This window comes from Halichoerus grypus, chromosome 2 (assembly GCF_964656455.1).
Source record: "Halichoerus grypus chromosome 2, mHalGry1.hap1.1, whole genome shotgun sequence".
NCBI classification, from domain to species: Eukaryota; Metazoa; Chordata; class Mammalia; order Carnivora; family Phocidae; genus Halichoerus; species Halichoerus grypus.
Genome location: NC_135713.1, coordinates 188433169 through 188577347, shown reverse-complemented (window position 1 = coordinate 188577347; position 144179 = coordinate 188433169). Strand labels below are relative to the sequence as shown.

The 144179-nt window shown below is 40.3% G+C and overlaps 10 protein-coding genes across 10 annotated transcripts; all 10 read left to right on the top strand.

Moving 5' to 3' along the window:
• Positions 1-5365: 5365 nt before the first annotated feature.
• Positions 5366-5755, top strand: LOC118520473 (keratin-associated protein 2-3). Its single transcript, XM_078066376.1, has one exon. It carries the CDS (start codon positions 5366-5368, stop codon positions 5753-5755), a length of 390 nt encoding a protein of 129 aa, XP_077922502.1.
• Positions 5756-9001: 3246 nt separating this feature from the next.
• Positions 9002-9385, top strand: LOC118520475 (keratin-associated protein 9-3-like). Its single transcript, XM_036068537.2, has one exon. It carries the CDS (start codon positions 9002-9004, stop codon positions 9383-9385), a length of 384 nt encoding a protein of 127 aa, XP_035924430.1.
• A 4465-nt stretch (positions 9386-13850) lies between these two features.
• LOC118520470 (keratin-associated protein 9-3-like) lies at positions 13851-14234 on the top strand. Its single transcript, XM_036068532.2, has one exon. The coding sequence runs from the start codon at positions 13851-13853 to the stop codon at positions 14232-14234; it is 384 nt and encodes a 127-aa protein (XP_035924425.2).
• Positions 14235-26270: 12036 nt separating this feature from the next.
• Positions 26271-26654, top strand: LOC118520474 (keratin-associated protein 9-3-like). The gene has a single exon (XM_036068536.2). The coding sequence runs from the start codon at positions 26271-26273 to the stop codon at positions 26652-26654; it is 384 nt and encodes a 127-aa protein (XP_035924429.1).
• A 2235-nt stretch (positions 26655-28889) lies between these two features.
• On the top strand, positions 28890-29273 carry LOC118520476 (keratin-associated protein 9-3-like). The gene has a single exon (XM_036068538.2). The coding sequence runs from the start codon at positions 28890-28892 to the stop codon at positions 29271-29273; it is 384 nt and encodes a 127-aa protein (XP_035924431.2).
• Positions 29274-45384: 16111 nt separating this feature from the next.
• Positions 45385-45678, top strand: KRTAP3-1 (keratin associated protein 3-1). Its single transcript, XM_036068541.2, has one exon. The coding sequence runs from the start codon at positions 45385-45387 to the stop codon at positions 45676-45678; it is 294 nt and encodes a 97-aa protein (XP_035924434.1).
• Positions 45679-57388: 11710 nt separating this feature from the next.
• Positions 57389-57685, top strand: LOC144381021 (keratin-associated protein 3-3). The gene has a single exon (XM_078066461.1). It carries the CDS (start codon positions 57389-57391, stop codon positions 57683-57685), a length of 297 nt encoding a protein of 98 aa, XP_077922587.1.
• A 12474-nt stretch (positions 57686-70159) lies between these two features.
• On the top strand, positions 70160-75936 carry KRT40 (keratin 40). The gene is made up of 7 exons (XM_036068543.2): positions 70160-70606; positions 71313-71395; positions 71877-72033; positions 73408-73569; positions 73648-73773; positions 75090-75310; positions 75837-75936. Exons 1-7 carry the CDS (start codon positions 70160-70162, stop codon positions 75934-75936), a joined length of 1296 nt encoding a protein of 431 aa, XP_035924436.2.
• A 10735-nt stretch (positions 75937-86671) lies between these two features.
• On the top strand, positions 86672-93720 carry KRT39 (keratin 39). The gene is made up of 7 exons (XM_036068544.2): positions 86672-87124; positions 88001-88083; positions 88745-88901; positions 89937-90098; positions 90207-90332; positions 91871-92091; positions 93471-93720. Exons 1-7 carry the CDS (start codon positions 86672-86674, stop codon positions 93718-93720), a joined length of 1452 nt encoding a protein of 483 aa, XP_035924437.2.
• A 21012-nt stretch (positions 93721-114732) lies between these two features.
• Positions 114733-130312, top strand: KRT23 (keratin 23). Its single transcript, XM_036091483.2, has 8 exons — positions 114733-115214; positions 120861-120943; positions 122107-122263; positions 123778-123939; positions 124028-124150; positions 127212-127432; positions 128460-128494; positions 129930-130312. Exons 1-8 carry the CDS (start codon positions 114819-114821, stop codon positions 130013-130015), a joined length of 1263 nt encoding a protein of 420 aa, XP_035947376.2. The 5' UTR covers positions 114733-114818; the 3' UTR covers positions 130016-130312.
• The last annotated feature ends 13867 nt before the right edge of the window (positions 130313-144179 follow it).

Here is a 144179-nt window from a genome sequence, read left to right as displayed (position 1 = left end):
GGGAAATCCAAATCAAAACCTCAATGAGATACCACCTCACACCAGTCAGAATGGCTAAAATTAACAAGTCAGGAAATGACAGATGTTGGCGGGGATGCGGAGAAAGGGGAGCCCTCCTACGCTGTTGGTGGGAATGCAAGCTGGTGCAGCCACTCTGGAAAACAGTATGGAGGTTCCTCAAAAAGTTGAAAATAGAGCTACCATATGATCCAGCAATTGCACTACTGGGTATTTACCCCAAAGATACAAAAGTAGGGACCCGAAAGGCTACGTGCACCCCGATGTTTATAGCAGCAATGTCCACAATAGCCAAACTGTGGAAAGAGCCAAGATGTCCATCAACAGATGAATGGATAAAGAAGAGGTGGTATATATATACAATGGAATATTATGCAGCCATCAAAAGGAATGAGATCTTGCCATTTGCAACGACGTGGATGGAACTGGAGGGTATTATGCTGAGCGAAATAAGTCAAACAGAGAAAGACATGTATCATATGACCTCACTGATATGAGGAATTCTTAATCTCAGGAAACAAACTGAGGGTTGCTGGAGTGGGGGGTGGGGTGGGAGGGATGGGGTGACTGGGTGATGGACACTGAGGAGGGTATGTGTTCTGGTAAGCGCTGTGAATTGTGCAAGACTGTTGAATCTCAGATCTGTACCTCTGAAACAAATAATGCAATATATGTTAAGAAAGAAAAAAAGAAGAAGAATGTAGCAGGAGGGGAAGAATGAAGGGGGGGAAATCGGAGGGGGAGAAGAACCATGAGAGACGATGGACTCTGAAAAACAAACTGAGGGTTCTAGAGGGGAGGGGGTTGGGAGGATGGGTTAGCCTGGTGATGGGTATTGAGGAGGGCACGTTCAGCATGGAGCACTGGGTGTTATGCACAAACAATGAATCATGGAACACTATATCTAAAACTAATGATGTAATGTATGGGGATTAACATAACAATAAAAAAATTTAAAAAAAAAATTTGTTCATGATGTTATTGTTGAATGTTAGCATTAAATAAAGACCTAGCATTAGTAATACAAAATATGTTGCCCCTCACCACCAGGAGTCTGTCTAAATCAGTTTTAAGGCTTTTTTTAACAGACGTTTTTCTGAGACCTCACTTTGTGTTGCATGGACTGTGGGGTTCTCAGTATGGTTCAGGTCACTATCCACAATTCTGACACATATTCTTCTTGTAGGTTCTACAACAATAACCTAACTCCCCTTTCCAAAAAATTGGTGTTAAAAAGATGGAGCTCTATATCTTCCTTCCAGGCATTTTTATTTTATTTCATGCTATTAATGAAACTCTCCAATGGATAATCTTATTTACTATATATTCTGTGGTAACTTAGCAAAGAGCTGGCCATTTGTCATATCAAATATGTTCATCTTTATTCTAAATTCAAAACTTAGAGTTTATAAGGCACCCACAGAAAATGACTTTTAAAAATATATTTATTTTGTCAATTATGCCTCAGTAAAGCTGACAAAAAATGAAATCCCACACGAAAAAAATATATATATATATATATATATTTAGTAAACACAAAACAGTTGCTAAGTGCCAGGTACTGTTCTTAGTGCTTGACAAATAATAGCTTATTTAATGTCACAACAACCTGGGTGTGTCCTATCATCAGCCCTCATGGCCCAAGCACACACAGCCAGTAAGTGGTCAAGTTTTCAGTGAAGGTTATCTAGTTTTAGGATAAGTGGCATTAAAAAATGCTGTGTGGCTTGCCACCAATGTCAAATCACAGAGTTCTGTGGCATAAATTACTGAAATATGACCCATATTTTCTCTGCCTGGAGATGAAGTTGCTTTTTTTTTTTAATTTTATTTATTTGTCAGAGGGAGAGAGAGCACAAGCACGGGACGCGGCAGGCAGAGGGAGAAGCAGGCCCCCTGCTGAGCAAGGAGCCCAATGCGGGACTCAATCCCAGGACCCTGGGATCATGACCTGAGCCGAAAGCAGATGCTTAACTGACTGAGCCACCCAGGCGTCCCTGGAGATGAAGTTTAAATATGGGTTAGGGATGAGCATCTTAGACTGAGTAATACTAGAACTGCTTACTGAGAGACTCATGGACCCTCTTTGTGGATCTTTACAAGGGGGAAAAAAATCTCTTTGGAATGATTTTGGATCAAAAGTGTTTAGAGTAATTAGTCTTGTTAACTTAAGGTTTTATGTATCTTCCAAAGAGGCCCCCTTTGCATAAAATGTGATCATCATGAAAATCCCCAACAACATGAAAAATTATGAGACAATGTGCCTTGAAAAGAGCTAAGCACAAGCAACAAAAGCAAAAATCAGTAAGTGGGACTACATTAAACTAAAAAGCTTCTGCACAGCAAAAGAAACAATGCACAAAATGAAAAGGTAATCTACCAAATGGGAGAAAACTTTTGCAAACCAAATATATATCTGATAAGGGGTTAATATCCGGAATATATAAGGAACTCCTACAACTCAATAGCAAAAACAAACAAAAAGCAAAGCAAACAAAAAAATTTGAAAAATGGGCAGAATATTACTCAGCCATGAGAAAGGATGAATACCCACCATTTGCATTGACATGGATGGAACTGGAGGGGATTATGCTAAGTGAAATAAGTCAAGCAGAGAAAGACAATTATCATATGGTTTCACTCATATGTGGAACATAAGGAATAGCATGGAGGACCATAGGGGAAGGAAGGGAAAAATGAAGAGGGGAGAAATCAGAGGGGGAGACGAACCATGAGAGACTCTGGACTCCGGGGAAAAAAAAAACTGAGGATTTCAGAGGGGAGGTGGGTGGGGGGATGGGTTAGCCCAGTGATGGGTATTAAGGAAGGCACATGTTGTGATGAGCACTGGGTGTTATAAACAACTAATGAATCATTGAACACTACACCAAACTGTTGGCTAACCGAACATAATAAAAAAAACAAAAGGAAAAGAAAAAGGGCCAGAGGACCTGAATAGACGTTTTCCCAAAGAAGACATACAGAGACCAACACGGTGTCCAATATCAGTAATTATCAGGGAAATGCAAATCAAAACCACAATGAGATATCACCTCACACCTGTTAGAATGACTAGTATAACAAGATAAGATATAATAAATGCTAGTGAGGATGTGGAGAAAAGAGAACCTTCCTTGGTGCACTGTTGGTGAGAATATAGGCTGGTACAACTACTGTGGAAAATGGTATGGAGACTCCTCAAAAAATTAAAAATAGAACTACCATACGACCCAGGCAATCCCACTTCTGGGTATATATCTGAAGGAGACAAAAATCACAATCTCAAAGAGGTATCTGTACTCCCACGTTCATTACAGCATTATTCACAAGAGCCAAGGCACTGAAGCAATCTAAATGTCCAATGATAGATGAATGCATAAAGAAAATGAGATATATGCATACACACACACACATATGGCATATATATATGAATAACATATATATATGATGTGTGTGTATATTCCAAGAGAAGTCTTGGAATAACTGTGTTTTGTAAATACATAATGAAGTATTACTGAGCCATAAAAAAGAATGAAACCTCACCATTTGTAACAACATGGATGGACCTTGAGGGCACTATGCTAAGTGGAGTAAGTCAGAGAAAGGCAAATAATGTATGATCTCACATGTGGAATCAAAAACATCGAATTCAGAGAAACAGAGAGCAGAAAGGTGGTTGTCAGGGGGTGAGGGTAGGAGAAATAGGTAGATTTTGGTCAAATGATACAAACTTTCAGTTACAAGATGAATCCAGGGACCTAATGTACAGCATGGTGACCACAGTTAACAATACCATATTGTACATTTGAAAGTTGTTATGAGAGTAAAGTTTTAATCTCCTCACCATAAAAATAACAACAAAATCATAATTATGTAGGGTAGGGTGAAGGATGTGTTGACTAACTTTATAATGGTAAGCATTTTGCAATATACACATGCATCAAATCATCACAATGTACACTTTAAGCTTACAGAATTTTATATATCACTTTTGTCTCAATAAAGCTGGGAAAAAGAAAAAGAACAAAAAAGAGCAGAATACATGAGTTTTTAATCTTGGCTCTGGTTACTGCTTTGAAAAAAATCATGTGTGTCCATGGACAAGAGAAAGAACATGAAATGTGAGAGAGTCAAAGGTCTTCATTGATGAGACCACGCTTCATTCCTCCCTCTTCTGTTTCCCCAATTATGACTATATGTTCAGTCAGTTTACATTCCTTTTAAGTTTTGAAATTATGTTTAAAATTCCATGGGGATTTGAGGAGCTTTAGCTCCTGGGGCTTGAGGCACATTCTTTTGAATGATGGGAATGATCCTAAAGTGACCCCCCCAAATCCTATCTGGTAAATAATAAGAAGGGAAAAGCTGAAAAGTAATGAGACTTCTTCCCCCATGCAAATCTCCAAGAGCCTCTGACAACCCTTCCCAAGAAGCAGTGTCATCACAGAAGAGCTGTGCAGCCTCCTACATACCTCCTCTGATCAATGTATTGTCTATGTCTGCAGTGCTGGTTGAAAAACCTCCATCTTGTCACTTAGTCATAGTGCCCATGTCAAGTATATTAAGAAAAAATTTCCCGTTACACAATTCTTTATCATACACACAAGAAAGGCAAATATAAAAAATGTCATGTCTCAGAGATAAATATCAACATTCTGTGGCCAGAAGGACCATAGTTGCTCAAACTTGAGCTAGAGAAAAGAAAGGGGAAAAAATGAAACGTGGCTGTGGATATTTTATTCCAATACTTACCTGGTTTACCAAAATAACCTTTAGCTTTCCCATACAAGTTATCTGAGCTGCAGTCTTATTCAAGGTACATGCATTCTATTGTATCAAGTGATATGTCAATAAAGTTCCAAGGAGTCCACACCCAAGGATATGTCTAATACCTGTTTGATTCAGGGCATCTCCTGGGGGTCAAGTACAGGATCCAGTCACTGATCTAGAAACCCCTATATGTTTAATTTCTTTTAAAACTTGCAGTTCCTTTAGGACCATTTTCCCCAAGATTCATCGGTGCTATCTACCCAAAATAAATATCAAGAGCTGCTATCATCTCAAATGACTGTGAGTGCTTAGATTTTGATGATGAACAGCATGAATGTATCCATATTTAGGAATGCAACAAGAGTTCTTTAATGAGATCATGAGTATGTCACAAGCAATGCAATCATTAGTCAGAACAAAATTCTACTTAATTGGCCAAAAGATAAATGGTGTGGGCGGGTGGTCAGCAGCAGCTGGCTAGGGTATATAAAGGCCCCAGAGCCCGACAAAGACATTCACACCTGACAACACCCAAATCCTCTCACCAGTCCAACCCAAACCAACCCCGCACATCACCATGTCCGACTCCTGCTGCGGCTCCACCTGCTCCTCCCCGGGCTGTGGGGGAGGCTACTGCCAGCCCTGCTGCTGCCGTGACCCCTGCTGCTGCCGCCCCGTGTCCTGCCAGACCACCGTGTGCCGCCCCGTGACCTGCACCTGCCGCTGCACGCGCCCCATCTGTGAGCCCTGCCACCGCCCTGTCTGCTGTGACCCCTGCTCCCTGCAGGAGGGCTGCTGCCGCCCCATCAGCTGCTGCCCCACGTCCTGCACGGCCGTGGTCTGCCGCCCCTGCTGCTGGGCCTCCACCTGCTGCCAGCCCATCTCTGTGCAGGCGCCCTGCTGCCGCCCCCCCTGCTGCCAGCCTGCCCCCTGCCGCACCACCTGCAGGACCTCCCCCTGCTGCTGAGAAGTACACTGACTATCTAGAACAAGCAATCAACATTCTGAAAAAGTCATACTCCCACCTCTACCTAACAAACCTCCTGCCCTGAACCATCAAGACCCAAGTCAACCAGAGGATGAATGGAAATCCAGGCGCATCTATTAAGACTTGGGCTGTTCTCAAGTCTTTGTAACAGTATCAACTCCCTTCTTCCCACTGTAGATCTTAGGTCTTGTGGCATGCTTGTTTTCTAATAAACTTCTCTTCTTTGGCCTAGCAAATACACATTTGGTTTTACTTATTCATTCTAATTTTTTTCATTAAATTTAAATAAAACAAAATGTATTGATTGCCTACCATCTGCAAATCACAGGCTAGATGGTATACAATAGAAATTAAAATGGAGTTAAAAATGTTCCCCTAAGAAACTTCTAGGGAGATAAATGAAAGTCATAATAACACAACTAAAAATTAGAAAATGAAAAAAAGTACAAAGCATTTTGGTGTCAACAGAGAAATCACTATTGAATGGGGAGAAAGACTGAAAAGGGAGCTAGCATTTTATATGGGTTAAGATTTCGGCATGCAGATCTAAGGGAAGATGGCATTCTCAACACTGGTAATAGTATGCACAAAGGTATAGAGAGAGGGACTGTTCAGAGGATAGCTTGGCTGGGAACACTGGACATATGTAGAATAATAATGGAAGATAAATTTGAAAAATGTGTGTGCTTTGAATACTAACCAAAGGAGTATGCCCTTAATGCAATAAATACTAAGGAGCTGTTGAAAGCCTTGGGGCAAGTGAATAGAGAACAGGCACTGGGCATCAGGATGATTCTTATGGTAGCTGCTTATCAAAAAAGAAGGCCAAAGGCTAGACATAAAATGGCTATACAGAAACAAATCAAGAGGCCATTGTACTCGTCCAAGTGATACACAATAAGAACTGACCTAAGACGATAGCCATGGAATAAAGAAGACACAAAGAGTATGGCAGACATAGAAACCCAGAAGGTATGTTCCCTAATATGAATGTGGGAAATAAGAAACAAGAATTAAATGTGTTATTGCAGCTCTAGAGAAAACTCTTCTGGTCAGAAGACACTTAAAAGAATCTAAACATATTCATGTTTATTTACTGTGTGTTTAAAGTTACTACTCCATAGCATTTCTGTTCACTAATATTTCTATTCTTGAGCTATTATAAAGTATTTTTTTAATAGGAAGCAAAGCGTTTTAATAATTAATTGATCCTGGAAAACAGCATGGATAAAATAAAATGAATTGATGTAGGAGGGAGAGACAGAAGTTTTATACCCAGCTCTTCTGGCTGTGTGCTGTGTGAATAAAGCAAGTCACTAACCTCTCCAAAATGCAGCCAGTCCTGGACTCAGTAGTATTCTAACATCAACTGATGCCAAGAGGAAATTAAAAGCAGTCTGTACCACAACATCAGTGTTCCAACTTAAAACTATGAGGATGGATGGTAGTATATTTGACTCTTTTCCTTGATTCATCCCTCCTATCAGTACTCCAATGATTTGTATACTAGAGCAAGATACGAGACAGACAGATTGAATCTTGCTTTCTGCCCAACCCTTTAGTGCTCTGTGCATAATATATGATTTAGTAAACATTTACTACTTATAAAAACAATGATGTCAGTTTCTTTTTTTTTTTAATGATGTCAGTTTCTATAACTATACAATCAAATGTTTGGACAAGGTGATTTATTAATTTTTTGATCTCTGATATTTGATGATTCCTTCAACCACTTTTCAACTTCATACCTATAGTCATGGTTATCATACGACGTGAACATCTTTCTTGACAGTAGCATGAATCACATTCTAATGTAATTCTATCGCCGCACAAACCAATACTTCATAAAAAGCTGTGTGCTTCTATTCAAGATTGGAAGGAAAGAATAAACCAACCACAAGTAGCAATAATATGCTCTTTTGGTTACCACTTTTTTTTTTTTCATTTCCCCCCATGTAACCCTACACATTCTTCTTTTGACAACACATTCTTTCTTTTGACAACCACCAAAATTGTTTCAAATTTATTTTACTGAAATGTATATACAGCTTTCTGGCTGTGTACTCTGTAAATGGAGCAAATCACTTACCTCTCCAAATTATAGCCATTCCTAGATTCAACAGTATTCTAACATTGACTGATGCTGAGGGGAAATCAAAAGTGGTCCGTACCACACCAATCCCTTTACACTTATACCTTAAGTATAAGGTATATTTAATCTCTTTGCTCTTATACCTATTGAATGATATTTGATCACTCATTTCCTACACTGCCTTATATACATTGTAATCCAGAAAAAGCATCTCCTAACTCCTGCTTTTTCTTTTATTGATTCCCCTTCATAAATTCAATTGTCATGCTCTTTGGTCTAATATCATTTCACAGGACACATGGTGTAGTTACATAAAATGATAAACTGAAAATAAATCCCACCTTTAAGAAATACTGTCCAGATAACTCACATAGCAGTGATTTTTATCTTTCATAGAAAAATATAAATTACACTTAAAATTTTATGTGATATTTTCCTAATTACTGGCTACAAATTTTAGTCCTTCTTTTAAATTCATGCTAATAAAATATCCACAGTAAATTGGGATGGAACAGTTTTGTTCAACAGGTCTTCCTGAGTGATATTTTCTCAAGTCAATGTGTGAAGTTCAGGAGAGATCATGGAAATTGGAGAGATCCAATTTCTGGAAAAATCTATGAATTTCTATGAATGTGAAGTTTATCAGAGTTTCTATCTGGCTGATTGTAATAAAAAAATATAAACACAGTCTTACATAAAAGACAGTCAATTGTTAATAATTTTTTTCTGGAGACTTGAGTTTGGTGAATATGACCCTAAAATCACATCATCTTATGAGTGAGAGTCACTTTGTCAGGTGATGTGATCTTAATGCAGAATGGAAGCTGAGACTTGAGGAGAAATTACAGCATTATTTAGAAATGAAATAACAACTATTTCTACCAAGGACAAAAACATTTAGTGAGTATTAGCTGAGCAATAAGGAAAAACCAATCTGGGGATGCATTTAAAATAACTCGATATTTGAACAATCAAAGGACTCTGGAAAAGCTTGTTTAAAGAGTAACAAGATAAAAATGCTGCCCATCACAAACACAGGAACCGGCCAAGACCTATAAAAGGCCCAAGTGGAACAAGCAGCTCTAACTCAGAAAGTCCACCAAGCAACCCAACTCTCAACCCAGCTCCTGACCATGGCCTGCTGCTCCACTAGCTTCTGTGGATTTCCCACCTGCTCCACCAGTGGGAACTGTGGCTCCAGCTGCTGCCAGCCCAGCTGCTACCAGCCCAGCTGCTACGAGCCCAGCTGCGGTGGGACCAGCTGTGGCACTGGTGGTGGCCAGGAGGGTGGCTACGGAGCTGTGAGCTGCCGAGTCAGGTGGTGCCGCCCTGACTGCCGCGTGGAGGACACCTGCCTGCCCCCCTGCTGTGTGGTGAGCTGCACGCCCCCAACCTGCTGCCAGCTGCACCACGCCCAGGCCCCCTGCTGCCGCCCATCCTACTGCGGACAGTCCTGCTGCCGCCCAGCCTGCTGCTGCTACTGCTGCCAGCCCAGCTGTTGTGAGCCCACCTGCTGAAAGCCTTCTAAAGGAATCCTGAGAAACTGGCACGAGCCAATGTAGAGTCCCAACAAACTTCTGAGCGCTAATACCCATAATCCAGCTTGCAAACTCTTGTCACATGGCTACATAATTTTCCTAAAATGTGAATTTATAATTGATGACCAAAAATATTTCATAAACCTGGATATGAATAGAAGTCCTACAAAGTTAAGAGGAATATGTAAAACTTTACTATAAATATCATCTGAAATAGTTCAACAGCTCATTGGATTTGGGATTTAATAAAATTTTTATTCTTCAGTGATGAAGTCATTGTTGGAGCTTTTATTTGGAATTTGTTATTGCTATTGGGGTACTTGGATTTTTCAAAATCTCAATAACTGTGATATGGCAGTATGGTTTTTCCTAATTTTTGTCCTTTTATAAAGGTCTTTAAAAGATGGTTTTCCTTTGTTTTACCATTAAATGGTCCAATATTCTGCAGCCAAAATCTATGATTAAAAGAATCTATCAGTATTTAGAAATTATTTCCCAAGGTCCTCACATGTGCAAACTGATGGGCTAGGTGTTCCAGAAGATGATTTTACAAAAAAGGAATTTTTATGTCATTTAGCTTCTTGAGGTGTTACCAAATCTATTAATTTCATTCATATAGGATTCTGTGTACAATTCTTTCAATTATCGAGGGTATAAAAGAGTAATACATAGTTGGAAAGAGAGTAAACACAAGATTTCAAAGTACTAGCATAAGATGTAAAGGCATCCCAAGTTCTTGTTCCCACTTTGTAACTAAGAATCCATGGATTCTTGAGCAAAGCCCTTCGCCTCCCTGGGCACCAGTCTAGAAAGCCTGGAAAATAAGAGAACTGACTTTCATTGCTTACAACATCCCTCCCAGGCATAGGATGGATTATTTCCTAAACAGGTGATGCACTGACAACTAGAGTCTTAGATGCCCAACAGGGAAAAAGTATTCAATGGTCAAATAATGTTGCATGCGTTTTCACCATCTTGAAGGTTTATAAAGCACATTAGAAGGATTGCTTAGCCCGGTGATGGGTATTAAGGAGGGCACATACTGCATGGAGCACTGGGTGTTATACGAAAACAATGGAATGTGGATCACCATATCAAAAACTAATGATGTATTGTATGGTGACTAAAATAACATAATAAATTTTTAAAAAATAAAAAAATTAAAAACAAAGCACATTAGAATATTAAAGAAAGCTCTATAACTATTACTCCCAAACTGATTTAGTCAGGGAATTTATTTATTTATTTATTACTGACTTAACATCCTGTAACACTAGTATTCCTCAAAATATACTTTGGAAAATGATGAAAAGGAATTTCAACTAATGTTTCTAAAACATCTATACAGTTGTTTCATGTATTGTTAAGTAGAAAATAAATATACATTACAGGAATGGATTTAAACAAGCATGATACTGACATTCACTATGCCCATTCTTATACACAATGCGTCTAAAACATGTTCAACACTCTATGTCCCTCATATACTACTCTCTTATCTTCCAACAGATTAGGAAGACTTAGGTTGGATGCACCTTTGACTTAGAAGGCTTCAGCTTGGAAGCACCAAAGAGCCAGGTTGACATTCAGAGAGAAGATCTTATTACTTGATTTAGAATAAAAAGTTGAGGATATTCAACTGGTTGGTATATCAACCACATCTTATCACTCAGGAACCTAAGAAAGGCAGAGGCAACTGAATTAGAGAACTATTTAAAATGGATTTTAAGGAACTGAGAGACACCCCAAAATTTACAGTAAAAAACCCAGAACACTGATCTCTTAAAGAAAAATAACTCAAATATTAGTATCTATAAACAGAAGGCAAACATGGAATAATAAGAGACAAACACATCCTTTCTTCTTGTGGTACTATTTGGTCTGGGCCCCATCGCTTAAACGAAGTAATGAAAACCAAAGAGAATACGCATAGTAATAAAATAGTTTTAAATGTAAAGTTACTGGCATTCTTTTCTCAAAGAAGACCACAGATGGGGATATCCAGCATATAAACAGGACAGAAAATCTAACATCACAAATGATTAAAACTTCTTACTCTATTTGTATTAGAACCAATCAAGAAGAATTGGATTTAAGTGGTAAGAGGAAATAATTTTATTTTCTTGACTTATTTAGGGAAGATAAGGGAATATTCAGATTAATCTGTGGCAGAAAAATAGAATTCTCAAATTTTAAGTGTCACACCTTATGTGATGGTTTAATCTTATGTATCAACTTGACTGCTTAAAGGGATCCCTAGATAGCTGGTAAAACATTATTCCTGGGTGTGTCTGTGAAGGTGTTTACAGAAGGAATTAGCATATGAATCTGTAGAATGAGTAAAGAACATTGCCTTCACCAATGTGAGTGGGCATCATCCAAACCATTGAGCCCCAAATAGAACAAAAAGGCAGAAAAGGTGAACTGTTCTATGGCTCAAGCTGGGACATTCATCTTCTCCTGCCCTCAGACTTCAGTGCTCCTGGTGGGACTTCTTAGGCTCCATATTTGTGTGAGCCAATCCCTCACAATAAATCTCTTTCTACCTATTTATATATATCTTACTGGTTCTGTTTCTCTGGAGAACTCTGGCTAACACACCTAATAATTCTCTGAGGGCAACTAAAGACGAGCAACATGAAAACTGAGTTAAGTTTTGCACCGAGGGAGATGCTGTAAACAGTGCCGCACCAGAAAAGCCAGAAATGGAGAACTAACAGACAACACTACTATCTCCAGTGCCCTTATGAGGAGGTATTTCAACTCTTGAAACATAAGAATTTTTTGCAAGGGGAGATAAATGTTTTTATTATTTACCATTTATCAAAATCAAATATTCTACTGAATTTAAATATGAATTAAATAGCTCCTGAGACTGTAATGGTGATAAATCTGCATATTCCAAACACCCACAGTAAAAATAAATCAGCTAATCAAAGAATCTGTGACAGAGATTTGCTTAAGGAAAGGAAGCAAAAAATTCACATACCTTTTAACTCACATTTGACATGGGATTTGAAAATGTCTTAATTCTGATTTGGAAAGAGTTATGATCTTAACTCAAAGCTGTCATTTCTGGAGAAGCAGAACTAATACCTGGTATTCTGGTTCAAACTCTGTATTTTAACTTCCATTTCCCTATAATAGAATCCATACTCAACGAGGGCCAGGTCACCTTTCATTGTACCTACACAAAAGCTTCATCTTCATCCTCATCAGTTGTTTCATTCAAATTATATTAACTTTCAGCGAGCTGGACTAGTTTCTAATATGTACAGTAAACTGCATACAGCAGATCTAACACACCATAGTGTGTCACATGCTCCAGTGTTAATACACTGGGTATGATTTTTATGCAGTTAAGGACATTTAAATCTAGAAGACATCCTAATATCAAAGTTTAGATGAAGTCACAAGTCAAATGGATTAACCTTTTTAGCACTTGAGATTTTCTCGAAGTGTGATTATGGAGTTAAAAAAAAATAAAAATTTCCAGAGAAGTCCTAATAAATAGTGTTATTACTCATCCAAAGCTCTGCCTTTCTTCCCTTGACTCTAAAAAAGTTTGAAAGTGGACAAATTTTTACATCTTTCTTTTACCCTTTGATTTTCTCTAGAACAATTGCTTACATGGAAAACAGAGTACTGACTGTAGTGGTTGAAAGAGTTTACGCTGGAGTCAGATGATGTGGGTTCAAATTTCAGATTCACCACTTGCTGCTGTGAACCTGGGCAAGAGATGTAAATCTGTTTGAGGCTTGGTTTCCTTATATGGATGATGGGAGTAGCTATAGGCATGGCTCATAGGACTGCAGTAAAAATTAAATGAACTGATAAATGTAAAACAGTCAGAACCATTTAAGCACCTAAGTGCTCCAGAAATTGTGATCAGTAACAATTCATCCACATTTCTCAGTCCCCCAAAAAAGCATCCCTTTCTGGCCAGCTGGATCACTTTGCTTCATAGTCAAATTGAAGATGAAAACGATGAAGGGGCAGTGGCTGACACTGGAGCCATGATGCTGGGAATTAAACTGTCACGTGAGACCCAAGGGCCCGATTATCAGGGTCAACACTGAGTAATACTGACACTCCTTAAAGGTGAGGCATCAATTATTCATAGGGCAATGACCAAATTTTAACAAATATGGGGGATTATGGGTTATGTACCAAATGAATGCCAATAACTACTTAACTGTGGTAAAGAATCTTAATTGAAGACCAAATAAAATGAACTTATAAAGGCTTTCAGAGGCTGAACAAATAACTCAGGAATAGGGCAATTATTATTCAGAGACAGATTATTTATACACAAACAAGGAAGAGATTTTGAGAATTATGTAAATCATAGCTAGTCAAGGCTTATAAAAGGCCCAACATGGAAGTCACCACCAAAACTCAAAAACTTCTCTTAGCAACCCAACTCTCAACCCAGCTCCTGACCATGGCCTGCTGCTCCACTAGCTTCTGTGGATTTCCCACCTGCTCCACCAGTGGGAACTGTGGCTCCAGCTGCTGCCAGCCCAGCTGCTACCAGCCCAGCTGCTACGAGCCCAGCTGCGGTGGGACCAGCTGTGGCACTGGTGGTGGCCAGGAGGGTGGCTACGGAGCTGTGAGCTGCCGAGTCAGGTGGTGCCGCCCTGACTGCCGCGTGGAGGACACCTGCCTGCCCCCCTGCTGTGTGGTGAGCTGCACGCCCCCAACCTGCTGCCAGCTGCACCACGCCCAGGCCCCCTGCTGCCGCCCATCCTACTGCGGACAGTCCTGCTGCCGCCCAGCCTGCTGCTGCTACTGCTGCCAGCCCAGCTGTTGTGAGCCCACCTGCTGAAAGCCAGGCTGCTGATTTTGGATTTGAAGTTTCAGCTTCCAAATCAATTCATGAACTAATTAGCTCTTCCATCATCCATGGAGCACTAACAAATTCTTGAACTTTTATTTGGTTTTTGTTGTGGGGGATACCAAATATTTGGGCCTCACAGACCTATCTGATTCCATTCACTTCTGGAAAGACCTCGATCTCCCCAGTGAGGTTGCCAAAATACAAATTTAACTCGAGAAATTGCCTTCAGCACGCATTTTAATCTACTCTGTGACTCAGTGCCACCGATGCTGCAGAATCATCTGTCCTTCTATGTTCACCTCCTACACACCACCATTTTGCAAACTGCACTTTTTATGAAAGGGGAATAATATACCACGGTCTATTAAATTATATCTATTGGTGCAGCAAACATATCTCTTTTTCTTCACTGAGTGTGTTCGTGATATGTGTTTCATAAAAAGTCACAAAAGATTTTAGTCTGTTTTTGTTGTCCCACACTGCTTTCTAGGCAATTTGACCACATCTAATGGAGGTTAATCCCCATAAAAAAATACAGCAAAGGCAGTTATACAGGGCCTCAGAAGTGGCACAGGCTCTATTTCCATATCCTGACCTCACAAAGTGCTTTCATAACCAGAAAGTTATAGAAGTCAGGAAGCAACTCTGAATCCAGAGCCAGAATATGATGTATTTTTTTCAAGTCTGTTAGAGGAATGCTCTTTCAGGCCATCTTCAAACTGTGGGAACATATGCTAATATATTATACTCTTCCATTTATACATAGCGTTGCAGAGTAAAGCAAGAGAGCTACAAGTTGGGGAAGCCTCTCTGAGGAAATATGCTTTTGGTTAGATGGAGAATTCTACTTTTTTCCCCCGTTTCTAAAATGAAAGTGAAGATAATAACATAACTAACTTGGTTTAAAATTTTCACTTAGAAATACATATATTTATTATACATACACATGCATTTATACATAATACACAATGAAAGAAAAAATAATATACAGTGAACTTATACATATCTAAACAGAGCATCAAGAAATGCTTCATAAATCCGGGTAGTTTTTGGAAGGATCAGGATTAATTTGTGGTTTCCTGGACTTAGAACTGGAGGGAGCCAGGGGCTCCTGGGTGGCTCAGTCAGTTGAGTGACCGACTTAGTTTCAGCTCAGGTTGTGATCTTGGAGTCATGGGATTGAGCCCTGCATCAGGCTCCGGGCTCAGCTCAGAGTCTGCTTAGGACTCTTTCTCCTTCTCCTTCTGCCCCTCCCCCTGCTTGGTCGGTCGGTGTCTCTCTCTCCCCCCACCCTCACTTCTCCCTCTAAAATAAATAAATAAATCTTAGAGAGAAAAGACGGCAGAGGAGTAGGGGACCTTATTCCAACCGGTCCCTGGAATTGAGTTGGATATCTACCAGACCACTCTAAACACCCACGAAATCAGCCTGAGATGTAAGAAGATCTGGATCTCTACAAAACAGAATATCACAGGCGGTTGGTTTCGAGGTACGAAGCAGGGAGCGTGATTCCGCAAGCAGATATTGGAGGATAAACGGCAGTAGGAGGGAGTCTGGCTGTGGGGATCTGACACCGCCAGTGAGCGATAGTCTCCCGCGCTGGGGACGGGGCACAGACTCGCAGACCTGTAGTGGCGGGAAAGGACTTTAGATGGAAACCAGAGCAGTGGGGCCGTGTGTGGGAACTTGGGGTGGCTGGCGGTTTTAGAAGCACAAAGGACAGAGACAAGCCCAGACCTGGAGGCGAGGACTGGGAGAGCTGTGGAGGGGCATGCAACCCAGGACACTGCACGGACAGAAATGGAGATAGTGTGGCCTGGAGAGCTCACTGAAGAACAGACTGCGATGTCTCTGCTCTGAGGCAGAGGGTTGGAAACGGTCTCTTCTGCTCTGACTCTCGGAAGAGACGTGGAAAGCCGCCAAGGAAAGCCACCAGAGAACAAAAGCCCCAAAAAACCGGTTCCCACTGAGCCCATCCCCCTGCCACAGGGGGCAGGGCAACTCTGCCCAGACAGGGTTGCCTGAGTAACAGCATGGCAGGCCCCTCCCCCAGAAGACAGGCTGGGAAAACAAGAGGCCAGCAACCCTAAGGTCCCTAGAAAACAGGTGCATCTTGCTTGGGTTGTGGTCAATAATTTGGACTCTATACATTCCCTCAACCACCCATCAACAGAATGACTAGGAGGAGGAACCCCCAAAATAGGAACAACTCAGAGATTATGACTTATGCCACAGATTTACAAATGGATTCAGATATAACCAAGATGTCAGAGATGGAATTCAGGCTAGCAATTGTGAAGACAATAGCTAGAATGGAGAAATCAATTAATGGCAACAGAGAGTCTCTAAGGGCAGAAATGAAAGCTGAATTGGCAGAACTTAAAAATGCTATCATTGAGATCCAATCTAATCTAGATAATCTAAGAGCTAGGGTAAGTGAGGCAGAAGAATGAATTAGTGATCTGGAAGACAATTTAATAGATAAAAAGGGAAAAGAGGAGGCCAGGGTAAAACAACTCAGAATCCATGAAAATAGAATCAGAGAAGTAAGTGACACCATGAAGCATTCCAATGTCAGAATTATTGGAATCCTGGAGGGGGTGGAGAGAGAGAGAGGACTAGAAGATATATTTGAGCAAACTGTAGCTGAGAACTTCCCTAATCTGGGGAATGAAACAAACACTCGTGTCCTAGAGGCAGAGAGGACTCCTCCCAAGATCAAGGAAAACAGGCCAACACCCCAGCATGTAATAGTAAAACTCACAAATCTTAGAACCAAGGAAACCATCTTAAGGGCAGTTAGGGGGAAGAGATTCCTTACGTACAGAGGGAGGAATATCAGAATAACGTCAGACCCATCCACAGCGACCTGGTAAACCAGAAAGGCCTGGCAAGACATATTCAGAGTACTAAACGAGAAGAACATGCAGCCAAGAATACTTTATCCGGCAAGGCTATCATTTAGAATGGATGGAGAGATGCAGCAGAGCTTCCAAGAGCAGCAGAAACCGAAAGAATATGTGACCACTAAGCCGGCCCTGCAAGAAATATTAAGGGGGGTTCTATAAAAGGAGAAAGACCCCAAGAGTGATATACAACAGAAATTTACAGAGACGATCTATAAAAACAAGGTCTTCACAGGCAACATGATGACAATAAATTCGTATTTTTCAATAATCACTCTCACATGAACGGCCTAAATGCTCCCATAAAATGGCACAGGGTTGCAGATTGGATAAAAAGACAGGACCCATCCAGATGCTGTCTACAAGAGACTCATTTTGAACCTAAAGATACATCCAGACTGAAAGTGAAGGGATGGAGATCCATCTTCCATGCCAGCAGACCTCAAAAGAAAGCTGGGGTAGCAATTCTTATATCAAACAAATTAGATTTTAAACTAAAGACTGTAGTTAGAGACACACAAGGAGACTATATCATTCTTAAAGGGTCTATCCAACAAGAAGATCTAACAATTGTAAATATCTACACCCCCAACATGGGAGCAGCCATCTACATAAGCCAACCGTTAAACAAAATAAAAAGTCATATTGATAACAATACGTTAATCGTAGGAGACCTCAATACTCCACTCTCAGCAATACACAGATCATCTAAGCAGAAAATCAGCAAAGAACCAAGAGCTTTGAATGACACACTGGACCAGATGGACCTCATAGATATATACAAAACATTCCACCCTAAAACAACAGAATACTCATTCTTCTCGAGCCCACATGGAACTTTCACCAGAATAGACCACATACTGGGTCACAAATCAGGTCTCAACTGATACCAAAAGATTGAGATTATTCCCTGCATATTCTCAGACCATAATGCTTTAAAACTGGAACTCAATCACAAGAAAAAATTTGGAAGAAATTCAAATACTTGGAAGCTAAAAACCACTCTGCTCATGAATGTTTGGGTCAACCAGGAAATCAAAGGAGAACTTAAACAATTCATGGAAACCAATGAGAACGAAAACATATCGGTCCAAAACCTATGGGATACTGCAAAGGCGGTCCTAAGGGGGAAATACATAGCCATCAAAGCCTCACTCAAAAAAAAAAAAAAAGAAAAATCCCGAATTCACCAACTAACTCTACACCTTAAAGAACTAGAGAAAAAGCAACAAACGATGCCTAAGCCACGCATTAGAAGAAAAATAATTAAGATTAGAGCAGAGATCAATGAATTAGAAACCAGAAACACAGTAGATCAGATCAACGAAACCAGAAGCTGGTTCTTTGAAAGAATTAATAAGATCGATAAACCACTGGCCAGACTTATCCAAAAGAAAAAAGAAAGGACCCAAATTAATATAATTATGAATGAAAGGGGAGAGATCACGACTAACACCAAGGAAATAGAAACAATTATTAGAAATTACTATCAACAGCTATATGCCTATAAACTGAGCAATCTGGATGAAATGGATGCCTTCCTGGAAACCAATAAGCTGCCAAGACTGAAACAGGAAGAAATTGACAACCTGAATAGGACAATAACCAGTAACGAGATTGAAGCAGTGATCAAAAACCTCCCAAAAAACAAGAGTCCAGGGCCTGATGGATTCCCCGGGGAATTCTACCAAACATTCAAAGAAGAAATAATACCTATTCTCCTGAAGCTGTTTCAAAAAATAGAAACAGAAGGAAAGTTTCCAGACTCATTCTGTGAGGCCAGCATTACCTTAATCCCCAAACCAGGCAAAGACCCCATCAAAAAGGAGAATTTCAGACCGATATCCCTGATGAATATGGATTCCAAAATCCTCAACAAAATCCTAGCTAATAGGATCCAACAATACATTAAAAGGATCATCCACCACAACCAAGTGGGATTTATCCCCGGGATGCAAGGGTGGTTCAACATTCGCAAATCAATCAATGTGATAGAACACATTAAGAGGAGGGAGAAGAACCATATGGTCCTCTCAATTGATGCAGAAAAAGCATTTGACAAAATACAGCATCCTTTCCTGATTAAAACTCTTCAGAGTGTAGGGACAGAGGGAATATTCCTCAATTTCATAAAATCCATCTATGAAAAACCCACAGCGAATATCATCCTCAATGGGGAAAAGCTGAGAGCCTTTCCCTTAAGATCAGGAACACATCAAGGATGTCCACTCTTGCCACTATTGTTCAACATAGTACTAGAAGTCCTAGCAACAGCAATCAGACAACAGAAAGAAATAAAAGGTATTCAAATTGGCAAAGAAGAAGTCAAACTCTCTCTTTTTGCAGATGACATGATACTTTATGTGGAAAACCCGAAAGACTCCACCCCCAAATTACTAGAACTCATACAGCAATTCAGTAATGTGGCAGGATACAAAATCAATGCACAGAAATCAGTTGCTTTCTTATACACTAACAATGCAGCTATAGAAAGAGAAATTAGAGAAATGATTCCATTTACAATACCACCAAAAACCATAAGATACCTCGGAATAAACCTAACCAAAGAGGTAAAGGATCTATACTCTAGGAACTACAGAACACTCATGAAAGAAGTTGAAGAAGACACAAAAAGATGGAAAAACATTCCATGCTCATGGATCGGAAGAATAAACATTGTTAAAATGTCTATGCTACCCAGAGCAATCTACACCTTCAATGCCATCGCAATCAAAATTCCAATGACATTTTTCAAAGTGCTGGAACAAACAATCCTAAAATTTGTATGGAATCAGAAGAGACCCCGAATCGCCAAGGAAATGTTGAAAAAGAAAAACAAAGTTGGGGGCATCATGTTGCCCGCTTTCAAGCTATATTACAAAGCAGTGATCACCAAGACAGCACAGTACTGGCACAAAAACAGACATATAGACCAATGGAACAGAATAGAGAGCCCAGATATGGACCCTCAACTCTATGGTCAAATAATCTTCAACAAAGCAGGGAAAAAAATGCAATGGAAAAAAGTCTCTTCAATAAATTGTGCTGGGAAAATTGGACAGCCACATGCAGAATGACACTCGACCATTCTCTAACACCATACACAATGATAAATTCAAAATGGATGAAAGACCTCAATGTGAGACAGAAATCCATCAAAATCCTAGAGGAGAACATAGGCAGTAACCTCTTTGACATCACCCACAGCAACTTCTTTCAAGATACATCTCCAAAAGCTAGTGAAACAAAAGCAAAAATGAACGTTTGGGACTTCATCAAGATTAAAAAGCTTCTGCACAGCAAAGGAAACAGTCAACAAAACAAAGAGGCAACCCACGGAATGGGAGAAGCTATTTGCAAATGACACTACAGATAAAGGGCTGGTATCCAAGATCGATAAAGAACTTCTCAAACTCAACGCCCAAAAAAACAAATAATCAAGTCAAAAAATGGGCAGAAGACATGAACAGACACTTCTCTGAAGAAGACATACAAATGGCTAACAGACACATGAAAAAATGTTCATCATCATTAGTCATCAGGGAAATTCAAATCAAAACCACATTAAGATACCACCTTACACCAGTTAGAATGGCAAAAATGGACAGGACAAGAAACAACAAATGTTGGAGAAGTTGTGGAGAAAGAGGAACCCTCTTACACTGTTGGTGGGAATGCAAGTTGGTACAGCCGCTTTGGAAAACAGTGTGGAGGTTCCTCAAAAAGTTAAAAATAGAGCTACCCTATGACCCAGCAATTGCACTCCTGGGTATTTACCCCAAAGACACAGATGTAGTGAAAAGAAGGGCCATATGCACCCCAATGTTCATAGCAGCCATGTCAGCAATAGCCAAACTGTGGAAAGAGCCGAGATGCCCTTCAACAGATGAATGGATAAAGAAGATGTGGTCCGTATATACAATGGAATATTACTCAGCCACCAGAAAGGATGAATATCCAACTTTTACATCAGCATGGATGGGACTGGAGAAGATTATGCTAAGTCAAATAAGTCAAGCAGAGAAAGTCAATTATCATATGGTTTCACTTATGTGTGGAACATAAGGAATAGCATGGAGGACATTAAAAGAAGGAAGGGAAAAATGAAGGGGGGTAATCGGAAGAAGAGATGAACCATGAGAGACTATGGACTCTGAGAAACAAACTGAAGGTTTTACAGGGGAGGGGGGTGGGGGGATAGGTTAGCCCAGTGATGGGTATTAAGAAGGGCACGTACTGCATGAAGCACTGGGTGTTACACGAAAACAATGAATCGTGGATCACCACATCAAAAATTAATAATGTACTGTATGGTGACTAATACAACATAATCAAAAAATTTTTAAAAATAAAAAAATTTTTAAAAATTTTTTAAATAATCTTTTAAAAAAAGAACTGGAGGGAGCTGAAGATAATTCTTTTTTATTAAAAATAGTACTTTGGTTAAGATTATAGTGCTTTAATAAAAAAGATTATAGTGCTTTATTCATTAAAGAGTTAATGAAAATCAAGAAATTATAAAGCATGGATTAAGGATAACATGTAAGCAAAGAATCAGTTTCCCCAACATTTCTTCTAGAGACCTGATCCAACCCAGAAGACACCCTTGAACAACAGAACAAAAATGGAAACATGTTTTGTCCTCTTGTTCCTTTGATTTTAACTACTGAACACTTTCAGGTATCACTACCTAAGAGCTCCTGCTGAGAAAAAAGTATAAAATAAAATGACAAGTGACTTGGGTAAAATGCAAAATTGGCTGTTTATCATTACAATACACTGTCAATCATTCATTCATTCCTTGATTCAACAAGCACTTACTGAGTGCCTACATTCAAGATTGTGCAGAAGGCACTACGTAGAATACCAAAATGAATCAGACATGGCAGATCATGCCCTTAAGGAATGAATGACCTGGTAGAGCAACTACATAATTTTAGCCCTGGAGTGTCCGGGAGATCATCTCATTTTACAGATGAATAAAACAATGTTCAGGGAAATTAAGTGACTTTTCTGAGGTCACAGAATCACTTAATGGTAGAACCAGTTTGAGAAACCTGTTTAGTTTAATTAGCTTAATTTAATTCTCATAATCACCTAAAGCTGGACTCCTTTAAAGTCCCTTTTAGCTTAAAATTCTCTGACTTTTTTAATTCAAAAGCACAAACTAAAAACAATTACGGATTTATCAATAGGGGGATGCGAACAGAGTATGGTATGATCATATTCTGGAATACTGCATAGTTTTTAAAAGAATGACTAACACATATGGGATAGGCCAAAAATTAGATAACCTAGATAAAATGGATAAATTCCTAGAATCACATAACCTATCAAAACTGAATCAGGAAGAAATAGAAAATCTGAACAGATTTATAATTAGCAAGGAGATTAAATCAGTAATTAAAAAAAAAAAAACAACACCTCCCAACAAATAAAATCCCAGTACCAGAAGCTTCACTGGTAAATCCTACCAAACATTCAAAGAAAAGTTAAAATCAATCATCCTCTAATTCTTCCAACAAATTAATGAGGAGGGAACACTTCCAAACTCACTTTATGAGGCTAGCATTATCCTGATACCAAAGCCAAAGACACTACGGAAGAGAAAACTAGAAACCAATATCCCTGATGAATACTGATGCAATATTCAACAAAATACTATCAAACAGAATTCAACAGTACATTAAAAAGGTTACACATCATGACCTAATGGGATATTATCCTAGAATGCAAGGATGGTTCAACAGGAAAAAAATCAATGTAATATATCACATAACAGAATAAAAGGGGGAAAACACATGGTTATCTCAATAGATGGAGAAAAAGAATTTGATGAAATTCAACACTCTTTCATAATAAAAAAAAAAAACAGAAAACAAAACACTCAACAAACTAGGAATAAAAGGAAACTACGTCAGCCTAATAAAAGCAAAATATGAAAGCCCACACTAACATCATACTCAGTGGTAAAAGACTGAAAGCTTTTCCCCTAAGATTAGGAAAAAGAGAAGGGTGCCCATTTTTAACTATTCTCTTTATCATAGTACTAGAAGTCCCAGGTAGAGCAATTAGACAAGAAAAAGAAGTAAACGGCATCCAAATAAGAAAGAAAAAAGTAAAACTGTCCCTACTTGCAGATGACATGATATGATATATAGAAAATCCTAAGGACTCCACAAAAAAAAAGAATAAGAAAATGGTTAAACTAAACAAATTCAGTAGAGTTGTAGGATACAAAAATCAATATACAAATCAGCTGCATTTCTATATACTAACAACAATCTATCAGAAAGAGAAATTAAGGGGTGCTGGGTGGCTCAGTTAGTTAAGTGCCAGACTCTTGATTTCAGCTCAGGTCATGATTTCAGGGTAGTGAGATCAAGCCCCACATCAGGCTCTGCACTGGGCATGGAGCCTGCTTAAGATTCTTTCTCTCTCCCTCTCCCTCTGCCTCTCCCCGCTGCTCTCTCTCTTAAAAAAATAATAAATAAGGATAAATTTTAAAAAGAGAGAAATTAAGAAAACAATTCCATTTATAATAGCATCAAAAAGAATAAAATACTTAGGAATAAATTTAACCAAGGAGATGAAAGATCTGTGTACTGAAAACTAGAAGACATTGATGAAAGAAATTAAAGAAGCCACAAATAAATGGAAAAGTATTCCATGCTCATGAATTAGGAGTATCAGTACTGTTAAAATGCCCATACTACTCAAAGCAATTTACAGATTCAATGCAATCCCTATCAAAATTTCAATGGTATTTTTCACAGAAATAGAAAAAAGAAACATCCAAAAATCTGTATGGAGCCACAAAAGACTCTGAATAGCCAAATCAATCTTGAGAAAGAGGAACAAAGCTGGAGGCATCATACTTCCTGACTTCAAACTATATTACAAAGCTACAGTATTCAAAACAGCATGGTACTGGCATAAAGGCAGTCATATAGACAAATGGAATAGAAGAAAGAGCCCAGGAAGAAACCTTTATATGTACAATCAAATAATTTTCAACAAGAGCGTCAAAACCATTCAATGGGGAAGCACAGTCTTTTCAACAAATGGGGCTGGGAAAAGCGGATATCCACATGCAAAAGAATGAAGGTGGACCCTTACATTACACCACACACAAAAATTAATTGAAGATGGATAAAAAACCTAAAGTTAGGAGCTAAAACTGTAAAACTCTTAGAAGAAAACACAGGGGGAAAGGTTCATGACATTGGATTTGGCAGTGATTTCTTGGATATGACACCAAAAGCATATACAACAAAAGTAGAAAACACATAAATTGAACTATATCAAAATTAAAAATTTTGCAAAGGACCAATGAACGAAATGAAAATTCAATCTACAGAAAGGGAGAAAGATTTGCAAATCATATATCTGATAAGAAGCTAATATCTAGAATATATGAAGAACTCCTACAATCAACAACAATTAAAAATTGGGCAAAGGACATGAATGGACACTTCTCCAAAGAAGATAAATAAACAGCCAACAAGCATATTAAAAAATGTTTCATATCATCAGTCATTACAAAAATGCAAATCAAAACCACAATGACATACAACCTCATACCCACTAGAATGTCTAATCTCAAAAAACCCAAAAAGTGCTTGCAAGGATGTGGAGAAATTGGAACCCTTGTGTACTGTTGGTGGAAATGAGCAGCCACTATGGGAAACAGTATGGCAGTTACCCAAAAAACTTAAAATCTGTAAATTGCTTTGAGTAGTATGGGCATTAATCACAATAGCCAAAAGGTTGGAAGCAGCCCAAGTGTCCATCAACGGATTAACGGATAAACAAATTGTGGTATATACATACAAAGGAGTATTATTCAGCCTTAAAAAGGAAGGAAATTCTCATACATTCTATGACATGGATGAATCTTGAGAACAGTATGCTAAGTGAAATAAGCCATTCATTAAAAAGACATACTGGATAATTTCACTTATATGAGGCACCTAGGTTGGTCAAATTCATCTAAACAAAGAGTGAAAAAGTGGTTACCAAAGGCCTAGGGAGGAGAGAATGGAAAGGTTGTTCTTTAATGGACAAAGAGTTTCAGTTTTGGAGGTTAAAAAGAGTTCTCGAGATTGCACACCAATGTGAATGTACTTCACACTAGTGAACAGTGCACTTAAATGATTAAGATGGTAAATTTCATATTATGTGTATTTTACTCTAATTAAAACTTTTCAAAAATACATATAGACCCCAACTTTTACTTAGATGATCTATTTATCCATGCTGGTTTATGTCTGTAAAAGCAGGGAGAAAGGTATCAAAGAATATGCACCAAACTGTTAATATTTATTATTTCTGAAGTACTAGTTGTGGAGGGAATGGGTGTTTTGGGGAAGAGAGGAAAAATATTAAATTTCTTTATATGCCTGTGTACTGTTTGACTTGTTAAAACATGTATTCATTACTAGCATATATTTTTAATTTAGTAGAGTCAGAAAACAATCTATCAGCAAAAGTCATTAAGGGTTTCAACTGGGAATATGTACACTGATGGTTGAAGGCAAAAATACTGGTTAGAGCTCTTAGTATCCTGTAACTTGCACAAACAGATTTTAGAAAGGCATAGTGCTTTGGATGTTGATTAATTTGGATAGCTCATGTTTTGATGACACTAATGTTAGTCATTCCAAGTCTGAACAAATTCTATTTATGAAGTCCTGATCCTTAATTTAGTGACCACTTAGGAAGAAAATGCTCAATTTAGATAAACTTGGCCTACAGGTTAACAAAGGACAGGTATGACAAAGCAAGCCAGGGTTGGCCCAACTCTAGTCTGTCATGTGATTTGCATAAAGAGGTGTTGCTGATTGGCTTCTATAATGATCCAGAGGGCAAAGAAGAAATACAATGAGACTTAACTGAATAATGACCAAAGCAGGCTATTGAAATGCTATTAATAACTTTCTAAACAACTCAGGGATCAGCCAATCAGAGACTTACTTTGCAAATGGTATCAAGGAACAATACTGAATGTCAGGGAAATATGCAGCTCTAGGAAATATATAAAAGGCCAGATGTAGAAGGTGCAGCCAAAACTCAAAAACTTCTCTTAGCAACCCAACTCTCAACCCAGCTCCTGACCATGGCCTGCTGCTCCACTAGCTTCTGTGGATTTCCCACCTGCTCCACCAGTGGGAACTGTGGCTCCAGCTGCTGCCAGCCCAGCTGCTACCAGCCCAGCTGCTATGAGCCCAGCTGCGGTGGGACCAGCTGTGGCACTGGTGGTGGCCAGGAGGGTGGCTACGGAGCTGTGAGCTGCCGAGTCAGGTGGTGCCGCCCTGACTGCCGCGTGGAGGACACCTGCCTGCCCCCCTGCTGTGTGGTGAGCTGCACGCCCCCAACCTGCTGCCAGCTGCACCACGCCCAGGCCCCCTGCTGCCGCCCATCCTACTGCGGACAGTCCTGCTGCCGCCCAGCCTGCTGCTGCTACTGCTGCCAGCCCAGCTGTTGTGAGCCCACCTGCTGAAAGCCAGGCTGCTGATTAATTAAGAATGAAAGGGGAAACTAAACAAACTGCTCTGATCTCTGAAGAAGGGTTCAATTTTACTCCCATGCTAAGTATCATGATGTTTCTAAGCTACTCAGAAATAATGGGTCTTAGACAGGACCCTCTTGGATGTGTTGAATTAGCACACTGAAAGCATGTATCAATCAGAGTATCTAGATATCCTGCCTTGCTTGAAAAGACACCAGGGTAGGGTATTTCTTCAATTCAGTGACATCTCTGGTCTCCTCCCTATCTCTTGATCCCCACGTATTTTCAGACCTGCTTTCTCCTCGAATATCCCTTTAATTTCAAATAAAATGTTTAAATGTGTAAAGCAAACTGAGTTATTTTCTTCCTTCTACCTCTAAGCTTGTCCATCTTTAGCTGGAATTCAAGAAGAGTGGATTTGCATTTTGATAATAATCCTAAAGCATAAAGTCTAAATCAGAAAGATTAAATACTAATTACATTATGCTTAAATCCATCAGTTAATAAAATGCTCCATGCATTAAATAATCTTCATAGTTATTCAAATACTTAAAATGTTCTAACCTATTATGATTAGGTCTAAACCAGTAAAGTCACTTTTGGCTAAAATTTTCCGGTTGCTCAAATCTACGGGATTTCTACCTAGATTTACCTCTACCATTTTAATCTCCTTCCAGTTTATATACTAGATGTTCTCCTTCATGTGTGCCTAACTAAAGATTATATTACTTACTAAGTAAATTTTAAAACATCTACCAGATACTATCTTTTAGATACTATTTTCCAAATGCATTCAGGTTTAATTCCTATGTCTTAGCCTATTATACTCTTCTCACTCATCCCCAAATTGCTCTCTAAGTTTCAACTCCCAACACTCATCTCCATTTACTTGAGTTCCTATAAAATGTATCTCTGATCTAAATGAGGGTAGAACAAAGAGCCAGGGAGATACCCTGTGAGTTCTACCATCACCATTGGTCAGACACATGCATTAGAAATCTCAAACTATGTATGTTGCACTTTGCAACCCAATTTGAAAGATGTTCTCTTAGGAAGTTAACATAAATCTAGAACAAAAAAAAATACCTTTGCCATTTAATTTTTTAATTCCACATTAAGTATTTTAGTGCAATATATAAAATACAATAGGACAAAATACAGGACACTTTATGAAAAATATTTTTCAAGTTATTTACAAGCTCCCAGCACTTACCTCTATCATTTAATTGGTAGCAATGATAGATCAAACATAATTGACAATGCTAGATCAAATGCATTTCAAAGAATATAGTAGTAGATGGCAGTACATTCTTCAAAATGTCATAACTCCCAGATGCTTTTCCCTGAGACTTGGTTCAAATATTCCAGCAGTAGAAAAATATTTCATCACTTCCTACTCTCTTTTGACAGTAACAAGGACTCCTCCATGAGAGGCACTACAGCTTGTAAGTTCTATTAAATCATTTACAAGTGGTACATGTGTCCATGAATCATGTCTTTTACTCCACCCATTCAAAATCAGATTTGGTAAGCATTTATTAAAGTTCTACCTGAAGCTAAGCACTCTGCAAGATACCTTTATATAAACTATGTCACTTGGTTCACAAGAAAAGATTTCTGACCTAGAATACGAATAATATTTACATATTTCAAATTGATCGAAATCAAAGGAACTATAATAGTAATTTGATTTGATGTTGGAGTAAATTAGTTGGAAGCTTTTAATTATGTATGAACAAAGGTACTCTTCAATTCAGGGGATGTTCCACTGTCCTAAATTCAACAGAATTCAGTCTGTAAAGCCAGAAGGAAAAAATAATAGTTAAACCTAAGAGCACAATTAGCCTTAGCCTTAGACATATAGACAGAGAGTCACGTGAAATAACCACCTCTACAAAATGAGGGTGTTGATGTGGACTAAAATGGAAGGACTCTTTGAACATGGAAAACCACAAATGTATTCCAAAGAGCAAAGGACCAATATGAGGAGTCCAAATGAAACTATAAAACAAAGTAATTTCTAAACTGCTGCTCATAATGGGTCATAAGTATTTCAATGTACGCCAATCAGAGAACCAATGAGGAACAAATTTAAACAAAAACAAGGAAGATATGTTAAGAATTTTATAAATAGAAGCTGGCTCAGATATATAAAAGGCCTGCCTGACATAGACTTTACCACCAAAACACCTACAAGCAACCCAACTCTCAACCCAGCTCCTGACCATGGCCTGCTGCTCCACTAGCTTCTGTGGATTTCCCACCTGCTCCACCAGTGGGAACTGTGGCTCCAGCTGCTGCCAGCCCAGCTGCTACCAGCCCAGCTGCTACGAGCCCAGCTGCGGTGGGACCAGCTGTGGCACTGGTGGTGGCCAGGAGGGTGGCTACGGAGCTGTGAGCTGCCGAGTCAGGTGGTGCCGCCCTGACTGCCGCGTGGAGGACACCTGCCTGCCCCCCTGCTGTGTGGTGAGCTGCACGCCCCCAACCTGCTGCCAGCTGCACCACGCCCAGGCCCCCTGCTGCCGCCCATCCTACTGCGGACAGTCCTGCTGCCGCCCAGCCTGCTGCTGCTACTGCTGCCAGCCCAGCTGTTGTGAGCCCACCTGCTGAAAGCCAGGCTGCTGATTTCCAGTTGCCCAGGACACAGGATCTCTGAATAGCATATCTCCTCAACCACCACTGGACCACCACAAGTTCTTAGACTTCCATTTGTGTTTTTGTTATGGGGGCTACCAAGTATATGAGTTTTATCTGATTTCATTCTGCAGTGAATACCCTGACTGTCCACTGCCGACACAGAAATGCTGTGAACCTACCAGCTGACTATCAAATGTTTTGGATATACTATTTCTGATTTTTCTGCAGGGTTGAAAATTACTGATATACTGTGGAATTAATCCTTGAGAACTACCCACAAATCTAATTCTCCCCTGCTTTATAATCTATTTTTAGCTCTGTTTACCTAATATTTTTTCCTAACATCAAAGGCACCAGAGTATAGTCAAGTGACTCTCCTCAGTTGTTACCAGAGAGAATGGACTCTTCACTCAACATTCACTTTCTAAGGAGTAGGCTAGACTTTTTCATCTTTCAACATCTGATTCCATCCCTTTTTTTGCAGGGTGGGATCATAATGATCTTGTCTGCTGGCTATTTCAGTTACATCTATGATACAGTGTTTTCTGTCATTTCTTAATAAATACTATAACTGGGCAAACAAACCATAGTCTGTGTTTCCACCTGTACCTAAAATGGGTTAACTGTGATAATTTGTGAATGCCTACTTGAAAGAAATACATTTATTTCTTTTTAAAAGAAACTGAAATCATATATAGTGTATTCATTCATTCTTTTTTTTTTATTCATTCAGTCATTCTATAAACATTTATTGACCACCACTTCTAAAGCAGGGACTATGGAGATCAGAAAGATGAAGACTTAATTCTTATCTTTGAGGACTTTGCTATCCAGTAAGAAAAAGTATATATGTGAAAATAGCTACAAACAATTTAACAAGATAAACTGTATTCTCTTAATAGTTGGTAGAAAAAAATCTCCCTCTACTTTAGGGAGATGCTTCTGTGGCCAATAAGCCTTGATGGTCCAACTTACAATAGGTGTATCACATGTGACATGCATGTTAGCAAACATAAAACCCTAAGAGAAGGATGTAAAATAATTACACATGAGGCAGAGAGAAGGATTTTTTTTTTTTTTTTTTTACTCCAGAAAGGGAGTGGGGAAGAAGAAAGAAGAGAGGAGAGACCCAGTCAGAAGGTCATGAATATTACTCTATGATTCATCCCCATTAAGTTACCAAACTCCCACAGTCCTTAGGGTAGGTCAACTTTCCTGTGAATACCAGAGAAAGAGCTGAGTTTCATGTCTGGGTTGATTCAAAGGGAGTTGGAGACAACCCAGGACCCAGACAGAGCAGGGGAAACTACAAGAAAGTAATGCCTCAGGAACGCTCAGAAATTGTGGAGAGGCTCTGGATGGCCATTGCTGTGGAAAGTAATATCTTGGTTATGTAGACTGCAAAAAAGAAGATGGAAGGGCCAGAAATGGGATTTCAAAGAGGAAAAGATCACTTTGGGACCAGCAGGGGTTATGTCGGGAGCAGCACTTGGAAAGGCTTCACAAGGGAAGCAATCTTTGGGGCCCTGAAGATCATTCTAAATGGGAGGAAAAGAGTGAAAAAGAGTTCAAGCTGCACACCATTAGAGTGGCTAAAATCCAAAGCAATGACAACACCAAATGCTGGTGAAATGCTACTGGAACAACAAGAATTCTCTCTCACTGCTGGTAGGAATGCACAATGGCACAGCCACTTTGGAAGACTGTTGGGCTGTTTCTTACCAAGTTAAACATAGGCTTATCATACAATCCAGCAATTGTGCTATGTATTTATCCAAATAAGCTGAAAACTTATGTCCACACAAAAACCTACACATGAACATTTATAGCAGCTTAATTCATAATTGCCAAGAATTGGAAGCAACAAAGATGTCCTTCAATAGGTGAATGGAAAAACAAACTGTATTACATCTATGCAATGGAATACTATTCTGTGATAAAAAGAAATGATTTATCAAGCCACAAAAAGACATGGAAGAATATTACATGCATATTACTAAATGAAATAAGCCAATCTAAAAAGGCTATGTGCTATATTATTCCAACTAGAGACATTCTGAAAAAGACAAAACCATAGAGACATTAAAATGTTGCCAAAATGTTCTGACTACTATGCCCCGCAGATGCCTGTAGTCCAGCACTAAAATAACAAGCTTATAGATTTAAAAAAATAAAGTTATAGAAATAGACACAGGACTGGCCTGTGAAATCTAAACAGAAGTCAGTTATGGGCTTTTAAGAAACCTTCCTTTTATTGATAAAAGGGAGATATACTGCTGGTGCTTCTACTTCCTCTTCACCCAGACTATTCTTTTCACTTTAAACACAGATATGATTCCTGGAACTACAAAATCTCAAGACAATGGAAGGGACACTGGTCCTGACATAGCTGAGCCTCTGCACCATTACTAGCAGCTGCCTACCTGTGAGAAGAGTAAGTCCTTTGATCTGTTGGTTTTTCCAAAACTGGAAACCTAGAACATTTCTAACCACTACACTATGCAATAGACTGCAGTAAGCTCTCAAAATGGAAACTTCCTATATATGACACCTATAAGGACTTGAGATGCATAAACAGTTAAGTGATAGGAAAAGCACATCAATTACAAATTCTAAAGCAAAAGAGAGAATTTTTAATTGAGGTTCATTGACTATAATATGGGTATATGGATAACAAAAGGGATAGAAGAAAATCAGGTGGGGGGATTAAGGTAATAAATGATGGAGAAAAGAATGAAAAGGAAAAGCACAAAATAGAGGAGAAAAGACAGAAAAAACAATGAAAAAGACTAGGGACAAGAGGCAGAAAAGAAAAGGGGGGAAATGATGGGGAAGACAGGCATGAAGGAGAGAGTGGAGAACCACCGTGACCTATGGGCTAATTACACTTTCTGCACACTTTATTTCATTTAACACTTACATCAATCCTTGAAATAGATATTGTTATCCTGGCTTGTAGGTGAGGAAAGTAAGTCTAAATGAATCTAAGTAGCTTGCTTAAATCACATATTCTTATAAGTAAACAAACAAACAAACAAAACCTGTAAAATCTGAACCCAAATCTGTCTGACTCCAAAACTCACAGAGAATGAAATTAAGTAACTAGACTTGAAGGAGGTGTGAGGAGGTTCAGAAGATTTAAAAATGGCTATTTGGAAGCTGTGGAAGTCAGAACAAGTTCCTCTTTGTGTCAGTTAAGTTACTGTCTCTCAGTCTACCTGGATAGCCCAGGATAACCTCTTTATTTTAGAGTCAACTTATTAGTAACCTTAATTACAAGAGCAAAGTCCCTTTTGTCCTGTAACATATTGATGGGTATGACACCAGGGCTCAGAGGGCATAGGGCCCCAAATTCTGCCTACTCAAGGGATTACCAGACACTATGTTGACACTAACTCCTAAAGACCCAAAATGTCACTCCAGTCCATCAGTGAAAGTGGTGGCTGATGGTGGCCAGATGATAGTTGGAGTCTTACCACTCATTTTAATCAAAGTGGACCCAGTAGGTCCAGAGATCAATTCCTCAATTTGGGAATCTGTAACTCGGATAATCTTCTTGACAATTGGCAGAATCCCCACATTAGCACTCTGGCTGGAGGAATAAAGCTCAAATGGTAGGAAGAACCAAGTAGAAGCCACTGGACGTTCCCCTCATTACAAGGGTAGTAAATAAAAAATGATATCAGATCCCTGGAGGAATTGTGAAGATGAGTGCCATTTTCAGACACTTGAATAAAGCCCGGTGGTGATACCTAGCATCTCCCCACTTACTCTCTTGTTTGTCCTATGGAAAAAGCAGACAAATCAGAATATAAGAGTAATTATCTACATTATTTTAAACTAATTTAGGTAATGGCCCCAACTGGAGCTGATGTTCCAGATGGAGTGTCTTTCATGGAACAAATCAACATAGCCCCTGGCAACTGGAAGTATGCAGTTTTTGACATGAAAATGCCTTTTTCTCCATATCAGTTTGCTAGGACAATCAGAAATAGTTTGCTTTTAACTGCTATGACTAACAGTAACCTTACAAATATTGCCTCAGGGCTGTGTCAACTCTCCTGCTTTCTGTCATAATATACTCAGCAGAGATCTTAACCATCTTGACATTGCACACATCATATCAGTCCACTGCAGTGATGACATTGTGCTAACTGTTTGAGGAGCAGGAAGTAGCAAGTACTTTAGATGTCTTAGTAAACACATGTGAACTCCCGGGTTGGAGATAAACCCCACAAAAATTAAGGAGGTCACCACCTCAGTGAAACCTCTTGGAGTCAAATTGTCTAGAACATGTTGAGATCTCCTTTCTAAAGTGAAAGAAAACCTGTTGTCCCTTGAACTATCTTCAGCTAGGAAAAGCACAACTCTTGGTGGGCTTTTTTGCATTTTGAATTCAATATATACTGTATTTGAGGGTGCTAGCGTAACCCATCTACTGACAACCTGAAAAAGACAGGACCATTACGGATTTTCCTTTCAGAAATGAAGATTTAAATCATCCCCTATCAGGTGAAGAATCTCAACCAGTTGAAGTCCTGATTGAGCATAAAGAAAACATGAAATGCGTAGTGGAGGCACAGAGTTATAAATATCAACTACAGTCTTATGACCAATTAGAAGGATTATAGAAACTGTGTATTTTCTTCCTTTTCTTCTCCTTTCTCCTTCCCTTGTTTAGTGCCATATGCTGTACCCAGACTAAACTTCAAATGAACCCAATTTCATTTAATATTCCATCAGTTCTGTGAAACAGTTATCTTGGTTTTGTAAGATGAGTAAATTAAATCTGAAAGAGGTTAAACAAACTGAAATCAGGATCTCAAAGAGATACGTGTACTCCCATGTTCACTGCAACATTATTCACAATATCCAAGACATGGAAGCAAAGTAAGTATCCAACAATGAATGATGGATAAAGAAAATGTGATATTTACATACAATGGAATATTATCCAGCTTTAAAAAAGAAGGAAAATCATGTTGTTTACATGGATGATTATGCTAACATAAATAAGCCAGATACAGAACAAATCCTATATGACACCACTTTTATGAGGAATCTAAAATAGTCAAATTCATAGAAGCAGAGAATAGAATGGTGGTTACTCATGTGGAGAAAAAGGCAAAAAAAAAAAAAAAAAATTAAATTTCCTTACAACTTACAGCCCATTAACAAGTATTTGATACAGGCCAAGTAACCTTTCTCCCGGAACTCAACTGCCTCAATGTTAATACTTTGCTAGAGGCAAAAGACAACCTTAGCTTGACATTAGCCAGACTTCCAGGATCCTGCAAAAATCCCTTTGGAAACTTCCTTTATCTCTACCCCCACCCAAGATATAGGTTAGCAATCATCCTCCAAGCATATGGAACACTGATATTCACCTGAAGGGTCTCATGATTAAAGTTTTACTAGATAGTAGTAAATGGACTTTTCCTAACAACTACTAGCCCCTCAGGGTCCTGGAAATCTTGCTTCCAAGTTCCTCAGAGACTCATGCTATCCCTAACGCCCTCCCAACTTGAAAGTATACAATCAGGGGCGCCTGGGTGGCTCAGTTGGTTAAGCGACTGCCTTCGGCTCGGGTCATGATCCCAGAGTCCCGGGATTGAGTCCCACATCGGGCTCCCTGCTCAGCGGGGAGTCTGCTTCTCCCTCTGACTCTACCCCCTCTTGGCCTCTCTCTCTCACTCTTTCTTTCAAATAAATAAATAAAATCTTTAAAAAAAAAAGAAAGTATACAATCAGCCACTCTTCACAACCCCAGTACAGCTCTTTCTGCCCACAGGTCCTGTCCCTGTGCTTTAATAAAACCACCCTTTTTGCACCGAAGATGTTTCAAGAATTCTTTATTGACTGCTCCTGAACCCCAATATTTCACATCAGTTACCAGAGGTTCAGGGGTGGGGAGAATTAAGGAGGTAATGGTCAAAGGGTACAAAGCTTCAGTTATGCAAGATGAATAAGTCTTAGAGATCTACTGTGTACCACAGGGTCTACAGTTAGCAATACTGTATTGTATACTTAAAAATTTGCTAAAAAGATGTATATTAAGTGTTCTTATCACAAAAAAGTTGGAAAAAGAAGAGGAAACTTTGGGAGTTTATGGCATTGATTGTGCTGTTTCACTGGTATATACTTATCTCCAAACTCATCAAGTTATTTAAATTTAAATAGCTTTTTGTATGTCAATCATATCTCAAAGTAGTTTTTTAATGAATAAAGAAAGTTAAATAGCTTGCTTATAGTCACATAGCTCAGAAGTAAAAACTAAAATATGAACCCAACTCTGACTCCAAAACTCATAACAAGACAATGAAATTAAGGAACTGGAAATGAAGAATGGTGTGGGGAGGTTCAGCTGATTTATTTATTTTATTTAAAATCAATTAATTAACATATAGTGTATTATTAGTTTCAGAGCTTGAGTTTAGTGATTCATCAGTTGCATATAACACCCAGTGCTCATTACATCAGATGCCCTCCTTAATGCCCATTACCCAATAACTCCATCCTCCCACCTACCTCCCCTCCAGCAACCCTCAGTTTGTTTCCTGTAGTTAAGAGTCTCTTATGGTTTGTCTCCCTTTCTGATTTCGTTGGTTCAGCTGATTTAAAGATGCCTATTTGGGAAGCTGTGGGCTTTCAGAGTAAGCTCCTCTGTGCCAGGTGTTAAGTTACTGTCCCAGCTTCATGCCCTCCCTGCTGTCGTCAGCCCTGTGATGCTCTGCAAACCACTCTGTCGGGCTTTACCACTAGGGGGTGACAGAGGAAAGCTGCAAAGCTGAAGAGGAAGAAGGAACATGCTCCTTCCTTTTTGCTTCCTTCTGCTTAATTGGGACTTCCTGTTTGCTGACAATTCCCAGGATTATCTCCCAATAACACTTGTTCACTCCAGCAGCTGCAGATCCTTTCCAGAGAAGCACCTAAATCCAGTCTGCAGTTTTCTCAACACTTGTAGAAGCTGCTTCACTGCACACCCCACTCAGAGTCACCAGCCTGCCAGTTTTCCTGAAACATCGGAGTCTCGGTTCTGCAGGACAACCCCCTCTCTAAATTTCTAAGTGTTAATTCCCTCCCTCCTCTGTTGAAAGAAACTATCATTCCCAGGGTTTTCTGCAGTTCTTATATTTGTAACATCTCAGTATCCCCTTTTAACCCTTTTAGTTACCTAAGAACTTATTTTAAAATTCTCCATATAAAATTCACTTGATTCAAATAATGGGCGTGGTTCTTGTTTCCTGAAGGGATCCTCACTGTTACACTCTTACTGCCTTTAAAAATTCAGATCATTTACTGAACCATTTGTTCAACTTCCCACTTACTTTGGTTAACCCTAGGAACGGGACTATGGAAAAAATGTCTCTGAGCTTTGGAGATGGCAGCCAGAGAATTACATTATAGGCCTGACAGAATCTGACTGAGGAATTAGAAAGATTACTCAGCACCATTTAGCTCTGTAGTTAAGGAAGCTCTACCATTTCTATTAAAAACCTTCTATGCAAAGTGGGCTGTGCCGTGGAGAACTGACAGCAGATGGCCCTTTGTTAATTACTGACTTATCCCCAAAACCATAACTCTGACTTGAGAAACCTGCTTTCCATCATGGTTATTCTATTAAACACTAACAGGCAAACTTAGTTTTAAAAGCCCAAGAATACAAAGGGATTTTGAGAAACTTCAAGGGAGAAAATGTTGAATCATCACATCAACTGAAACATGAAAACCATAGGGTGAGCCTGGGGATTTGAGAGTTAAGTAAAAGTGTTCTTGTGAGATTCAGAGAGACTAATCCAAAGCACCAAATATTTGTCATATTGGGGCTCTTCATTTCTTTCTTTTTTTTTTTTTTAAGATTTTTCAATATAGTATTTATCTTAGGTGGAAGAGACAAACTAAATCTTTTCTCAAAAGGATGGGAGGAATCTTGGTCTGAATGGAACCAGAATAAAGATAGTATTCATTTGTTCAAAAGATGAGACCTGTAGACCTGCAGAAAAGATCCTAGTAGGTTTATAACGTTGTGGGATGGAGAAGTGAAGGAACTCTGGATTTTCAAAGCCACTGAGGTGGTGAGCCATGAGAAAGTTTGAGAGGAGTCAAGATGACAGAGGTTTATCTAGAGTAATAGCCAGGAAGATCTTGAAGCAGGAGGAATTCATGGTTCTCCCCTAGGGGGCATCATGAGGGAGGAAGGAGACAATATAATGAACCCTAAAGATAGAATTCAGGAAACTCTGAGGTTAGAATTTTTTTTTTTTTTTAAAGATTTTATTTATTTATTTGACAGAAAGAGACACAGCGAGAGAGGGAACACAAGCAGGGGGAGTGGGAGAGGGAGAAGCAGGCTTCCCACGGAGCAGGGAGCCGGATGCAGGGCTCGATCCCAGGACCCTGGGATCATGACCTGAGCCAAAGGCAGACGCTTAACTGACTGAGCCACCCAGGCGCCCCTGAGGTTAGAATTTTGAAACTTCACCCCAACAGTTACTGTTTTATTGAAGAGAAGAGACAAAAATGAGAGAGAAGCACACAAAGGTTAAGAACAGAAATTAGTGTGGCCCAGGGGCTGAGACTGGAAGTAAGCCAAATATCTTGTTATATTGTATTTGAGTACAGGTTCTACACTTTGATCACTCTAAAGACGTTTTTAACTGTAGGAAGGGACAAAAAAAGGAATCAGAAGACCTAAGATGAAAATCACAAATCTACCCAGTTTTATCTTGCCTATCAAATGGGGGTTCTAATATCTCAGTGTCCCTATATCAAATAAGTTTATCAATAGTAATATGCTTGGCATGTAAAAAAATTAATAATTTTTTCTCTTCCTCCTCTCCATTCAATTGTACATCTTTAGAAGCACAAAACCCTGTTGACTATTAGGAGGCTAACAACACCCAGATACACAAGAGTGGATGATAAAGCTGAGAAAACTAGGATGAGGGCTGCCCAGGGTGATGTTTTACTCCATTTGGGTGGTTGTTCCTTCTTTATCCAACTCATCTGCACACTTTTAATTTGTGGGAATTTTTTCCCACATATGATGTTCCTCTCCTTTCTGTTCTTTTTTCTTTCTTCACATACTTCTTCCCAACAGACCAAGAAGCCAATTCCTACTGATGAATGCTGACCAACTATGATTATAAGCTATCCTAATACATCTTGGTTCTCCAGTTAAAATTTCAAACTGAATTTCAATGTGAGTTGCATCATTTACCATAAACCACAGATATTGATGAGAAATGCAGAATGGAGAAATCCATACTCAAGCTGACAGATTTGCTTCAGTACCCTCTAAGTAATAAATCTTACTGAGGGTTTGCTTGGACTACCTCCACAAAATGGCCACATGGCAGAAGGTACTAGAGAAGGAGACACTGCTTCCCAGTAGCCTCACAGGGTTCCAGCAAAGCAAGGCTAAGGGCCACTAGTCCTTCCTTTGTAGAGGTGGAGCCCCTACTGGTGGCAAAGTTATAGTGAAGACTGTGAACAGGCAGAAGACTTTTCAGACATTGAGAGACTGGAAAGCTAAACTCCTAGAGTTACCCCTTGATCACCCCATTGTTAAATAGAATTCACAGGTGTTTACCTGTGAATGATGGAAAAAGGACTCCAGCTTCCCTTCATTTACTTAACAATAACTACCCTTATTTAGAACCATTTATTGAGCACTATGTTCCAGACACCATGTTAAACATTTTTAATGCATTATTTAATTTATTCCTCATACATTCTAGCAATGTGGTATTTTACAAATGGGGAGATTAATGAAGTGATTTCCCTGCTTTAGAAAAACATGCCAGTGGCTCTCAATGGTCTACCTACTTAAATTCAAACTCCTCAGCCTGAGAGTCAAGACTCTCCATCTAGCTTTTACCTCACATGACTACTGTTTAGACACAGTGCACTATTCACTGCCTCCTAATGACAATTTGTTCTTTTCCACATCTGTGCATTTATTGCAGCTGCTCACTACAATTGGAATGACTTTCCTACTTTGCTTCAACTTCAAGTCCTGAGTGCCCAACGAACTCCAGTAGAAACTAAACCATCCCTGAGTCCCCTAAATCTCCTAGCACAGTGCAAGGCGAATAGCAGGGTATCAACAAAGCCTGGCTGAAATAAAGTAAATTACATATTTTCTCTTCAAAAATATAATAGTCAACAATGGAGAGACTATGGATTAGTATACAGTGATTAAGAACACAGACTCTGGAGCCAGACAGCCAGGGTTCAAATCCCAACTCTACTATTTACCAGTTGCTGACCTTGATCAACTTATTTACTCTCTCTATGCCTCAGTTTCCCTCATCTATAAAACAAAGGATACCTTCAATACCAACCACATAGGGCTGTTGTAAGAATTAAATGACATAATACATGTAAAGCATAGAACCGCATCTGCTACACAGTAAATGCTATATAAGGGTTTGCTGTTATTATAAAATCAGCTGTATATTACAGTAAACAACTCAAAATATATTTTAAAGTCATGTCAGCTAATATTTAAATACATAAACATTTAATCATCTTAATTTAAAAAAAATTTCAACTACTTACAGGAATTCTTTGGAAATCCAGTAGCTATTTAATTCAATCCAGTAATCAGATTTGTCCAATCAATGGACAAAAACATCCAATTTAAAATAAAATTATAAGATATAACTATTGTTAGCAAATAATTCCTAGGATGTAAAACCCTAAGTTTACTATAGAATAATTGTGTTTAACTGTCTCAATATTAGATTTCACACAGTGAACAGCTGAAAATTTGATTTTCCTAGTGCCTGGCATATATTAGGGATTCAAATTTTATTGAACATCCATTTTCCCAACCAGGTTAATTTTACTTAACACATATATTTTATACCTTAACTGTGTATAATTTCCTGTTACTATCTGCACATTCTACAGCCCACAATAACACATGAGAATTAACCCCCAAGAAAAATAGGCAGCACTGCCAGCCAGCAGAAGCTGGGTGAAGCATGCGTGTGCTGTAGTACTGTGAGACCGGCTCTGGCATGTTGCATCGGGATCATATATGTCCATGTGAGACAAAGTGGAAGGGTTCACTCACTCCCTTTAAGTCAGTATCAGCGGTCTTCAAGTCACAAAACATTACTTCCATTTAAAAGAAACCCAAACAACACGGCTAATAAGCTGGCAAGCATTATATCTGTCTTGGCTATAACCACACACTAGAAGATATCTGGAAAAGGTCCCCAAAGTCCACCACTTAATCCAAACCCAGAATCCTTTGCCTGCCTGCTCAGCAAAGAATAAAGTGGACATTATGCAATGAAAGGACTGATGTCCATAGCAGTCCTGATACCAGCTATTTTTTTCTTCCAACTGATATTATAAAGGAGTTCCCCAGAAATTGAAAAGATCATGCAATTCAGAAAACAAAGACCGAATGTTTTTACTTACAGGCATTTTTATTAGGATGACAAACTGAAAAGGCTCCTATAGCCTGCTTTTGTGAAGGGATGAAGTGCTCCATCAGGCTTAAAGAAAATTGAATTGCCTCGAAGTGTGAAATCTCACCACACTGACATTCCTGCTGACTCGGGAGGTGCCATCATGGGAGGGTTTTCCTGACAGCACCCCAGAAATCCAGGATGTTGGTAAGGCTCACAGGCTCACAACAAACTGTGACTAACACACATAAAAGTGACCTTTCATCCCAGGCCAAGAACTTGGCAGTAAGCACATTCTGCGTCTGGGTGTTGGAGCCTCCCGTGTCTTCAGCCCTGCTCCCTCTCATGGGCTTCAGGCTGCTCACCCTGCAGGTCCCACACTGACCTCATCATCCACCCCTTCCCACCAACCCAGATGGCAGCTCTGTGGCTCAGCTCCCCTCTTGCCTATGAGTAAATCTGAGACCTAAACATGGTCCTTGGTCTGTCTCTCCACACATCTTCTTGATCAGCACAACCTACCATCTCTACTTTCAAAAATGTCTCCCCAACTCTTCCACCTCTTACCAGTTCATCCACCGCTGGCAACACGGCTCATCCTCTCACCTGGACCACAGATTGTCCTCTCTGTTTCCACTTTGGACCTGCAGGACCTCCCTTTCCCCAGAACATAACACATGTTTTCACCCCCTGCTGCAAAGCATCCAGTGCCTTTAGAATAAAACCTAAACTCTGCTGAACCTACAAAATCCTACACGGCCCAGCACCTGCCTACCTCTGTGAACCTCATCTACTTTCACACTGGTCTTTTGCTGCACGCACTCCAGCCACCTGGCAAGGGCTGTCGCTGACCGCCCTGACCAGCAGAGTGTACCGCATCACCTCCAACCACTCTGTCACTTCACCGTTTCATTTTCTTCTGGCACTTGTCACTTGTCATGGTCACTATTTCATTTTTTAAAAAATATTTTATTTATTTATTTGAGAGAGAGATCACAAGCAGTGGGGAGGAGTAGAGAGAGAAGCAGACTCCTCACTGAGCCGGGAGCCCAACGCGGGGCTCGATCCCAGGACCCTGAGATCATGACCCGAGCCAAAGGCAGACACTTAACCGACTGAGCCACCCAGGTGCCCCCACTCTTTCATTTTTTTATTGTCTGTCTTCCCCTGCTAGAATGAACACCTTAACAACAATGACCTTATCTTACCTGTTAACTTCCGTATCTGACTCACAGTGCTGGGTCTTCTGCTGAATGAATTAACTAATTTAAAAAAATGAATGAACACAATTTAGTTATGTAAAATTTAATTCCAGAAAAATGCTGATTTTTATCATAAGTGTGAGGAATTGCTATTAGACAAGGTGCCATTCACTAGCTGTATGACTTTAAATCATTATTTAATATCCTTACTCTCAGTTTTGTCTTCTGGGAAGTTGGTGTAGTAACAGTCCTGGTTTTATAGGGTTGTAAGAAATAAGGAAGAAAATGTGCATAAAATACTATGCACTATGCCTGGCACATGGTATATATATTCAATAAATGCTACCTATTAGCTGAGGATAAGATGACCATATTGTAGTCATCTTAAAAACAAGAATATTAGTTTTGTTGTGGAAACTGATGTGCCACTAGTGGTCCCCAGGAAATTGAATAATGTGATGAGAAATCCCAGATATAGCCCCTCTTCTCTACGATACCCTCTAAGACAGAAATCACACTGTCCTCAACATCCCCGTAGAACACCCAAATACTTTCCCATCCACCGTCCCTGCCTTCAAATTATCTCCTTTCTACCGCTAGCATTTTGGTTAAGAAAACAGGTTCTAAAATCAGCTCCCTTTCTATGGTCTCAAGACCTTCAATAACCTGATCCCACCCTTCCCACCAATCTTACACCAACTCATCTTGAGGATTGTCTTCACTCTAGTCAGAACAATACCCCCACCCACCCACCCACCAAGAGGGAATATAGCATCGTGGTTTAAAGTGCAGAATCTGGAGCCAGACTGCTTGGCTTCAAATGCCAGCTCCATCACTTACTCCCTTACTAGTTACTTAGCCTGTTTATACCCACAGGTTCCTCATCTGTAAAACGGCAGGGATGCAACTTTGCGTATATCATAAGCTTGTGGTGAGAACTGTACAACACACATAAACACTCGGCACAAGGCCTAATACTTAGTAAGTGATGCTGCTGCTGAGCCTCTACTCAAAAACTAGTCATCTTTCTAAAAACAAATCCAAACATGTCCCATATCTGTTCAAAACCTTTAATTAATGTCCACTGCCAAGAGGTTGAAGTTCAAAATCCTGAGTGTAGCATTCTAGGTACAGAGCAAATTCTTCCTACTGTGGCACTAACCCACCTTTCCAACTCCATCTCCCACTGTTTTCCTCCACAGCCTCCCTAAGAAAGGGAGATCCAGAGTTCGTGCTTTGTGCTTCCCCCAATCAACACTTCTGCCATCCCATGAACACACGGAGGCACGTTGTTTCCTTGCTTCACTTGCTGAAATTCCCTTCCTATTCCATTCTACCTGCTAAGCTCCTAATCATGCTTCCCTACCCACACTATTGTTCCCTTTTCATGAAGTACTTCCTGAATCTTCCAGGTAAAGTCAGTGGTACCTACTTCCAAACTCCCACACCTCACCTAAAAATCCTGAATGTACAACCCTGTGTTGTCATTTGCCAGTTTACTTCTCTGTGTCTCTTCTCTACAACATCCTCAAGGGCAGGCTCTTATTTGCTCCTTTTTTTACGCAATGTCTGACTTGCAGCAGGTGTTCAGCCAAGGAGGGGTTGACTGAACTAAGAGATATCTATGGAAGTAACGTGGACAACAAGCAAAATTCTAGCAGAGGAATCCAAAACCACAAAATCATTCTAATAGTGGTAAGATGGCTAAAATGAAAGCAGTTTTAATGTTAAGCATCTTTTGGATCCATCATCTTGTTGATTTTGGCTTCTGACACCCTTATGATGTACAATTTTCTAATTTTTTAAAGCCTGAGCCATTGTATATGAAGATGAGTCAAGAAAACATTCTTTAAGACTTTCAAAGTAAAATATTTCTGAAGGTTTACTAGTTTAATATTTTTCCTACTCCAGGGGCGCCTGGGTGGCTCAGTTGTTAAGCATCTGCCTTCGGCTCAGGTCATGATATCAGGGTCCTGGGATCGAGCCCAGCATCGGGCTCCCCACTCTGTGGGAAGCCTTCTTCTCCCTCTCCCACTCCCCCTGCTTGTTCCCTCTCTCGCTGTGTCTCTCTCTGCCAAATAAATAACTAAAATCTTTAAATATATATATGTATATTTTCCTACTCCAAAGCATCTAAAACATCACAGCAAGTGTTATGCCTTTATTTATTTAAATAATTCTATCATTAGGGCTTTAGTGGTTTAGATGTAACTTGGAAATCTCCCCAAGTGTGCTCCATAGAACACTAATTTATGAAGCTAACATATGGAAACTAACAAAATGATTCCATGGCCAAGTAAGTTTGGAGAAAAATACATGTTCTAGCTCTTTATTGGCAAGTCACAGAGTGCTTTAGCATATTAAAGGCTCTGGAAGGTCCACCAATGAAGAACTCTATTTCCCAAATGTATTTACCAGAGAACCCTTTAATGTTCCTTCGAACAGATGTTCATGGAACTCATTTTAGAATACACTGCACTGTTTTGTCTCTAAATGGCCCCATACGCCTGTTCTTTGGGTCACAAATAATCTTAATCCATGACATTGTTGGATGGAGTTTTACAGTTCCTGACTCCCATCTGCCTGTCCCTGACATGTTATTGTTCACCACATGCGTGGAGGGAACAGAAGGCGAATTATTTTTACAGCTCTCTAAGAAAGCCTTTACACAGAATCAGAATCTCCTTCTCTATAGATCCCATCTGTTCATCTTTTTTTTTTTTTTTAAAGATTTTATTTATTTATTTGACAGAGAGACAGCGAGAGCAGGAACACAAGCAGGGGGAATGGGAGAGGGAGAAGCAGGCTTCTTGCCGAGCAGGGAGCCCGATGTGGGACTCGATCCCAGGACCCTGGGATCATGACCTGAGCCGAAGGCAGACGCTTAACGACTGAGCCACCCAGGCGCCCCCATCTGTTCATCTTAATTCAGCTTCTTGGAGCCATGAAAAATAAATCTAAGACTTTTAGCACTTTTTCAGCCAGAAGACCTAAACTATCATATAGAATCTTTGGTTGCTGATAGACTAGCAATCAAAAAGCCTACTTATCTCATCATCTGAAAGTAGACAAACGTGGGGATGATCTGCAGATACCTAGCATACCAGGCCATCACTAATGATGTATAATGATTAGAGGATAATGATTCATTGCCTTTGAAGACTGAAATGAAATGTCCTTAAAGTGACAAAGAACCAACATGAAGAGTCCTAATTTGACAACAAAACAACCTAAACCCCTTTTATGAGATAAAGAGTGTGTCTCAGGTAATAAACACTTAAGTAATTAGATGGTTTTAATGGAGATAGCTATAAACTGAAACACAGGGGAAAAAAATCTTGGTAATAGGCTGACGCCCAGGGAGGTGAGTATATAAGAGCCAAGGCAGAAGAGAGAAGCATTGAGACACCAATAGACTTCTCTTCTCAACCCAACAAAAATCTAACTCCTGACACCATGGCTTGCTGTGTTCCCTGCTGCTGCAGTGTCCCCACCGGCCCCGCCACCACCATCTGCTCCTCTGACAAATGCTGCCGGTGCGGAGTCTGCCTGCCCAGCACCTGCCCCCATGACATCAGCCTCCTCCAGCCCACCTGCTGCGACACCTGCCCCCCACCCTGCTGTGAGCCTGACACCTATGTGCCAACATATTGGCTGCTCAATTCACACTACCCAACTCCTGGAATGAGTGGGATCAACCTGACCACCTATGTTCAGCCTGGCTGTCAGAGTCCCTGTGAACCCTGCTAAGCAACACGTCTCTGCACAGGTTCAGGAATGTGGGGCTCATCAACAGGACTTCAACACCTGCTACTACCTACATCAGGCTAAATCAATCCCAAGTCCCTGGGCCATGTTTTCATGAATTCACCCAACTTCTTCTCTCCTCCTTTGAGTGGAGTTGGAGACCTTCTTTCTGTCTTTTAGGCCATTTCATTGTTCTTTGAGAAATAACCGTTTTGACTATTCCTTAATAAACTCTATTCTGGCTTAGCAAATGTGGCTTTGTGATGATTTATTATCATATTTCCTCCCAGGGAAAGTGGAATGCCTACCTAAACCTGAATAGCAGGTCATCTTATCCAAGATTTATCCCAGCAGAAGGGACAGCATATGTGGTGGAATCATTGAAAAATTAGATACTGGGGTGCCTGGGTGGCTCAGTTGGTTGAGCAATTGCCTTCAGCTCAGGTCATGATCCCAGAGTCCCGGAATTGAGTCCCGCATCGGGCTCCTAACTCGGCGGGGAGTCTGCTTCTCCCTCTACCCTTTCCCCTCTCATGCTCTCTCTCTCTCTCAAATAAATAAAATCTTTAATTAAAAAAAAAAAGGAAAATTAGATACTGGCTCTTTGTGATGGGTTGAAAAGTGAAAAATTCACTAGGTCATTTTGTAGGATCTTTTTATTTAATAGGTATTTTTTGAAGACAACCACTATGCCAAGCCCTATGCTGGAACCTGGAGATTGATGTTTTTTAAATGTTTTACTTATTTTAATTTCCATTGTCCCTGAAATTGACTTTTCTTTCTTCCTTAACTGACTAAATAAACTGATCACTTTGCTGTCATGTAGAAATAATTTTGATTCCCTTATAGTCATTAGTGAAATTCCAAGTTCAAAATGCAATGTAATTTGGGGAAGAACAAACACCCATTTCTTGATATATTCCGTCTTCTAGAAAAATCAATTCTGAATATTAGCATTCATTGGGTATTCCTTGCCCTCTCAAATGAGGCTTGGTTTACATGAGTCAGAATTATCTTTGAAAGTTTACTAATCCAAGTGACATATAATATCATGGCGTTAAAATGAACTGAAAATATCAGGCTATAGAGCAGTAGTCTCCATCCACAAGAAATAGGCACACAATTCTGGAAGCAAAAACACACAGTTCCTCTTAGAACAAAACTTTTATGATGACCATTAATTCATCTCCTTAGTTGTCCTGGAAAATTCCAAGTGTGTAAGGTTTTTACAGAAAGTACCCAACGTGCAATCTCATATATTTTCTTGGACTTGCCTTGGAACTTTGGGCCATTCACTTCCCTTCCAGCGTCAGTTTCCTTGTTATCACAGCAGAAATGATACTCTTATCCCTGCTCGTGTCTCAGGATTACTGTGAGAATCAAACAACCCAACAGAGCCCCGCTCTGGATGGTGAGAGATGCTCACTCGCCATTACTGCCACACTACGGTTCTTACCTTTCTCACCAAAAGGCATCCCCTTATTTCTTGAAAAACATTATTTTTCCCATGTGCCTTTGTAAAACTGTAATTCATTGCTTCCTTCATGTTTGTTCATAAATACATTTATAAGCATTAGTGAGAATTTTAGGATTAATATACCCAAGTTACCTCTTTTTTAGTCAAAAGCAAAGAAGTTTGACATTTTCATCCATGCTTGTAAGGGATAAATATTTAGACTTTATTTTTAATACTGAAAATAAGTCTGAGTGTCCAAGTACTACCACTGTGGATCTTTAGGCATTCAAAGATCCTTGGTGCTAGTTAAAATGCCCCAGATGGAACCCAGAAAATGTGTGGCTCTCCGCTTGAGCTGCCTCTGTGGCCCTGAGCCAGTCACTTGAGCTCTGTGGGTCTCAGGTCTTAAATCAGTTAAACAGGCTGGTAGACCAGAAGCTCTCCAGAGACACTTTCAGCTTTAAAAGTCTATGGTTCTAGACCGTCCAGAAGCATTTCAAGTAACAAGTACTCCATGCCACTAACCAACTCCATCCCACTTTATCACTTTTGCTACTTTCATTCATAATAGCTAACATTTGGTGAATATCTACTGGACATTCTAATTTGTGCTTCATGGGCATTATTTCATTTATTTCTTTTTTTAAATTTTATTATGTTATGTTAATCACCATACATTACATCATTAGTTTTTGATGTAGTGTTCCATGATTCATTGTTTGCATATAACACCCACTGCTCCATGCAATACATGCCCTCTTTAATACCCATCACCAGGCTAACCCATCTCCCCACCCCCCTCCCCTCTAGAACCCTCAGTTTGTTTCTCAGAGTCCATAGTCTCTCATGGTTCGTCTCCCCCTCCGATTCCCCCCTTCATTTTTCCCTTCCTACTATCTTCTTTTTTTTTTTTTAACATCTAATGTATTATTTGTTTCAGAGGTACAGGTTTCATTTATTTCTTTTTTTTTTTTAATTTTTTTATTGTTATGTTAATCCCCATACATTACATCATTAGTTTTAGATATAGTGTTCCATGATTCATTGTTTGTGCATAACACCCAGTGCTCCATGCAGAACGTGCCCTCCTCAATACCCATCACCAGGCTAACCCATCCTCCCACCCCCCTCCCCTCTAGAACCCTCAGTTTGTTTTTCAGAGTCCATCGTCTGTTGGTGGGAATGCAAGCTGGTGCAGCCACTCTGGAAAACAGTATGGAGGTTCCTCAAAAAGTTGAAAATAGAGCTACCATATGATCCAGCAATTGCACTCCTGGGTATTTACCCCAAAGATACAAAAGTAGGGACCCGAAAGGCTACGTGCACCCCGATGTTTATAGCAGCAATGTCCACAATAGCCAAACTGTGGAAAGAGCCAAGATGTCCATCAACAGATGAATGGATAAAGAAGAGGTGGTATATATATACAATGGAATATTATGCAGCCATCAAAAGGAATGAGATCTTGCCATTTGCAACGACGTGGATGGAACTGGAGGGTATTATGCTGAGCGAAATAAGTCAAACAGAGAAAGACATGTATCATATGACCTCACTGATATGAGGAATTCTTAATCTCAGGAAACAAACTGAGGGTTGCTGGAGTGGGGGGTGGGGTGGGAGGGATGGGGTGACTGGGTGATGGACACTGGGGAGGGTATGTGTTCTGGTAAGCGCTGTGAATTGTGCATGACTGTTGAATCTCAGATCTGTACCTCTGAAACAAATAAGGCGCTAATCTTTTTATTTAATAAGCTTTGTGATACATATCAATATTTAAGCAAAAATCAAGCCAACTTCACTAACGAGTTTTTCTTTTCATAAAATGCGTGAGGCTTATTTACCAATGACATTTAGTATCTTCCACTAAATTTTCTGTTTGTTTCAGCCAGGTTGCTTCTCTTTTAAACAGGCCAAGTTGGTTTTCAGTAATGTCCCCTCAGAAACACCCCACCAAAGAATCCATACTTCGTGTTTCCTCAACAACTTGCCATCCAACAAATTATGTAATTTAGATTCTACTACCTGGATAGTTTTGTGCTGATCAAGGGGAAGTATGTGAAGATGCTGGAATCAGGATATTACACCCTGCAGATTATTCAGTCCCACTTTCTCATCTGCCAACCTAAGACTCCGGCAAATCAAGGCCAATTGAGGTTCCTCAAAGGAATTTACAACCTAATTGAAGATCCAAGATATGAAAACAAATAAACATGCACAGCAGGAAGTAAGCCCGTGAAAAAAGGATTTCTATAGTTCTAAATCACATTGGATCAGATCCACTTCCTGAACCCACTGTTGTTTTGTGAATCTTATGACTTACGCTTTTAGACCTTGTTTCAACTTATTTTAGATTTAGTACAGCATTCATTTGAAAATGAATAAAGATGAGGTGATTTTCTTTTAACGGTACATTTAACAAAAGTCAGCAACTGGGTGGATCTTTCTTCCCAGTGAATTTACATTTTGACTCGCTAGAAGATTGGCATAACTTTGAGTAAAGACCGTTAAAAAAAAAAAAACCAACAGAGTAATACAACCTTCGGAAACTTGGAATAGAGTAAAAATAATGAAAAGGAGTTTCATCTTATTCCATTCTGGCTCTCACCCCACTTGCTCAATAGAACCTGAATTATAGCCTCAATAAATAAAGTAAATATGTCTGAGATGCATATAGCCATATGCAACATTCATCTATAAATAGTTATGTCCTTGTTGACTTTATTGAGAGAATGGTCCAATTAACCATTTGAGTTATACATACTGAAATTAGTAATTAAAAATTGTATGTTATGCATATTATTTTAAATTAAGGGGGAGAAAAACAAGGAAATGAATATAGCCTCTGAAACTATAGCTAAATTGTCTCTCACACTGATTATCCATAATTCATATAAGGTTTGGCATTCCAGGACCCTGTGAAGATAAAATGTAATCACCTTATGACAAAAACGACATGATGAGTCAAAAACATGATTTACCTTAATAAGGGCAGGACTCTTAATGGACAAGTAAATACCAAACTGATTAGAGAATCTTAGTGAAGAAGGGTGGGATAAGCAAAAATGAGAAGATGCCTTCTGGTTGGACCAACACCCACTGGGGAGGGTATATAAGAGCCTCAAAGCAAGAGGAGACATTTGTACCTCAGAAACCTCATCTTTCCAAGAAACCAAGAGCAAACCAGATTCCCAACGTCATGGCTTGCTGTGTGCCCTGCTGCTGCAGCGTCCCCACCGGCCCCGCCACCACCATCTGTTCCTCTGACAAATGCTGCCGGTGCGGAGTCTGCCTGCCCAGCACCTGCCCACACACGACTTGGTTACTGGAGCCAACCTGCTGTGACAACTGCCCCCCACCCTGCCACATTCCTCAGCCCTGTGTGCCCACCTGCTTCCTGCTCAACTCCTCCTACCCCACCCCAGGCCTGGAGACCATCAACCTCACAACCTTCACTCAGCCCTCCTGTGAGCCCTGCATCCCAAGCTCCTGCTGAATGATGGCTGCTTTGCTCCGTGCCTGACAATGAAGGACCCAGAAGCATCTATCAGTATTCACTTGCCTCAGCAGTTTATCAGATGTTGAGGCAGACCAGATGGCCCAGATACGGAAAACCTACCCTTCGTTTTAATGGAAAGAAAAAAAAAAATCAAGAAATTTGTTATGGTTATTTGGCTGAGTAACCATTTGGTTCATTTGGGCAGGTGAACATCATCTATTACCAAAACACCGTTGGAATCCCTAAGAGCTCAGACTATATTTTCTGGTCACATTGCTTCTTGGATCCCATTTCTTATATTGGATATTTTCATAGAGAAAAAAAATTCTCGATGGGTTTTCCAATAAACTTTATTTCTCTGGCAAGATATGTTGTTTGTGTATGTTAGAGTTTCAGGTATATTTCTTTAATTTAAAAAAAGGTAAAGATAAGATGATTATTTTATTTAAAAAAAAATCTATTAGAAGAATGCTTGGAACTAGCTAGGCTCCTAGGCTAGCTAACTTCAAATTGGTTATCTTTTATGTTCTCTCCTTTTCCTCAGCCAAATACAATTTGGAGGTGAGCCAATATTTATTTACCTACACTTTGCTGGGTAAATCACATTATTAACTCACATAATCCTTAAAACTTCACTCATAGATGAGAAAAATTAAGCTTTAAGAATTACTCAACATTCTCAAAGTTACTTAGTAAGAAACCCAGAATTCAGCTCCTCATATGTCTGACTCTAAAGCCCAATTCTTTCTACCATATGACAGAGCCTCCAATACTAAGAGCCAGAAGCTGAGTGAACAGTGATGACATCAACTTCAAACGTGCAAGAGAAAAAAATGTAAGAATCTTTAACAAAATCATCACATCCAATTGTAATAGAAAAGGATCTATTGGCTCACAGATTAAAAGCGGCAGGTATTCAGTTCTAAGATCTGGGTCATTTAGTGGGCCTACCAATTTCAACTTCATTTTCCCTTAAAGAGAACTCAAGTGGTCAACTCTAGAAACAGGGCACTAGGAATATATCTCTACTTGCCACCGTCCTTAGCACAGAAATTCAACTCCAAAAAAAAGAAAAAGAAAAAAGAAATTCAACTCCAGTGATCAACAGAATGCCAAAACTCTTCAGGTGATAAGCTGTGAACTAGAGCTAAAGTCTTGATTAAACATGATGTAATGGGGCACCTGCGCAGTTCAATCGGTTAAGCATCTGCCTTCGGCTCCGGGGTCCTGGGATCAAGCCTGGCATCAGGCTTCTTGCTCGGCAGGGAGCCTGCTTCTCCCTCTCCCTCCACCCCCACTTGTGCTCTCTGTGTCAAATAAATAAATAAAATCTTTAAAAAAAATTATTTAATCTATGACTTAATTTTACTTGTTTTTACCAACCTACTTAATTTTTTTTTCAATTTTATTTATTTATTTGACAGAGAGAGACACAGCGAGAGAGGGAACACAAGCAGGGGGAGTGGGAGAGGGAGAAGCAGACTTCCCGCAGAGCAGGGAGCCCGATGCGGGGCTCGATCCCAGGATCCTGGGATCATGACCTGAGCCGAAGGCAGACGATTAACGACTGAGCCACCCAGGCGCCCCCAACCTACTTAATTTTATCTTGAGATTATCCTTTACCCAGCCTTAAAGAGAGAATACATATATAATATATATCATGAAGTATACATGTATAATACATGTATAATGTATATATGTCATTCATATACAAAGGCACAAGTCAGAATTTGAAAAGCATTGAGCTAAAACCAAAAGAATATAGGCAAAAAAGAAAAAGGCAGGGCAAGGAAGGGAAGAAGTAAATGCCTTTAAATAAACATTTTTCTCAATGTCCATAGAGTGCCTGCCAGTCTCCCCAGAGAGGGATTTCTCAAACGATCTCACAAGCTTATTAGTGGTTTGAATGAACAGAACTTAGCAGCCATGGGATACATGCGAAACAACCTGCAATACTGCCAACAAGGGATTTAGTCCATTCACTCATTTGGCCAGTATTTCATGAGGGCTCCCCCTGTGCAAGGCACCGTATCTGTGCTAAGATTATAAAGATAAAAGAAATATTATTACCTAGAGTGCTCTCAAGTTTCTCTCAGATCTGGTGAGGGAGACAGACAAGATATATATTTTTTTAATTTAGTTATTTATTTGAGAGAGAGAGTGGGGGGGAGGGGCAGAGGGAGAGAAACTTCAAGCAGACTCCCTGCTGAATGCAGAGCCCAACAATATCCGCTCAATCTCATGACCCAGGAGATCACGACCTGAGCCAAAACCAGGAGTCGGATGCTCAACCAACCGAGCCAGACAAGTTATTATAATCACAATACATGTGGTCTACATACAGCTATGAATATATTTATAATGCCATGTGGTTCCTGCTATGACAGATGTGAGCAGCATGGCATGCAGGCACACAGGGGAACTAAAATCCAGATTTGGTGATTCAGTGTCAGGGTGAGGGATAGTTATGAAAAGCCTCCACGCTATCCAGGCTAAGCGTTAAAAGATGACAAGGCAGGAGAGGTGGAGAGAAGCTGTTCCAGACACAACAGCAACTTATTAACTCATGGATTGAGCGCATTGAAGATGGGGAGAAGAGGTGAGGGGAGGAGGAGAGAAGAAATGCAAAGACCCTGACGCTGGGGCTCCCTAAGCAAAGGGTTTTAAGACTGAAACCTCCAAACCAAGAGAGATTTGAAGCAAGAAAATAACAATCCTAGTTTGTCTCTTTTTATTATCAACATTTAATTTATGTCTTCACTGTGACAGATACCCCTGTAGGGCCAAGGGCAGGCCACCCCAGTATGTGCCACTTTGGCATACTAATTTTTTTATCATACTGATTATTTTAAATAAAAATTACTTAAGAGACAGCCTATGCAAGGACATTCAGACCCTCTACTGCCCCTATGAGAGCAGGAAATAAATCTCCAATGTGAAAGGTACCCTCCCTGTACTAGGCGGTAAAGACACATCCTCATTATCACCAGAGATAGGGAATGTAGAGCTGAGAAGGATGTATACACAAACCTTGCTACCTTTTACTAATTTACTACCACAGCCCAAATTCCATTTACAATTCCTTACTATTTGAAGCTCCCAAAGTTAAGTCTTCTTTGACCTGTCAATTCCTCACATATTCTCTCTCTGCCTCAGAAGTGTAAAAACTGCCTGCCTCATTTCTTTAGGTCTCAATTTCATTATTGGCCTTCCATGTGCACATAATAAAACTTTGGTGTTTTCTCCTGTTAATCTATCTCATGTAAATTTAATTCTTAGGCCAGCTGGAAGACCTTCAAGGGGAGAGGAAGAACTTTTCCTTCTCCACACCCCCATTGACTACAGATGATATAATTAAAACTGGGCAAGTTCTTGTGTGTGTGCATGCATGTGTGTGTATGTATTTTCAGCAATTTGAAAATTTCCATCTAATCAGAATCACCATGTTTTTCCTGCATTTGCTTAAAGGAAAAAGGTACCTTTGTTTCTAAAAATAAAATGTTTAGTATCTCTGACACATATGTTAAACTTGCATGTTAAACCACAAAAGAGGTAGCTCAATCTCAATAGGTCCTATATTTAGTTTATAACAAGTCAGTCACCAGGCCATCTAAGGCAAATTAGCTCACCTCTCTAGGATTCACTGTCCTAATTTACAAAGGAGAGTTATTGCCAGGTCTCTTAGACCATGGCAAAGAAAAATTTTTAATAAAGTACCACAAGTCTTTTCAATAAGAGATGAGTTTACTATGATAAACTTATTACTTTACAACTGTTTCTAATATATAACTTTAAATATTATTTATAATTATGGAAATATAACATTCTACACAGAACAGTAACAATTTCTTTATCCTTATAAGCTTGACTCAAAGTAACACCGCATTGTAAATAAGAGAGCGATCTCTTTCTGCCATGAAATCATGTGAGAATCTGCAAACCCCTTTGTACTGTTTTTCTTAAAATGTCAAAATAATTTCCTTCTGCTTATAATTTTTATGCTTTTATAACCCTTCCTATCATAATGTATAACAGCAACTTATAATAATATGTGCATGATAAACCTTCCATCAGACTCCAAGTTCCACGAAAGCAAGAACAAGGTCTATCTTGTTCACTGTTGTATATCCAAAATTTATCACAGTGCTTGGCACATGGCAACTGCTCAATAAATGTCGATTACATTATTTTTAAAATACTGAAAATGTTAATCAGTCCTAAATAAAAGAGTGAGCAATTTGGCAGGTATTCACTCAAAGATAAATCTGTTTGAAGTCCAGGGACACCAGCAGAGATTACAAATCCTTTCTTCCAAGCAGAGTCATAAAGAACTTTTTTAAAATTTGAAGTTTATGAATTTCTGTGTCAGCTGTTTTCTCTAATTGTAGGTATGAACCTTCAGATAAATGCTTGCTGTTTCCTATAAGGTTGCTCTTTTACTTATCTGCAGCTGTATTTTTTCTTCTTTAGACTGTTTATTTTACCTTTTCCTTACTTTGAATTTGATCTGCAACTTACTTGGATAATGATTATCTTTGCGTAGCACTTTATGATTGTCTATGGACAATAATCTTCCAAGTAGAAGAATGTAGATATTATGATCCTTATTTGCAGAGGAGAAAGATGAAGCTCTAAAATGTGAATGACTTGCCATAACAAGGAAGGCAATGAGCAGGACTGGGACCAGTAAAGAGCTGACTCCTAATGTGGTCCTCTTGAATCTACACGCCTTCCAGGAAAACCACACAGAGATGCTCCCCAATCATGCAGAGATACACAGGTATACTTAAAGGAGGAGGTGGGAAGCAAGCGAGAAGAATCATGGCTTGAAGAATGAGTGAGTCAAAGTTGAGTTGGAAATGGTGTGAAGGTCAGGATGATCCTGCACAGAAGCCCACTCTGTGTTCCCTCTTAAATACTGAACCATGCCTGAAGCCTAAATGGTGTATTGGAACTAAAGAGTCCAGGTCCTTTCTACCACAGATACATTTGATTTGGGGAGAAAATGCACTACACTGGGGGGAAAAAAAAAACAGAACAAAATCAAATGTATACAGATTAACTTAGGCCCTTAACTTCACTTTCTATTGGTAGTAATTTCATGTGAATATTAGTAGCGTGGTCTTGAATTATTCTTTTACTTAGGATGTAGACATAAGCTACAAATTCAACTTTCTCACACTTAGCAGTGAATGAAGGAAACAAAGCAAGCCAGTTCTCAATAGAGAGATAAACAGCCAATGCACACACGAAGGAATGTCTCAACTTAACTAGTTATAAAAGAAACACAACAACAACAAAATTTCATTTTTCACTCATTAAATTGGCAAAACACTTAAAATATCCAACAAAAAGTATAGGGAAATGGCAATTCCCAAATACAGCTGGTGGGAATACGTAACTAGAGGCAAAAAGAACCATTCTGAAAGGCAGTATGGTAATGAATACCAAAGGCCTTAAAATATTGTTCCAATAATTCTGCCCAATAATTATGTCTGTTCCTGAGATGATCAGAAATGTGCATCAAGATTCCTATCCACAGTTGTTACTACTGCCACAATTACCACCATGCAAATAACCTAAATGATTAATCATATAAAATTTTAAAGTAACTGATCAATGCTAGGAAACATTAAGAATATCATTATCAAATGTACTTCAGAATACAAGATAATGAAAATATATATTTTAGGCAAAAAGGCAAGTTATAGAACAGTAGGTATGATTCCAGTAACATAAAAAATAATAAACAAATGTATAGAAAAATGACTACAGGGATATACACAAATATTCATAGAGAATTTCTCTTGATGATAAGATTACAAGTGAGTTTTCTTTATACTTCTTTATTTTGTCCAAATTTTTTTTTTTTCACACCAGTCAGAATGGCTAAAATTAACAAGTCAGGAAACGACAGATGTTGGCGGGGATGCGGAGAAAGGGGAACCCTCCTACATTGTTGGTGGGAATGCAAGCTGGTGCAGCCACTCTGGAAAACAGTCTGGAGGTTCCTCAAAAAGTTGAAAATACAGCTACTGTACGACCCAGCAATTGCACTACTGGGTATTTACCCCAAATTTTTAAGTATATTTTATAGTCAAAAATGGAAAAATAGGTCTCTTTTAAAAGTCTGCCCATGTTTCTCAATAGCATATTTCTCCATATTAATGTAGGTATGACCTTCAAAAGTCCCAAGACTTAATACAATGTTACATGTCGATTATATCTCAACAAAAAATTAATTTTTTTAAAGTCCCAAAGCTAAAAGAAAGTTACTAAACTTAAGTTCAACTTTTTCAAACAAGAATATATCATCAGGCCAATTGATACAGATAAAGGCAAAGAGACTAAACATTAGACCAGCACTAGAGATAAGACCTACGTACTACAGGTATATTACTGCACAGTATTCCCCAGAAAGTCTGGTGTTGGAATTATAATAGAAGCTTTTGGTGATACGTCATAAAGCTTGTGTTCCGGTCACAAATAGCAAGAGTAATCAGTTCAGATTTAGCAAGGAACTCAAATAAATGTTAATTAGGAGAATAGAGACTCTTTACAAGCATCTAAATGTCAAACCAATCAAAGGATAATGGGTACACTAATATAAACAAGAACCAGGAAAGAAGCCTTCTGGTTGGACCAACACCCACTGGGGAGGGTATATAAGGGCCTCAAAGCAAGAGGAGACATTCACACCTTAGAAGCCTCATCTGTCGTTACAACCAAAGCAATTAAAAACACAGATTCCCAACGTCATGGCTTGCTGTGTGCCCTGCTGCTGCAGCGTCCCCACCGGCCCCGCCACCACCATCTGTTCCTCTGACAAATGCTGCCGGTGCGGAGTCTGCCTGCCCAGCACCTGCCCACACACGACTTGGTTACTGGAGCCAACCTGCTGTGACAACTGCCCCCCACCCTGCCACATTCCTCAGCCCTGTGTGCCCACCTGCTTCCTGCTCAACTCCTCCTACCCCACCCCAGGCCTGGAGACCATCAACCTCACAACCTTCACTCAGCCCTCCTGTGAGCCCTGCATCCCAAGCTCCTGCTGAATGATGGCTGCTTTGCTCCGTGCCTGACAATGAAGGACCCAGAAGCTGTAGCGTTCACCTGTTTCAGTACCTGCAACTAATTTCCTCTGCTTTCCAAGTTGGAACAAGGATGACGTTATCCCTGACAACTCTGGCTCAAAAAGAAACCAAGAGACTTTAAATGGCCACGTGGTAGATATCAGTGATCATGGGCAATTTGAATAGGAGGATGCTGTTGGCTTCCCAAAGTTTTTCATTTCCTCCATATTAAAGTTTATCTTTCTTTGGGTGCTTTGGGAATTCTGTTTCCAGTGCTGGATGGTATCTTTCTGGAAACTGAGGAGCTTCTTCATGATCATACTAATAAATTTTCCATCTCTGGCATAGCACAAATGTCTACAATTATGTTTGTTTATTCCTATCAATTCATTAAATGTACTTCTTACCTCCAAAAGTCAGCATTTTAAGAAGAACTGAGAACATCTGCAAAACTAAAAATAGTGACTGTACAAATGTTTCTTGCGTTTATTGTTCTTGTTTTTTAAAGAAAACTAAATGGCCTTGCATATAAGAAGGTCCACTATATCAGCATACTTGCAAATAGACTTTCCCTGACTTGTCTTCCCAAAAAATGGCTTAAGGTAAATTGGGAAGAACTGAACATGATATGAAGACATAACATATCAACTCCCAATGACTTGATGGGTTTATGCAAAAAAATTAGTAACTTTATAATGCCATTATTTCAGTAAACATTTATTAAATACCTAATTATGTGCCCTATATTTTATTGTCCCTGCTCAAAATGAGTAGACTGTCTAGCAGGTCAGGCAGATACAAACACAATACCCATTCATTCCTTCATACAATTTACAATTACTTATTGAATGCTGGGCACTGTATTATAATAAAAAATACAAGTGTTCTACTAGTAATATTAGTAAAGTGCTGTGATACCATAAAATTGAGGACAATTAAGAAATTAAGATTGTTGCCATAGTGATAAACAGGAGAAAGACATAGTCAAAGACTAACTGGAGCTGGTGGTCAAAGGGATATGAAAGAGAAGAAGGTGTCAAAGAGAGATTAGGCAGTGGGGTTAGGTCACCAATGGAGCATAGAAGCAGAGAAGGAAGAGAGAATTAAAAAAGGAAATTCTGTATTCTGCTCTAGATATGTCAAGTTTGAGGCACAATTCTGCATCTAAATGGGAGGTTAGCAAGCTAAAATTTGCACAACAGTGTTCTAGAGAGGAATATGAGGGAAGGTGTACAAGTCTGTGTAAAGTTCTTATCAAGTACTTGCAAAGGGCTAGGTTGTATGCATGCAGGATAAAATTCCATGAGGCTAACAGAGTGGCTGCTGGGGGATAAAGAGCCGAATGGGGATACCAGAAGTCAATCAATACTAACAGACACCGAAGTTCCAGCACATCCAGAGATGACAAAGCTCTCAGTACCTCTGGCATTCAACTGATGTTCCAGAAGGACACACCAAGAGAGTAAAAATCACAACGTTGAGTAAAGAACACACCAAATTATACTCGCTCTAGAAAAGTCTAAAACCAAGTCTGAGAGAATCAAGAGAATCTTCCAGTGATTTAACTTCCTGTCAGAACAAAACTCAACACTCAGAACTCTACAACATATCAAGACTTCCTAAAATACATCATCCAGAATGAACAACATATAATTAAAAATTGCCAGACAGGGGTGCCTAGGTGGCTCAGTCGGTTAAGCAACTGACTCTTGGTTTTGGCTTGGTTGTGGTCTCAGGTTGTGGGCTCCACACTCAGTGGGGAGTCTGCTTCCTCTCCCTCTTCCCCTCCCCCCCACTCACAGGCATGCTCACTCTAATAAATAACTCTAAAAAACAAACCAAAAAAACCCCACAAAATTTGCCAGACATATGAAGCAGGAAAAGGTCATCCATAATAAAGAAAAAAAATCAGCCAATAAAAACAGGTCCACAGACACACAGATATTAGAATTAACAGACAAGAATTTTATAACAATTACTATAAAAGTTATTATAAGTATTTTCATGGACATAGGGAAAGATGAACACAATGTGAAAGGAAAAGAGTGAACAAGATGAAGAAACTCACCAGAAAAGTGAAATTTTAAACTTTTAACAAATTAGTAACAAGCTAAATTAAATTATTTAAATTAAATGAAAAGCAAATAAAAATTATAGAACTAAAGGGTACAATCTGAAATAAAGAATTCAATAGATGGCCTTAAAAGCAGATTGGAAATTGCCAGTTAGGAGTGAGTTCGGTGAATTAAGATAACTCAAAATAATCGTAAGATAGGTCAAAATTATCAAAACTAAAACAGAGAAAGGGATTAAAAAAAATGAATAGAACCTGAGCAACCTCCTGTGGGACAGCACCAAGTGACCCAACAACTATGAAATAGGAGTTCCAGAATGATAGGAAAGTGGGGCAGAAAATTGGGGAGAAAAAGGCTGAATTTTTTCCCAATTTAATGATATAACTTATTAAACTGCGAATTGAAGACTCTCAACAAACCCCAAACAGGTAACACAACGTACACACACACACACACCACCTAGATATACCACAAACTGTTGAGTAAAAAAAAGATCAACAGCACACCTTAAAAGAAGAGGAGTAAACACACATTAAACAGAGGGCAGCGAAGAGAAAGAGAAAAAAAGAACGTCTGCCTCGTATTTAGAAAAAAAAAAATGGCGGCCAGAAGACAATCAAATCTCGTTTTAAAGGTCCTGGAAATAATAATAATAAAAACAATCTATTAACTCAGAGTTCTATAGTTTGTAAAAACCACTTTCTTTTTTTTTTAAAGATTTTATTTATTTATTCATGAGAGACAGAGAGAGAGGCAGAGGGAGAAGCAGGAAGCCCGAGGCGGGACTCGATCCCAGGAGCCTGGGATCATAACCTGAGCCGAAGGCAGATGCTTAACGACTGAGCCACCCAGGCGCCCTGTAAAAACCACTTTCAAAACGGAAGGAAAATGAAAACACGTGTAGAGGAAGCTAATGAGAAGTGCCCACTGAAACACGACGTCGGCGCCCGGGCTCACGAGGACGACTGAGCGGCCCCTGAACGCCCCTCCGCCCACACAGACGCTGCTCCACGGCTCCGCTTAGAACCACTTCCTCTTACAGAAACCTAACGGCTGGCTGAGCGACGCACCAGGCCACCGAGGCGGGGAGGACAGGCCCGGGCACAGCCTGGCCATCAGCCCCCCACCTCGGGGTGCGCGGTGACCCGCAGCCAGGAGAGAACTCAAAACCCGGAGCCTCTCCCTGAGCAGCTAAGCGTTCAAACCCCACGCGGGCATCCCAGTTCTCAGACACGCACTTGAAAGACGAGCCCCCAAAACAAGCGACCCTGAACACCAACGGGGGCTCGCCCCCCAAGCCCCGCGGGACAGCGATCTGGGAAAGGGCTCTTAAGGGGCTCGCGCTTGGACTCACCGGTGCCGGGCCCAGCTCCAGGCAGCCGACGGTCCCCAGGCTTCAAGCGGAGGAGGCGCTCCTGCTCAGAGTAAAGCGTGGGTGGCTGAGGGGCTGTCACTGCCCCACACACGCCTCAGGGACAGCACGGGCCGAGGCCGGTGGGCGCCATCTTGGCGTGCTCCCGCTCGTGCTCGCGGGCGGCAGCGTTTCCCTCAACCGAGCGTTTCTGATACTCAGCTGGTGCCCGGGGTTTTGCAGCCACAGCTGTGTCGCCGATGCGTCTTGACCACCTGGCTCTGGAAGCCAGGGGAGCTTGTGTTCCTGGTCCCGTGGGACTGTAATAATCCGTGTCACCCAGGAAGGAGCTCAGAACCCTGTGTGGCACCCCGATTTTTGGGAGTGCTACAGGGAGACACCTCTTGTGGCCAGTGGAGCTTATGTTCATGTGTCCCAGAGGACCGTAACCAAGGGAGGAAGAGTTCTTCCCCAGGAGCTTGGTCTTTCCAAGAGGCCTTTAGCTAATCGTCATGGCTGCATCAAGAGCCACAGCAGATAATTTCCAATTAAACATACATTTGTAATCCTTTCTAGAGACTTCAGCGGGTGGGCCCTATCTTCACCTTCACCCTCTGCGGCACTTCAGAGCACCAGTGTCCCCCCAAAGGGAACTTTACACACGTCTGGGGCCCTGGTTTTTGTCTGGTGCCCAAAGGACACCCCTTGTTTACTTTGCACTTTGGGGTTCCACAGGACTGTGGCAACTGGGTGGACAGTTCTTGGCAGGCTGCCACCCCCAAGAGAACTACATAGACAATGCATTCCCCCCCCACCCCCACCCCCTCCTCTTTCTGTGAAGGAGAGGCCTCTTCCTTGTCCTGGAGCTTCCGCCTGAAGGGAGGGCTCCAGACCCAGCACACATTGAGTGTTGAGCTGCTCTCAAGGAACATGGACTGTGGACACCATCTTGGCCCTCTCTCTCCACCTTGCTCCAGCTCGGTGGTATAACCCAGAAAAGGGCTTATACACTCACCTTGAGTTTTTGTGACCACTGCTCAGAGGACACCTCCAGATCACCTGGCTTTGCTGGCCCGTGGGGCTTATGCTTAGGGTCCCACAGGACTGTATATATTTTCGTACTTTAAAAAGCTAATGCCTAAGAGTCTGGCTCCCAGTCAGCCTGAGTCTAGATGCTGACTAAGATCCTCCCCTTTGGGGCACTGACAGGTCTTGGCACAGCCTAGACCTGTTGGGAGCTATTAAAAATATAACAGGCTACTTGGACAAGCACAGAGGTTTGAAACACAATCAAGAGCCACAGCAGAGCTGAAAAACAAGGTTTATCTCCTACGTAAGGCCACTCCTTCAAGACTGGGAGAGGTGGTTCTTTCATCTACTGCATAGAAACCAATATAGAGAGTCAAGCAAGATGAAGAAACACAGGAATATCTTCCAAATGAAAGAATAAGATAAAAATAAAATGGATTAAAGACTGGAACATAAGACCTGAAACCATAAAACTCCTAGAAGAGAACATAAGCAGTAAGCTCCTGGATATAGGTCTTGACTATGATTTTTTAAATTTGATCCCCAAAGCAAAAGCAACAAAAGCAAATAAGTGGTACTACATCAAACTAAAAAGCTTCTGCACAGCAAAGGAAATCATCAACAAAATGAAAAGGCAACCTATTGAATGGGAGAAAATATTTACAAATCATATCTCTGATAAAGCACAAATGTCGAAAATATATAAAGAACTCATATAGCTCCATACCAAAAACACAATCCAATTTAAAAATGGGCAGAAGTTCTGAATAGACATTTTTCCAAAGAAGACATACAAATGGCCAATAGGTACATGAAAAGATATTTACATCATTAATCATCAGGGAAATGCAAATCAATACCACAATGAGATACCATCTCACATCATTCAGAATGGCTAGTATCAAAACGATAAGAAATAACAAGTACTGACAAGATGTGGAGAAAAGGGAACCCTTGTGCACTGTTAGTGGGAATGTAAATTGGTGCAGACACTATGAAAAACAGTATGGAGGTTCCTCAAAAATTAAAAATAGAACTATGATATTATCCAGAAATTCCTCTTCTGTGTATTTTTCTGAAGAAAATGAAAATACTAACTCAAAAAGATATATGCACTCCCAGGGGCTCCTGGGTGGCTCAGTCGGTTAAGTATCTGCCTTCGGCTCAGGTCATGATCCCAGGGTCCTGGGATCGAGCCTGTGTGAGGCTCCGTGCTCAACAGGGAGCCTGCTTCTCCCTCTTCCTCTGCCCCTCCCCTCCTGCTCACTTTCTCACTCTCTCTCTCTCAAATTAAAATCTTTAAAAATATATATATATATATGCACTCCCATGTTAATTGCAACATTATTTACAATAGCCAAGATATAGAAATGACCTATATACATATATGGAATTATTCAGCCATAAAAAAGAATGAAATCTTCCCACTGAAATAACATGGATAGACCTCGAGAGCATTATGCTAAGTAAAATAAGTCAGATGGAGAAAGATAAATGCCGTATGATCTCTCATATGTGGCACCAAAAACAAACAAATAAATAAAACCAATTTGATAGTTATAGAGAACAGATTGGTTGCCAGAGGCAGGGAAGTGGTGAGTAGAAGAAATGGGTGAACTGTTTTGTTTCTTTAGTTTAAATAAATTGAATTTTAAAAATAAATAAATCACTTTTTAATATAAACAGAAATAACTAAATAAATACATCTTGAAGCTTATAATCCAGAACAAAAATTATAATCAACAAAGACAATATCCTTCTAATAAAAAAGCATATATTTTTGTCATGATCTGACAGTGAAAAAGCCATCAATAAATTTTACCAATACCATTTTTTCAGCTATCTTAGCCCATAATCAGCATGATGCTAACACAGTTAAATGTTATCTATAGTAATCCTTAAGTGTTTTAAATTTCGTTTTAACTCAGAAGAATAATATTCTGTTATAAAGAGATGGGAATTGAAGAAAAACAACTAAGAGAAAGTACTTCCAGAAAAAACTTTCGTTTATGCTATAGCATGTAATAACTGCTTTAGAAAGTTTTCTTTTAATTTTTACTTTTTGATAATCTTAAGCAAAACAATGATGTTATTGCCACTTTATTTTGTAGCTCCTGTAAATTTACCCTAATGGTATTTTCATCCACTGAAATTGATTGGCTTGGATTCTAAAATGTTATCCCTATGTGGGAAACACTGAAGGAAGTCCTTTTGGTTTAAAATAGTAATTTTACCAGATGGAATCTCAGACCACAGGAAGCATTAAAGAACACTGGAAATGGTAAATTTAGAGGGACAGTAGAGAATGTGTTGCCAAGGGGCATATACTTTCTCCTGGATAAACAGACCAAGAAAAATAGGCAAAAGACTTGAATAGTTGCTTCACAGAAAAAGATATAGAAATGGACAATAAATGCATGAAAAGTTGCTCAACATCAGTCATCAGAGAGATGTAAATTAAACTGAGAGAACACTTCACACTGACTAAAATATTTATAATTAAAATATCTGACAACATCAAATGTTGGTGAAGATATAGAGGAATTAAATCTCTCCTACATTATTGGTAAGATTATAAAAGGGTATAATCGCTTTGAAAAAGGGTCTGGTGGTTTCTTATAAAAAGAAACATATACCTACTATATGACACAACTATTCTACTCCTAAATATTTACCAGAAAGAAATGAAATACATATCCATAAAAATATTTGTACAAGAATATCTATGGGAGTTTTATTCATTAACAGCCCCAAATAAGAAATACTCCAAATGTTCATCCAAAGGAGAATTGACATATTGTAGCTTGTAGCATATTCATACAATGAAATACTCCTCAGCAACTTTGTGGGTTTTTTGTGTGTTTTTTTTTTTTTTTTGAAAGAAGGAAAGAAAAAAAGAGAATGGAAGGAAGGAAGGAACGGAGGGAGGAGGGAGGGACAGAGGGAGGAGGGAGGGAGGGAGGGAGGAAGGAAGGAAGGAAGGAAAGAAGGAAGAGGAAGGAAAGAAAGAAGGAGGGGGAGGGAAGGAAGGGGGAAGGGAGGAAGGAAGGAAGGAAGGAAAGAAGGAAGAGGAAGGAAGAAAAGAAGGAGGGGGGAGGGAAGGAAGGGGGAAGGGAGGAAGGAAGGAAGGAAAGAAGGAAGAGGAAGGAAGGAAAGAAGGAGGGAGGAGGGAAGGAAGGGGGAAGGGAGGAAGGAAGGAAGGAAGGAAAGAAGGAAGAGGAAGGAAGAAAAGAAGGAGGGGGAGGGAAGGAAGGGGGAAGGGAGGAAGGAAGGAAGGAAGGAAAGAAGGAAGAGGAAGGAAGGAAAGAAGGAGGGGGGAGGGAAGGAAGGGGGAAGGGAGGAAGGAAGGAAGCAAGCAAGCAAAGGAAGGAAGGAGGGAGGGAAGGAAGGAAGGAAAGAAATACTGTGCTGCTGGTATAAGGGACAACATGGATGAAATAAAAACTATGACATTGAGCCAAAGAAATCAAATTAAAAAGTATGCACACTGTGTGATTTGTTAAACTCACAAATAGAGAATACCAATCTCTGGTAACCAGAACCAGAGGAGTGTTTATCTTTGGGAGGTAGGGACTAAGTGAAAAAGGGTAAATGGGAACATTCTGGTGTCATGGAAATGTAGATATCTTGACAGGGGTGAAGGTTACATAGGTATATGCATTTGTCAAAACTGCACTTCACTATATGTAAATTTCATCTCAATTTTAAAATTTTGGAAGAAAAAAAGAATATGTATTTGGCAATTAGGGAGTTATTGGGGACCAAGATTGATCAGCTAGAGACCTTACATTGGCATTAAATTTTATTATTTATAAAGTGAAAGATATCCATATTGTTTATGCCTTGACAACTCGATGTAGAAGTGACAGCTTATTATTTTTCCCTACAGCGAGGACTTAACTAAGTCCCAAAGGAGTTGCATGACTAGATGAAGATAATACAGCTAGTTAGTAACAGCACTGGAATGAGAATGTAGACATGACCAGGAGGACATTGCTCTTTGTCCTCTGCCAGTCTTCCTTGTCCTGCAGCATTCAGTTTCTTTCATAAGCAATTATGTGTCAAAACAGAAACCTCAACTGAGCCAAGCGGTTACATTTCTAGCAAACATTTATTAAGGGCCTATTATAGTATGTCCCAAGTGCTGAGGATAAGCCAAATAAGATATGCCGGTCTTAAAAGAGACATTTTCCAAAAAGGAAAAAGACCAGTAAACATAAAAATACTGAAAATGTTAAGAGATGTGACAATTGCTATAGTGGAGGTGTGTGCAGAGGGCAATGGGAAACACTTCCATCGCAATGTGGGGCAGTTGAATGCCATTTCAGCTGTCTTAACAGGTGGGTTCATCCGGGGTGGCAGGAGAGCAGTGGACCAAGGAAACACCACCTACAAAGCTTGAAGGATGGCTGCAGTCTGGGGTTTGTGAGGCAAAGTATCAGGCAATTAGCCTAGAAGGGTAAATTGGCACCAGATTGGAAAAGGTCATTTGCCAAGCCAGGAAGTTCGGATTTTTTAGGTGGAAAGTGGCAAAAAATAGATTTGTATTTTGCTAAAGTGAGTCCAGCAGCGGTAAGTGGATGTTCTGAAGTAAGGGCACATTACAAGAAGAAACAATGATGTCATTTTATCATGACCTTTAATGGCATCTATTTATTTTCTCTATTCCCAATGTTCCCTCCTTTTGAGGATGATCTGCCATAAAAAGGAATTCTGGACAATTTCAATATTCTTTTTTGTTGTTGTTTTGTTTTTGTTTTTTAAGTAGGCTCCATACCCAGCATGGAGCCCAACAGGGCCTTGAACTCAAGACCCCGAGATCAAGACCTGAGCCAAGAACAAGGGTCGGACACTTAACCAATTGAGCCACCCAGGCACCCCAGCAATTTCAATATTCTAAGATGGGAACTAAAGCTATCGATTGTCATACAACACTACCTAATTAATCAAGCCCAAAATAAAATAGTCCGGTGTGTTGGTGCTCTCACTGCTTTTCTCTCTCTCTCCTCTCATTCTTTCCATATATCAACATTTTACAAAAAGAATTAGCTCAAGATACAAGGAAATGTTTCTTATTTTTACCTGCAGTTACTTTAAAATAATAACATATTGCTGCATTTTAATTAATCAGAACCTATGATAGACAACCAAGACATGGATTCTCTTCAAAGAAATTCTTCCTTTGATTCATTAGGTTACTGTGGAAATTGGAATTTTCTCCAGAGATTTGTAATTTCTGATTTTCAAATATGTTTTTGAATCCTTGAACTCATGTCCTCTGCAAAACAGTATCAATATACCATCAGTATTCCAAGAATGTGAAATGGGCAGAAGACAAGAACAGACATTTCTCCGAAGAAGACATACAAATGGCCGACACATGAAAAAATGTTCAACATCGCTTGGCATCAGGGAAATACAAATCAAAACCTCAATGAGATACGACCTCACACCAGTCAGAATGGCGAAAATTAACAACTCAGAAAACAACAGATGTTGGTGAGGATGTGGAGAAAGGGGAATCCTCTTACACTATTGGTACGAATGCAAGCTGGTGCAGCCACTCTGGAAAAGATGTGGTGTATATATTCAATGGAATATTACTCAGCCATCAAAAATAATGAAATCTTGCCATTTGCAACAACGTGAATGGAACTACAGTGTATTATGCTAAGTGAAGTCAGAGAAAGACAAATACTATATGATTTCATTCATATGTGGAATTTAAGAAACAAAACAGATGAACATAGGAGAACAGAAGGAAAAATAAAATAAGATAAAGAAAGAGAGGGAGGCAAACCATAAGAGATTCTTAAAGATAGGGAACAAACTAAGGATTGCTGGAGGGGAGGTGGGTGGGGGAATGGGGTAACTGGGTGATGGGCATTAGGAGGGCACATGATGTAATTAGCACTGGGTGTTATATGCAACTGATGAATCACTAAATTCTACTCCTGAATCTAACACTACACCATGTGTGAACTAACTTGAATTTAAATAAAATATTGAAAGGAAAAAAAAAAGAACAGGGGCACCTGGGTGGCTCAGTCATTAAGCATCTGCCTTCGGCTCAGGTCATGGTCCCGGGGTCCTGGGATCGAGCCCCACATCGGGCTCCCTGCTCGGCAGGAGCCTGCTTCTCCCTCTCCCACCCCTGCTGCTTGTGTTCCTTCTCTCTGTGTCTCTCTCTGTCAAATAAATAAATAAAATCTTTAAAAAAAAAATTTTAAAAAAAGAACATTTAGCATTAAGTGTTGAATTGTAAAGAGAGTCACTACAATCAAACCCAACTCCACTTAATGAATAATAAATCCTAAGAGTCTACAACCATACCACCCTGAAAGTGTCCAATCCTTTCTGATCTTGGAATCTAAGCAGAGTCAGGCCTAGTTATTACTTGGATGGGAGAGTAATAAATTTTAAGAGGCTATTTACATCCATCTATTTAAGATCTTTTGTTTTGGTTTTGGTTTTTCCACTATCAGCTACCTAGGAAGAAGTGTTCAGAGTTAGAAAAAAATAAAGTTTTTTTCTGGATCATGAAAATTTTGACTTTGTCAGAATAGTGGGTTTTTTCCAAAACTTAAGATTCTGGAGGCAATCTTCTCTTCCCACCTTTGAAAATGAAAAAAATACTACAATTATGCCAAGCAAAGTGAAAGAGATTATGCTATATAATGGAGATGAAATTCAAGACAGAATCCAAAGAAGTTATCTCAAATCCCTATCCATTCAGTATTGCACCAGGGATTTCAGCCAATGGAACTGCTGGTCCGAAACTCACATTATAAAATTTTATTCCCAGTCCCAGTGTTTCAAATGTTTATAAAATTGTGACCTTAAAATGTAAGTAAATAAGAGAAAACAGATTCCATCTCAGAAAAGAAGACTTCTGCAGCTTCCTTGTCCCTATTCTGAAGTGTAACCCATGAGGGTTTAGTTTCCCAAGAGACTAAAAGATTGTAACCTAGAAATTGTATTTCACTTGGGGCCCCTGAGTGGCTCAGTGGGTTAAGTGGCTGCCTTCAGCTCAGGTCATGATCCCAGGGTCCTGGGATAGAGCCCCACATCGGGCTCCCTGCTCAGCAGGGGAGTCTGCTTCTCACTCTCCTTCCTCCTCCCTGCGTGCACTCTCTCTCTCTGTCTCAAAAAAATAAATAAAATCTTTAAAAAATTGTATTTCACTCTTATTATTATTACAGGTGAAAAATAGTATCCCCAATCTAAAAATGAGGCATAGGAAATGTGGAGAAAGCAAGTTTCAGGAAATCAAAGATCACAATTCCAGATCTTGATAGCCAATTTGTATTTTGGCCTAGAGGGCACAAATTATGCCCATCAGTTATATAAGGTGACTTTTCAATTTGCACACAAGTAGACATAGTTCATACGCACACACATGCCCATACACACACACTTTAAACCCAGTATACACCTCACTCCTCTACCATGTGAGCACAGCAAGACCATAAAAAGCATTGCAAAGATTGCTAACTACATGGAACATTTTTATGATGGCACAAACAAATAAATGGCATTTAATGAGATGTAATATGAATTTTAAAAGGATATATAAACAATTTCCAATACATAGGAGCAAAATCTGTGGGAATATTATTTTCATTATTTGTAATCAGTTGTATCTGTAATTACTGAGTGGCCAAATTTTCTCTGCCTTTCCATATTCTACCAAAAAGACAATGCTTCCTCTGAAGATTTTTTGAACCAAGCATTTTATCCTACTGGCACATGGAAATAGTGCCCTTACTTAGTAACCTGAAGTTATGCCTCTTTTATGAGGCATAAAACTCTTCTCAGCAAACAAACAACGCTAATGAATGTTCATATGAAAACCCGCACCAACAGTGATAAATAGAACATCCGGTACATTCTGTAAATACCCATTTTGCGGGCTGTATAAAAGTCTCAGGAGGGAAAGAGACTCTGGGAGCCTGTCAGCTAGAGTTTTGCAACTCGTCTTTGTTCTTCGCTTCTAACAGGATGACTTCCGAATGTTCCCCCACGTGCTGCTCTTCTGAATCCTGTGCCAGGGCTTCTGAATGTGTGTTTGCTCCAACCTGCTCCGTGGAAACCACTTGCCTCCCCAGCACCCCCGCTACATCCAGATGCCAGACTCCCAGCTTCCTATCCAGGTCTCGCTTGCCAACTGGTTGCCTCACACCATGCTACTTTGCTGGGAATTGTAATACTCTGTGCTTGGTGGGGAACTGTGCTTGGTGTGAGGATGGAGTGTTCAACAGCAGCGAGAAGGAGACGATGCAGTTCCTGAATGACAGACTCGCCAACTATCTGGAGAAGGTGCGTGGCCTGGAGGAGATGAATGCAGAGCTGGAATGCAGGATCCGAGAACAATGTGAAGAGGATATCCCACTGGTGTGCCTCGATTATCAGCGTTACTTCAACACCATCGAAGAGCTCCAGCAAAAGGTCTGGTGTTTCATTGCCCTATGCTCCACCCTCCCAATCTGTGATTTGCTTTATCTTTATACAAAAAAAAAAAAAAGGCTGTTCTATGGAAGTCCCCGCAGGGAAAGGGGTCTTCCAAGAGGTAGTGTGATGTAGAGCAACGGGTGGTGGGCTGAGAGTCAGCAAACATCAGCATTACCTGCGGGGTTGCCAGTAATCATTGAGTGGCCAAAATAAACTCACTCACATCTAGACTTTATCAACCAGAGAATGAGAAAAAACTGCATTATACCTAAAGTTATTGCTGTACGTAACACTGGACATTTATATTTCCATCTTTAACACAGATATTGATATTTCATCTTTTTAATCATGTAATGTCACCCTAGTAATCGTTTTCTTTTTTTACTGATGAATTTTTATTATCATGGATGGGGACAGAATCATAATACAAACTACCTATGGAGAAAAATTCAACTGCCAAGGAATATTGCAAAATGCCTTAGGCCACTGAAAAACGAACCCTTTTTTTTCTATATTTCTTTTATAAATTGGTCCTGCTTTTTTCTCCATGGAAGCGACATGGTTAATAAGAAAAATAGGCTGAATGCTATTTTATACTTTCTTATAAAGACTTTTAAAAGATAAATAATGGCATAGTTGTTAAATAGATATTTAGGTTTCTCTCAAAGAGCCCTCTATTACCTATAACTAACTTACTCACCAGATCTTGTGCACGAAGGCAGAGAAATCTAGACTTGCTGTTCAGCTTGACAACTGCAAACTGGCTGCCGATGACTTTAGGTCAAAGTAAGTTAAATTTTAATTTGAAAATAATTTATGGGGCGCCTGGGTGGCTCAGTCGTTAAGCGTCTGCCTTCGGCTCAGGTCATGGTCCTGGAGTCCCGGGATCGAGTCTCACATCGGGCTCCCTGCTCAGTGGGAAGCCTGCCTCTCCCTCTCCCACTCCCCCTGCTTGTGTTCCCTCTCTCACTGTGTCTCTCTCTGTCAAATAAATAAATAAAATCTTTAAAAAAAAAAAAAAAAAGAGAAGAATTTATGGCTGCCTCTCTCTCTCTCTCTCTCTGTCTCTCTCACACACACGTGCGTGTGCACACACCACAAATATTCTCTATATAAGCTTTATTTTAAGCTAAGAATGCTCCCAAAGCTCACATTTATGATTTGGGATATGGCTTCCTTGAGCCCTTGTGTCACTCACCAGCACGCCCAGCACTGTGCACAGTGTCTAGCAAAGTAAGCACAGTCTGCATCTCTTTTGCTGTGAAAGGTACGAGTCGGAACTGTCTCTTCGCCAGCTGGTAGAGACAGACATTGGCGGCCTGCGTGGGATCCTGCATGAGCTGACTCTGTGCAAAGCTGATCTGGAGGCCCATGTGGAATCTCTGAAGGAAGATCTCCTTTGCCTTAAGAAAAACCACCAAGAGGTGAGGAAAGTGGTAAAATTGCTGAACGAATGTAGAAGTGACAAAGTCAAACTGATAGATTTCGTGTTGTGTATATAAATCGAACTGGGCAGATATTGCTAAAGCTGGAACGAAATTACTCAAGGCACTGTTACAGGATTTTTGTTCCCTTAGTGCCCGCGGTTCTTGGTCACGCCGCTTCCAAGAATGAAGAGGTAAACCAGACGAAGAGTGGTGGGCAGCAAAGCAAAGTTTATTGAGTGATAGTATAAAGCTCCCGGAGTGGGAGGGGACCTGAGAGGGTGGCCGTTTTGGTGTTCAAATCTAGCGGTTTTTATAAGCTCTTTCGAGGAACTGTCTTGAGCGTCCTGAGTGTGGGTCACCTGTGGATTGGCTGTTAAGGTGTGCCAACCAGGGCTTTGATCATGCACCTGTCTACCTATCGGGTTATTGTTCACATGCTGCTGGTCTTTGGGGCTGACATCTGGAGACTACCTGCCTCAACTTGTGATAGTAACCAATGTTTTATGGTTAATTGTTATGTTTCAGGATGTTTTGCAAAAGTCACTCCTGCAGAGGCTGCGAGATAGGATGCTATTGTGGTCTTGTCTATGCTGTAAAACAGTATGCTAGTGCGGTTTTGTCTTAGCTGTCCCGGGTCCCTGTTTTCTTATTAGGGACCCTGGCCAAGTGTCCAATTAACCTCTAACAGCACTAATGTTGTTCAGCCTGATCACTCTGGCATAGCTTTGGATGTACGTGTGAAATGGCCCCCGGCCAGTATCACATGAAAGAACCAAACTGCTCACCTGCCATTGCTTTTGTGAAGGAGGTAACTTTACAAATGGCCTTCCTTAGAGGCATTATGCCACATGTAACTCTAATTCATAAGGTATGAAAATCAGGCTGACAAACACAGAGTGTGAAGGCCATTTCAGAAAGGGGATAACATCTTATGCAATATTTGGACCAGTATTTTAAAATATTCTATGTCTATAAACTTTTTAAAATCATAAAATATGAGGATATGATTATCTCATGTTGATGAAGCTACAAAGTGAGTAGTTGAATGATGTAACAGTGTATTTTCCCTTTGAGCATGTGTTGATCATAATAGCATTTACTGAGACCTTCCTATGTGCCAAGGACTTTCATAAGTGCTTTATATGAATGTTAACTCATATCTCTCACAATAACTCTCTGGGGAAGGCAAAATTATTATACCCATTTTGCAGATGCAGAAACTGAGTGATGAAAAGAGATTCAACCTAAGCAATCTGAATCTAAATCCCACACTTTTACTCACTTCTCCAGAAATGGGATGCCCTTGGGATGTCAAAGTAGATTTTTTTCCCCACCCCCCTGTGACTTTCTTTACTCCATTCCCTCTTCCAGGAGGTCAACTTGCTTCGTGGACAGCTGGGTGACCGACTCAGTGTGGAGCTAGACTCTGCCCCCACCATCGACCTCAACAGGGTCCTGGACGAGATGCGTCGTCAGTATGAAACAGTGCTCGCCAACAACCACAGAGACGTGGAAGAATGGTTCGCTGTTCAGGTCAGCACCCGAAGCAAGAAATGACAGGCTTCCAGACTTCTGCCTTCTTTCCATCCTCTAATCATACCTGTGTTTCAGACCGAGGAGCTGAATCAGCAGCAGCTGTGCTTCGCGAAGCAGCTGCAGGGCTGCCAGACAGAGATCCTGGAACTGAAACGCACAGCCAATGCTCTGGAAATTGAGCTCCAAGCACAGCAAAGCCTGGTATGGAAGGGAAAGACAGCTCTGTTTTTCTCACTGAAGAATCAGACCCTGAGATGCTATCCCCTCTTCCGTAACCCCAAGGAGAGACCCACAATTCACGTGGCAGAAAGTCTGAATTTCCGATTTGCAACGATTGTGTTTCCTTGCCTTTCCCAACTACTGCTGTTTACCTAACTAGAAGCAGAAGTGATAGGTCAACAGCTTGTACTGCCCCAACGGGATGCCCTGACCTTCCCTCCTGGGCTTGAGCATGATCCTACAGCACCTTCCAGAGACAGAGAGAGAGAGAGAGAGAGCAGGAGGGCAGGAGCAGAATGAGAGTGGAACCTCTGAGCCAAAGGCACTCAAGCATTCTGGTGGGTTTTAACTCTCTTTTGATTCAGGCCAATTTCCCAAGCTCATCATCATATAAAAGAATGGCATTCAAACATTGTATTCTACCATTACCCTAAACTTTCCCAGGATCCACACCTCAACCAGACCCCTCATTGCACCCCACTCCACCAAGCAACAAGAATACCATGCACTGGGGGTGCCTGGCTGGCTCAATTGGAGGAGCACGCGACTCTTGATCTCGGGGTCGTGACTTCAAGCCCTACATTGGGCGTAAAGATTACTTAAAATAAATAAACAATTTAAGAAAAAAAGAATACCATGCTTTGAAGATCACCCTAGCCAGTTCCAGTCGAACAGCACTGTCTGTGCCACGTTAGGCCCTATAGAGACTATGTGGGTGAATAATAGCTGCACTTTCATCTTGTGAGAGCCTTAAAAGCCTCACAATAACTTTATGGGGTAAATCCCTTTATTAACCCCATTATACAGATGAGGAAGACTGAGATTCAGATTAAGTAGCAGAGGTCATGCAGTTTTCAAGAGACAAAAGTGGAAGCTGGATCCAGCTGGTTCCAACCCAGAGCCTCTTTTCTATACGGCTCCTCCCTGCCTCAAGCCCATTCTCAGTTTCTCCTCTCAAATGCTGTTGATCCTCCTTAAGCTACACCAGTATGTTGCAGGTTGCAGTGGGCATCGTGGTGGTAGTAATAACTAACGCTTATACAGCTTTTAAAATTTTTCCAGGCACTGTTCAAAGTGCCTTACGCATATTAGTTCCTTTAATCCTCACAACCATCCTATGAGTTAGGTACTTTGCATTGCCCATTTTTTATAGAATAAAACGGAGGCTCAGAGAAGCTAAGTCATTTTCTCAAAGTCACATAGCAGCACTAGGGTAGAGCCAGGATTTGAAAACAGGCACTCTGGCCCCACGGACTATGCGACACAGCCCTTCTGAATACACTCTTTTCCTTCTGCAGACAGAATCTCTGGAATGCACCGTGGCGGAGACGGAGGCCCAGTACAGCACCCAGCTGGCCCAGATGCAGTGCCTGATTGATCACGTGGAGGCCCAGCTGGCTGAGATCAGGTGTGACCTGGAGCGGCAGAACCAGGAGTGCGAGCTCCTGCTCGACACAAAAGCCCGGCTGGAGTGTGAGATCAACACGTACCGGGGTCTCCTTGAGAGTGAGGACAGCAGGCAAGCTCCACATGATTATTCTCAAAATCCCCCAAGTCACAAAGGGGCTCATGCAGGAGAATCCTGCTTCCTCAAGATCTGCCCGAGGTGAAACCTCGCTAAGGCATTAAAGGATCTCCTTACAAGAGTAAAAAACAAAAACGGCTGAGGCTAATCACATGACAGTAGAAGTGTTTAAAAGTATTCTAAGTTCTAAAGCAGATCAAGTATCGTATCTAAGATTCCATGCTGGGGCGGGGGGGGGGGGTCTCCCTTTGTTCCTGCCTTCCGCCAAGGGGAAGTCAGAAACATGCATAAGACGACATTTGCAAAGTGGAGTAAACACATAAAACTGTATTCAGCTAGCACAGCTGCCGTGAGCATGAAGCGGCAATGCTGGGTCCAGGCCTGAAATAGGCTGAAGTCAAATGTTACTCGGCAAAGGGTATGCAGAACATCATTTGCAGGGCAAATTTTGGCATGATCTTTCTTGAGTTGAAATTTTATCTGGCTTTCCCTTGTTAAGCTTGGTTCAAAATTTCCACAGGCTTCCCTGTAACCCGTGTCCTGCCGTAAGCACATCAAGCAATACGTGTGAGCCATGCTCGGCGTATGTGATTTGCACGGTCGAAAACTGCTGTACATGAATGCTAAACCCCCCGCACGGCAGACGGAGGAATCAAAGCCACAGTGTCCTGGAAAGGAGATGGGGCTTCAATCAGAGACATCCAAGCCTGAAAGTCAAGAAGGCGTTTCTACCCTAAAATTGACCTCTAAACATCCTCACTTTATTTCTGCTTTATCATTTCCTCTCCAGACTGCTTATTTGTGACATTCTAGGAGTCTATAAAACTTTCTTGCTAATCTCCAAATAAAATGTGTTTCATTCCTTTAGCATGGTAAATATAGCTTTGTGGCTTAGAACTGTGGATATAATATCATGTGATGCCAAGGTAATGGCCTAAACCCGTGGCGATAGTTTGATTTTGCACAAACTGAAGCTGAAAATAATTTTTAACTCCTCAAATACAAATAGATTAATCCATGCAAAATGTCATATATCTTGGAAGACAGTTGTATGTATCTTTCTGAGAGGAAATTTAGGAATAAATATTATTTTATTTAGGATTCCTTTTTTTTTTTCAATTTGGCACATGAAAGGGGGAAAAAAGTCAGTTACAATTCCACACCCCAAACACATCCATTGTCAGTATTTTGGGAACTTCCAGCTTTCTTTCTTGCTTTCTTGCTTTCTTTCTTTCTTTTTTAAAAGGTTTTATTTATTTATTTGACAGAGAGACAGCGAGAGAGGGAACACAAGCAGGGGGAGTGGGAGAGAGAGAAGCAGGCTTCCCGCGGAGCAGGGGAGCCCGATGTGGGGCTCGATCCCAGGGATCATGACCTGAGCCAAAGGCAGACGCTCAATGACTGAGCCACCCAGGCGCCCCTAGCTTGCTTTCTTATAATAGGTTTTTCCATATGGTGGCAATCATATTTACATATGCACATAGTTGAGTAACCTATTTTTTCACTGTGTCATGTAAATATTTTCAATCCCAATAAACATATAAGATTGTCTTGTGACCATTATTTTAGTGGCTGAATAAAATACCATAAGGTAGGGACTCCTGGGTGGCTCAGTCAGTTAAGCATCTGCATTGGCTCAGGTCCTGCACTGGGCTCCTTGCTCAGCAAGGAGCCTGCTTCTCCCTCTGCCTGCCGCTCCCCCTGCTTGTGCTCTCTCTCTCTCTCTCTCTGACAAATAAATAAATAAAATCCTTTAAAAAAATTTTTTAAATAAAAATAAATAAACAAAATACCATAAGGTACATTGGTCTGTTATTGGACATTTGGGGTATAAAAATAATTATTCACACACATTTAAAAAGCAAAACAGAGAACTCCACCTCCAGAAAATGAAATAGATGTATATTTCCTCATTCCTCTTCCTAAGTTTGGCTAAAAACCTGAGAAATTACATATAAAACAAATATAAACAGACTCTGAAAGGTTGAAGAAGACCAACTAGAATCACATCCAAGGAACAGCAAGGTGGTGAGTTCCCTAGGTTTTCTTTTGGCCTCATATATCCTGTGTTGGGAGCTGGAGAAACCAACAACCCATAAACACCAGCAGGTGCAGACAGAAAAAAAAAAAATCTCCAAGAAGAGGATAGTCAAGGGACATGAAGGGAGGTAAGGTTTCTATATTCACCTGCAGTGATGTCAACACCAATAGAGCATGATAAGGTATATGTGTGTGTGTGTGTGTGTGTGTGTGTGTGTGTGTGTGTGTGTGTGTGTATATACATATAATGTAATACCTTAAGCAACTACTTAAAAAACTATGCAAAGAAATACACTTAAAACATTATAGATAAATCAAAGTGGAATTCTAAAATATATTCAAGGAATCCACTGGAAGGCAGGAAAATAGGACAGAGAGATGAAAAAACAGAAGGAATAAACAGAAAACAAAAAATAAAACATAGACTTAAGCCCTACCATATCAATAATTATAGCAAATGGAAACAGTCTATATACACTAATTAAAGGAGAGAGATGGCAGAGTGGATAAAAAGAGCATGATTACATGCTCTCAACAAGAAGCTCAGTTCAAATACAATGATATAGGGAGGCTGAAAGTAAAGTATTGAAAAAAAAAAATACACACTTGTTCATAGCAGCTTTATTTGTAATAGCCAAAAACTGGAAACAACCAAAATGTTCTCAAGATTCAAGGCCATTATGCTGAGTGAAAAAAGGCAATCTTGAAGGGTCATATATTTTTTTTTTTTTTTTAAAGATTTTATTTATTTATTTGACAGAGAGAGACACAGCGAGAGAGGGAACACAAGCAGGGGGAGTGGGAGAGGGAGAAGCAGGCTTCCCGCCGAGCAGGGAGCCCGATGTGGGGCTTGATCCCAGGACCTGGAATCATGACCTGAGCCGAAGGCAGACGCTTAACGACTGAGCCACCCAGGCGCCCTTGAAGGGTCATATATTATATGATTGTGCTTATATGACATTCTTGAAATGACAAGATTACAGAGATAGGGAACAAATCAGGCATAGCATAAAGATCTTTGTGGTGATTGAATAGTTGCATATCTTGAGTACTGTGGTGGTTACATGAATCTACATATGTGAAAGAAACATACACATCCCGTGTGTGTGTGTGTGTGTGTGTGTGTGTATTATATACACATTGTATCCATGTCAACTTCCTGACTTTACAATTGAACTATATTGGATCAAGGAAGATAAAACCACAGGAGAAAGCTAGGACACATGGGATCTCTCTGCACTATCTTTGCAACTTCCTGTGGATCTATAATTTTACATATTATATATATATATATATATACACATATATATTACATTATATATGGAACTATAATTTTCAAAATGCAAGTGTTCTTTTTAAAAACATATAGTGGAAAACTGGAGGGAAGTTCTCCTCTTCACTTTTCTATTTTGTGAATACTCAGAAATAAAGCATATAATAATCATTAATCCAGGATAGGCTTAAAGAAAAGTCAAGTTGCAGACCTAAAATTTTAGAAGTGTTTATTAATTTATGTTAGAAGTGTTAATTAATTAATAAAGTGTTAATCACTTTCTTGATTTTAACAATAAAAAGTAGTGAAAATGCTCAAACTAAAATATTTTCCAGATGAGTAAACCCAATAAATATTTGTCAAACCCCGTTATTCTTCTGGATAATGAAATCGGGAAGAAATCTAATACTGTAGTGTCATAAAATCATAAATCTCAGCCACCCGGAGGTTTCCACCATATCAATCCCTGTCTGCATCCGCCTATTCTCGGCCTTTCCCATGGTTTCTTTTCTGCCTTGGTCAAAACTGTGGGGGAAAAAACCCAAATAAATAAACAGACAAACAAATATATAATATATATTTATTATATATATTTGTATATAAATATATCTTATTTATTATAAATATAAAATATATTTGTTTATTTGATAGTTTATATGAATATATAAATAGTATTATTTATTTAATAGTTTCTTCAGCATCTGTAATAATTTCCTATGAGCTATATCCAATTTCCTCTCAGAAAAATACACAACTACCTTCCATGATCTACAACATTTTTGCATGGATTCATTCATCTATTTGTATTTTCTGAGTTAAAAATATTTTCAGTCTGGCTTAATGCAAAATCAAAGTGGAACTGAAGTAGGAAAATATCTTTAAGATAGAATGGCCGCCTTGGGAGCTCTCATGTTACTTGAAGCCTTTCACAGTTGCTTTTACAGTTTTGCATATTATTGCACTAAACATTATGTTAAAGACATAGGTTAATTCTAGGGGCACCTCGGTGGCTCAGTTGTTAAGTGTCTGCCTTCGGCTCAGGTCATGATCCGGGGGTCCTGGGATGGAGCCCCACATCAGGCTCCCTGCTCAGCAGGAAGCCTCCTTCTCCCTCTCGCATTCCCCCTGCTTGTGTTCCCTCTCTCGCTCTCTCTCTCTCTCTGTCAAATAAATAAATAAAATCTTAAAAAAAAAAAAAGACATAGGTTAATTCTAGATCTGACCTCTTCTTGGGTTGGCCACCCAGTTCCAAATGGTGCTAGGATGGGAGGCCTCAAGCTTTTTTTTTTTTTTTTACCATATCGCACATGTACTGGCCAAATGTTCTTTCCTTTCTACCTTCCAACAATGATAAAAACTTCTAAAGTCCTAGCAGCATTAAATATATGTCTACTTTGGAGTAGAGTAATAGATTTATATTTGCATGGCAATAAATATGTTTTTAAATTCGGTTATTGGAAAAGTATAAACCAAAATTATCACTGTTACAAATCTGGATCATTATGTACTCTATAGTTAACCAAACAACCCACAACAAATTAATTGCTGATGATGATGATAAATATTCACAAATGACTGAATTATACACAAAGAGCAAAGATTTCCATCATTGAAAACTCTGACATCCCAAAACAGTACTGAGAAGCCTTCCTCCAAATTGTAGGAATTCCATCCTTTTCCACGTGGACATATGCAGTAGGCATTCCCCTGGGTTGTCAAACACTGAAATGTCCATGTTACTTTTGGATGAAACAATAAGACCTTCCTCGGTAAAATCTAGTAGAGTCTTAATTTTTAGTTAAGAATATAATATCTTCGTAGCTTTAATAATGCACTAAACAAGATACCAGTAATTTTAGCACTCAGTGTTGCATAAAAATTATAATCTAAAATATAATGCATCACTCATCTATAAGAACCAGCAAAAAGCCTTGCATTCTAGGTTCTGTGTATAGCCCACCCCATAAAACAATGGCCTCAAAATTTGCCTGCTTTACATGCAAGAAGCATTCATGACTCAAGGACTCAGGCTCCTCATAGTGTATATTTGGTATTTACAACTCATGGATTCCTTGCTGGCCCTACAGAGGTGATATTTCCTATATCTCAGCTACTGATCTCAGGCTGGACCTAAAGCCCATCCTTCCTCTCTCCTGCACAGCCTCTTTCCCAGAAGGCTCCAGCCAGGACAACGCTGTAAAGGGAACTCCTTTCTATCACTCTCAGACTTGCTCTTCCAGCATCTGGAACATGCTGCCTCCCCAGCCCCTGGGGCAGGGAAAGAGACTGCCCAAGGGTCTTGAGCTAGAGATTAAAGGCCTGGTTACTCCTAACTGCAAGGGGACAAGAAAGAGTCATCTTCCCATGTGCCCCAAAGGAGAGGAGAACCAAATACGGGTGAGTGCTGAATTCTCTCCCAGAGCAGCGTAGAAACACCTAGATGAAGAAAGGTGGAGGAACCCTCAACAATTAACATGCTCTGGAGCAACAAAGCAAAGAGAGCTTAAAGAATGGCAAGGGATACAGTTTGGCTAGAGTGTAAGCGGTGGGTTCAGGGGTCAAGGGATATGAGGTAGAGTCAGCTGGGTCAAGACTTTGGAGTGTCTTAATTGCCAGGCAATCAAGAATTTGCACCTTGCTTTGTAGAAAGCATTTCTGCACTGGAAAATGGTGCTATGTTAAGGCAGATAAAGAAGCTCTTCAAGATAGACTATATCATAGAATTTTTTTTTTTTTTTAAAGATTTTATTTATTTGACAGAGAGAGACACAGTGAGAGAGGGAATACAAGCAAGGGGAGTGGGAGAGGGAGAAGCAGGCTTCCCGCCGAGCAGGGAGCCCGATGCAGGGCTCGATCCCAGGACCCTGGGATCATGACCTGAGCCGAAGGCAGACGCTTAACGACTGAGCCACCCAGGCGCCCTATATCGTAGAATGTTTACAGGTTAGGCAGATTGCCAAAAGTTAACAAACGAGCTGGTGGTAGCAAATGAAAATGACAGACACCGAACGCTGTCTCAAAAAAAAAATGGTAATGAAAGAAGGAAGAAGGGGTCCCTGGGTGGCTCAGTTGGTTAAGCATCTGCCTTAAGCTCAGGTCATGATCCCAGGGTGCTGGGATCGAGCCCCGCATCGGGCTCCTTGCTCAGCAGGGAGCCTGCTTCTCCCTCTCCCTCTGCTCCTGCTTGTGTTCCCTCTCGCTGTGTCTCTCTGTCAAATAAATAAATAAATGAAATCTTAAAAAAAAGGAAGGGAGGAAGAAGCTGCCTTCATGGCTGAAGTGCTATACAGTTATCAGTAGGATATATTTTTGGATCAAGTAACAAACACGCTTACAGGGAAAGGAAAATTGATCAGGCAGTAAAGAAGATGTGCAAGATGCAAGAAAGGAGGAGTATAATTGATGAAATGTGATACTGAAGGAATCAAAGAGGAATCAGCTCCAGAGCACAAAGAAAGCAGTCAGCCATGGAAGGAAGGAAAAACTCTGCCTGAGACACACAAGAGAAGAAAAGTGATAAGATGGAGAAAAGTGTACAAAAACAAAAATACAAAATAATTATCAAACTCTCTTTCTGATTCTGAAAGTGATACATCCAAGTTGTGGAATGTGTACAAAAACATAAAGAAGAAAACAACATTCATCAATAGTTACAAAATTCAAAGAAGTCCACTCTTAACATTTAGATATCTTTCCTTCTGATCCTTTTTATATGTTTTTAAATTATTACTATTTCAAATGCTGTTATTTTTAGAGTCAAATTTATCCATTTTTTGTGGTTTCTTGATTTTGAGTCATTGTTATAAAGGCCTTCCGCACTCTTATTTTATAAAAGAATTCTCTTATATTTTCTCCTAACACATCTATGACTTCCATTTTTCACAAGAGAATCTATGATCCATTTGTAATTCAGGTATATGAATAAAGTAGTGAGCATTACTAGAGCGACTCAACTATATCAAATCTTAAATTTTTATGTTAACCATACTTTATTGGGATTTAATTTTCATATAATAAAATGCATCAATGGAAAGTATGCAGTTCCATGAAATTTGAAAACATACACTGTCATGTAATCGTCCAGATCAAGATATAGACTAGCATACCAAGATGTAAAATATCAACCTTGAGAGTTTCTTCATGCCCCTTCCCAGTCAGCTCACCTCCATCACAAGGAGACAATCACTATTCTGATATATAATGCTGTAGAGGAGTTTTGCCTGTTTTTGAAGTTAATATAAATATAATCGTGCTGTTTGTACCCTTTTGTGCCTTACTTCCTCAGGCTGACATAATGTTTTTGAAGTTCTTCCATGTCACTGTAAATACCAATAGTTCATTCTTTTTTGTTATTGAGTACCAATCTATTCTATGAACATACCAGTTTGTTGATCCATTGTCCTGCCTGTGAGCAGTTGGGTTGTTTCCAGTTTGGATGCTATTAAGAATAAAAATGCTACAAGCATTTTTATACAAGTCTTAGTGTGGTGTGTGTGTGTGTGTGTGTGTGTATATATATATATATATATATATATATATATATATATATACACTCAATTCTCTTGGGCACAAAACTAGTCGTGAAACTGCTGGGTCAAAGGGAAGGTCCTTTATAAAATAGTGAATCTTTTCACCCAGGAAGTGGCTTGCCCTTTTGCTTTCTTCGTGGTATATTTTAACCAACAAAAGATTTTAACTATGATGAAGTCTAATCCATTGTTTTATGTTTAGTGTTCTCCGTGTGCTAGAAGTCTTTGCTCAGCACAAGTTTATGAAGATATTCTCCCACGTTGCCTTCTAAAAACTCCGTACATATAACCTTCACATTTAAGTGTTTAATCCATCTTGAATTAATTTTTATATATAGTGTGAGGTAGAGCTCAAGATATAGTCATTTCTTTTATACGATTATCTAACTGATTGGCAACATTTATTGAAAACGCTATCCTTTTCTCATTGACTTACTTTGGAAACTTTGTCAAAAATCAACTGACCACATGTCTGTGAGTCTGTTTCTAGAACCCATATTCTTTTTCACTGATCTATTTGTCAACCCTAATGCCAATATCACACTTACTATTGTGGCAGTTTAGTAACTTGTTTGAATTTATACTTTTATAAAAGTATAAAAGTAACTTGTATGAGTTTTATACACCAGCAAAAAATGAAAGGCTGTATACATTTGTTATCAAACTGCGCTTTTTTTCAATCTGATAGGTAGAAAGATAAAATGATATCTCAGTGTAGTTTAAATTTACATTCCCTTTTTTATGAGTGACACAGCATTTTTTCTAAGGCACTTTTTAAATTGAGTGCCTTTTGTATTTTCTTCCTGGTCATTATCTACGGTGTTATTGCAAATATGCTTTCCCAGTTTGTCATCTGTCTTCTGATTTTAGAGGATGTGTTTTTTACCAATGTACAAGTTATTCTATGTAGTCAAGTTTATAAGTTTTTATGGTTTCTTTACTTTGGTCATTATTAGAAAGGCCTTCTTTATAAAGAATTCTCATATTAGTACAGTTATGATTTCATTTTTTCACATTTGAATCTTCGATTAATTTGTAATTTGTCAGGCGCCTGGGTGGCTCAGTCAGTTAAGTGTCTGCCTTCAGCTCAGGTCATGATCTCCGGGTCCTGGGATCGAGTCCTGCATCAGGGTCCCTGCTCAATGGGGAGTCTGCTTCTCCCTCAGCTCCTCCCCCTGCTCCTGTTCTCTCTCTCAAATAGATAAAATCTTTTAAAAATTTTGTAATTTGTCTTTCTATAAGGCATGAGGTATGATTCCAACATTTCCTGCCCCACCTTTGACCTCAAGTGATACAGAATTGTCCCCAAACTACATATGATACTCTATCTTTTCCCCCACTGATTTTATTTTATTTTATTTAAGATTTTATTTATTTATTTGACAGAGAGAGACACAGCGAGAGAGGGAACAAAGCGGGGGCAGCGGGAGAGGGAGAAGCAGGCTCCCCGTGGAGCAGGGAGCCCGATGCAGGGCTCGATCCCAGGACCCTGGGATCATGACCTGAGCCGAAGGCAGACGCTTAACGACTGAGCCACCCAGGCGCCCCTCCCCCACTGATTTTAAATGTCACATTTATCATATACTAAATCCCAATCTGTGAGGAGGTCTATTTTTTTTTTTAATTTTTTAGAAGATTTTTATTTATTTATTTGTCAGAGAGAGAGCACAAGCAGGGGGAGTGGCAGGCAGAGGGAGAAACAGACTCCCCTCTGAGCAAGGAGCCCCATGTGGGACTCAATCCCAGGACTCCAGGATCATAAGCCAAGCCAAAGGCAGATGTTTAACTAACTGAGCCACCCAGGCATCCAAAAGAGGTCTATTTTAGACTCCTTATTCTGTTCTATCCATTTGTCTGGTTATTCAGGCATGAATCCTATACTATTTTAATTATTGAGGCTTTAAAATAGGAAGGACTAATCTCTTGGTGACTTTTCTTTTTTAGAATTTTCCTGGCTATTCAAATTTGATTAATTTTTTCTCATAAAACTTCAGAATTATCTTGTCTGGTTGAAAAAAATCACATTTTGGGAGGATCTCAATAAATTTATTGGAATCCAAGTTAAATTAATGTAGAATCAATGACATTTTTATAGTGATGAATACAGTATTTCAGTCCAAGAACATGATATATCTTTCCATTTATTCTAGCTTTCTGTTCTTCAGTGCATTTTAATATTTTATACATGTAGTTTACCTTTCCAACTGAATTTATTCCTGTGTATTTTATATTTGTTGGTGCTCTTGTTAATTACTGTGTTTTTTCCTTACATTATGTGATATGCAGGATAATGGGCCCCCAAAGATGTTCATGTCCTTATCCTACAACCTTTGAATATGTTAGGCTACGTTACAAAGGGGAAGTAAGGCCGATAATCAGCTGACCTTAAAATTAGAAGATTATCCTAGATGATATGCATGGGCCCAATATAATCACAAGGTCCTTAAGCGTGGAAGAGGGAAGCAGAAGAGTTAGTGTCAGAGTGATGCCATGTGAAAAAGATCTGCCACTGCTGGCTTTGAAGATGGAAGGGGCCACGGGCTGAGGAGCATGAGCAACCTCTAGAAGCTGGAAAAGGCAAGGAAATTATTCTCTCCTAGAGCCTCCATAAAGGATCAGGAACAAATAACTTTCTTAAGAAAATGCTGAGAAAGTATTCCTGAGAAAAAAAAACACATGCCTTTAAACAGATCATGTTTAAACAGCAAACATAAGCCAACACCATGACAAATTTTTAGCTAATGTAATTCCACAAGCGAACACTGAGCACTAAAAATGTCATAAAATGTAGGCTTTGGAAAACCAAAAGGTTTCCAAAGCCTCTTTTCCAAGAAATTTCTTGTTAGCAATCAAACCCTACCTGGCAAACTGAAACAGGAATCTAGTAATCACCTTTAAAAAGGGTCTTATTTAAAACTAACATTTTAACCCATACTCACAATGTCTGAACAATGAAAATGGGAAAATCAGTGGGGCAGAACAAAATAAAACACTGATTTCTAAGTTCTCCAATAATTATTAGGTATTAATAGTTTCCCTTTTCTAGAGAAGAAAGGAAAAGAAGGATGAACTCATTCCTGATCAAGCTTAATGCCAGGTGGAGAGGTCAACAAGGATTTAATGAACTTAACATACTCACACCTACTTAATAATGGATGCTGTTAGAACTGTGACGACAGTTCCTTTTGAAGACTTCATGTGAAGCTCTGGATCCAATGACAAGTGGTAGTTGTGATGGGTCATAACTTAGTAACAGCCTCAATGCACATTTTTATGAGACAAGTAACTCTTCTCAGGCGAGTAAAAAGCAGACTAATGAGATGTTCCTATGGGATTTGATATAAACATTAGAAAGGAAAACATCCTGCCATCTGTGACCCCACCTAGAGCAAAAGCTATATAAGGACTTCAAAGAGGAAATAGCCAAGAAGTTTGGAATTCAGACACAGTCGTGGCTGCTTGAGCTTTCGATCGGAACCACAGATTGAAATAAACCAAAACTGGGTACACACTATGGATACCAAGGACTGTACAACAACGATTTCTTGTTCGACGCCACACCAAGGCTGCTCCAGGATTACAAATTTTCGGGCCATTTCTTCTAATACCAGCTGCCAACATGGTGGTCTTGAAGCCAACAGCAGCCAACCAACTGGCCATGTTCTGAGGGCTGCCAGACCCACTCCTTGCTTTTACTTCACACCCATCCGCTTAATAAGCAACTTCAATACCTGTCCCCTTTTGGATGACTGCAGCTGGTGTGGTGAAGGCATCAACAGTAACGAGAAAGAGACCATGCAAATCTTGAATGAGCGCCTTGCTAACTACCTGGAGAAGGTGCGGATCTTGGAACAAGAGAATGCTGCACTGGAGTGCAAAATCCAGGAAGAGTGTAACAAAGAGCTCTGTGTTGTATGTCCTGACTACGTGTCCTACTACGCTACCATTGAGGAGCTCCAGCAGAAGGTAAGATTCTTAGGAACGTGTATAATCAGGTCGTGTCATGACACTCTCCAACCAATAGCCATTTGCTAAACCTTAATATTTTTAGTTCATCTTATGCTGGAAAAACATATTTTGTAGAAAAAGAAAATCTCTTGAATGAAATTGTCATCTTGAGGCAATATTCAGAGTTTTATACTTACTCATCTTCCAGAGATATATTCTGCTGTGTCACAAGTGTGTCAACATGTGCCAAAATATGTCAACAGCCTATTGCTGCCATTTCTTTAACAAAAATAAGAACACGGGGATCTGAGAAAGAGCGTTTTGTTTTAATAAGTTCCTAAACAGTTTAGGAATTATTTTGTGTTTTATCCATTTTATTACCATCACCACTGTTTCTCCCTTTCATGCTCATTTCATCATCTCCAAATTATTTCAATGGTTTCTTCCAACACCGAGCCTAGCTCCTAATCAGAGCGATGTGCTGCCGCTACTGTACATGCTAGATTTATTCCGTTTTATTTCTTCAACAAGTATTTACCAAACACCACCAGTAACACACCAGACATTACTCTAGGCTCTGGGAAAATATTCGTGAGCTAAAAAGTCCTTGCCCTCATGGCAGTTACATTCCAGAAGAGGCAAATCGAGAGCAGATTTTATATTTTAACAGTAAAACATATACAAGCATTTTTATTGGAGTGGTTTTTGCTGATTTTTTAGGAAAATAACAAAAACTCGGACTTTCCAAAGCTTCCCAAGCTTCCTAAGTATAGCTATGAAAAGCCTAACTACCCCCCTCCCGCCCCCATTAATTGCCATACACACAAGCCCTTGGTTTTTAAGAAGGAGATCCTGGTGTTTGTCTCATTTGTGTGTACAATTTCTTAATTCTAGATCTTGTGTACCAAGGCTGAGAATTCCAGACTGGTCTCACAAATTGACAACACCAAACTGGCTGCTGATGACTTGAGAGCCAAGTAAGCCCACCCAGCACTGTCATTCACGACAGAATTCACCCCACTTCTGACTCTACACACTCCCAAGAAGATTATCCCCAAATCTGCTAAACCTCCTGATCCATACCATACCAGCACTAGCCCAGAAAAAAACCTTCACATTTGATAAACGATAAAGATTAATAACCACTCACATGTGAACAGTACTTGCAGTTTCTAACATATGAACCCATCTGATTACCTGCACAGTAATTCAGGAAAATAGGGAGGGCTAATATATAGTTGCCTTGTTTAAGGCAAGAAAACTGTGGTTTGAGGGGGTTCAGTTACGTCCAAAGACATACAACTAGGACAAGACATAGCTAAAACGTGCATCCGACTTTTCTAACTCCTAATCCGTTGCTCTTTCCACGTCTACTGCATTGCCTCTAGGGGCAGGGGAAGGAGGATAAATTCCCTTATCTCAAAGGACAGCAATATGGCCTCACGCCGGCAAACTGATTAAGGAATAATAATTACACGGTGATGCTTATCAAGTGGTCTCACCTCTAAAGAGAATAAAACCCACAACAGAAATATAATAAATGAGAGGCCCAAAGGAAAGTGTGGAAGGGAGTTCTGCTTGGCTTGACTTACACTATCTGCATTTTAATGCCTCTCTTTCTATGTCTCATTTTTAAAGGTATGAAGCCGAGGTGTCCATACGCCAGCTGGTGGAGGCAGACGCCAAAGGCCTACAGCAGATCCTGAATGCGCTGACCCTGGCCAAGGCCAACCTGGAGGCACAAGTCAAGTCTCTGAAGGAGGAGCTCCTCTGCCTCAAAAACAACCATGAAGAGGTTAGAGAAAAACCAAGAGAGTCATTACAAGCTAAGCCTCTAAAAATTGCAGTAATTCCCTTGAGTTGAACTTGGCAAAAGTTGTCTCCAAAAAGTAGATACTACTCTGCTTTTCAACCCTAACAATTCCTACTGCTACTACATGTGTTTCAAATCCATCGCCTATAACACAGTATCTGAGGCCTCCATTGCCCTCTCCAGCTTTTCCAGGAGAAGAAAACAACCTTTCTCCTGTCCTCACAGGTTTCGCATCTTTTTGTAGGCATCCCTACACAGACTTCTGCCACTATTGCTGTAAGTCCGATTGGCAAAAGCCCATATTGGGGTCATAGAGACTATGGTCTCTTATTATAAATTCTACCTCTCTGCTGCTTCACCATTACCCATCCCTAGAAATGATCTAAATTCCTTAAGACTCTGATCTTACTAATTAATTCCTTTTAATGTTCCACATTATTTGAACACAGAGTCGTATCTGAAATAGCCTGAGGTCATTTTATAGCATCTCAATAGCACCTATAAATCATCTATTCCTTTATTGTGAGCTACATTTCAGATACAATTAAGCTAAATTATTGCTGCTGATCCAGCAATCAAAGGTGATTATTGCCTATTGCCTCTACCATGGAGGGAGGCAATTCCCTATTGCCTCCATGGTAGAGAGATTCCCAGGGATGTATCCTGGCGGAGACAGAGGCCCGCCACACAGCCTTACTGGCCCAGATCCAGTGTCTGATTGATAACGTGGAGGTTCAGCTGGCAGAGATCCCGTGTGCCCTGGAAAGACAAAATCAAGAATACGAGATTCTGCTGGATGTCAAGTCTCGGCTGGAGTGTGAGATAAAGTAAAGAGGATAAAGGGAAGCGAGCTTTAGCATAGTTGATAATTTTGGTTTTGGATTTATTTGGTTAGGAAGTAATAAGAGGGCTTGGAGATTCATTAGTACCTGTCACAAAGAAACCATTGTTTAAAATCAATAGCACAAGGGTGTCATCTGTTCACCAAGTGACTTCACATTCTTTTTCTTTCCATAGGAAATCAATTCCTTACAGAGCCAGCTTGGGGACAGACTCAACATTGAAGTGACCGCTGCCCCTTCTGTTGATCTAAACCGGGTTCTACAAGAAATGAGATGTCAGTATGAGTCCATCATGGAGACAAACCGCAGAGAAGTGGAACAATGGTTCAACACACAGGTGGGGAGGGTAGAAAAGTCAAAACCAAAAAGTTGACATTGCATTTCCAGGTGCCTGTTAATCAAAGTCACGTTTTCCTTCATAATATTCATGGTCTTTGTGTTTCAGATGGAGGGGCTGAACCAGCAGGTGGTGACCAGCTCTCAACAGCAGCAGTGCTCCCTGAAGGAGGTCACTGAACTGAGACGCACCGTGAATGCCCTGGAGATTGAACTGCAGGCCCAGCACCGAATGGTACCCAGCAAGCTGAGCAAGCCTAACACAGCAGTGATGGCAATAGCCCCTGACACTTGCATGTTGCAATGTTTCCCAAATTGTGTCCTTCAGAAGTTCCTCTGTTTTCTAAAGGGTCTATAGCCAAAAAAAGGCTTGTGGTCAAATAAGCCTGGGAAAAGCTGGAGTAAACATAGGTTCAACAGGGTACCTCCCTGCAGGCCTTTAATAAGCTAATATGCACTATAGATCTCCAAGAAGGAGATATATGGTATTCAGCATTCCAAACTTATTTGACTCTGGACCCCTTTTTTAAAGAGCATCTCATGGCAATAATGATCCATGGAGTACACTTTGGGAAACACTAAGGGAGCATTTTATTACATGCAAAACATTCTTACAAACTATCAAATTTATAAAATAATTTTATAAAGAAGGTAGCATAATTAGTAATCCAATTTTTCAATTGAGGCTCAGGGAGCTAAAGTGATTTTCCCATGCCAAATCCCAGGTGAGTTCCATCTTGCCTATTTTATAGAGATGGAGACACTGAAATCCTGAGGCATTAAGTAACTTGTTAAAAGTCACAGAAGAAATGAGTCCGAGCCAGAATTCAGTTTCCAAAGCTGGAACCACTTCTGCCTCATTGTACTGCCTCTCTGAAGTAGGGAATTATTTAAATGCTCTGATGTGAAGGGTATTTGGAAGATCCTGCCCCAAAGCTGGTTTTGTCACCAGCTAGTCATGTGACCATGGGCAACTCACCTAACCCCTTGAACCTCAGTTTTCCCCTCTCTAAAAATTGGGAAAACCATGCAAATAATAGGTTATTCAAACCTAAAATTCCATTATCTGTAGACTTACAGAATGATGGAACAGGAAAGAACTTTAATCATCAACGTTTCAACTCTCGTGTTTTAGATATAAAGGAATGGACTCAGTGAAAGAATTGTTTATGGCTAAATGCTGCTAACTTTTTTTTTTTTTAAGATTTTTTTACTTATTTATTTGACAGAGAGAGAGACAGCGAGAGAGGGAACACAAGCAGGGGGAGTGGAAGAGGGAGAAGCAGGCTTCCCGCTGAGCAGGGAGCCTGATTCGGGGCTCGATCCCAGGACCCTGGGATCATGACCTGAGCCAAAGGCAGTCACTTAACCAGCTGAGCCACCCAGGCGCCCCTACTAACTTCTTTTTTTAAGGTATAAATATTCATAGAATGAGGTACCATGGTAACAGGTTCTTAAAGCCCAGGTGTAAAATAAGTTGGAATATTTTTTTGTCTCACAGGTAGGAGAGTGTGGTAGGATATTATCAGGTGATTAAGAAAGAAGTAAATACTTAAAGGGAGGCAAAAATAAGTAAAGAGGATAAAGGGAAGCGAGCTTTAGCATAGTTGATAATTTTGGTTTTGGATTTATTTGGTTAGGAAGTAATAAGAGGGCTTGGAGATTCATTAGTACCTGTCACAAAGAAACCATTGTTTAAAATGATGCAGTTTACAAGTGACCTAGGCTCCAACGAGTCATCATTATAAACCCTACTGTCCTCCTCCATGGTAGAGAGATTCCCAGGGATGTATCCTGGCGGAGACAGAGGCCCGCTACACAGCCTTACTGGCCCAGATCCAGTGTCTGATTGATAACGTGGAGGTTCAGCTGGCAGAGATCCGGTGTGCCCTGGAAAGACAAAACCAAGAATACGAGATTCTGCTGGATGTCAAGTCTCGGCTGGAGTGTGAGATTGCCACATACCGCAGCCTTCTGGAGAGTTCAGATGTCAAGTAAGTAAAATAAAAAACAGCTTCTACTAGGAAATATGCTTGCATACATGTAATGCTGCCACTGGCAACAGGGGGCGTGTTCTTTGATCTTCTTGCCAGTGATGGAAACTTGTGATACATGGTCTCAAGCTGTGCTGTTTGGAGACCTACAATTGTAACCTAGTCCAAATTTGAGGTCTTAGCTGAGTTGAGTCATTTTGAAGAGCCAGTGTGCCAGGTTAATTCCGTGTATGTTGAGTTTTTTAAAGTACAAGGGGGAAAATGGTTTTCCCAAATATTCAAATATTCTGGGTGACTTATAGATTTTCCCCCAGTGAGATGAACTTTCATGAGATTGAATAGGACGACCCTATTCCCTTCGGAGGAACATTCTGCTTAGGCTGAAATGCCCATCCCTGTCCAGCCACGTGTCCTTGATGCCAACAACAGCATGTAGATATGTGTGTTTTAGCACCATTTTTAAAGTAGAAATTGTAATGCTTTTCAATGATAAGAAGCCAACCAACTCATAAGGAACTGACCCAGATAGAGCACAACTCTTTAGAGGAAGCAACTCAGTCCAAAGTAATGCCCAGATGCAGACTCAGTTACAATTGTTACGGAGACCTTCTTCCCCCAAATAGTCAGTGAACTCTGTTCACAGCATTCTTTTAACTGGCACATTTTAACTGCCACATTATACTAGCACAAGGTTAACCATAGCTAGTCCCTATGAGGAGCTACAATATACTAAAGTGCCTTGAATCATCAAAGAAAGATGATGCTTTCTATAAAGAGTTCTGTTAACTGCTTCCAACTCCAATTCTGTAAAGTTTCATTTAAATATTCCCAGAAGGCATTTTGAAGCTTCTGGATAAAGCACTGAGGACTCTTCCATAGATGGGGTCCAGGCCACCAGTAGTACTGTGACTCGCTGATCAGAAAAATATCTGATTAACTTCTTTTCCTCAGATAATAAGCCCCTCAACTTGGCCCTTATCACTGTTGACCCTGTAAGTTTAGTTCCCATTATACCCAGTCTGCAGATGAAGAACTAAAGCTCCGGAGGGTTCATTGACTTATCTGAGGTCACCAGCTGGTAAATGACAGAGCTGGGCTGCACCTGGTCTTCAACTCCTGGCATGGTGTTCTTCTACAATGCAGTGGAAGCTTACATAATGGCAGCTTACATAATCTAACGCTTCTAAACCTAAGATGCTGCCTTCCCATGGATCTGTTCTCATTCTTTTTCTTTCACTAACGATAGAACAAAATGAATGAATAAGCATTTGGGAGTACTTGTTTTGAGTGACACATGTTGAAAAATTACCCACCGCTATTGTTCTCCATCACCATCGTTACCTTCCCTCGATCACAGGTAAAATTCTGTTTTTTTCTAGGCTTCCCCGTAACCTGTGTGCCACCAAATGTGAGCCTTCCAGTAAGGCCCGTGCCATGGAATGCACAGCCCCAGTTCACAGTACATCATCAGCTTCCCACGGGACACACGAGCCCTGCAGTGCCTACAGAGCCCTGCCCCGAATACTGGTTAAAATCTTCACCATCACTCAGGAGATTAAGGATGGCAAAATCATTTCTTCTCATGAGCATGTGCAGCCTTGCTTTATCATCAGAACTGTCAGAGTCTAACATCCCAAGGTGATGAAAATGACCCTCATTCATGAAAGAGAGGTCAATACTTGCTCCTACCAGAAAGGCTTTAAAAGTCCCCAGCCCCTTAAGGTACTTAGTTTCTTACTACCACAGTGGGTCTGCATTGCTAGATAGAATACCTTGTATTCCGATTCTTCCCTAAGTCACCGCTGTCAACATGATAATAAATGACATTTCTCTGGAAGGACATTACCCATTTCTCTGAGAGACAGGCACTGATTTGTAAGTTCCCAGAAAGGTGCCCTACATCACTTAACTCCACAGGTGATAGGCAGGTTTCTCTCCTGTTTACTCAGGTCTTGTTTACTTATATTTCTCACTAGAGCCAGTCAGACAAGTTCTAGGATTGTTTTTGGCCATGGTACATGAGGTGAGAAGCTGCGACCTTCCCTTCTAAAATCCTTCTTTGGCTATAGAAAGAAGCCTATATAGGAATAGCATGAATAGGGGAAAAGATCTTTAATGTTTCGTTTCCTTGAATAGTCGTGAATCTGACCCCTTTGAACTCTGCTGTTTGTTATCCATACTCACATACTTTACATTCCCCCAAGCTATTTTTGAAGATGTCGGTGTTCTCCAAAACTTTGTAACCACTAAGCTCTCCAAATATTTTCAACAAGAATCAGGAAGAGTTGGGGGAGTGAATCTAGAGCATTTTGAAGAAATAACATGGATCCTTTCATTAAATGTTTGCTATTTCTCTTTCCACTCTTTAGGGAATGGGAGTTGTTTCTGACTGTTTAACAAGGGACATGGAGCTGGAACTCTCACGCCATAACCCTGTTCCTCCATCTCCCTGGGACTGATGACCATGAAAACATAGCTTAGGTTCCTCCTTCAACCTATCCATCAGAGAGAAATGGACTTGATCCCACAAACTTTGCAGAAAAGTAATCATTGAGTAATTGCTGCTTGCAAGCACAAGACAGCCTCAAGTGAGAAGATACCATGTATGTACTGGCCATTATCAGAGCTTCTCACAGGGTCACAGAGGGTTTCAGTCAACCCCTACAAAGTTATTTGACATTTCCAGAAGTCTTAGTAAATAATTACAAATCAAATACAGAATGTGGAGTCAAAAGACCTTAAGTCCTAAACTAGTCTCTTGGGACCCTGGGCAAAACATTTAGCTTTCATCTTATTTAATTTCCTTATTTGTTAAATGAGGACCATGGCTACTTGACAGGTTTGTTGTGCAGATCAAATGAAATTGTTAATGTCATGCTACTTGGTACACTGAAGAGCATGATGCAAATGTTATTTTTACATAAGCTTTGCTTTTAACTACAGCCCTAGACTTAACTGTGTTATTATCTCCTGTCAAAATTCTTTCCCCATAAATGTAGTTATCCACTCATGATTTGGGGAGTTTTAATAGTGCTCGGCTTTGAGGGGTGAAAAAAGAACAGAACAAGATCTTCCTGTCATCAAGCCTGCAATTCTATTCAGTAAAACGTTTCTGAAGTCTTAGGGTCTATATCAGATATCAGTTGGTGGCTGGTGCCCACAGCAAAGACAAAAGCATCATTTAACTCACAGCTCAGCAGTCACTCCCTCCAGACAAGTAGCAACTTATACTGAGCAAATGGAATACAGAACTCCCAGAATGATCTCTTTCCTATCAATAACTTCCTTCCCATCTGAATACCCAGATTACCCCTGGTAGCACTTCACAGCATACCATCTCAGACTGAAGGATGGAAATGTGGGAAGAGCAGGGCGCTTGCACTCAGAAGCCCTAGGAGAGAGTCTCATCCCAGTCTATGTGTATGACCTTGAGTAAAAGGGACATAACAATGTAGGTCCTGACGCACTGGAGGGATTAAATGGAATAATAATAGTAAAAGGCTGTATAAGGCAGAAGAGAGGTTTTGTCCCCTAACTGGAAACCAGGCATTTGTCATTTCACAAACTTCTTCCTTTGTGTCTGGTTCAGTGATAGTCCCCAGTGGACCCGATATGTACTATCAACACTACCTGGGAAACCAATTGGTGAGAGGCCAGAGTAGCACAGTCTGCTCTGAGTTTTTATTCCAACAGGATTCAGGGTTTAGGAACCTTGCTGGACTCAGGCTAATCTTGGGCTGATATGGCAATGCCATTCTCAAGTTCTCCCCAAAATAGGCTCTCTTCTTCCCACTCCAAGCAAAGTATTCCATGTGCCAAACTTACCCTCGTACATACTAGGCTGAATTATAGATATTTGAAACCGAAAAGACTATGAATCCCAGTCCTATAAGGCAGTTATAACACCAGGTTCCTTTCTATGGAAATCTATAAAGTCCTAGTAAGACATTGACTCCAAGGAGCAAGATGGCCTTTTGTTTGTTAGAGCCTGTCTCAGAGCAGGAAAGAGTATCAAAACCCATTTGGTGGTCTGTAATTATATTTCTAAACAAGGGAGGTTTAGGGATATATTTTCTCTAGATTTCATCTTTTTTCATGTTGACTCCCCCTTAATATGACAGCTGGTTTAAACACTTCCAAACGCAGGGGTAACCATGCTTCTGTCTTCCCCTTTGCCTCTCAACCATTAACTGTCCCCCAATCCCTATAAATGGCTCATAACCTCTCCATCCTCATCCTCTAGGATCAATTCCACCAATTTCTGCTTAGAAGAAGTGGCCTGAAAATTTTTCCTCAAGAGTTCAGTCAGTGGTAACCCTTACATTACTTGCCACCAGGATTTCTCTAGTTGACTCAGAAACCACTTATATCCAAATCCCCTGAGGAACCTATAAAATTCAGATTCTTGGGCCGTACCCTAGACCTCCTGCATTAGCATCTCCAGGTGTGGGACCTGGGCATCCAAATTTAACAAAATTCTCACCCGAAGCATGTGTGCTGAATTATAAAAGCCACTGCTTGCTAACTGACAAATGCCTTTTGGTTTAAAGATCTGAATGACTTCCTGCCCTAGGGAATTATCTTTTAAGTTCTGACACTAGGTTGATAGATGACCACACTTGCAGACAATTCCTTCTCTACATATCTATCCACCTGTTTATGAGGTAGGGTTAAAAAAAAGCTAATAAGTAACTCATTTAATAACTAATTCATTTAATCCTTACTACCACGAAGGAGTTACCCTTAATAGTCCCACTTAATAGATAAAGGAACTAATGGATAGAGCAGTTCAATGACTATCACACAATATTGTGTGAATACTGAGTATTGTGTGACTATTGCCCAGTGTCACGCAATAATAAGATTGAATGTTAAGTACTTGATTTCCTTAAGAAGGTTAAAATAGCACCGGATACATTCTATAATCGATCTCCGAGAATGGAAACAATTCACAGTAGCAAGAGATTATTTTTTCAACTCTTCAAAGAACTATTCTCTAGCCTGCTTGTCACTGCTTCTAGTGAGAGACCATCTAAGGAGTCTACGATATCAGCATTGGTCATTCTTTTTGTCCATAAATTCATAGACTAAGTGAGTTTTATTTTTTAACCTTATGTTATTGTGGTAAGAATGCTTAACATGAAATCTACTCTTTAACAGATTTTTAAGTGAACAATACAGTATTGTTAGCTATAGAGCACAATGTTGTCCAGCAGATCTCTAGAACTTATTTTATACCCTTTGATTAGCAACTCTCCCTTTACCCTCCCCCCAAGCAACCTCCTTCCGTGGCAACCACCTTTCTATTCTTTGCTTCTATGAGTTTGACTATTTTAGATATATCTCATGTCTCATATAAGTGGAATCATATCATATCTCATATAAATGGAATCATGCATTATTTGTTTTTCTGTGACTGATTTATTTCACTGGTATAATGTCCTCAAGGTTCATTCATGTTGTCACATACCACAAGATGTCCTTCTTCTTAAATGCTGAATAATATTCCATTACATGTGTATGTGTGTGTGCACACATATATGTATACATACATACGTACATACATATATATCTCATGTTCTTTTTTATCCATTTATCATCAAACAATCCATTTAGATTGTTTCCACCTCTTGGCTATTGTGAATAATGCCTCAATGAACATGGGAGTACTAATATCTCTTTGAAAATTAGAAAGATTTTTGATGGCATCTAATGGCCTTTTTCGTATCAGAGGTGGAGAAACTGGGGCCCAAAGAGAAAGGGGACTGGTCTACGATGACACAGTCAGTGAAAGAATCCAGTGCTCTTTCTTCTACTTCTCATTCCCCACCACATCTGGAGTAGACAGTGCTGGAACTGGGTGTGATGGAAAAAAACCTTGGACCAGCAGGCAGTGACCTTCCTTTCTAGTTCTTAGGAGCATCATTTGACTTCTCTGCTCTTGGACCCAGAGATTTTTCTGATCTAATATCTTCAGCTTCTCTTACAATCCCTGATGTTACTCACCTTATTTTGTCTTGCCTTCTGCATCTGTAAATAGGAAATAACACCAGAAATAATATCCTCCAATTCCTTCTCTCTCTGATGTCTTTTTTTAAAAGGCAATTAGATGCTATTGATAAGATATTTAAGTTCTTTAGAAGCTAATGATGGCATGTTCTTCTTATTAATTCCCATAATTCCCATTTACCAAACGATGGAGAAAAGTATCTTACTCATTGCCTGAGTAGGTCTATCCTAATTCTGTCCATTTTGACTTAAAATGCAAGTTTTGATAAAAAAAAATTTTTTTAAAGCAAGTGCCCTCTCCAAATAAGGAGGAGGGAGAAAAAGATTAAAATTCAGGAGAAACAGAAAGTGTCCCAGAAGAGAAGAGAAGAGCACCATCCACACTAGGAAGAATTTGTAGGCTGAGGCAACCAGCATCCATGACATAATGCCATGTTTAATATCAATGCAAGCAAGCCTGGAATGCACTGTTTCAACACTGTAATCAAATGTCTTTATAGGAAATGAATCCTTTGGCTGGTTGGCTAGCTGGAAACATCTGGTGTGTTCATGAATGATTCACAAGCTTCATGGGAAAAACCCACGCACCCAGTTCAAATGCGAACAACCAACCCTATTTGGCAACATTGGAAAGGTTTATGTAGTCAAATGATCATTTCAGGTTGAGCATTATATTTGGAGGGTTTTCTTAGATGATGCTTTTAAGCCACAGGCTACCACTTATATGCACATAAGAAAATATGTAATATGCCGATGTTTCTAAATATTCCAGTTAAGTTGTCACCAGTAGCAAAGTTTCTGAACATGTTTTCTTGCTGTTCCCATCCCTCCCCTCCCCTCTCTTCTCCCTCTCTCTCTCTTTCCTCCCTCTATGTCTGGAACAACATAAGAATCAGGGTGGACATATTGGTGGTACCTGAAGAAAACACCTGAGATTAAAGTTTATCTTACTATTTCCTAGAAAGAAAGCAGATTTGTGGCTCCCTTTTTTGCATCTTTCTATAATCAAAAGGCCTTCTTCTAAGCCGGGGTAAAACCCTCTGCTTTATAGCTCATTGTGGTGGCCCAATGGGTCCAGCAAATGCTTGAGAGTTACTTACCTACTTGATATCTGTGGCTCTTAGAGAAGCAACACAACTCTACTAAACCAGAAGACCTAGCGAGACCACATTTTGGGCTGAATTTCTCCAAATCCATATAGTTAGTTATAGAGAATTGCCTATCCCCAACTTGTATGTAAGGAGAGAAAGGTCTTCTCTTTCATAAGTATTTGTCAGCTCATTTGCCACTGACCCATCAGAAAAACATAACTGTGCCTTCCTCCATCACTGCCACTCTCCAAGAGACCACCTCCTCCCACCTCCAGCATAGCTTTTGTGGGTGCAGAGAGAAGTCTCACAGTGGAAGGCAAGTAAAAATCACATCCTATTTAAGAGAACTCTGTAACTTGAGGGAGAAAAGGAGACTAGGGTGAAAATTCAGAACAAGTTGTGCCTACCAAGGCATTAAAAAAAGCAAGAGGAGAACATGGCTGCTTCGGGCCAAGAAGAACAATCACATGCTGATTTAGAACAGATTCGTGAAGCCAGACCAGCTGGGTCTGATTCTCAGCCCTGCCACCTACTGTGAGATCTTGGGCAAGTTACTGAACCTCTGTATCTCCACTTCCTCTTCTTTAAAATGGGGCTATTGATAGCATCTACTTCATAGGGTTGAGATGATCACATTAATGAATGCATGCAAAGCTCTTAGGCATGCCTGGCACCCATGAAAATTGTGAGTATGATTTCATTGTTGCTCTGAGACACTTACATTCAACTGCCAAACAGTCACACTCAAGCTAATGAAATATTTCACTGGAGCTGACAATGACATTGTAGAGCAAAGTCATCCCGATAACTTAATGAAAGCACCAGATTAAGGATGGAAACTTTCTTTTTTTATTTTACTATTTATCTTTTAAGTAAAAAATATATCCATTTAAGATGTTTTGATATACATATACATAGGGAAATGATTACCACATGTAAGCCCAACTCTTCTATTTTCTGGAATATTATGGAACTCAGTTGGAAAGGACCTTCCTGTAATATATCAACCTTCATACTCTTTGGCAGCCAACAGGAAGACAGCTCAGGAGGAGAAGGGAGAACAGTGTGAAGCCAGCCCTATAAACAGGATCACTTTTGTGGAGATTGGACATGACAGGGCAGCCCAGATAGGACTTGTGGCCCTTCTCCAAGAAAAGATTCTGCTGCCCTTGTCTCCCCTGACCCCGATGTTCCCTGGAGTCAGGTTATGGACTCAACAGAGAAAGCAGCAGGAAGCCTCCAAACAAACCTGTCCCAGTTATTACAGAACAATCAACATGTAATCAAAGTGCTGAGATCCATTCAGAAGCCACAGTGCCTCCTATGGTCAACAAGTAGAAAGAGTAACACTTCTTCTAGTCAACTAAAAATCAGTTGAATATTATGCCTCAGACACTGCGTTAAGTGCTTTACCTAAGTTATCTCACTCAATCCTCACAAAAACCTTACAATGTTATTATTATTCCCACTTCACTAATAAATGAACCAAGGCTTACAGAAGTTAACTAACTTGCTCAGCATCACACGGTTAGTAACGGTCAAGTTAAAATTTGAACAAATTTGTGTCTTCCATACTCTAAACGCCCTGGTTCTAATCACTCAAATTTGACCATATAATATATCTGTAGCCCAATCAAAGGCACAAATAGTTAAGGAAATGTGTTTGTCACGGAGTTCTGAAGAAGGTGAACCCAAAAAGCACTCGATAGTGTTTATACCCAGCCCAATCCAGGAAGAAATGATGCTGCATGCGATCACATTAGTGCATGGAGAGTCAGGGCAGTTCCTCAGGCCGCATTCCTTAACACGCCACATCTCTCTTCTGGTTCCATTTTACCAACCAATTTCCATATCACAGTCTGGTTTCTCTAATACTCAGATACAACACAGATGGGAATTTCTTGGTTGCAGAATGGATCATCTCTCACCATTAAATTATTAAGTTTGCATTCTGGCTTGTTCATCTGGCACCTAAGAATTAGGGGAGTTCCTGTGACTCGGCTCTTGAGAATCCCTTTGGTTCTGGTGCACTAATAAAATGGGGCTTTTGAACTCACCGGACTAAGAAGAGACTCAGGCCAGAGTGACTGCACAAGGGAATGTCACCCTGTGAAGCTCTTTCTCAGAGATCAGACAGCCCAACTAGATGGCACTTCCATCTCATCTCATTCCAAATACAGGAGTTAAGTGGTTGAGCTCATGTGAAGTTTACTGTTTGAGGACTGGCGTGGAATGGCACAGCTCTATACTAGACATAAAACCAAGAGGTCTTGATTTGGAGAAGCATCAGGAAAGCATAGATCTCATTTCTAACCCTGTTCATAGTCATGGTGAACACAAGGTCGAAACAATGGCTGCCAGCCATCCATGTTTCCAACAGATGATCTGTAGTTCAACATCAATCATGGGCTGCTGAAGCTGCAGGGGACTTTCTGGTTGTGACCCTAAGATTAACAGGATATAAGGTAACAGGATAGGATGTCAAAAATCGCCCCCAGAATCCCCTTTAATATAGGCTACAAATTATTGGGGGGTAGCACTCAGAAGTGAAATCAAATGTACTAGGTTTAGATAGTAAAAGTAGAAGATGCTATGACTGGCAAATTCAGGGGAGATCCTGGGAGAAACAGACAAAATAAGAAGGAAGAAGGGGGAAAACAGGTATGCTCTTGTGGCCACAGAGTGAGATAAGACAAGAGGTCATTTGCAGCTCACCCAAACAGAACAGAACGTTTGGTGGGAATGGATTGCAGGCATCATTTCCAGCACCGCAGTTACAGCCCTACCTCTTCATATTAATGATATGAAGCCTGTGCAGTAAACAGCAATTAGTGATCAACAAACCTGTGGTTCAGGTAGCTCTATCTGAAAGGAAGGTCCACAGAGGAGTTCAGGAGCTGAGGCCAGAGGAGGAGAACACGTGGGAGATAGCCTTGGGTTGTAATTGAAAAACAAATATTCACATCCACCCTAATGATGTTACCCACGGACGCCCTCGCTCTTCAAGAAAAGTCCTGCTTTTTTGCAACTTTATATTTTTCAATAAAAACCATTGGTGAAATGTTTAAGTAAATGTGGTTTAAATTCTTTAATTTTGTAAGATATATAATATACATTAACTTGCAAATTAAAAATCTGCCTATAATTTGGATAGAGTTTATGAAATAGTTACTACAACCATCTTTGCTATTATGCTAACAATTAAAAATCCATATGATACATGTGAAAATATATGTTTTATAAATGACATGGAAAATATTCTATTCACCTTAATTTAGTCTTCAGCAAAAATCCATCACTAGAGTTCCTATTTGTATCTCTCTCTCACTCACACACACACACACACACACACACACACACACACTATATTAATCTGCTATTGTCACTGTAACAAATTAGCACAGACTGAGCGGCTCAAAACAACACAAATTTATTATCTTATTTCAGAAGTCTGACACTGGTCCCACTGAGCGAAAACAAGGTGTGGGCAGAACTGTGCTCCTTCCTGGAGGTCCTGGAGGAGAACCTGTGCCCTTGTCTCTTCCAGCCTCCCACATTCCTTCCCTGATGTGGCCTTTCTTCTACCTCCCTCTTCCACTTCTAAAGACACAGCCCCGCCTGAATCATTCAAGATAATCTCCCCATTTTAAGGCCAGCTTATTAGCAACCTTAACTCTGTCTGCAACATTAATTCCCCATTGCCACGTACCATAACATATTCACAGGGTCCTAGATATTAGAAGACAGACATGCTGGGGAGAGGGTGTTATTCTGCCTGTCACACTCTCCTACAACTAAACCAAAAGAAAACTAGAGAGATAGAGAGAGAGGTCTCATGTATTATCTCCATAAGACACCAAGACCCAAACTGGAGCTTGATGTGTACGGTAACAAAGTCATGAGTATTTAAATCTACCAACCAATCAAGTTTCCATGTTGTACGTCAAGCCTCAGGGAACACAAGTGATGTAAAGATAGTGTATACTTAGGCTTATACCTTAACTAATAGTTTGAAGATGTAAACATACTCCATAACCTTCTGGGGGTCACCTTTTTATAGCAACAATAACAACAATTAACATTTACTGAGTACTTCCAATGTGCCAAACAAAGTGTTCCGTGTTCTCTATGTGCATTTCCTACACACCCACTCATCTTCGAGGAGCCTCGGGCAAGAGACACTCATAACTTACCAGCGTTTCACGGATAGTTAAGTGTCAGAGCCAGTATTCAAACCCAGGGCTGTGTGACTTCAGACCCTGCACTTTTAACCATCATGCAAAACTGCCTCTTCTTTTTTTAACCGACATACATTTTGCAAGAATTTATTCCCTAATTGACTGTTATGCTTTTAGGATTAAAGAAAAAGGACAGCTAGCTGGAATGATCCTGTCCCTCCAGCCAATCTGGCCACTCTCCCAACCTCTCCTCTCACTCTGGGTGAGAGTGGAGAGAACAAAGGGGAGAGAAAGAGTCATGGTTCATGGGAGAAATGAGAGAGACAGAGATGGAAAGAAAGAATGGGAGTGAGATCTAACAAAAGGTGTTTGGGAATGGCTTTCACTTGCTCAAAGGAAACAGGACAAATTCAAGCCTTCCTAGGGAAGAACGGTAAAACTGGTTCACTGTGTTTCATGCTACCTTAAACCCCAGTTATTAAAACACATCATAAACAAAATGCTCTGGTAACTTCCTCGGAGTGGAAAAAGTGTCCATCCTAAAATATAAGTAACTTCAAACAGATAACCTAGTAGGAGTAAGAATAAAATATACTAAGCAAAGAAATTGGGATATAATTCATCGAAAAGTGAGAATTTAAAAGACACCAAGGATACTGAAACAGTGTGTAAGTTTAGAGCATTCTATAAAAAATATATAACTTCCCAGCAAACTGTCTGAAGCCAGAACACAGAGTGATGTAGGCTTATTTTACTTGACCAGAATAGACTATTCTAACACAGACACACACACTCACACACAAACACACACACACATATTTTAATAAGCACCACTGAGCACTTTTTATGTGCAGTGCATGCAATATCTAATTTAATCCCCACAATAACCCCCATCCATCAGAGTATTAAGCTCAGTTCACATTTGTGGAAATTGAGGCCTGAGGGGTTGGGCAGCAGATGGCAGAATCAAAATCTGAACTTGAAGCTGGTAACTAGAACATTCATCAGCATAGACCTAGACTAACCTTCACATGGACTCTATCTATAAAATGTAAACTCTTGCAATTAATGTTTATTTCTGAGTTCATCTGAGGAACAGAAGTACGCCTGTTAGGCGAGGCTTTTTTTATTGAGCTCTTGTGACCTCCTGACAACTTCATTGGTCTCCTCTCTCTCAAGACCTGTGGGATCATGGCTGCAGGGCAGACAAGGAGTGTTTACAATCATCACTATCCTCTACCCTCAACTGTGCACTGAAGGTTAGAGATTACAAAGCTCATATGAGTACATTGAATGCCGATTACACAGCTCATGGATATACACTGTACACAGATTACATAGTTTGTGTGTGTACATAGCATGCAGATTACATAGTTCATGTATGTACATTACATATAGATTATACAGCTCATGTATGTACATTACCTCATTCACTCCCAACAACAGCCCTATTAATTACAGGAAAGATTGTTCCATTTTAATGATAAGAAAATTGAGACCAAGAGATTAAGATTACCCAGTGTGTTAATAGCACAGTAGGGTCTTTAACCCCCAGGCCAAAGCCCTTCCACTAATCCACACCGTAACAAAGATATGGAAAAGGTATAGCATCGTCAGGGTGATTTTTAAAAGGGGCAGGGAATTCTTTGAAACTAGAAACATAGAAAAAGTTATCATTCCTGGGGTGCGTGGGTGGCTCAGTTGGTTAAGTGCCTGCCTTCAGCTCAGGTCATGGTCCTGGGGTCCTGGGATCGAGCCCTGCTCAACAGGGAGTCTGCTTCTCCCTCTCCTTCTGCCCCTTTCCCCCGCTTATGCTCTTTCTCTCGCTTGCTCTCTCTCTCAAGTAAATAAATAAAATTTTAAAAAGAGAAAAGAAAGGAAAAAGCGATCATTCCTAACCAAAAGAAAGGAGAGAATGGGGAAAGAATAAATCCAATTTTCCCAAACCAAAAGCCAAGCCATGAATAGTAATAAGCAAGAAAATAGAAATAAGCAAGAAGGATATCACCCACGAATACTAAGAGGAGCAACCTAGAAATAAATCTGCAAAGATACTATAAACACACATGAAGTCATGGTAAATACATGGATGAAATTTGAAGCCAGTGGTTAAGTAGGGGATGGGCCCCCAGGGCCCCTGTGCCACCAACACTGGACAACCTCAGGCAAATCTATATCCTTTTACTGTGTGAATTCTTTTATCTGTAACAGAGAGTCCATCATAGTAGTTACTTATCCATAAAACAGGTTGAGAGCCTTGAACAAAAGAATATTTTAGCCAACTATATGGTTAGTCTACTTCCTGTCGAAAAGCAGACTGATTAGGACAAGTCTCAAGCATGTACCATCTAAGCAGCATACTCAACACCGTGCTTATGATATAAGCCTATAGAAAAGGTCAACGCAGCACGTACATACTGCGGATGCCATAAGAATCAAAAACAAACTGAATTTTATGACAACGTCTTCTTTTTCATGGCGGAAAACTAACGCTGTGCTACTCCTCAAATATCCTTGCATATTTCACCAAATCATTTTCCTACAAAAAAATAATGAGTAAACCACCATCGGCTCGCTTCTGCTTCTGGATAGGCGCAGTAGCCTCCCAGCTGACCCCCACACATTTACTCTGGCTCTCAAGCAACTTCCATAAGACAGCCGGGGTTATCTTTTTAAAACACAAATGTGATCATGGCACAGCACTCCCCCACTTAAAATCTTTCTGTAGGAACCTTATGTTTAAGATCAAAATACTCAGGGTTGGAAAAGCCCGGAACATCCTAGCACCTGTGTGCCTCCAGCTTCATCTCTTCCCCGTTCCCCCTTGCTCTCTCTGCTCCAATCACTTAGAGCAGGTATTCAATAAATACTTGTTGAAGGAATGGATGAATGAATAAAAAGGTGAACAATACATTAAGGTCTTCTTTTTTTTTTTAATAGGAAGCACTATTTTGGTGAACCAAACAAATAAATGGTTGGATTTCAGGCACCAACAACTGTCAAGTGGGAAAGAATCCTGGAGCACAAGGACCTTCCCACAGCCCTCCATACACTGACTATGTCGCAACGTGAACCACACTGGACTAGAGGTAAAAGCTACCAAGACAGGGGCACCTGGGTGGCTCAGTCGTTAAGCATCTGCCTTCAGCTCAGGTCATGATCCCAGGGTCCTGGGATTGAGCCCCGCATTGGGCTCCCTGCTCGGCGGGAAGCCTGTTACTCCCTCTCCCACCCCACCCCACCCCCCTTGCTTGTGTTCCCTCTCTCACTGTCTCTCTCTCTGTCAAATAAATAAATGAAATCTTTAAAAGAAAAAAAAACTACCAAGACAGACTTCAGCAAACTGCATGACATGATGTCTCAGCAAACCAACATCACAGTTACTCAAAACGTCTCCTTAAATGGCAAAAGAAAGGAACGCCCCACGAGCACTGAAGCTAATGTGCAGGTTAATTCAAGGATTATCAATGACAACAACCTTTGTATAAGGGATTTATCTGTTACCTATCATGTTCATCAGATTAAGATGATAAAAAGGAGAAAAAAAATGAAATCATCTCAGTCTTGCACTAGCTCTCCCCACCCACTGGTAGGATCTGTTTGTCTTCTGCAGCCTTAAATGAACAAAATCACCTTAACAGGCCTGGCGGCATGCCAAAGGTAGTGCGGAAGGACTTGGGGATCTTTCTAAAGCCAGGCTCAGCCCGGATTGTCCTGGCACTCCTTTCAAAGAAGCTATCTGGCTGGAACATCTCTTACCTTCTGAGAGAGGTTTGGTGGCAGCTGGAAAAGGAAACTGGGAAAAGGGAGGGGATGGCCTCCTTTTTTAAAAGTGATAGTGATAGGAATGAAGGGGGGGAAATCGGAGGGGGAGACAAACCATGACAGACTATGGACTCTGAGAAACAAACTGAGGGTTCTAGAGGGGAGGGGGGTGGGAGGATGGGTTAGCCTGGTGATGGGTATTAAGGAGGGCACGTACTGCATGGAGCACTGGGTGTTATGCACAAACAATGAATCATGGAACACTACATCAAAAACTAATGATGTAACGTATGGTGATTAACATAACATAATAAAAAAAAATTTAAAAAATTTTTTTAAAAAGTGATAGTGATAAATGAGACTGAACTCTCAGTATCATGGGATAGGCCGACCCAATCTCCCCAAGCTCCACGATGAGGGACTGAATGACAAATCTGTCACTCAGATGAGGATGACTTCATCATTACTGGGTGAAAAGATCCCAACAACCAGGAAAACATGGCTTTCTCTGTTGGTGGTAATACTGAACTGCCATGTCTCTCTGAGATCTCACAACTCTGAATTCAAGGTCTAGATGGGTGAAAGATCAGGAACTGCTCCTAAGCACCCCTAGCACAGACCCTCACACAACAGTTTGCATCACTGGCAGAGTACTAACTGCAAAAAACAAAGCAAAACGAAACCTCCATATCCATAGACTGAAGGATGCTTGAAGGCAGGAACTGTGTCTCATCAGTCTAGTCCAGGGCACCTCCAAAGGAAACTCCCAATAAAATAAATAATTAAGTGAATTAAATTAGAGGATTTTAACTCTCATTATGTGTGGCTATGGAGTTTAAGTAGCAATGGAATCAGAGACAAGATGCATAGTTGAAGGGCGGGAGAAAAAAGGAACAAACATTTTAAACATAGCTGGCTATTTGTAGATGAACAAACGTATGAATCGACATCCCACAAGTGCAAAAATGTTAGTGAATCCAAAGCAACAGCTTTATGACTTTAAAAAAATAGTAATAAAGTAGAGAGGCTAGCTCTACAACAGTGTCATGGAATCCTTCTGTTAGTCCTAGCTCCGCTATTAACTGGCCAAGGGCCCTTGCTCAAAGTACTTCTTTATTTTCCTGTCTATAAAGTGATGGGTATGAGACAGGTGATAAATACGGTTCATTACTGAAGTCCAATGTTGCGTTCCTACAAAACATGAAAATCCTACACATCTTACTGGTAACTAAAGGCCAGTGAGAGAATGAACCTTTAAAGTTTTACACCATTGGATCCTAGCTTTTTCTATTTATATGCTCCTTTGACAAATTAATGAAAGCTTAACTTTCTCTCAGAAGAGTGAACATATGAACATGCAGAGACAATTTTGCACACACTTTCAGAGATGTTTACTAACTTCCTAAAGTCTATCCATTGAATTCCAAGTGAAAAACCTCAGCTCAGAATGAGGCACTGTCTTGTTTTTTCACCTGGGAAATTTTCCCCTGGGATACAGAAGCTACAAGAGTTTAAGCATCGATGGTGAAGCAAGGCCGATATGAGGCATTTTGTTACAGCATGAACAAGAAGAACACAACACTCCCCAGGAAGCATTCTTGCCAAAAATGTCAGACAGGAATCTAATAAAGCCTATAGATCAAACTACTATCTTACAAGAAATACAGGGGTCAGGGGAACATGTTTAAAAAAAAAAAACAAAACACCATGGGGATGCAATCAGCAGAATCTAGAATTTGGGAACTTCCACAGGATTTGTTTTTCCTTTCCAGCCATTCTTTCCGACTCCATTACCTGGGACCTCTTGCACCCTCTCAACCACGAGAGTCCCTCAAGTATCCGCTCCATTAGAGAGCTTGTTTTTTAACCAGACCCGGCCACCATCATCTTCCTTTTTCTTCTCATCTGTATCTCACGTAGTCTATTTGACGCAATCCATAGAACAGTAGTGGAACTTCCCAAGACCAAGGTTAATAAACATTTACGGAGGGCCTACCACAGGCTTCTATAAACTGAAAATAGTATTGAGGACTTAAAGGTGAGCAATCCAGAGCCTGGGCCTTTCAGCTTCCTTACTATTAAGTGCTGGGGTCACCGGGCAGTTGCTTGACGTGCAGTAAATGTGCCAAACGTGTCTTTCGCTTCTTACATTCTTATATGTCCAAATTGCTCAGAAATATGCTAATACAGAGTTAGACCCTAATAAATACTTATGGCCAGATTTTATTGAATTGAAAACTGCTTTCCCTTTCTTTATTCTGATCTCTTCTCTTCAAATTTCCTGAATCTGCCCATAAGGCCACACATGCTCTTTGTTTGTGGTCACTTACGAGGCTCTGTCTACCTCTGCATCTTCATCTAATTCTTTCCTGCTTTTCAAAATCAGATCAAGAAGAGTTTCCAACACAGTTGTCTCATCACCTACCATTTGAGAAAACTTCCTTCTATGATCTTGACATTTTTTTTTGCCTGTGCGTGTTTTTATTATTTTTCCTTGTACGTCAGTCAATATACACACATCTTATTTGGAAGCACCTTAAGTTGGCTTGCCTTCCCCTCCTAGTCTGGAATACTATGCTGAATACTTCTCCACTTAAACCTTCTACCTGTTGGCCCCTTTTTCCTGGAAAAATCAAAAATTTGATAAACTTAAGTACTTATAGAATGTCCAACCTGGCTCCACAGCAGGGGCTGTGTTTTATTTCTATAAATGTCTAATCTTATTGTGCAGCCCTCCAAATCACAGGATAATGACATAGCAATTTTGCCTGAAGATCTACTACTCATCTGTCCTGAAATGCCATGCAGAGTCTAAAATCTATTTGGGGATTGTTCTGGCTGTACTTCTCTCACTCTGAAGAAAAGGGTGCCTAGGGAATGTCTCAGTGATGGAATGATTGTCTTTAAAAGACATACATACACTGTGCTCCCAGTAAATGACAGCCTACGGCTGCCAGGGCTCCCTTCTGATCCCCGATATGCCCACATGCAACCCGCTTCATTCACTCACTGCCCAAGCTCTCCTGCAAAATATCCATCCCCTTTAGTGACCACATCTCAATTTATCAGAAAGATGAACCAAATGCGAAAATCACAAATCTTTTACTGTAAAGTCATGCAAAGAAGAATAATTTAGAAACAGTTTGAACTCCATAGAAATACAAAAAAAAAAAAATCATGAAACCAGATCGTAGGTGAAATGCTCATTGACCAAAAAGATGAATAAATGTTGGGCATCTATTAAGAAGGCAATTGAGCCTTTATCTCTTGAGTTCTTTAAAAATTAGTTTAAAAATTAGTTTAAAAATAAGCTCAGCAATTTGTGGTGGACCTACCTAGAAGCAGACAGCTGCAACAAATGACCTGTTCTTGCCCTTCTTTCCAGTTCTGTGATTCCACAAATATACAGGCCATTTTATTCTCATTAAAAATTGTAAAAAGAGGGGCACCCGGGTGGGTCAGTCAGTTAAGCGGCTGCCTTCGGCTCACATCATGATCCCGGGGTCCTGGGATCGAGCCCCACATTGGGCTCCCTGCTCAGCAGGGAGCCTGCTTCTCCCTCTCCCTCTGCCTGCAGCTCCCCCTGCTTATGCTCTCTTTCTCGCTATCTCTCTCTCTGTCAAATAAATAAATAAAATCTTTTTTTAAAAAATTGTAAAAAGAATGTGATGAAAGTCTAAAAATCCTATAGAAAATATGTAACTAAAGTGAATTCATTTCAGCTTACCCATCAACTAAATTTTTAAAATTTAATTCTTCTAAAATAGAATAAACTGTATGAGCTCGTTTTTCTAAAATTATTCTAGTCATCCCTATGTCCACCAATATATACAGATAGAGAGTATCTGAAATAATGTTCACTAATTTACCAATGGTTGTCTGTGTGGTAGAATCTTTTTTCTTATACTTCCATGTATTACTTGAGTATTTTTATAACAAGCATGTATCATTTTTTTTTTTTTGCTCAACTGACTGAGCCACCCAGGCACCCCAATCACAGCATTTCTTTTTTTTTTTTATTTTTTTATTGTTATGTTAATCCCCATACATTACATCATTAGTTTTAGATATAGTGTTCCATGATTCATTGTTTGTGCATAACACCCAGTGCTCCATGCAGAACGTGCCCTCCTCAATACCCATCACCAGGCTAACCCATCCTCCCAACCCCCTCCCCTCTAGAACCCTCAGTTTGTTTTTCAGAGTCCATCGTCTCTCATGGTTCGTCTACCCCTCCTATTTCCCCCCCTTCATTCTTCCCCTCCTGCTACATTCTTCTTCTTTTTTTTTCTTTCTTAACATATATTGCATTATTTGTTTCAGAGGTACAGATCTGAGATTCAACAGTCTTGCACAATTCACAGCACTTACCGGAGCACATACCCTCCCCAGTGTCCATCACCCAGTCACCCCATCCCTCCCACCCCACCCCCCACTCCAGCAACCCTCAATTTGTTTCCTGAGATTAAGAATTCCTCATATCAGTGAGGTCATATAAGCATGTATCATTTTTTACCAAACAACCAACCAACCAACAGAAATCCACCATTTCTTTTAAAATCCAATGGAGCTCTACAGATTGGGAGCTACAAGGAAAACCTTTGCATAATAGTTCTAGAAGAGGTGACTTCTCTCCCATCTTCTCAGATGATACCACCAATTCTTCCTTACCTGGTCCTGCTATATATAATACAAGAACTATTTAGCTCCAGGTTAACTCCCATAAACCCAAACTCCCAGACACTGATGTAAAATGACGCATGGGCCAAATTCACAGGGCTAATAAGTCACTGCCACTTCAGACAGGCCTGCAAAGCGCGGGAAGGTGATCATCCCCATCACCAATCACTGGGAGGGAGCTTCAGGAGATGGCTCACAGACTGGCCCTTTATGCAACCTACATATGGATGTTGTCATTTGTGAGGCTGGGTCCATGCGAACACAATCTAGAGTTGACCCAAACCTTGAGTCAAAATAAAAGATATGGCACCATCCACATCCCCTATCAGAGCACTGCTTGCCACCACACATCCAAACAAGTCTCTACGCGCCCCTCATTTGCTCTCTTTTTGCCTTGTTTCCCTTTTGTCTCTTTCTCATGTTCAGAGATGTAAGTGACCATAGAACACTCAAGTCTTCCTTTAGACTTGATTAAATTTTTCCATCTTGGAAAAATTCATCTCACTGTGGAGTGAGATGAAGAAATTCCAGAGGACTTTTGCAAGGTTTTGTTGCCAGGGTGGACAAGCAGAGCTGGTGTGCTTTAGGTAATTTTATTTGTAATTAGGAATGAGGTTGCCTTTATGGCTGGCTTTTTCATCCCTTGGAGAGGCTTTTTCCTACTATCTGATTTTACAGCTCACACTTCCCAAAAGGGCAGGAGGTGATGACATCAGAGGAGCAGGGTTAAAATCCTAACTCTAAAAAGTTCATTACTGGGGCACCTGGGTGGCTCAGTCAGTTAAACGGCTGCCTTCGGCTCAGGTCATGATCCCAGGCTCCTGGGATCGAGCCCCGCATTGGGCCCCCTGCTCAGCAGGAAGCCTGCTTCTCCCTCTCCCACTCCCCCTGCTTGTGTTCCTGCTCTCGCTATCTCTCTCTCTGTCAAATAAATAAATAAAATCTTTAAAAAAAAAAATTCATTACTGAGTTAACACACATTTATGAAATGCCTATAAGAAGCCAGACTCTGGGGCGCCTGGGTGGCTCAGTAGTTAAGCGTCTGCCTTCGGCTCAGGTCTTGATTCCAGGGTCCTGGGATCGAGTCCCTCATTGGGCTCCCTGCTCAGTGGGAAGTCTGCTTCTCCCTCTGCCCTTCACCCCGCTTGTGCTCGTGCTCTCTCTCTCAAATAAATAAAATCTTAAAAAAAAAAAAGAAGCCAGACTCTGGTGTTTCAGAGATGGAAGACGTAATCCCAGCTTTCAAGACGCCTGCAGTCCCAGAGGAGTGTGACAAATGCAGAGTGATGAGTGTAAGAACAGGGGTGGAGTCAGGTCCAGGGAGGCGGCTGGGCCCAGTTGAGGGGCTCCCAGTTTCCATGGTGCGGTGGGAATACTAAGCTGTCTGCCCCTCCGGAGGGTCTTAGGATCCAGAAAAGGTGGTTTCTTCATAGAAGGGGCACCCAACTCATGCAGGAAAATTCAGTAAACAATCGTGGAAGGAGGTCACCCTTGAACTACATCTGGAAGTCAGGGGAGCAGGTGCGGGCAGTCCGGCAGTGAGTGTCCAGCAGTGGAAACAGCACAGACCAAGGCACGGACACCTACAAATTCGTGTGCTGAATTACACGGCACATGCAAATCAGCTCTGAAGCAGTCACCTCCATGAGCCCCTGATTCTTTATCTCTAAAATGGGGACAATAACCCTTGCGTGGCTACCTCAAGAGTGGTCGTGCACATTTAATAAAGACCATCAAAGGGCTGTGAAACCTGGGAAGTCCCATTACCACCATGATGGAAGAGAATCTTTACAGGACTCTGTCAAGATTCAACTCAATGAAGGACAACGCTATGTGGTGGAAAGAATCCCACCATGGCTTTGCCTCTAACCCACGATCTGTCCTCTGCCACCCCCACCACCCCCTCCACCCAGGCCAGTTTTCCACACTGCAAAATCAGTGGCTTGGATGGAGGTACACTAAAGTCCCTTCCAATGTTGCCATTTTATTTCAAAGTCCCCTTTAAATCTAATTGCTAGTAACCAGCACGTGGCTCCCCATCCCCAGACTATTTCTTTATTCATTTCTAACCTTTACCTTGGCAGATGAAGCATAAGATTAACCAAGCATGTTAGACAACCCACGGCACAAGTCCTGCGTCCTTCCATCCCCCCTGCAGGTCACAGACACTCAGAAGTCAACCTTTTCGGGGCTCAGCCAGGACAGGGTTGCTGGCCAGTTACCAAAGGCTGCATTCTTCCCAGGGGCCAAGGAAGTCGTGGTGCAGGCTGGGTTGTTTGGTTTTGAGGTGTGCTGGGGATGAAAGGCACCCTGGAAGTGGAAGGCTCGGTCATTCATTAATTAATTATAATTGAGGGTTTGTTCTTAAGAATGATCCTTTGAAATTACTTTCCAGCAAACAGTAACTGCCACAAAGACATCAGATATTCAGAACATTCTCCAGCTCCTCAGCATGAGTATTTTTATTCTCGGACCTGAGATTCTGATCTGGCTCTTCCCTTGGGAGTCTCTCCCACCCAAGCTTTAGAGCTGCGGTTTGTTTATTTGGGGTGGGGGAAGGCATGTGTGTCTGCGTGGTTAATGTCTACTTTTTAAAAGGAAACCTGTACTATACCAAATAACCTTTTTGTAAACTTCAGTCTGGTCCTTTTCAGATAAATGGTCAAAGGAAAAATTCCACAGAAAGATTAGAAAGACACCTGAGACTAATACCCACTCATGTCGTGGGCCACACCTCCCGGTTACAACGAGAAGGGAGAAGCAAACTGGTATGTTGATGTGGCTCTAAACAACAACAATGTGTGTGAAGGCCCAGGGGCACTTTGGGATTGACCAAGAGGAAACACCTGTTGCACAATGATACGATCTTGTTGGTACAGTTGTCAGGGAAGGGAACTCCCACAGCGAAGGGCATAAAACCATCCAGGGCAGTCTGGGGCGGCTCAGTTCTACAGTGCCAGGGAGCAGAGCAGAGCCCAGCCCTGCACCAAACACAGATGGGACCATGAACTCCAGCCACAACTTTAGCCAGACCCCCTCAGGCTCCCTCCGTGGCAGGGGAGGCAGCTGGGACCAGCTGGGGAGCTTCCCTCAGGCTCCCAGCATCCATGGGGGGGCCGGGGGTGTCCGCATCTCCCTTTCCTTCAGCTCATCAAGCTGCCTGCCTCCTGGAGGTCCTTGGGGATCTAGAAGAGGCAATTCCTTCCCAGCTACAAGTGGGAAGGTGGTGATGCAGAACCTCAACGACCGCCTGGCTTCCTACCTGGACAAGGTGCGTGCCCTGGAGGAGGCCAACGAGAAGCTCGAAAGTCGCATCTTGAAGTGGCACGAGCAGAGAGATCCTGGCAGTAAGCAAAATTACACCCAGTATGAGGAAAACATCAGCCACCTACAGGAGCAGGTAAGATCATGGGTGTCCCTGGAACTCAAGAGGGGGCTGCATTTCCAGAGAGCCATGGGAGGAGAAATCGGTACAAAAGACAATTTCCAGGAAAATGGCAAAAGAGCTTAAAGTAATTTTGAACAAAGGTATTTGAGGATATTTCCTTTTGGACTTGGGAAAGCCTGTTTTGTGTATTTTGTCCTCTATACATAAATTATATGGAAAATCCAAAAAATGTAAGGCAACCATCTGTTGTCCGATATCACTTATGATCCAGGAATGTTACAGTAATGATAAGGGCCAGTATTCATCCCTCATGCTCAGGTCACAAGAGGCACAAGAGAGCATTTACTTTCTCATTACATCATTTCTGCTCTACCTCAAAAGTCCTGGCCACAGTTTGATTACCCACAGAAAGAAAGGCTGGGTTACACTGTTTTGGAGATCATACCTGAAGGCTGTCACTCCAAGAGCAGATACATCATTCTGACATTCCTGGATATTTCCTCTGGAGGGCTGCTAGAAGTTCTGAGTTCTTGCTGCTCCCAGTTCTGAAAGGGCATATTGCTGGAATAAAATAAAATGAGCATAATTTTTGGAATCTTAGAGTTAGAATGGGTTATAGAGACTTCTTTAAAAACACACAAAAAATTTTCAACTGAACATTTCAAAAAGCTGAGCTTATACCTTCTGGGACATCACACAACATTGGTTAGAAGTGGAGGGAATCCAGTCAGCTCATAAATTATTTTTTAAAGCTATATAACTTCCCTTTTCTGTAAATCGGTCCCAAAAAATTCCCTGTAAGATCATGATTTTACCCATCCTAGAAAGGGCATCACGGGTTTCCAGTATTTATACAGTATGATTTCTCAACCCTCAGTCGTCCTTGCTTGAATGTAGGAAAGACCAATCAAGATAATATAAATCTGTCCTCATAATGAACCCTAATTATTGAATAATCAACCTAATAACTGACTGTGTAATTACCCTAACTATATAGTACATGGTTGTCTTTACAAAAAAAAAAACAAGGTGACTCAACAAACCTCATCATATTTTTTCATTAATAAAGTTGCTTTTGTTTTAGAATGGAGAGAATAGAAGATTTTTGCAAATAGACAGCTGAGAACCTAACTCCCAAAAGAAACATGAGGTCAGACATGGTCATATAATTCACTGACAGCAGAGAGAAGGAGGGAAGGGGGAGGAAAACATTTATTGAGCCCTTATTGTATGCCAACCTTCATGTTGGATATTTTAATACACAAATCAGTACCATCCAAGAGCTTTCTACACTGATAGAAACATTTGATGTTACCTGATTCAATTCTTACAATGACCCTGTAGAGAGACTGAAGCTCAGAGAAGTGAAGTAGCCACCAAAAGCCACCAGCAAGAGGCAGACATAGGATTCTAACCCAGATCTGTTTCTAATGGCCTCACAGTTTCCATACAGCATGGTGCGCACTAGCCTATCTCCTGCAAAAACGTACTGCTTGTTAGTAGAAATAATGCATTACAGTTGCAATGTTAATCATATGACACACATTTCATACACATTATCTCATTTTGTGAAGCAAGTATTCTTACCCCCCTTTTATAGATGAGGAGACTGAGACTGAGTGGTTGCCCAAATTCTCTGGAACAGAACTGAGAAAAGTGGAATGGGGGCAATGCCAAGGAGGGGGTGGCTTGCCCACTCTCCAAGCCCATTCTCTAAGCCTGGGATTCTGGGTTCTGACTTTAAATTCTGCGTTATAAATTAACTTCAGGCTTGAATTCCACTCTTTTCTGGATTACTTATTTTAGTTGTATTTTTTTATGTCTGAAGAAAACAATTCTTTGAAGTTGAGGTTGTTCTATCTGTCCTGACCTCCCCCACTCACAGGCAAGAAAACAGAGGCCCAGGAATACAACAACCCACAACAACCAGGGGCTGACCCCTTCCCAGGCCTTGATGAAATGCTATCAGTAGTAGCATTCTTCTACTCCCATCTTAGGGATCTTAAATGTTACTCAAAAAAACTGTAAGAAAATGAGTTCAAAAATTAATCCAATCCTTTTGAAACACCAAGTTGGACTTAGTCATAAGGATATGCGTATTTTAGAATGGCTCTCAATAGTGCCATATTTTGGCACTATGGTTTATGATAAAAAAAATTCTATTTTCTTCTTCCTGGAACAAGATTACATACCCTGGAGCAACAACATTATACTAATACACCAACTTGGGTTTTTTAAAAGAATGAACTCAGAGCCTTGGGGGAGAATCCAGGTGATTAATTACAACACACAATGCAAAACCTAGGCTTCACAAATTATTTCTCAACCCTTCCTCATCATCCATTCATTACTGTGAAGGATGTCTCAGAAAGAGTGGCTGTATCATAATATCGCATCAAGTAAGCCTGAACAGGGGAAATCATTTTGGTTTTTATATTTTTTAAAGATTTTATTTATTTATTTATTTGACAGAGAGATACATAGCAAGAGAGGGAACACAAGCAGGGGGAGAGGGAGAGGGAGAAGCAGGCTTCCCGCAGAGCAGGGAGCCCAATGCGGGGCTCGATCCCAGGACCCTAGGATCATGACCCGACCCGAAGGCAGACGCCCAATGACTGAACCACCCAGGCGCCCCCATTTTGGTTTTTAAATGTGCTCTATATCAAGTGCATTTCAGAACTCACCATTCATGAACTCTGAGAAGAATGCTAATTGGGGTAATCAGATTCTTGATGTGGGTTTTGCAACAGATAAATTACCAATTTAACTCAGAAAAGCCAAATAAGCCCACAGATTGTATTTTTTATTTTTCTGATTCCATGGAGGGAATCCTGTTTGGTTTCTCTGGATGTCAATCAATACCTCGGTGCACAGGGTTCCCAGGCTTTCGTGGATGGAGCTACTTTTCGTTTCCGATGAGCTTAGATAACAGAAGGAATGTAGAGCCTGGAAGGAAAAGCATTGGTATGAAAGTCCCTAAGCAGCACCACAGTGGGGAGACAGGGAAATACCTACAGAATCCTTTTTTAGAGCAAAGGAAGTAGTCATAGTACCTTTTGGAATCCACCAAGGGAAGAAAGGAGTTGGGCAGCAGCCTGGTTATCTCCCACCATGAACAGCAGAAGTTTGAGGATGCATCTCAACATACAGGACCTGGGATTTATCCGGGACGGACATTGGCTCTAATTATGATAGTGCCGGCTTTTTTCTTTTTTCTTTTTTTTTAATATATTCCCTATACTGTACTTTTCATTCCCGTGCCTCATTTATTTTATAACTGGCAGTTTGCATCTCTTAATCCCATTTACCAATTTCACCCACTCCCCTCCCCTATTCCTCTGGCAACCGCCAGTTTGTTCCCTGCATTTATGAGTCCATTTCTGTTTGTTTGTCCATTTCCTTTGTTTTTTAGATTCCACATATAAGTGAAATCATACACTATTTGTCTTTCTGACTTGTTTCTTATTTCTATGGTATATTTCTGTCTGACTTATTTCAACTAGTATATACCCTCTAGGTCCATCCATGTGATTGCAGATGGTAGGATCTCATTCTTTTTATGGCTCTGTAGGATTCCATTGTATGTATATATAGCACATCTTCTGTATCCATTCATCTATCGATGGACACTTAAGTTGGTTCCATATCTTGGCTCCTATAAATAATGCTGCAATGAACATAGGGGTGCATATATCTTTTCAAATTGGTGGGTTTTTTTTCTTCAGGTAAATACCCAGAAGTGGAATTACTGGGTCATATGGCAGTTCTATTTCTAATTTTTTGAGGTGCCTCCATACTGTTTTCCACAGTGGCTTACCAATTTATATTCCCACCAAGAACGTTCAAGGGTTCCCTTTTCCCCATATCCTCTCCAACACTTATTATATCTTGTCTTTTTGATACTAGCCAGTTCTGACTGGTGTGAGGTGTTACCTTATTGTGATTTTCATTTGCATTTCCCTGAAGATGAGTGATGAACATCTTTTCATGTGTCTTTTGGCCATCTATATGTCTTCTCAAAAGTTCTTTTATAAAAGAAAATTAAACCTTTACATTTTTCTAGATTAATATAGTTTCAACGAATCTTTCAGAGTGTCTACAGTGTGCCCAGAATATGCTAAGTATGTTACAACATTATTGTGTTTAACCTCTTCTAATCTAATTCTCGTAACTCTCTGATGAAGTGGCTACTATTACTATTACTATTGCCATTTTATGGATGAAGAAACTGAGACTCAATAAGCTCACTCAGCTAGTAGGTGCAATAGCAAGACCCCAGGCTCTGCCCTTTAAGGAGTTCCAGACCCAGTGTTATTACCACCTCTGAATTCTTCTATTGTGCATTCATGATACCAAATTCCAAGTAATCAGTGAAGCTTTGAATAGGAGCAGATCTTTAAAAGGTGCCTTTGTATTAAGGTATAACTTTGTCCTAAGTAAATCCTTTCTAAATAAAGGAATTATCTGTTCAAATACGATGGGAATGTCACAGGATTCTCTGCCTCCAACTAAATCACGAAGTTTAGAGCTAGGATCTCTAGTAGTTTCTACTACAAACTCCTTATTTAACAGATGATGAAATCGAAACCCAGGAAACAGGGTGACTGGCCCAAGTTCATGCCAATTGTCAGTAACAGGAACTAAAAAAGAAAATCTCCAGTTCCTAGTTCAGCATGACTTGGCACAAAAGTAAGTAGTAGTATACTTTTGATGTTGAGACACCTTCCACCCAATTTTCCTGAAGACAGTGACGTATATCAAATGTGCACTACTCTGGTTATAACTACCTAGAAGAATTTACAAATCATATACGTAAATACAATTGCTCAAGTAGAAACTTTCAACAATATTTTTCATTTTAAGGTTAAAAATATATAAACATCTAGTAAAAGTCTTAACCAGAGGCTTTACCACAGTTAAAGTTTATTAAGCTGCCAAAAAGTTACTTCAGTTAATATTTCAATAGCTACAATTAGGGCATTCTCATCATGAAATAATTTACAAACATGTACACATACCTACAAGTTATGTGAATGGTTATAGTCACTTTGGACAAAAAATAATTATGGTATGTGATGACTCTTATAAAATTCATTTAAAATCAGTTTGACAAACTAGTATCAGTGAGATTTTGATACTTTGCTCAGTATCACTGATCAGAAACATGAATGCTACCACAAGGAAGAATTATGTTCATCGAAAATAACTACTGAGCCCTAAGGGAGCCAAACTAATAGTCACAATGAAAAAAGGATTAGAACTTAAAACTCTTGTAACATCATCAGATGTGGATGAACTAAAACAAAACACTAAGCTATGTTCGCAGCACTAGAAAGCCAGAAGGCACTTTGAACGATGATTCTCCTTCCCCTTCCGATGTCATTCTTTCAGCAACGTCACCAATCCTAGCCTGTCAAACTGAGTGTGAACAAAGACAGTGAAGTGGCTGCAGACCATGTTCTTACTTTAAAAATCATTCTGATGCTTTGTACCTAGTAAGTGCTCAGTATTTATTGATTTGATTATTTGTTGTTCCATTGCCAGAAAAGAAGTCATCTATGCTAACAAGTCATATACCCAGAAGATACAGTTTTCGGAAATGCAGCTCTCCCATGGGAGTGTGTCTGACTTAAATGACTCTTGATGTGTGTTTTACAGATCATGGACGGCAAGATGACCAATGCTCAAATCATTCTTCTCATTGACAATGCTAGGATGGCGGTGGATGACTTTGGCCTCAAGTAAGTTGCTTCTTCACCCTATTGTTGGGAGTTTTCATTTGCTGTTTTTGTTTGTTTTAGAGGTTCCTCTTGTTTTTGTTTTGCTAAAGGAAAACTTATTTCAACATTAGCCACATGTAATACCTTTACAAAATATAATCAAAAAGCATAATATGAACAAATACTTGACTGGACCTTACTTTAAACAAACTAGATATAAAATACACCTTGTAGCATGGGGAAATTTGAATATGAACCAAGAATTAGATGATATTAAAGAGTTATTACTAGCTCTGTAGGTGTGATAATGTTATTATGCTTATTTAGAAAACTCCTGTTTTTATTTCTTTCTTATTTTATTTTAATTCCAGTATAGTTAACATACAGTGTGTCATATTCCTTTCAGGTGTACAATATAGTGATTCAACACTTCCATACATCACCCAGTGCTCATCACCATAAGTGCACTCCTTAATCCCCATCACCTGTTTCCCCCACCCCCCTACCCATCTCCCCTCAGGTAACCATCAGTTTGTTCTCCATAGTTAAGAGTATGCCCATCACTTAGATTTAACAGCTGTTAACATTTTGCTTCATTCTTTTTTTAAGATTTATTTATTTATTTGAGAGAGAAAGAGAGCATGCAGCAGGGAAGTGCAGAGGGAGAGGGAAAGTGAGAACCCTAAGCAGACTCTGCACTGAGCATGGAGCTCAACTTGGGGCTCAATCTCACGACCCTGAGATCATGACCCAAGCCAAAACCAAGAGTCAGACGCTTAACCAACTGAGCCACCCAGGTGTCCCCATTTTGCTTCATTCTTAACAAAAATTCTTGTTTTTAAATGATGTATTATTCCTAAGTATTTAGGGGTGAAATGTCATAATGTCTATAGTTTAAAATACAAAATAGAGTATAGATGAAGCAAAATGTTAACAGTTACTAAGTCTAAGCAATGTGCATATGACTGTTTATTAGTAAACAGTCCTCTCTATTTAAAAAAACAACAACAACATTGAGTCACCATCAGAAAAACCTGCGTGAAACAGACATATGAGGGATGCATGTATTCATTTGCTCCTACTAAACCTAAAAAGTAAGAGATTCACCTCTAAACTAAGGTGAATCCTTACAAGGCCATAACCTTCACACAACAGGTGTATTCTTCTCTTCCTTCCAACAAAAGGTATGAAAATGAACACTCCTTCAAGAAAGATCTGGAAATTGAAGTTGAAGGTCTCCGAAAGACCTTGGATGATCTGACCATTGTCACAACAGATCTGGAACAGGAGGTTGAAGGGATGAGGAAAGAGCTCATCCTCATGAAAAAGCGACATGAGCAGGTAGGACTCCCCAGGAGCTCCTGGTAACCAGCACAGCTCTTAATCTGCACATTCAGATGATTCAATAGCCCAGAAGAAACCACTATCTGAATGCCAGTCCTTAGTGTCCTTCAACCTAAGTAATTATAAGGAACCATATAAACATCTAATTTTTCCAGCTTCAAGGTTATCTATTCAGTGTCAAATCCAACAGCCAAAATATAATCACAATTAATGATGAATCCGTCAACAATTTTGCTAATATACAATGTTTACCTAGACTTGTTTGTTAATATGATACTGTAAGAATAAATGCATGAGATTGAACTTCCTTCATTGGCCCAATGTGCAGCAAATTGGGGGACAGTAGAATAAAGAGAATTTGCCACTAACCAAGGTAAATAAAACTAGTGGCAAAAATGAAGAATCTTAATTTCCATAAGCATTTAACTGACTTTGAAAAAGTTACCATCCAGGGGCCCCTGGGTGGCTCAGTCGTTAAGCGTCTGCCTTCGGCTCAGGTCATGATCCCAGCGTCAGGCTCCCTGCTTGGCAGGAAGCCTGCTTCTCCCTCTCCCACTCCCCCTGCTTGTGTACCTGCTCTTGCTATCTCTCTCTCTGTCAAATAAATAAATAAAATCTTAAAAAAAAAAAAGGAAAGGAAAAAGTTACCATCCATCTAAAGTCCCTGAGACTCTGATGCAATAAGAGAAAAGCAATCCCCGTTTTAGGCAAACAAAATTGCTTATGAACATCAAAAAGCCTCAATTCTGAACAGTTGGTTAGACAATGATTGTTAATTAAACTTTTCCTACGGTTTCTTGATTTTCTTTTTTTTTTTAAAGCTTTTTTTTATTTGAGAGAGAGAGAGACAGGGATAGTGACAGAGATAGTGAGAGAAAGCATGAGTGGGAAGGAGAAGGAGAAGTAGGCTCCCTGCTGAGCAGGGAGCCCAACGTGGGGCTCAATCCCAGGAGCCTAGGATCACGACCTGAGCCAAAGGCAGATGCTTAACCAACTGAGCCACCCAGGTGCCCCTTTTGATTTTCATGATATTCTATGGGTGTCCGGCCTACAGAGTCATAATGCATTGACAAGATATTAAAAAGTCTTTATACCTTTTGGCTTTGGGTTGCTGAACTGCTTCCCTAAAGCTTTAGCCTCTAACCTAAAATGTTTAACTGTTGAATTGTGCCATCACTTCACCCATGAACATGTGCTGAAGAGTACTTTACATGCTATGGAAGCATAATTCTTTGTGAAACATTTTCAACCAGGGATTAAGTCAGTAATCACAGAGGCCATTTGATTACCTATCTAGTGCTATTTTTTATTTTATAAAGTTATAATAGACAAAAAAACATACAATGTTTTGCCATCAACAAATAATAACTGAGAAACCAAACCACACCAGTAAAAGAACAACCACCACAAAAGCTGAATTTTTAAAAGATCTGTTAACTGCTACCAATCAACACACCTCTGGCCTTCTGATTATCACAGCCAATTCATTTTCTTTCTCTGTTATTAAACAGGAAATGGAGGAACATCATGTACCAAATGACTTCAAGGTCAGTGTGAAGGTGGATACAACTCCAGGAGAAGATCTGATTAAGGTTCTGGAGGATATGAGACAGGAATATGAGTTTATAATAAAGAAGAAGCATCAAGACTTGGACGCTTGGTATAAAGAACAGGTAAAGGAAAGGAGCTCAGACTCCCCAAAGGTTCCATTTCCATGTGGTCCCAAATGCCAATGCTTCTGTCCTTTGCTTGGTCTCCTAGTCAGCCGCCATGGCCCAGGAGGTGGCCAGTCCAGCAGCTGTTCCGAGCAGTCAAAGTGACATCCATGAGCTGAAGCGAACTTTCCAGGCCCTGGAGATTGACCTGCAGGCACAGCGCAACAGGGTGAGTCTGAGCTAGGGTCAGGTACCACGTCCTCCACAAAGCCTCTCTTGACCTGTCTCCTGGGCTCCTCTCCCCAACTCCCTTGGGAGTTCCCACTTTCCATCCAAATTGTTCATGGTGAGAAAGATAGTAAGTGCTACCATTTATTGAGGTGTCCACATTGTGCCACATTGTATGCCGGGGGTTCCTTATGTTAACTGCTGTTAATCCTCATGTTAAACTTTCCAGGTAGGTCTTCATGTTCTCACTTTAGAGATGAGGAAACCAAAGCTCCAGACTGTTAAGTAAATTGGCCAAGGTCACACAGATAGTACGTGGCCAGTGGTGAAGCCACCTGGTGCTTGGAGAGAGGTGTGAGGGTCTGGTAGGCCCTCATAATCTCTACCAGTGCTCTCCCCACTTACAACCAGGCTGCCCCCTTAAGCCCCAGTACAAAGAAATTCTGGTGTCAACATGAATTGGTGGCAAATCCAGGCCCGGCTGACACCAAAGTACTGCTGTGTCCATCATGTAGATGTCTTATCACCCAGTAAACTATAAATTCTTATATATATGCCATTTCTATTATTTTCATGGTTTTTAGTAAAATGCTTTGTGTGAGTGTCACCAGCACTCAAAATTCATTAAATGAAATCTGTCATTTGATTCCCTTTGTAGCCTATCTGAATCTTCTAATCATTCATCAATATCATTTCCAAGTGCTACTCTGCCCTTGATCTTGAGAAATAATTGGTTCATTCTGTTGGCAGGTACACATGGTAAATTACTGTTATGTTTTAGGAATAAGCGATGGTGAACAGACATTTAAAAGGTACACTGTCAAGATGATAATAATGAGCACAGAAATAATTATAGTGTTTTACGGTTTTCAAAACATTTGGACATACAGTATTTCACAACAACCCTGTGAGGTCAGCAAGATGTTCACATTCATTTTCATGCATTCTACTATCTGACATTATTCTGAGTACTAAGGACTTTATAATAAGGGAGTTGACATTTTAGTGTGGATGACAGATCATCAAAGTATATAATATGTGAGACGGAGAAATGGGTTACCAAGAAATGAAGCATGGAGTGGGGAGGTCAGGCATTCTGGAATGCGGAGCTGCCGTTTTAAACAAGGGGGTCAGGAGAGGTTTTACTGTTAAGGTGACAGTTGAGCAAAAACCTGGAAGTGGTAAAGAGGTGTATTATGTGGCCATGGAGAGGGGGCTCCAGGTGGAGGGAAAAACAAAGGCAAAAGCCATGGGGCACAGGTGTGTTGGATGGGTTGGAGGAACAGCAGGGAAGCCAATGTGTCTGTGGTGAGCGAACAAAGAGAAGAAGAAAGGTGAGAAGAAGAGGGAAGGGAAGGGGAGGCCCTTGGGGTAATGATGGAGTCAGACTGTGTAGTCTTGACCCCTTCGAAGGAGGTCCAGAGGAATTTGGAACAGCGGGTACGGACAACTCTTTGAGGAGCTTTGCTGTAGGTGAAGGAGAGCAGAGAAAGTGGATGACAACTGAGGGTAGATATGGATTCAAGAGAGAAAAATTTTTTTTTAATTTTTTTTATTGTTATGTTAATCCCCATACATTACATCATTAGTTTTAGATATAGTGTTCCATGATTCATTGTTTGTGCATAACACCCAGTGCTCCATGCAGAACGTGCCCTCCTCAATACCCATCACCAGGCTAACCCATCCTCCCAACCCCCTCCCCTCTAGAACCCTCAGTTTGTTTTTCAGAGTCCATCATCTCTCATGGTTCTTCTCCCCCTCCGATTTCCCCTCCTTCATTCTTCCCCTCCTGCTACATTCTTCTTCTTCTTTTTTTCTTTCAAGAGAGAAAAATTTTAAAGTGGGAGAAATTATTCTATTTGAAAGCCGATGGGAAGAATCTGGTAGAGAGGAAAATATTAATGAGGCAAGAAGGCGGGCAGTTGCTAAAATGACTGGAGCACCGACAGCTCATGCACAGTCACAGGAGGGAAACAAGAACACAGGTTCACGTATGTGGAAGTAATAGTGGGAGCTTGTGGGAATCCTCTTCTGACGGCTTTCATTTCCTCCATAACACAGGAAGCAAGGCCATGGGCTGAGAGAAAGGAGAGTGAGGAGGGGATCTGAGGAGGACAGAGGAGAAGGAATGCAGTAGCTCTTTCGGAGAACAGGAGAGTGATGAGCACAGGCCAGGCAACATTAAGTGCCCCCTGCAAGTTAGCAGCCATCATCAAGTGAGAGTATCCAGCACAGTCACGAGTTTCTCATGAGGATTAAAATTATGCGCTCCAGAAAAGCAGGTGGGAAATCCAAAGAACAGGGACTTGAACTCAGTTCTCTGTATCCTAGCTGTATCCTAGTGCAGCAACTTCATTGTGCAGCTTTTAGAATTTCCTCAATAATGACAATTTGTTACCACTGTCATAATCAACAAGCATTGCTTGGGACTACAGTTGCCAGATTGACCAAATTAAAATATAGGTCATCTAGTTAAATTTGAATTTCAGATACAAAACAAAGCTTTTTTTGTATAAGTATGTCCCATGCAATATTGAGGCAATTTTTAGGACATATTGTACTAAAAAATTACTCGTTGCTTGCCTGAAGTTCAAATGGAAATAGGTGCTATTTTATCTGGCACTCCTACTTGAGACCCTTCTCTAAAGATACAAAGAGACAGCAGTCCAGTTACTGTTTCCCCCAGGAGTTTTCCATCTGGCCACAGACAAAATGTAAGCATGAGGAGGTAAGGAACAGATCGGGGCAAGGCATCATATGCCCAATCCCAAATGAGTCGCATATACAGTAAACACTGCAGGAATGTAATGAAGTTGCCAAGAGCTCCCCGACACAAAGAAATGCCCAGAAAATGGGCTTCAAAAGTCCTGACTCTCGTGCACTCCTCACTGCCCAAGCTCCAAAACTCTGAGTCAGCCAGCTGCCCACCTTTGCACTCCAGCAGCCACCAAGACACCTAGCAGAGTGGTTGGTATATTCTAACTACTCAACAAGCCCACATTATTGAAGCAATCAAGCCATCAGTCAATTAATAGAAGAAACATCATTTCCTCTTTCAGAAATCTGCTTTAGGGAACATGTTACCGGAAACGCAGTCTCGGTACTCCTGCCAGCTCCAGGACATGCAACGGATCATCTCCCACTACGAGGACGAACTGATGCAGCTACGCCATGACCTGGAGCATCAGCACAATGAATACAAGGTCCTCCTGGGCATCAAGACCCACCTAGAGAAGGAAATCACCACCTACCACCAGCTCCTGGAGGGAGAGAGTGAGGGGTAAGGCAAAGACTGTCAGGGGAAGAGGACGAAAAGAGCATCGAGTTTTTGTGGGTGCATTCCTATACCTCAGGGTTCTGTTAGCAATCATCACTCCAGAGAAAGAGAGGTTTATGTTGAATTTCTGCTGGATACTTAGATCAGGTTGTATTTTATTAAGTAGCAAGTATGAATTACTCAGCTATTATTCCCAGGGCACTAGGATTTGAGGTCAATAGCTAAAATTAATATATTAAAATCTCTAGAAAGAAACAACTAGGAAGGCTTGGCTATAGTGTTTTCCACTAGGAATGCACACAATTTTGGCTCAAAAAAAAACAAAAAACAAAAACAAAAAAACACCACCACCACCACAACAGAAGGGAATATTTTAGCCTGATAGCAGGAAAAGATTCCTAAGAAATTGAGAAATCTAGATTCTTCAATCTGGAATTTCTGACCAACTTGTCCAGGAAAAAAAAGGGGGGGGGGAGGGGGCACATACATTCTAGGACCCAAGAGAAAGGGTTAGAAACTTTTTTAAAAGATACATAAATAGGGACACCTGGCTGGCTCAGTCAGCCAAGCATGTGGCTCTTAATCTCGGGGTCATGAGTTCAAGCCCCACATTGGGTGTAGAGATTGCTTAAATAAATAAACTTTAAAAAAATAAAATAAAATAACTAAAAATACATAAATAAGAGACTATCAGACCAAACCCTGAACAGTCTGAAAAGCCCGGGGGTTCCAGGCTCCAAACCCAGATCCCAGAAAGGATCCCAGTGGAGGCAAAGCCTGCAGCCCGCTGAAATAATGGAGGTGGTTTGGTAGACTTCCCTTGACCCCAGGGTCAGTGGGAGGCAGTACTCATTTCCTTCTGGATCCAGGAAGGGTTTCCCATGAACTCATGACCTTGAGACTACAGAGCTCAATTATCCTTATTAAAGAGCTGTGAATTTACAAGCAGGCAGGAAGTTAGTTCACCTTAAGGAGTTTTTATGATTGTCACTAACACTAGAATGAGCTGTAACTCTTATCATTTTTATAGGACAAAGGAGGAGGAATCAAAGTCAAGTGTGAAAGGTAAAAAAAAATTTTTCATTGTTTGAATCTACTTTTTAAAAATGAATCAACATGTTTATTCATTCTATAGTACTCATAATCCTTAGTGTACTAAATGTACTTAGTGTACTTAGTGTACAAATACCCTGTGTTCGATTTTTATTTTACTCCCAGATGGCCAGGAATTTTGAATTAACTTAAATTAGATAAAAAAGAAGAAAGTGAGCTCTCAGTATTGTCTTTAATAATATATATGCAAGTTCTCTGCCAGCAGTAGAGTAGATAGCAATGATCATTCATACTATTAGATCTCTGTTAAGCTATGGAGTTTACTAAACTCCTAGGAGATTACAAGAAAATGATTTCACATAATTTCCTAAACTACATTCTGTTGAACATTAGTGTTCCATAAGACTTTAATTGTGTATTACGGAAAGATGTGTCCCATGGCCAGAAATGGTTGAAATACTAGGTCCCACTATCCTCTTCATGAACAGTCATGCATTTCAGTAAGTTAAAGACGGACCAGGCACTGCTGTGAGGAAGAAAAGGAACAGGAAAGAGATAGAAACATCAAAAGTTTTATTTTGTTTAACTCAGTGTCACCAAATGTCTTTGACCTGGGATCCCTACTTTCTCAGATTTTCTTTAACATCTCATGGAAAAGTTCTAAGAAACCACAGTCTGGGACAAGTGGCACTTTTCTGATTAGTTTGTGGTAAAAGTGTTGTAAGGCATTAGAGATTCAAAGAATCAGGGTTCCAGGCACCATCACAGACAGCTGGTCTAACTGCTCCCCTCTGTGAGATATGGACAAATGGTCCTGCAACCTCTCCTTATGCATGTCCAGGAATGGGGAACCCATTACTTGAAGGAATGGCCCAATCTACTGTGGGAGAGGTTTGATTTTAACAAAGTTCTCCCTGTATCTCTCTTAATGTCAAGTCTTCCCTTTGGTCTGAATCAGTGTCCTGGTGTGTCGACAAAACACATATTCAAATAAACCATAATTTTGAAAACAGTGACCATAATAAACATCCCTGGCTTCTCACACATTCTACGTGCTTTCTAGATCTTTAAATGAGGTGCCCAGAATAGCGTTGAGTGCTCTGTTAGCTCACAGAATCTGTGGTACAAGCGCAATAAAGCCTGCATAAGCAGGAAGTCCTCCTCAAGTACATGTAGTCAGAGCCTTGATTCTGTATCAGGCAAGCCTAGGATGCAGATCTTGGCCTCTAGAAGATGACACTATTCACACACCCTCGTTTCCTGGAGGGTGGGAGGAAAAACCTTCCTTGGGGAGATCTCTTCACTCCAGCAGAGCCTGCCATATTGCCAAGTGATCATTTTGGAAGGGACAGAGGGGCTTCAGGTACTGAGTGCAGGGAACTAAAAATGAGTATTTCAGATGGTGGGAGAAGCATGGCAGTGACCTCTTCATTGCTTTTTCCCTCAGCTCCAAAGATCAAGGCCATCACACAGGAGAGTGTCAATGGAAGAATAATTCTTTCTCAAGTGAATGAGATCCAAAAGTGTGCATAAGGCCAATAAAAGTTTCTGCCTATTGTAAGAACTACTTTTCTCCAATGGAAATCCTTGCCCAGACACAAATGGGTGAGTCCTAAGATGTATCCTTGGAGTTATCAAACTCAGAAACTTATTTTTTTTCTCTGTAACAATCTCACCAGACATTCCATAATGATCTTAATATATTGCTGCAATTTTTGAATCAAAGTATGAGTTCGTGAGCTTTTTAAAGCTCTACTTTCCTACTACAATCTTCAGATTGCCATCACTACATATCTGTTTTGTAGCCAATAAAACTCTACACCAGCTGCATCTTGTCTTTGTTTATATCACATCATATTCATGTCATTTTTATATCAAGGTCTCATCCTAACAAGGGATTCTCAGGGCATTGTCCATGAAAGAAAGGGACCTTAATGCTTCGAACATGTCTGCAGCCGCCAAATGCTGGGCAGAATTGCCACCTTGCAGCATGCAACCTAGGGAAAAGATGTGGCTCATGAGCCTCTCCAGACCTCTGCCAACAGGAAGGGGGGGAAACAGAGGAGGGAAGGCCTAGAAAGCTTCACTGAGAATGTGAGATGACCAAAAAGTATTCTAGCTCACATTCATACATACATACATAACCTTAAGGGCCTAAAAGAAAGTTAAGGAAAGGGAATTCAGAAAAAAAAAACCTTATTACAAACAGACACTAAGACCCTAATGAAAGGGGAAGTGACTTATCCAAGATCCAAAATGCAAATATTAGGATTGGGAGTATTATGTTGAGGTGGAGTATGAGCTGAAGCACAGAGAATATGCACCTCTGTCCTCTCAAGAAGATGCCTTTTTCTCAAACTGTAGCCGTGTGAGCCACTGTTCCAAGGCTGGTACAGAGGAGCAGTGTTAGAGAAAAGGAAGATAGAAATCCATATATCTGCTAAGGCGTCATCACAATGCTATACACGGAATTATAGGATATTCACAATTTAAGGGACCACAAGCACAGCCCAGTCAAACTCTCCCATTTTACAGACAAATAAACTGAGGCCCAGAATAATAAAGGCATTTACTCAAACACTCATTGGATCGTTGCTAGTCTAGATCCAGCTCTCTCGACTCCATTAACAGTTATTAATCTAAAAGTGGTGTAATGTAGTTCCATTAACATCTAACACATTGGCAATGCCCCATGTGGTTTTTGTTTCTGTGTTTTAATACTTTCTTGGAAAGGATTGCTTTTGATATTTTCTGAACTGGGCATCTGTCAAAACTGAATTAGTCTTCCCTTTAAGGCAATTAATTGGTGTGTCTGATTCTTAATGCCCAAAGAGTGGAAAACCAACCCCTAACAATCTGAAATTAGGCAAAAGGAGCTCAGGATAATCACATCATTGCAAAAATGTGTTATTGGTTTAACTGAAATATACTAATTCTCTGGAGTAAAATTATAAATTTATCTGCACTATGTGATTACTTCAAAGAATCTCAAAAATAACCAATACACTAACAGCTTCAGTGAGTTTTCTTTGTGCAGTATTTGTCTGTGGAGACATTTGATGTTTTGGGGGACAAGAGTGGATTCATACTAGACTTCATTATTTCTCTTTTTCTATTTCATTTTACTACAAGAACTTCCTTACATCAATAGGGTACTAGAGTCTCAAGGCAGATCTAAAAATTAATTTTTTTCCATTTTAGCACCAATTCACTCTGCAATTTTAGACACTATTGTCTCTTTCTTAAAATCTAGAAATTATGCATTAAATATACATATTTTCTCAAGGTGAAGTTTGAGCATTGCTAGCAAAATCTTTTGAAGTATATCCAAAAAACTATGATAAGCTGAAGGGTAAGTTATTATACTATGCCCAGAAAATAATCACTAATCTTCCACTTACCATCGTAATTTATATATGATTTAGTAACAGGAAATTATAACATAATGAATAATTTTTCAGTCAAGGGGCTAAAATATCCTTAAAGTGTTGTTAATTTTCACTGTATCGATTAAGGTGATCAATTCATTCCAGTTTGCCTAGGAAACCCCTCAGTCCCAGGCAAACTGGGGTGGTTGGTCACCCTATTAATAATTAATTGCTCTCGCCTTAGTCCATTTAAGTAGCTATAACTATACCACAGACTGGGTGGCTTCTAAACAACAGAAATTTATTTCTCACAGTTCTGATGGCTGGGAAGTTCAAAATCAAGGCACGAGCATGGTTGTGTTCTGGTGAAGGCCGTCATCCTGGCTCACAGCTTGTGTCCTCAAATGGGAAAAAAGGCCAGGGAGATCTTGGGGTTTCTTTTGTAAGAAAACCCATTCATGAGGGCTCTGCCCTCATGACCTAAGCACCTTCCAAATGCCTCACCTACTAAAACCATCACCTGTGGGGGTTAGGATTTCAATATATGAATTTTTTAGGCCATACCATCTCTATTTCACTAAGTAGAGACAAGCAGAAAAATTAAACCATTTGCCTGAATAAAGAGACAATGGTGGGGCACCTGAGTGGCTCAGCTGGTTGAGCATCTGACTCTTGGTTTCAGCTCAGGTTATGATCTCAGGGTCATGGGATTGAGCCCCATGTCAGGCTCCATGCTCAGCATGGAGTCTGCTGGAGATTCTCTCCCTCTTCTTCTCCCTCTACCCCTCCCCCCACTCTCCCTCTCTCCCTCTCTCTCTCTCTTTCTCTCTATCAAATAAATAAGTAAACCTTTAAAAAAAAAAAAGACAATTGCATGCCAGGCAACATAGAATAACTTCTCCCCTGCATCTAAATCATCCCAAAAATATTTCAAAATACCCATTACAAATTGATTAGTGCCTGCATGTTTAGGTGAGTTACTAACCACAGAAGTTTTCATTTGTGTTTGGTTTTGACCAACACACACCCAAACCACATAAAGTAGTTGGCAATAAGTTATATTGTTTTCATTCCAGAAACACTTTGAGCAAATAGCACCTATTCCATTACCCAAGACCCAACTAAACAAATAGTTGGCTAACCCAGAGAGATATAAAATATTACTTTGGAATTTAATATTTATGGCAACATATTTTCCAACAGTACCATAACATGGTTGAGTGGATAGATCCATCTAATATGTGTCCATCCAATGAAATATGTGCCTTTACTAAATGTTTATTTTTCCAATAATACTTTTATACACCTACCCTGTTAATGATGTGTGAAACTGGGGACTAAACTTATAAAAATTCATTATTGAGGAATGTAGCAATTGTATGTTGGTCATAAAGTTGAGAAGAGTGCAAAGACTGTAGGAAAACAATGGTAAGAGCAAGAGATCCAAGAAAGTTTCTTTAGGGTAGAGGTTCTCAAACTCGGCTGCATTTCAGGATCTTCTAGGGAGATTTAAAAGTTCTAATGGCCAGGCCATTATAGATCAATTAAATCATGGTTTTGGAAGGTCGGGACCCAGGCATCAGTACATTTGAAAGATCCCCAAGTAATGAAAAACATATAGACAAGGTTGAGAACCTACTGCTTCTGTAGCTTCAGAAGTACTTCTGTATTTGTTTGTATGTTTCCCATATTACTAATTGTTTAATACTCTCATAAGAATGAATGACAGCTAATAGAAAAATAAAAGCTTCCAAATGCTTGTGAAGATAGAGTTTCATTTTACCAGATTGGAAGGTCCTTCCAGGAAGGACAGCTGAATAAAAACTTAGAGGTAAGACAAATACTAAAATGTATTTCACAAAACTCTGCAAACTTACTTCCACCTAATCTTAGTAAAATCCCTTTCAGTTGCTTAATCAAATATTTCCCCAGAGTGTTATGCTCCTGTAATGCATTTCTATGATGAAAATTTGCTGTGTTACTTTAGCTTCTTCATTTCCTTTACCTCTTACATTTTTTTTATATCGCAAAGCAAAATAGTAACATATGCAGGTAAGAGATTTATGGGGAAAACATCCCTAAGCCAAGTGACTAAAAAATTTAATTTTAGGAACACCTAAGTAAATCCTTCCTTAAGGTAATAGCTTGTTTTAGTATTTCCCAAATGCATATTTTACATGTCTCTAATAGTTAATCAGGCATCACACGGAGTCCAAACAAAAAAATAGTAGCATTAGAAGAAAACAGCAATCAATTGATTGAACCCTCTTGTTAAATAGATGAGGAAGCTAAAGTCTAGAAAGGTTAGCCCAGCTCTCCTGGGACTCAGATCTCATACAGGACTCTTACCTATATGTAGCATCCCTGACATACGGAAACATCAGAATTGAAAAAAAGCACCATATAATTTTTAAAACTCATAGCAAATTAAAAATAATAATTCTAAATGTATGAATGATTGAAAAACCAAAATAATTAAGGTATGAGCTTTTAAGCTAGAACCAATTTGTAAAAATGCCAATAATGGCCACAGAAAAGTAAGCCTGCAATAGGTACTAAGTAAGGTTGGATTTTTTTCTTTTCTGTACAGATAGTCTTAAATATAAATTATTTAATTACAGCTTTATGTAGCATGGAGATTTTTTAAAGTTTACATTGTGTCAAATAATATAGCATACCATTTCTTTGGGTTAAAAAATAACATAATTCTAAAAATATATTTTATGGACATTAAGCAATGCTGTATCATAGTTACATATACACCCTTTCACAATAGAAAATGGATACTAAATAATAGCATCATTTTCTGGCTATGTAGTAGATACTGGTGGCCCCAGTGAACCCATAACACCAGGTCTCAGGCCTTTCTGTAGTCTTCCCCACACAGACGCTGAGCTTGACTCTGTGACTTGATTTGGCTAATGGAACATCAGCAAGCAAGACACAAGCAGAGGTTTAATAAATGCTTACACACTGGGGCTTATATCTTCTTAGAATCTCCCTCTAGGAAGCCAGCTGCCATATGAGAAGCTCATTTACCCTGAGACTACCATGCTGTGAGGAAGTCTAAGCTAGCCTCACAGAGAGGCCACATGGAAAACCGAGGAACCCAGCCAACAGCCATAACTGAAGCTCCAGACATATGACTCTGCTCCAGCCCATTGCAGCTGGTTCCCAGCCATTCAAGCCAAACAGGCTGAGGCCCCAGACATCATGGAGCAGAGAGAAGCCAGCCCCAATATTCTGAATCTGAAATTCTGACCCACGAAATTACAAATAAAATGGTTGTTTGGGAGTAGTTTTTCATGTGACCATGGATAACAAAACAGAGTATTTAAAATAAGAGTCTATTATTTGCTCAATGACAATAGCTGATTTAAGTCTAGTCCAAACCTTTCAACCAGGATTTTAGTCATTTTAACAGTGAAATGGATCTCTATGGAAGTCCTGGTCCAATAACCATAGATGAAGCACCAAGGATCCAAGAGAAAAGTCAAGATCTTCACTCTTCAGAGACAGCAGAGAGTAAAGCCATTGCCCATGTATGTATGTTCACGGTTCTCCTCTTCACAAATGGGGACCAAGCAGTGTAACTCCAACCCAGAAGAAGGGACATCCCTGCTCTTCACTCGAGCATGCCAGGATGCCCACGTAAATTCTCCTTCTTCTTATCTTTGAGTTTTGATTCCTTCTGACTCTGTCTTTAAGTTCCTCATTCCAGGGACATTAACAACTTCTCTATAAATATGCTTACAGTAAGTATCACGCAGATCAAGAGCTTCACGGAAAGGTGATCTGTTTTCAATGTAGGCAAACAATGTTCTCCTTCACCTAGAAACTATAAAACCTCTTACGGATTAAGATGATCATGATTATCAGGTAGCTCTTAGTTATAATGTTTAAGTTTTAAAGTCATTAAGACCCTTAAATCTTGTCCATTCATTCTAGGCATGTCTCTTCACTATGCTATACTCTTATATCAATAAATGCTTTCAAGATTTTTGGTGTTTGTATATACCCTCTGAAGTGTTTTGTTGGTTATTTGTGTATCATAACAATGTTGGTTTCTCTGCCTTACTACATGACTGAGATCATTCCCATGTGGGTGAGTCATTCCCCATCTCATTTATTCTATCACAACATCTATATGTCACCTTCTTTCTTAAGAGGATTAGAGGGTTTCTAAAATATATTTGCCATGAGGTCATGCAAAAAGGAAAAGATGACAGTGTCTCTGACATACTTCATGATCTGACCTAAAGAGTCTTAGGAGTTTTACTGAAGAACTCTGAGTATATGTGTTTGTGTGTGTGTGTTTGTTATACCAGTACATGGACTTTCCTATGCACCAAAACTTCTCTTTAAAATTTAAATTAGAAACCATCTAATAAAATTATGAGTCATTGAATCAAAACTATGTATCATCATAAAAACATATTGTGAAGATTTCCATTCATCATTTCCAACATTCTGGGAAGCAGTAGTTTGGGGTCAACATCTAATCCCAAGACTTATATGTATATCAGTGCTTCTGAAATCTTTGTGTGTGTGTGTGTATGTGTGTGTATACATATACATATACACATACATATACATATACATATAAAATCTGATGATCTTGTTAAAATTGCAGATTCTGGGTTTCTGGTAGGTCTGGGTTGGAGGTCCAAGATTCTGTATTACTAACAAGCTCCCAGATGATCCAGGGACCACACTTTAAGTAGCAAGATGAGTTCAATCCATTAGCCATTGATAAATCCCCTAGACTGAATGTCTTATCCACAAGCTAGTAACAATAGATTTAGTATAGATTGAACTGGATGAAAAATACAGTAGGAAAGGTGGCATCATTAGAATCTGATTAGCACTGTCTTGCTCAAGGCAAGTGAGGCTTGCAAGAGTACTCACTGATTAAGGAAAGCCTTGAAGAAGGGGTTTCTTGGTTCTGGTCAAGAGTGGAAAACAGAATGAAGTCAGGAAACCAAGAAGATTGATCACTTTGTCCCAAATTATTCCTGGCCTCATTGCATGAGTACATGATATGAAAAGTTCACTACTAACCAGACTCACTGGAGAGGGTGAAAAACACCTGTCAGAAGTTGTCTATCATGCTTCTAACACAGCACTAAAAAGTATGCCACTATTTACATAGGAGTATTCACCTATAAAATTCTTCCTAAATTCTCTTCAAGGATCATTTTGTTATTCAGTGAACCAACCAATGGCTGAAGTTCCCAAACAATAACTCTGTGAAATTATGTCCTGTTCCACACAAACCAGCTTGACCTGGCTACTTTCATTATTGTTATTAATTTTATCATTCTTTGTTTTCAAGAAATCCACATATGAGTTGGAATTACGAACCGAGCAGGACACATTTATTAAGCTTCTAACACATGTATGCTAGGAAGCCAGTCACTATTAGGGAGACAAAGTAAGGAAGTTCATGAAGTCAGAACTTCTGAGAAGGAAATTAAAATACACAAAACCATCCCTCTGCCCAACTGTAATTCCTGTCACCCATAATCATAGTAAGTAGTCATAATAATTACACCTTTGCTGGTGTTATGATAAGGAAATTGATTTGAGCTGAGAGACAAAAAGAAAGCATGTCTCTCCAGTAAAGTTCTTTCTACCCTCTTGAAATTTTCTCCCACACTCAACAAAAACTTCGTAAAGTCATCCATGACCTTTCCGCCCATTTCCACCAAGTCAACTCCTATGACTGGGCCTCACACCCTTCTCAAGTATCAAGGCATTACCACGTGGCCTTCCCCTCATGAGGCCCAGCTTGTTTTTCCAGAGGGCGGCAGTCATTACCTGCATGGCAGGTTTTCAACACAAGCTGTCTTAACATGGGGCTTCGTAGGCATCACGCCTGGGTTGTCATCAGTGTCCTCTGAAAATAATAATCAGCTGGCAGACCAAAAAAGGGCATTCCAAGAAAACTTGTTAATTCAAGTGTTTGGGGAAGCCATGGAAAATCTAAATTTATTTATCTTTCAGTTATTCAAAGAAAGGTCTAACATACACATAGCGATAATAGTCACCTAAACGTTTACGAACCACACTTGCTACAATGCTGAGAGTTGGGAGAGGTTACACACCTATGGGCTGGCAGCTCTGGTGAAGGAGGTAGCACCTTTAATCATTCCTACATGGACAGCAGGCTGAGCCATGTCATGGGGACATGGGTAATTCCACTTCTCACTCTGTCCCCTCTTCTTCCCTCTACAATGTTAGGTGGTTAGAAAGTTCTGGAAGAAGCCTCTCTATAGGAGACAAGGCATCATCATCTGTCTTCCTCCTCTGCCCCCACGTCTAATATGGATGCACCCGAGGCCAATAGGCAAGAGAGGAGATGACGGCACTCAAGTCTTCTCTTTTCCACCCCAGCCACACTGTTCCTGGGCCAGCCAGAGGTCAGAGTGACCAGGACCAGATTCTGTATCAAACCATACTGGGGCTGCCTTTGAATAGCAGATGTTCAGAACATGTTCCCTTCCTGATCACAGGAAGCAGAAGGTAGAAATAAGGCCCCCCAACCCAGTGACAAACACAGGCCTGCTAACTATCTTTATAGTAGGCCAAAGGGTTAAAACCACAGCCTCCAGAAAGGTGCCTTCAATGTCTTCAGGCAACTGACAGAAGGAAGCACCTCTGGGCAAGCCAGACACCCATCTGGGGTCCAGACACTGCGCAGGCTGGGTGGGAAGGACCCACAGGACACCTGAAGTGGGGGAATGATGGAGGGTAGGGTCAGGAGCTGAATTCAAGGCTTTGATACACAAATATGATTTGCCAGTTTCTTCCTGGTAGTCCTTGGAATGGAACCCTCCCTACCTCACCCACCAGGAGCACATAAGGGGAAAAATTCAGAGCCTACCCCCATAATCCTCCAGAAATAAAACTTTCTAAGTGGCTTTGCTATGCTTAAAGGATCCAAAAGATATCTAGAAGGCCCTCCTGTGCCTGTGTGAGTCCCACAGCAGGGGGAGGCTTGGAGGCCTCTCAGATATTCCCTCCCTGCCCCCCAGCCGTGTGTTGGTGCCTCAAAGCAAATCTCTGGCATTTATGTATTTACATAAAATCGTCTTGATATAAAAGCTTCTCCTGCTCTCGGTGTCCTCTAGCTTCCCCTCTGCAGAGGCCCCAGATGAAGGTTTCTTTGCAGGGAGGGAGAGGGGTATGTAGCCTCCACTATCAGAAGCCAGGAGGGGAAGGGGGAGTTTAAGAAGAGGTGAAGAGGGACTGAAACCACAGGCAGCCATTATATTACCTCAGTTTCCCCCAAACCCACTCAAACTCGAGAGAGGCAGAATCATTCAAAGAAAGAGTACAAAGATGAGTTTGAGATCAGGCAGTAGACACAAAAGTTCCAGCTTCTGCCCCTACAATGACCCTTCTCTGAGCGCTGGCTCCCTCTGCAAGCCCACATTATTTCCATATGGGCATCTGTGTCCTCAGGGCATCCAAGTATCCTGTGTATCTTTCAACAGATCAAAAGGTAGAAAGAAAAATGTTCTTGGCTCAACTCCTAGAAAAATCTTAAACCAGATTTTCCTGGGATCATTCAGGCCAGTCGGTGCCTGTTGTTCTATACTGTGGCATTTTTTTCTTTTAAAATATGGATTAAGTGGCGTGACAAATGAAAAGATTAGAAGTTCACAAATCCAGCAGTGCTGGTTTCTAAACTGCTGTGTTGTCTCCTTATAAACTTCTGTGGATTTTTATCACCTTCTCTGCTCTTTGGGGCACTGCCCTGCTTACAGGGAAAACAGAAACTCTGAGCTTCCCAAGCAGAGGGCAACGACGCTGGTCAGGAATGTTGTAAGGGGGACCAGGCATCAGTTCTAAACAGGAGTGGAACCAGATGGCAGACGTTCGGATTTGATTATTCTCTTGTTCCTGAAACTAATATTACAGTGTATGTTAACTGGAATTTAAATTAAAAGTTTAAAAAAAAAATCCTGATTATTCTCTTGTTCATTAGAAAAGAGTTTGCACTTATAAAGAATATAAAATAACAGGTATATGGAAGATATTTTTTTTTTTTTAAAGATTTTATTTATTTGACAGAGAGAGACACAGCGAGAGAGGGAACACAAGCAGGGGGAGTGGGAGAGGGAGAAGCAGGCTTCCCGCAGAGCAGGGAGCCGATGTGGGGCTCGATCCCAGGACCCTGGGATCATGACCTGAGCCGAAGGCAGACGCTTAACGACTGAGCCACCCAGGCGCCCCTATATGGAAGATATTAACTGGTTTTTAAACATCTACAGATGCCTATAGGTTGGCCAAATTATAAACAAAGTTTCATTAGGACACGGCCACACCCACTTGTTTGCATATTGTCAATGGCTGCTTATTGCTACACCAGCTGATCTGAATAGTTACAACTGAGTTTCTCTGGCCCACAAAGCTTAAAATATTTACCATCTGGCCTTTACAGAAAGAAATCTGCCATCCTCGTCTATAGACATTAGACCAGGAGAAAATGAGTTGAAATTAGAGCACACACAGGCCCAACTATGACAACGTCTCTGCCAGGGAAAGGGGGAAGACTATTGTACCTTTTTGACAGCTGAGATTGCTTTTGACCCTTTGCACACTGCTAAACATGAACACGGCTAACTTAAAGAACACCTGAATAATTCAGGGCTGGTGTAATAACTGAAGAGATTGGAAAGTATCTGCTCTTCCCCCAGGTAATTCATGCTTAATGGCAAAAATGATATAAAGGATATATTTTGTTTTTTACTTTTAAAGTTGTAGAGTTTCCCCAATGTTTTTCAGGATGACTGGTCAACTGTTGCTTACCAACAAACAATGCTGTTCTTTGCAAAATGCCAATTTGCACAGAGTGGGAAGGATGGGAATGGTGACTCACAAGCTTAGGTCCCCGCCCCCACCGCCCTCCCAGGAGCCTTGGAAAGGGTGCGGTAGCCTTTATTAGATAAGAAGGGCAAGAGTGCCCCCTGCTGACCAGAGAGGCAACTTAGGCCTCTCAACTTAGGCAACTCAACATTCTTTTTCCTGATCAGGGCTCTCAGGTTGGACAAGGATCAATATCCACATAGCCCCCTGAGGGAATAAAGGGATACCAAACGTTCACAATTAATGTCCAAGGCAACTTTAAATCTCAGTAGTTTGCATAACATGTACGGTAGCAAAAACAAAAACAAAAAAGACCACCAAAACAGAATCACCAGATGTTCCTTTCTCTTCCTAAGCTTCCCTCTCCACTAAATATAGAAATAAAAATACAGCCTTCTACAACAGCTCATTGAACACAAATTCCTTTAACAACAAAGAATTTAACTCCTTATTTGAAATCAAATACTGGCCAAGGGTTTCGTTCAAAATAGGCCAAACTATATGAAACTGCTGATATTCCACTTGTTTGACCCACAAAAAACGGCAATTTCATATGGTTCAGACTGAATGTAATGAGTCCATCAACAATTGACAAAGATACACAGGAGAGCTTGCAGGTGGGAAGTTGGGGGGCAGACTTCCCTTCCTGACAGACAAACACAGTGGCTGGAGGCTGGGGATACAGGCATAAACCCTCTGGCCTCACAATTCTCCCCTGGGACATCCTCGGAATTCCTCTGGCCAGTAAAAATAGAGGCTGGGATTCTAAAGTATCTTTCCTGTCCTTTAGGCAACTCTGCTCCACATGATACATAAGCATTTTTTTTAAGTTAGTCTTCTCTTTTTAACACAAGTGTCCTAATTAAAGAGCTTCAGGGAAGAGATTTTAAAATCGTGGTCTCAGCATTGCCTCACTCTCTGAGGCTCTACAGGAACAGTAACGTTGGCCAGTCAGTGAAGTGAAACCCCCACTGACCATGACCGTGGGACCGCAGTGGTGTCTATGCCGTGCAGACCTTGCGCAGTCGAGGACTGGGGCCAGGACAGACACAGTGCCAAAGACCAAGTGTTAAGAGGGCAGGGACTTCTGATTTGAAAAAAGAGAATCTGGGAAGCAAACATTTAAAAGGTCTGAATACCAAGCAAATAAGAATGTGGACTCATTAATGCATCTGAGTTTTGCAATAAAATCGATGTGGATCTGGATTTCTTCACCACAGTGGCTGAGACAACAATCATTCCTATGGGCCCATTTTTCAGGGCTCGCTGTTAGCTACAAAAACCATAAAAGTTATAGGAAGTAATCTGAGTTATCTGAAGTAAAAATAACAGTGAAAGAAGACGGTAGAAAAGCAACTCAGTCACGCAATACTCTTAAAAGAACCTGGTAGGACCTTGAAGGCAAGTTCCAAGTAGACTTATTTGGAGAAATATGAATGCCCATACCCTGAGCTAGTTCGATATTTTGATGCATTCCTTAAAATGTCCGTGATGATTTAAAGCAATGGTTCCTAGGTTAAAAACACAAAGGATCATGGCTTCTGATTTCTTAAATTTGAAAACTGTGGCCAAATGCCATCCTCCAGGACAAAAACACCGAACACAGTAAAAGCCTGAATTATATCCTTAGCCTATGACATCAAGCCCCTTGGAGATTCCAGTGTACAGCTTAATCACAGGAACCACTGAGTTAAGGATTTCTCGAGTCTAATTATAGTTCAATATAAGCTTGGGAATTTTTAAGTACAAAAAGAAAAAAGAAAATCCCACAGTGACAATTCAATATATTCATTATAAGAACAAAGCACAAAGCCAATCATCCAGCAGAGGGAGCAAGAGATAAATACTTCTTTTAAAGTTTAAAGTTGCAACGCGGAGGGCTGCCTGGGTGGCTCAGTTGGTTAAGCATTGGACTCTTGATTTTGGCTCAGGTCATGATCTCAGGGTCTTGAGAGCAAGCCCATGTGGGGCCCCGCCCTCAGCGGGGAGTCTGATTCTCTCCCTCTCCCTCTGCCCCAACCTCCCCCCAACCCCAGTTTGTGCACACCTGCGTGCTCTTTCTCACTCTCTCTCTAAAATGAATAAATAAACCTTTGGGGAAAAAAATAAAGTTGCAACGTGGAATTTAAGACGATTCATTTTATCTTCAATGATACTAATTCCTGAAAAGTAAAGAAACTTGGTCACAGCAAAGAGAGAGTAAAATCCTACATCTCTTGACCCCGGGTTCTGTGTTCTTTCCCACGACAAAACTAACATGAAATGATTGTTTTATGCTCATTTACCTACTACAGAAACATGCAATCAAAATTCTTTCACTGAATAAGCAACATAGTAAAATACATTTTAATCGGTGTTAGATACCATAAAAACAGGAAAGGGTTTAAAGAAAAATACAAAGAATTGCCTTCCTCTTTAAAACAGATAAATTGGACCCCTCATACTAATTCATTCATTCATTTATTAACTATCAACTGCGCACGCACTATGTTAGACTTTGTATCCAGACTTCACCTAAGATCTCTGCACAGCCCTGTGTTGAAGCTGGGGATATTTTAGCCCCTTCTTCAGACAGCCCACTTCGTGGGATACAGTGCTGGGTATTATTGTGCCATGTCCTTATGTGGCTGTCAGGGTCACATTCGTGGCTGTGGGGGTACACTTGTACATTTGTACTCACAGTGGGGAAGATGGACAGAATATTTCCAGAGGAGCATTCCAGAGCCCCTGCACCTTATACATTTAGCCATTCAAAGCACGTTTGGTGGCCAAGGTCCATTCCTCAAACTTCCAGGTTTAGAAATTTTATCAGTCCACTCAAGGTTGATGAGGAGCTAAGGGAATGGAATCATATAAACCCCATTAACAAGAGAACCCCTATTTATTTACAATGAAAATGGTGTTAGTGTTTGACCACTATCCAGTGCACCTTGTCTCAGGATCAATGTGCCTACAAACTAAGTTAGATATCAGAAAATCACTTGGTGAACATGGAATAAAAGGCAAGGGCTGTGAATAAGCTCGCAGGGCATTTTTCAAAAGGAAAGTGAAAGCTGCTGCTTTAGAACCATGTAACAGTCTGTTGTGATGAGAACACCATCCCTACCAGATGGTGCTTGCTGCACCATAGTCTGCGGTCTGGGCCAGACCCCGTCTATGTGCCCCTTTTGCCAGGCACTCCCATGTACATCCACCTGCAAGCCCTATGCTAGCTTCTCTGCCTAGGCTGTGAATCCTCGAGGGGAAAACGCGCTTACTCATATTTCCACCTGGATGACACTAGGCTCCCAGAATTCCTAATGATCAGATGGGTGGAAGGAAGGACAGATGGATGGGGTGGGTGCGTGAATGAAAGGCAACTCCAGTTACCCAGACTCTGCCTCCGTTACCAGAGTCCTAAGCTTACCCCATTTGGGAGGTGTTAGGGGTCTCACTCTGAATCATTACTAGTTTGT

Bases quoted from the DNA above. Each gene is read 5' to 3' on its own strand.
- LOC118520473 (XM_078066376.1), top strand. From the start codon at position 5,366: ATGTCCGACTCCTGCTGCGGCTCCACCTGCTCCTCCCCGGGCTGTGGG.
- LOC118520475 (XM_036068537.2), top strand. From the start codon at position 9,002: ATGGCCTGCTGCTCCACTAGCTTCTGTGGATTTCCCACCTGCTCCACC.
- LOC118520470 (XM_036068532.2), top strand. From the start codon at position 13,851: ATGGCCTGCTGCTCCACTAGCTTCTGTGGATTTCCCACCTGCTCCACC.
- LOC118520474 (XM_036068536.2), top strand. From the start codon at position 26,271: ATGGCCTGCTGCTCCACTAGCTTCTGTGGATTTCCCACCTGCTCCACC.
- LOC118520476 (XM_036068538.2), top strand. From the start codon at position 28,890: ATGGCCTGCTGCTCCACTAGCTTCTGTGGATTTCCCACCTGCTCCACC.
- KRTAP3-1 (XM_036068541.2), top strand. From the start codon at position 45,385: ATGGCTTGCTGTGTTCCCTGCTGCTGCAGTGTCCCCACCGGCCCCGCC.
- LOC144381021 (XM_078066461.1), top strand. From the start codon at position 57,389: ATGGCTTGCTGTGTGCCCTGCTGCTGCAGCGTCCCCACCGGCCCCGCC.
- KRT40 (XM_036068543.2), top strand. From the start codon at position 70,160: ATGACTTCCGAATGTTCCCCCACGTGCTGCTCTTCTGAATCCTGTGCC. The intron at 72,034-73,407 runs GTGAGGAAAGTG...TCCCTCTTCCAG, and splicing joins TTAAGAAAAACCACCAAGAG to GAGGTCAACTTGCTTCGTGG. The intron at 73,570-73,647 runs GTCAGCACCCGA...CCTGTGTTTCAG, and splicing joins AAGAATGGTTCGCTGTTCAG to ACCGAGGAGCTGAATCAGCA.
- KRT39 (XM_036068544.2), top strand. From the start codon at position 86,672: ATGGATACCAAGGACTGTACAACAACGATTTCTTGTTCGACGCCACAC. The intron at 87,125-88,000 runs GTAAGATTCTTA...TCTTAATTCTAG, and splicing joins TTGAGGAGCTCCAGCAGAAG to ATCTTGTGTACCAAGGCTGA. The intron at 90,099-90,206 runs GTGGGGAGGGTA...TTTGTGTTTCAG, and splicing joins AACAATGGTTCAACACACAG to ATGGAGGGGCTGAACCAGCA.
- KRT23 (XM_036091483.2), top strand. From the start codon at position 114,819: ATGAACTCCAGCCACAACTTTAGCCAGACCCCCTCAGGCTCCCTCCGT. The intron at 115,215-120,860 runs GTAAGATCATGG...TGTGTTTTACAG, and splicing joins TCAGCCACCTACAGGAGCAG to ATCATGGACGGCAAGATGAC. The intron at 120,944-122,106 runs GTAAGTTGCTTC...TTCCAACAAAAG, and splicing joins GTGGATGACTTTGGCCTCAA to GTATGAAAATGAACACTCCT.